This window comes from Ziziphus jujuba, chromosome 10 (assembly GCF_031755915.1).
Source record: "Ziziphus jujuba cultivar Dongzao chromosome 10, ASM3175591v1".
Lineage (NCBI taxonomy): Eukaryota > Viridiplantae > Streptophyta > Magnoliopsida > Rosales > Rhamnaceae > Ziziphus > Ziziphus jujuba.
This window is the reverse complement of record NC_083388.1, coordinates 7,565,745-7,706,431: the sequence shown is the minus strand read 5'-3', so window position 1 is coordinate 7,706,431 and position 140,687 is coordinate 7,565,745. Positions and strand designations below refer to the sequence as shown.

The 140,687-nt window shown below is 33.8% G+C and overlaps 15 protein-coding genes, 2 long non-coding RNA genes and 1 other non-coding gene across 46 annotated transcripts; 8 read left to right on the top strand and 10 right to left on the bottom strand.

Moving 5' to 3' along the window:
- Positions 1-15,289: 15,289 nt before the first annotated feature.
- On the top strand, positions 15,290-16,766 carry LOC107410922 (uncharacterized). 2 transcript variants are annotated; one of them, XM_016018409.4, is made up of 4 exons: positions 15,290-15,675; positions 16,040-16,135; positions 16,238-16,378; positions 16,472-16,766. In XM_016018409.4, exons 1-4 carry the CDS (start codon positions 15,436-15,438, stop codon positions 16,511-16,513), a joined length of 519 nt encoding a protein of 172 aa, XP_015873895.3. In that variant the 5' UTR covers positions 15,290-15,435; the 3' UTR covers positions 16,514-16,766. The 2 variants fall into 2 exon arrangements, with proteins under 2 accessions (XP_015873895.3, XP_015873896.3); XM_016018410.4 differs by having other exon boundaries at positions 15,304-15,675; positions 16,043-16,135.
- TRNAG-UCC (transfer RNA glycine (anticodon UCC)) lies at positions 15,917-15,988 on the bottom strand. The gene has a single exon. It is a non-coding gene; the product is annotated as a tRNA-Gly (tRNA).
- Positions 16,767-19,679: 2,913 nt separating the features above from the next.
- LOC107410953 (DExH-box ATP-dependent RNA helicase DExH11) lies at positions 19,680-32,978 on the bottom strand. Of its 6 annotated transcripts, none has more exons than XM_048468306.2 (23): positions 32,602-32,965; positions 31,835-32,083; positions 31,361-31,621; positions 31,146-31,214; positions 30,807-30,891; positions 29,349-29,527; positions 29,118-29,225; positions 28,675-28,776; positions 28,253-28,453; positions 27,992-28,102; positions 27,436-27,503; positions 26,918-27,302; positions 26,500-26,655; positions 26,316-26,426; positions 25,371-25,424; positions 24,477-24,734; positions 23,553-23,662; positions 22,974-23,127; positions 21,897-22,359; positions 21,081-21,295; positions 20,719-20,957; positions 20,163-20,289; positions 19,680-20,086 (listed from the first exon to the last, which is right to left on the bottom strand). In XM_048468306.2, the coding sequence occupies exons 1-23, from the start codon at positions 32,734-32,736 to the stop codon at positions 19,874-19,876; spliced, it is 4,053 nt and encodes a 1,350-aa protein (XP_048324263.2). In that variant the 5' UTR covers positions 32,737-32,965; the 3' UTR covers positions 19,680-19,873. The 6 variants fall into 6 exon arrangements, with proteins under 6 accessions (XP_048324263.2, XP_048324262.2, XP_015873935.3 ...); XM_048468305.2 differs by having other exon boundaries at positions 21,897-22,362; positions 32,602-32,964; XM_016018449.4 differs by having other exon boundaries at positions 21,897-22,362; positions 30,807-30,882; positions 32,602-32,963.
- Positions 32,979-34,043: 1,065 nt separating this feature from the next.
- Positions 34,044-46,470, top strand: LOC107430534 (uncharacterized). 11 transcript variants are annotated; one of them, XR_009634433.1, is made up of 5 exons: positions 34,064-34,356; positions 34,650-34,919; positions 35,178-45,331; positions 45,804-45,848; positions 46,456-46,470. It is a non-coding gene; the product is annotated as an uncharacterized LOC107430534 (long non-coding RNA). The 11 variants fall into 11 exon arrangements; XR_009634438.1 differs by lacking the exons at positions 45,804-45,848; positions 46,456-46,470 and having other exon boundaries at positions 34,044-34,356; positions 35,178-40,185; positions 40,780-43,043; XR_009634442.1 differs by lacking the exons at positions 45,804-45,848; positions 46,456-46,470 and having other exon boundaries at positions 34,059-34,356; positions 35,178-41,756; positions 42,167-43,043.
- Positions 46,471-64,927: 18,457 nt separating this feature from the next.
- Positions 64,928-67,589, top strand: LOC132799279 (zinc finger CCCH domain-containing protein 40-like). Of its 3 annotated transcripts, none has more exons than XR_009634431.1 (3): positions 64,928-65,437; positions 65,521-65,744; positions 66,670-67,589. XR_009634431.1 is itself a non-coding variant. In XM_060811858.1 (3 exons), exons 1-3 carry the CDS (start codon positions 65,304-65,306, stop codon positions 66,833-66,835), a joined length of 405 nt encoding a protein of 134 aa, XP_060667841.1. In that variant the 5' UTR covers positions 64,931-65,303; the 3' UTR covers positions 66,836-67,589. The 3 variants fall into 3 exon arrangements, 1 of the variants encoding a protein (XP_060667841.1); XR_009634430.1 differs by having other exon boundaries at positions 64,931-65,284; XM_060811858.1 differs by having other exon boundaries at positions 64,931-65,318.
- A 1,804-nt stretch (positions 67,590-69,393) lies between these two features.
- On the top strand, positions 69,394-73,391 carry LOC107430536 (zinc finger CCCH domain-containing protein 49). Its single transcript, XM_016041378.4, has 4 exons — positions 69,394-69,711; positions 69,987-70,256; positions 71,218-71,441; positions 72,321-73,391. The coding sequence occupies exons 1-4, from the start codon at positions 69,607-69,609 to the stop codon at positions 73,240-73,242; spliced, it is 1,521 nt and encodes a 506-aa protein (XP_015896864.2). The 5' UTR covers positions 69,394-69,606; the 3' UTR covers positions 73,243-73,391.
- Positions 73,392-74,568: 1,177 nt separating this feature from the next.
- On the top strand, positions 74,569-78,435 carry LOC107410958 (serine/arginine-rich splicing factor SR45a). 4 transcript variants are annotated; one of them, XM_016018457.4, is made up of 7 exons: positions 74,570-74,780; positions 76,034-76,056; positions 76,151-76,225; positions 76,325-76,433; positions 76,592-76,741; positions 77,165-77,206; positions 77,308-77,565. In XM_016018457.4, the coding sequence occupies exons 1-7, from the start codon at positions 74,778-74,780 to the stop codon at positions 77,428-77,430; spliced, it is 525 nt and encodes a 174-aa protein (XP_015873943.3). In that variant the 5' UTR covers positions 74,570-74,777; the 3' UTR covers positions 77,431-77,565. The 4 variants fall into 4 exon arrangements, with proteins under 4 accessions (XP_048324296.1, XP_015873943.3, XP_048324294.1 ...); XM_060811962.1 differs by having other exon boundaries at positions 74,572-74,780; positions 77,165-77,210; positions 77,308-78,435; XM_048468339.2 differs by lacking the exons at positions 77,165-77,206; positions 77,308-77,565 and adding an exon at positions 76,907-76,967 and having other exon boundaries at positions 74,569-74,780.
- A 4,263-nt stretch (positions 78,436-82,698) lies between these two features.
- Positions 82,699-90,198, bottom strand: LOC107430591 (alpha-glucan phosphorylase, H isozyme). Of its 2 annotated transcripts, none has more exons than XM_016041444.4 (16): positions 89,854-90,198; positions 89,485-89,734; positions 89,187-89,366; positions 88,756-88,932; positions 88,573-88,658; positions 88,182-88,371; positions 87,798-87,890; positions 87,443-87,627; positions 87,158-87,275; positions 86,957-87,085; positions 86,212-86,430; positions 85,901-86,104; positions 85,218-85,376; positions 84,312-84,575; positions 83,464-83,654; positions 82,699-83,214 (listed from the first exon to the last, which is right to left on the bottom strand). In XM_016041444.4, exons 2-16 carry the CDS (start codon positions 89,704-89,706, stop codon positions 83,088-83,090), a joined length of 2,544 nt encoding a protein of 847 aa, XP_015896930.3. In that variant the 5' UTR covers positions 89,707-89,734; positions 89,854-90,198; the 3' UTR covers positions 82,699-83,087. The 2 variants fall into 2 exon arrangements, with proteins under 2 accessions (XP_015896930.3, XP_015896931.3); XM_016041445.4 differs by having other exon boundaries at positions 89,859-90,198.
- Positions 90,199-90,680: 482 nt separating this feature from the next.
- Positions 90,681-95,158, bottom strand: LOC107430539 (calmodulin-binding receptor-like cytoplasmic kinase 2). The gene is made up of 6 exons (XM_016041381.4): positions 94,374-95,158; positions 93,951-94,189; positions 93,547-93,715; positions 92,929-93,018; positions 92,303-92,601; positions 90,681-91,220 (listed from the first exon to the last, which is right to left on the bottom strand). The coding sequence occupies exons 1-6, from the start codon at positions 94,630-94,632 to the stop codon at positions 90,903-90,905; spliced, it is 1,374 nt and encodes a 457-aa protein (XP_015896867.3). The 5' UTR covers positions 94,633-95,158; the 3' UTR covers positions 90,681-90,902.
- A 1,058-nt stretch (positions 95,159-96,216) lies between these two features.
- Positions 96,217-100,324, bottom strand: LOC107430537 (probable anion transporter 4, chloroplastic). 2 transcript variants are annotated; one of them, XM_016041379.4, is made up of 9 exons: positions 99,685-100,324; positions 99,031-99,257; positions 98,519-98,885; positions 98,285-98,329; positions 98,058-98,204; positions 97,533-97,670; positions 97,401-97,434; positions 96,898-97,077; positions 96,217-96,729 (listed from the first exon to the last, which is right to left on the bottom strand). In XM_016041379.4, the coding sequence occupies exons 1-9, from the start codon at positions 100,135-100,137 to the stop codon at positions 96,704-96,706; spliced, it is 1,617 nt and encodes a 538-aa protein (XP_015896865.3). In that variant the 5' UTR covers positions 100,138-100,324; the 3' UTR covers positions 96,217-96,703. The 2 variants fall into 2 exon arrangements, with proteins under 2 accessions (XP_015896865.3, XP_024935191.3); XM_025079423.3 differs by lacking the exon at positions 99,685-100,324 and having other exon boundaries at positions 99,029-99,169.
- Positions 100,325-101,837: 1,513 nt separating this feature from the next.
- Positions 101,838-103,364, bottom strand: LOC107430557 (uncharacterized). Its single transcript, XM_016041402.4, has 3 exons — positions 103,106-103,364; positions 102,670-102,810; positions 101,838-102,241 (listed from the first exon to the last, which is right to left on the bottom strand). The coding sequence occupies exons 1-3, from the start codon at positions 103,292-103,294 to the stop codon at positions 102,098-102,100; spliced, it is 474 nt and encodes a 157-aa protein (XP_015896888.3). The 5' UTR covers positions 103,295-103,364; the 3' UTR covers positions 101,838-102,097.
- Positions 103,365-105,821: 2,457 nt separating this feature from the next.
- Positions 105,822-106,509, bottom strand: LOC125421188 (uncharacterized). The gene is made up of 2 exons (XR_007239364.2): positions 106,306-106,509; positions 105,822-106,129 (listed from the first exon to the last, which is right to left on the bottom strand). It is a non-coding gene; the product is annotated as an uncharacterized LOC125421188 (long non-coding RNA).
- Positions 106,510-110,635: 4,126 nt separating this feature from the next.
- LOC107430558 (uncharacterized) lies at positions 110,636-112,670 on the bottom strand. Of its 3 annotated transcripts, none has more exons than XM_048468571.2 (4): positions 112,377-112,670; positions 111,322-111,462; positions 110,875-110,977; positions 110,636-110,709 (listed from the first exon to the last, which is right to left on the bottom strand). In XM_048468571.2, exons 1-4 carry the CDS (start codon positions 112,554-112,556, stop codon positions 110,696-110,698), a joined length of 438 nt encoding a protein of 145 aa, XP_048324528.2. In that variant the 5' UTR covers positions 112,557-112,670; the 3' UTR covers positions 110,636-110,695. The 3 variants fall into 3 exon arrangements, with proteins under 3 accessions (XP_048324528.2, XP_015896890.3, XP_015896889.3); XM_016041404.4 differs by lacking the exon at positions 110,636-110,709 and adding an exon at positions 110,713-110,753; XM_016041403.4 differs by lacking the exon at positions 110,636-110,709 and having other exon boundaries at positions 110,713-110,977; positions 112,377-112,669.
- A 3,673-nt stretch (positions 112,671-116,343) lies between these two features.
- LOC107430577 (protein OCTOPUS) lies at positions 116,344-118,462 on the top strand. Its single transcript, XM_016041425.4, has one exon. It carries the CDS (start codon positions 116,572-116,574, stop codon positions 118,384-118,386), a length of 1,815 nt encoding a protein of 604 aa, XP_015896911.3. The 5' UTR covers positions 116,344-116,571; the 3' UTR covers positions 118,387-118,462.
- Positions 118,463-119,267: 805 nt separating this feature from the next.
- LOC107430578 (protein NRT1/ PTR FAMILY 8.1) lies at positions 119,268-122,998 on the bottom strand. 3 transcript variants are annotated; one of them, XM_060812457.1, is made up of 6 exons: positions 122,829-122,998; positions 122,653-122,720; positions 122,061-122,250; positions 121,730-121,947; positions 120,898-121,451; positions 119,268-120,420 (listed from the first exon to the last, which is right to left on the bottom strand). In XM_060812457.1, exons 3-6 carry the CDS (start codon positions 122,164-122,166, stop codon positions 119,586-119,588), a joined length of 1,713 nt encoding a protein of 570 aa, XP_060668440.1. In that variant the 5' UTR covers positions 122,167-122,250; positions 122,653-122,720; positions 122,829-122,998; the 3' UTR covers positions 119,268-119,585. The 3 variants fall into 3 exon arrangements, with proteins under 3 accessions (XP_060668440.1, XP_060668441.1, XP_060668439.1); XM_060812458.1 differs by having other exon boundaries at positions 122,061-122,244; XM_060812456.1 differs by lacking the exon at positions 122,829-122,998 and having other exon boundaries at positions 122,061-122,244; positions 122,653-122,818.
- Positions 122,999-123,879: 881 nt separating this feature from the next.
- LOC107430561 (uncharacterized) lies at positions 123,880-124,893 on the top strand. Of its 2 annotated transcripts, none has more exons than XM_016041409.4 (2): positions 123,880-124,035; positions 124,265-124,893. In XM_016041409.4, exons 1-2 carry the CDS (start codon positions 124,002-124,004, stop codon positions 124,717-124,719), a joined length of 489 nt encoding a protein of 162 aa, XP_015896895.2. In that variant the 5' UTR covers positions 123,880-124,001; the 3' UTR covers positions 124,720-124,893. The 2 variants fall into 2 exon arrangements, with proteins under 2 accessions (XP_015896895.2, XP_048325283.1); XM_048469326.2 differs by lacking the exon at positions 123,880-124,035 and adding an exon at positions 124,042-124,182.
- Positions 124,894-125,083: 190 nt separating this feature from the next.
- Positions 125,084-128,319, bottom strand: LOC125420967 (protein NRT1/ PTR FAMILY 8.2-like). Its single transcript, XM_060812459.1, has 5 exons — positions 128,179-128,319; positions 127,454-127,647; positions 127,126-127,343; positions 126,418-126,974; positions 125,084-126,151 (listed from the first exon to the last, which is right to left on the bottom strand). Exons 2-5 carry the CDS (start codon positions 127,560-127,562, stop codon positions 125,323-125,325), a joined length of 1,713 nt encoding a protein of 570 aa, XP_060668442.1. The 5' UTR covers positions 127,563-127,647; positions 128,179-128,319; the 3' UTR covers positions 125,084-125,322.
- A 4,141-nt stretch (positions 128,320-132,460) lies between these two features.
- On the top strand, positions 132,461-135,613 carry LOC107430546 (laccase-4). Its single transcript, XM_016041388.4, has 6 exons — positions 132,461-132,627; positions 132,979-133,130; positions 133,247-133,491; positions 133,722-133,850; positions 133,969-134,889; positions 135,092-135,613. The coding sequence occupies exons 1-6, from the start codon at positions 132,535-132,537 to the stop codon at positions 135,220-135,222; spliced, it is 1,671 nt and encodes a 556-aa protein (XP_015896874.1). The 5' UTR covers positions 132,461-132,534; the 3' UTR covers positions 135,223-135,613.
- Positions 135,614-140,687: the final 5,074 nt, after the last annotated feature.

Below are 140,687 nucleotides of genomic sequence, written 5' to 3'. Positions count from 1 at the left end.
GTGATATTCAGGTAAAAACGAATGTTGGTTGTACAATCACTTTGAAGGATGTCCGTCATGTTCCAGATCTTCGGCTTAATCTACTTTCGGGAGCAGCCTTAGACAAGCAAGGCTATGACAACTACTTCAGCAAAGGCACATGGAAAATGACGAAAGATGCCATAGTTGTCGCCCGAGGACATATTTGTGGAACGTTGTACAAGACTCATGTGAAGATATGTGCAGATAGCCTCAATATTGCAGAAGGAGAGGCGTCTCAAAATCTGTGGCACCAGAGACTCGGTCACATGAGTGAAAAAGGATTGTCCACTTTGGCAAGGAAGAAGCTTATCACTGTTTGCAAGGATGCTGCACTAGATCCTTGTAGTCACTGCTTATTTGGTAAGCAACATAGAGTCTCCTTCAGTTCCTCTGCGTTGAGAAGATCAGAGTTGCTTAGTCTGGTGCACTCTGATGTTTGTGGTCCCATGGAGGTGGAATCATTAGGTGGCAACAAGTATTTCCTGACCTTCATTGATGATGCTTCACGGAAGGTGTGGGTATATTTCTTGAAGACAAAGGACCAGGTATTGGATTACTTCAAACTGTTTCATACCATGGTAGAGCGTGAAATAGGAAAGAAGCTGAAATGTCTCCGCTCAGATAATGGAGGCGAGTATACTTCCAAGGAGTTCGATGCCTACTGTAGAAGACACGGCATTCGACATGAGAAGACGGTCCCTCGCACCCCACAACATAATGGAATAGCCGAAAGAATGAACCGAACCATTATGGAAAAGGTCAGAAGTATGATCAGTATGGCTAAGCTGCCAAAGCCATTCTGGGGAGAAGCTGTTCGTGCCGCCTGCTATTTAATCAACAGATCACCGTCAGTACCGTTGAATTTTGAAATTCCGGAGAAAGTGTGGTCGGGTAAGATTTCCTCCTACTCTCATTTAAGAATGTTTGGTTGTTTAGCTTATGTACATGTATCCAAGGAGCTCAGACAGAAGCTCGATGCAAGATCTACTCCATGCATCTTTATAGGATATGGAGACGAAGAATTCGGATACAGGTTATGGGACCCGAAAACAAAGAAGGTTATTAGAAGCAGGGATGTAGTATTCCATGAAAACCAGAAAATGGAAGACATTGAAAAGCCCAGAATGTCTCCTAATTGTAGTTCTAGTGCCGAGAATTTTTGTCCTAATCCAGCACCAGCACAAAGAGCCACAGAAGATAATAAGGTGCATGAAGATATACCAGAAGCAGACCAGGAGGAAGAAGGGGATATTGAGCAGGGGGAGACTCAATCCTCTCAAGCAGCTGTAGGGCCATCACAGCGGTCAGATGATGGTACACCTCCTGAAACCAGTGGTTTACAAGTTCGGAGATCTGAGCGAGGCCGAATTCCATCAAAGAGATTTCCAGAATCTGAGTATATTCTGCTTACTGAAGAGGGGGAGCCAGAGAGTTTCCAGGAAGCTGTTTCTCATCAAGAGAAGGAAAAGTGGCTGCAAGCAATGCAAGATGAGATGGAATCCTTGCAGAAAAATCATACTTATGAGTTGGTTGAGCTTCCAACAGGAAAGAAGGCACTAAAGAATAAATGGGTGTTCAAGCTCAAGAAAGATGGCAGCGGAAAGGTGGTGAAACACAAAGCCCGATTGGTGGTCAAAGGATTTCTTCAGAAGAAAGGAATTGACTTTGATGAGATTTTTTCACCAGTGGTAAAAATGACTTCAATTCGAGTCATTTTTGGTTTAGTAGCAAGTCTAAACCTAGAGCTTGAACAGATGGATGTGAAGACAGCATTTCTTCACGGTGATTTACATGAAGAAATCTACATGGAGCAGCCAGAAGGATTTAAGGTTTCAGGGAAAGAAAACCTCGTATGCAAGCTGAAGAAGAGCTTGTATGGCCTCAAGCAAGCACCAAGACAATGGTACAAGAAGTTTGACTCGTTTATGGTGAGTTAAGGCTATAAAAGGACTGCAGCAGACCAGTGTGTTTATATTCAAAAATTTTCTGGTGGAAACTTCATTGCACTTTTGCTATATGTGGACGACATGTTGATCGTTGGACAAGATGCAATGAAGATTAGTCAGCTGAAGAAAGAATTATCTAAGTCCTTTGATATGAAAGACTTAGGACCAGCTCAACAAATTTTGGGAATGCAAATAATCCGAGACAGGAAGAATAAAAGGTTATGGCTATCTCAAGAGAAGTATGTTGAACGGGTGATAAAGAGATTCAACATGGATAAAGCCAAACCGGTCAGCATTCCACTTGCAAATCATTTCAAGTTGAGTAAGAGATTGTGCCCCTCATCCAAAGAAGAGATAGAGGAGATGGCTTCAGTACCATATTCTTCAGCGGTAGGAAGTCTGATGTATGCAATGGTGTGTACCAGACCAGACATTGCTCACGCAGTAGGGGTTGTGAGCAGATTTCTTTCAAATCCTGGAAAGAAACACTGGGAAGCAGTCAAATGGATTCTCAGGTATCTTAAAGGTACATCGAAGCTGTGCTTGTGCTACGGGGGAGGTGATCCAATCTTAGAAGGCTATACAGATGCAGATATGGCTGGAGACCCTGATAATAGAAAGTCTACATCAGGTTATCTCTACACTTTTGTAGGGGGAGCTGTGTCATGGCAGTCAAGATTGCAGAAGTGTGTTGCTTTATCCACTACTGAAGCAGAGTACATTGCCGCAGCAGAAGCGGGTAAGGAAATGTTGTGGTTAAAGCGTTTTCTCACAGAATTGGGCATCAAGCAAGAAGACTACAAGATACATTGTGATAACCAAAGTGCCATGGATTTAAGCAAAAACTCAATGTATCATTCCCGTACAAAGCACATTGACATCCGCTATCATTGGATACGCGAAGTAATAGATCAATAATTGCTGAAACTGATGAAGATCCACACAAAAGAGAATCCAGCAGATATGCTAACAAAAGTTGTTGCTCAAGAGAAGCTGAAACTATGCAGAGACATAGCTGGAATAGATGGCAGATGACCAACAGTTTTAAATGCGGCTGGAGGGGGAGAATTGTGAAGTCCAGCCGCACCACCACTGCACCGACAGTGTGAAGAATGCTCAGCCACCATTTTTGACACCACTGCACCGACAACCACCATTTTTTACAATGGCCATTGCTGCACCGAAAATGGATTGTTCAACAATTGTGGGCTCTACAGAGGCTGTTGAAGATTGTGGCCATGCAACCGACCTTGTAAGCCTATAAATAGGCTCCATCCCATTGTATGCAAGCCAAGCCAAGAGAGCAAGCTCAATATTATCCCAAGTGAGGAATATTGAGAGAAAACTCCGAGAGAGAGAGTGTTTAAGTTCCAGAGAGAGCTTGAGAGAAGAGTGAGCAATTCCAGAGAGAATTTGAGAGTGTAGAGAGAGGTTCCACGTGAGAATCCAAGAGAGAAGTTTTTGTATTTTTGTATTCTATTTCCAAGAGAGTAATAGAATTCTTTTTATTTTTCTTCTCATATTTCTTCTCTAAAGTGGTCGGAGAACCACAACAAAACACCCATGTATTATTTCTGTGTAGAGCTAAGATTTCCTCTTGCATTATACTGAATCATTCAGGTGTTTGTAGAGCTGTTTTAAGTGATTTTAGTTCAGGAGTAGGAAGGGCAGAGGCTGTTTTCTCACGGCTGAAGTTTATGTTGGCTGAAGGTTGTAACTTATGGCTGCATTCAGGATGCTCTCTGAACTGGTTCCTTGTTAACATAAGATGAGTATGGGTGGATAGTGGATTTGTGCTATTGGTGGAAGTTTGGGAGATGGGCAGATTAATAAATAAATGGGATGAAATATTTTGATATGATGAGGTATCTGGTGACCATGTTGGAGAGTCATGAGGCATTGACGAAGAAGGCTCTGTATGGTACAAAGATGTTAAGGACTGTAAAGATTAAGAAGAAGCCATGGGCTCCAGAAAGGAAGAAACTGTGGGTTCCAAAAATGAAGAAGGAAACGTGGCTCAAAAAAGGGTAAATTGATTGTGGCTTAACTTGACCATTTGGGCTTTGAAGAGAAAAAACCGTGGATGAATTTATTATGGGCTTATCTTGACAATTTGGTTTTTGAATGATAGCAATATAGCAATCACTCATTGTTGTGGGATTAGATTTTGGTTCAGTGGTAACAGAAGAGGACCCGTGACAATTGTTTTACATGAGGGCTTTTATCCACTCATCTACATCAGAAAACTTAGTTAGAGAATGTGGGACCTACACATTAACAGAGGATAAATTTTTAGTAGATGCAAAAGGAAAAATATTTTCATTGAATACAGTATGACAAGAGATGTAAATTTTATTTGTATGAGGATTTAAACATCTATAGCCTTTGTGTACTGAACTATATCCAATAAAAACACAAGGATATGTTTTGACAGTGAATTTATGTTGTCCTGATTTCCTTTAACATTGACAACCCAACACTCTAAGTCTTGAATAGTCTGTAGATCATCCAAAAAGCTTAAACTATGGGGTCTGCATATTTAAGGTGTTGGATGGCAATCTATTTATGAGATATACAGCTGTAATAAAAGATCCAACCCAATATTTCAATGCTAGATGAGCATGAAAGAGCATTGTTAATCCAGTTTCAATAATATGACGGTGCTTTCTTTCGACTACACCATTCGATTGGGGTGTACCATGACAAAAGAGTTGCTGTTGTATTCCACAAAGCTCCAAGTGTGTTACAAAGAAATTTGAAGTAAATTCTCCAGCATTGTCACATTGAAAAATTCTAATTTTTCTTTCAAAATGATTTTCCACTAACTTTTGAAATTTAAGGAAACAATCATAGAAACCAGATTTTCTTTTCATAGGATATAGCCAAGAAAACCGAGTGCAATCATCAACAAAAATTGCATAATGATGAAAACCTTGATGAGATAAGATCAGGGCTGGCCCCCATAAGTCACAATGGATTTTGTTCAATGGAAAATCCATGACATTATTTGAACTATCAAATGGAAATTTGCATTGTTTTCCTAATTGATAACTATTACAAATTAAGTTTCTTAGCCAACTAGAAATTGAAATAGCTTAATTTTTATTTAATACTTGCAATGATCTTGAATTTGGATGTCCTAACCACATGTGCCATAGTTTAGAAGATGCTTTCCCTTTCTGTATTGCACTTAGCACTTCATGATGTCCATTGTCCAGAGCATACAATCCTCCTCTTCTACTCCCTTTTGCTATTATTTGTTGCTTTTGGTTCTTAATAAAAAAACCTAAAGAAGTAAATTCCATAGAATATTTATTTTCGGAGGTTAGCTTACTTATGGACAAAAGATTCTTTTTCAACCGAGAGACTAATAAAACATCATTCAAAATTAAATTTGATGAACCAGTGGGAATGACAGCTTTTCCAGTATATGTTATAGGTAAAGAATTTCCATCTCCAATAAACACTTTATATTACCATTATATTTCTTTTTAGAAATTAATTTATCTTCTTCATTGGTCATATGGGCATTTGCTCTATAATACGCATAAAAGACATGATCATCAAACTCTTGGAAAGCTGCAAGAGCTTGTTGTGGTGCATTAGGTTCGTCTATGATATCATGACGATTCCAACAATTGTTTATTGTGTGATATGGCCTTGTACAGATTTGGTAGACAACTGGATTGTTAGAATTTGTTTTTGAATCAATAAAATTACCTCCGGTGCCATGAATTGCAAAACTGGTTTTGGTTTTCAAGTATTTGGGGCCGGTGTTGTTGAAGTAGATCATCTAGTTGGACTGAATCCTCTACCTCGTGATGTAAACCTTCCATTTGAGCCACGGCCCTTACCTCTTCCACAGTTGCTTACAAAGCCTATGAATAATCCATATGCTATTCTTCTTCGAACTGGTTATCAATAAAAACCTCTTCATATGCTTTGAGTGCCAATACAAATTGAGTAAAAGGAGGAAAGAGAGGTTTAGACAACATAGCCAAATGAAACGGTTGGTATTTGGCACCTAAACCACAAGATAAGTGGAAGCATTTGTCCAGGTCATTTATGGGTTTGCCAACAGCAGCTAAGTTGTCATAGATTGAAGTAAATTTTCGAATGAGCTCATCAATTGATCGATTACTGTTGTGGAATTCAGAGAACTAAGAACAAAAAACAGCAAAGAACACACAACACGATTTAACGAGGTTCGGAGAAAGAATGCCTATGTCCTCGTGCTCAGGTTCTCTGAGCTTCTGCTATTTTATTATCTGTTGAGGAGATTACAAGCTTGCAAGTTCTACAATGGTGATTCACACAGAGAACACCCAAGAAAGACCAACCCGTTAGCCCCTTTTACACCTTCTTTTAGATTATTCACAAAGTTTCACAAAGAAACTTCAATTACCCTTACAGAACTCTTTCAGGAATTGAAACAACAAAGAAAGACCAGATCTCTCTCTCACAAACCCAAAAAAACAACTCATAAAGAAGGTTCTGCAACTCTGAATTTTCTACTCTCTACGAAGAATAAGAAGAAGAAGAAGAAGTTAAAATTTGGAGTATATTAAACAGCCTTTTAACTCCCTGTTATAACCAATCTAACCACTGCACCTGCATTACATGTGTTTTAGTTAATTAAAACAAACTTCAAAACGTTGTCGTTCCCTTTTGAAGTACTTAAACCCATCAAAGAAACGCTACCGTTCCATCCTCTTCTTTCTTTATCTGAGAGCACCAGTTCAATCACTAAAGCACAGCTAAACTCTATTTCCTTAGCTCTTGAGGATTAATTCCTCACATTTCTCCACCTAATCCTCAAGAGCTTAAATATAGCAGAAACTTTAAGAACCATCCTTGCAAACTTCACCTTGTTCCACATTAACCTACCCTAACTCCGAGCAAGGTTTTACATGATTTAAACCTGCTCATAGGTAGGACTTTAGTTCCCATATCTATGGGATTGAGCTCAATTGGTATTTTCTCCAACACAAATTCTTTCCTCTCCACCATATCACGAATAAAGTGATATTTAATTTGAATATGTTTCGATCTCTCATGAAACACAGGATTTTTGCAGAGATGTATAGCACTTTGGCTGTCTGAATAAAGCACAATAGCCTTGTTAAGCACACCAAGTTCTAATAGCAGTCCCTTGATCCAAATAACTTCTTTAGCAGCTTCAGTTACTACTAAATACTCAGCTTCTGTAGTTGATAAAGCCACCACTGCTTGTAAATGTGACTTCTAGCTTACACAATTTCCACAAACAGTAAATGCATAAGCAGAAATTGATTTTCTCTTGTCTCGATCTCGAGCATAGTCAGTATCTATGTAACCAAGCAGCTCAACTCCATCTTGCCTGCCTTTAAACAACAACCCTTCATTCATAGTGAACTTCAAGTATCTCATGAGCCACTTCACAGCATCCTAATGACTTCTTCCAGGATTAAACATAAATCTGCTGAGAACACTTACAGCATGTGCCAGATCTGGCCTTGTACTAATCATTAAGTACATAATTGATCCTATAGCACTAGAATATGGCACACCACTCATATATTATTTTTCTTGTTCAGTAGCTGGACATTGATCTGCAGATAACTTGTAATGTCCACCCAATGGTACACTAGCAGGCCTTGCTTCGCTCATATTAAATTTGGAGATTACCTTCTTAATGTAAGTAGTTTGCTGAAGCTTCATCTTTCTATTCCTTCTATCTCTAATAATTGTCATCCCCAAAATTCTCCTAGCCTGGCCAATTTCTTTCATATCAAACTCAGAACTGAGTAGCTACTTCACAGAATTAATCACCTTTACATTTGGTCTTGCCAGCAACATATCATCTACATAAAGAAGTAGATATACAACATTTACACACATTGTATCCTTAAAATAGAAACAACTGTCAAAATTACTCCTTGCAAAGCCAGCCTTCAACACAAAAGTATCAAACCTCCTATACCATTGCCTTGGGGATTGCTTTAAACCATAGAGAGACTTCCTTAGCAAGCATACAAGCTCTCCACCCTTTCTAGTAACTTCATATCCCTGTGGCTGCTTCACATAAATGGTTTCTTCCAAGTCTCCATGAAGAAAAACAATTTTTACATCTAACTGCTCTAATTCCCAATCAAAATGTGTAATCAGAGAGAGCATGATTCGAATGGTGGTGTATTTAACCACAGGCAAGAAATTTCATTGTAGTCCACACCCTCAACCTGTGTGAACCTCTTTGCTACCAATCTTGTCTTAAACCTCACTGGATCAGACTTAGTTAATCCTTCCTTGACTTTGTAGATCCATTTGCAATCCACAATCCTTTGTTTTGAAGGAGCTGAAACTAGATCCCAGGTATGATTATCATGCAGAGACTTCATTTCTTCATCCATGGCCTGTTTCCACTTCTTTGCTGCTGTAAACTCCATAGCTTCCTTATAATTCCTAGGTTCATTGTCTGAAAAATCTTGAAACCCAACCAAAGCATATGTAATGAAGTCAGCATCGCTATATTTTCTGTTTGGTATCACTTTTCTCTTCGTCCTATCTCGAGTCAACAAATATCCAGGTGAAGCAATTGTTTTGGATGGTGAAGAAGCCTGTTGCACTTCCTTTTCATTATCCGAATCTGATTCTGTCTGCAGTGGAGTTTCATCTTGATGAACATCTGATTCATTATCCTTTGAGGAACCTCTTTCCTGGTGATCTGGTATATTATCTTCAAGTACAGGTAGCTTTACCTGTCTAGTCTCAGCTTGTTGCTTATCATCAATACCTGCATTTTTAGTGATCTTGCAAGGCATAATATTTTCATAAAAAATCACATCCCTACTAATAATGACTCTAAACCCTTTACTTTCTCTATCCCAGAGTCTATAACCCTTAACCCCTTGAGGATACCCTATGAAAACACATTTCAAAGCTCTAGGTTCAAGTTTACCCTCTGATTGGTGTGCATATGCTGCACAACCGAAAACTCTCAAGTGGTCATAGTTTGGCATCTTCCCAGACCAAACAAACTCTGGTGATTGAAAATTGAGTACTGTAGAAGGAGATAGATTTACAAGGTGCATAGCAGTCATAACTGCTTCACCCAAAAACAGCTTTGGTAGACCCGAGGAGACTAACATACACCTTACCTTGTCTAACAAAGTTTTATTCATCCTCTCAGCAACATCATTTTGCTGAGGAGTATGTCTTACTGTTCTATGTCTCAAAATGCTTTGAGTTTTACAAAAATTATCAAACTCCCTATTACAAAACTCAAGTCCATTATCAGTCCTTAAGGCCTTCACAGACCTGTTGACCTGTTTTTCAACCAGCAACTTCCACTCCTGAAATCTACTAAAGGCCTCATCTTTTGTTTTTAATAAGATTACCCAGACATTCCTAGAACAATCATCAATTATGGACATAAAGTATCTATTTCCACTTTGAGTAGAAACTTTAGCAGGGCCCCACAGATCAGCATGAATATAATCAAGCATAGACTTAGCTCTATTTGTACTTAAATTGAAACTTAGTCTATGTTGCTTACCTAAGATGCAATTTTCACAGAAGTCTAGTTTGCTTATCTGATTTTTACCAAACACATTTTGTTTATTCAAATAATACAAGCATTTTTCACTAATATGTCCTAATCTATTATGCCATAATACAGTATTATCAACAGGAGTATGAATAGAAGTATTACAAGAATTAAAAACAGCTTCACCAAGCAAGACATATAAGCCATTTTTCTTAATACCCTTAAAAGCAACAAATGAGCCCTTTGATATTCTCATTTTTCCATTTTTAGTTTTAGAAATATAACCAGCATCATCAAGCATACCAAGAGAGATTAAATTTCTCCTTAAACCAGGAACATATCTTACTGAATTAAGAGTTCTGGTGGTGCCATCATACAATTTAAACTGTACATTACCAATACCAACTATCTTGCATGAATGGTCATTCCATAAAAGGACCTGCCCTCCCTCATACTATTTATAAGACTGAAAGACATCAAGAATAGGACACATATGAAATGAGCATCTTGAGTCTAGAACCCATTCTGACTTGTTTTGTTCACTGTCAGCAACAAAGACCTCCCCAGAATCTTCATTAGAAGAAACAACAGCAAGATCACCATTTTCATGGTTCTTGCTTTTATCATCTCTATTTTTTCTTATAACAAAACTTCATAATATGGCCTTCTTTCTTACAGTAGTAACATTTTCGACCCCTTGTTCTAGACTTAGAGCTAGAGTGGTCTCGGCTTTTCCCCCTAAAGTCAATATTTCCAGAATTCTTAGTGGCACTTCTACCCCGAGCACTAAGCCCTTCACTCTTTGACTCAGACTTTAATTCTATGTCCTTGGACTTTAAGGAACTGACCACTATATCCAAAGACAGAGAATCACGACCATACTTGATGGCATTCTTGACATCTCTAAAAGATTCAGGCAGACAATTTAACAAAATTACAGCATTATGTTCATCACTGAACGTAACTATGCAATTAGCCAGATCCAAAATTATTCGATTAAACATGTTAAGATTAGAGTCTAAATCTGTAGAAGTATCCATTTTAAAGCCAAATAATTGTTCTAGTAACAAAATTCGATCTGGAAGAGACCTTACCAAATAAAGCTGTTCTAGTTTGTTCCACATCTGAGAGGTAGTTGTTACCTCATCTACCTTCCTGAGAACACTGTCTGAGAAGTGCAAGATGATTGTACTCAAAGCAATCTTGTCCATCTCCAATCTCTTGTCCTTTGGAAGATCGGCAGAGAATGACTCGTCAATGGCTCTAGCAGCTTTCATCTGCACGAGGACTGCCCTCATCTTCTTCCTCCATAATAGGAAATCCCTTTTGCCATTAAAGATCTCCACCTCTATTTTCGAAGCCATTGTTAAATCTTCAAGAAACCCAAGATTCTGAGAGTAGAATCTTGCTAAACACACTCAGAAGATTCAAGAAAACCTGGCTCCGATACCACTTGTTGTGGAATTCAGAGAACGAAGAACAAAAAACAGCAAAGAACACATAACATGATTTAACGAGTTTCGGCCAAAGAATGCCTACGTCCTCATGCTCAGGTTCTCTGAGCTTCTGCTATTTTATTATCTGTTGAGGAGATTACAAGCTTGCAGGTTCTACAATGGTGATTCACATAGAGAACACCCAAGAAAGACCAACCCGTTAGCCCCTTTTACACCCTCTCTCAGATTATTCACAAAGTTTCACAAAGAAACTTCAATTACCCTTACAGAACTCTTTCAGGAATTGAAACAACAAAGGAAGACCAGATCTCTCTCTCACAAACCCAGAAAAACAACTCACAAAGAAAGTTCTGCAACTCTGAATTTTCTACTCTCTACGAAGAAGAAGAAGAAGAAGTTAAAACCTGGTGTATATTAAATAGCCTTTTAACTCCCTATTATAACCAACCTAACCACTGCACCTGTATTGCACGTGTTTTAGTTAATTAAAACAAACTTCAAAACGTTGTCGTTCCCTTTTGAAGTACTTAAACCCATCAAAGAAACGCTGCCGTTCCATCTTCTTCTTTCTTTATCTGATAGCACTAGTTCAATCACTGAAGCATAGCTGAACTCTATTTCTTCAGCTCTTGAGGATTAATTCCTCACAATTACCTTTCTTCAAACTCATAAAGGTATCATTGAGAAAGATCTCTTTTTCCCTGGTACTTGGTAAAAGATAATCTTCATTAGCCCTCCACATAGAAAGGCAGTATTAAGACTAAAAGTAAAACTTGTTACAACCACAGACATGGTACCAAGTAGCCATGTAATCAATAAACGATCATTATTAATCCACAAAGAGTTATTTGGATTAATAGATTTGTTGCGTCCTTCTTTGTCCAGTTCCTTTATTGGTTTGGCACTGTTTGAAATGTGATGATAGATTCCCAAACTTCGGATAAGTGGAAAGACTTGAGAACACCATAACAGGAAATTGGATTAATACAATTTAATTGAAATAAGACTCGAACATTGGTGAAAAGATTGGATAGAAAGCCTAGGTTCGACTTTTGCATTTATCTTGAGATTTAGAATACTTTCCTGCTTTGATACCATGATGAAAAATAGAAATAAGAATTTTTTTTTTCAGAAAAACGTTTAATGATTGCTTGATTATTTTAACACACTTACTGCACACTTATTGTATGCTATTTACAAGCTTTTATATCTGGTATATGTACACGATGAAGGAAAATAACAAACATGAGTAGCTAAAAACCTTATCTTTCTAAAAATCTATCTTGATGCAATCCTTATGATAAGGCTTGACATACTACCAATCATTTTAAAAGTGTATCTCCTCTGAAACGATCCTTTGAGTGACCTGGTGGTGCCAGACTCAAGTGTAATTCTTCTTCAGCTGATATGGCAGTGGCTTGTTGACTTGGCTTATGATGATGAGTTGGATTGAGACCCTTCGTATACTGTACATTATCATTAACAATGTTGAGACCACTAACTAGATAAAAAAGGAAAATATAGATTAAGAAAATAGAAATGATAGAAATTCATTTTACTTATTTAATTTCCATATAGAAAGTAGCTAGGAAATAATGACAATTACTAAAAGAATATTTTGAAAATATAATGAATATAATACATATTTTGTGAAGAGGAAAAAAAAAAAAAAAAAAAAAACCCTAAAGGGGCACTGTTTATTTATTTATTTATTAATTTTAAGAAGCACTATCATATTTCCAAGGAATGATGGTTTTGACAAGGAAAGGGTAAAGAATTTTATGCAACTCGGTTTTCCGCCCAAACGATCGTAGCGTATGGAAAAGAAAGAAGGTCAAGCGTCTTTTTCCATCTCTAATCTCATTTTGTACTAAGAAAAAGTTTAACCTACACACCAATAATTAATATAATAAAAAGGCTGGCCGCTCTTCTTAATACATTTCACAAATAATTGAGTGGTATTTGCTCATTGCCATTGGTGAAGCGGATTGGCAATTTTATGTTCACTGAATGTCTTCAGTTTGTAGTTTCGATTTCCCACTTGCTCTATGGGAATTGAAAAGTAGGAATTGAAATCCCTACTTGTTATACTCGCCTCTGGCATTTGAGTAAGCCAATATAGTCGCTATTTGAGTGTGTTCCACTTCTTCTATGCCATCTCTTGTCTCCATCTTCAGCTTTTGATTGAGAGATTCGAGGAGGGAAAAGGAAATGTATGAGAAAACAAAGAAAAGAGAATCCTACACTAAGGACAATCCTCGATCTAGCTATATAAGAAAAGAAAGAAAAAAAGTTTGAATCCCACAAAGCCACTAGGCTGAGAAAGAGATTTTTGTAGTTGATTTTTTTTTTTTTTTTTTTGTTTTTACCAAATTAATCCACATTGGTTTTTGATCATATGATGAAATTCTACACTTATTAGGCAATGGTAATGCATAATTGGATAAATGACATCTGTTCTTGGTTAGACCACAATCTTTTATTTATTTTTCTCTTATATATATTAAAAAAAAAAAAAAAGAGAACCGGTGGAATTGGTTGGTATCGGGTATATGTTACTATATACCAGTCAAAAAATAAATATATAAATAAATAAAAAACAACACGTTTTGTGCGATATCAAATCAATCTCAGCCAATCAAACAAGAGTTGCTGATATCTCCTAGATAAGGTGGACCCTCAGTGCTACTCTAATCATGAGGTAATTAAGTTTGCTCATTTTGATCCCTGATATAAGAGAAAAAGTCCATAACTGGTAAAATTGGTGCTGTACATCTCATAGAAACATCTAAGACAATTAGAGAAAGTAATAGAAAATTGAGGACCTGAATAGACTAGAATTACTTGGTCATTAAATAAAAATTAATAATGGAACGTAAAAAATATATAGTTCTAGATACTTTAAAATAGCCACAAGTTATAAATTGGTTAAACTAGATCTTTTACACAAAACTTGAGTTCACCACCCTTAAATATGAACTTACAGTGTAAATGAGCTATTAGAGTTATTCACCAAACAATTCCACGTCATACCTATTCCTTTTAATAACAATCGTTGAACCAGATTGTCACTTAAGGAATAATTGATGATAAATCCAAACACGGATAGAAGCATTACAGAAGAATCCCACATTAAATACAGAAAGAGCCGTTGGAGATTAGGAGATAGGGGTTGACTTGCTTCACAAGGCAAATAATGAATTCTCTATTATATTGTCCGTTATTATTTTCTATACCTTGTGTAATAGAGCTTTTTGTATATCTCGTGAGTACAAGTGAAACAACAAAACTGAATTAATATAAAAAATACTTTGATTTCTTCAGTTTAATTAGCGCTAATTACTTGATCTACACTCTATAGGAATGTTTCAATCTATTGATTTTAAACCTCTCAAAAACAGTATATCTAAGCATACATATGGCCTTATTTTTGTTCTGGATGATGAAAAATTGTTGTTACTCATTAATAACTAATGACTTAAAATTTGTAAAAAATAAAGATAAAAATCAACCAACAATAAAAAGGACAAGGACAACCATTTCCCCCCCTCATTTACCATTTCACCATTATATATATAACTTTTTTTTTGGTGGATATTATCTCCTAAACGGCCGGCATAATATATGGATGACACCGTCATGTTGGAATATGTATTTCATTATTAGACAAACTAAAGACAATTCCCATAATTCACACATAAGGTCAAATTCATACAGTTAGTATTCCAAAAATGAGTATAGGTTGTATTCCATTATATGGTGCTGAGAACATCCAAATCGTTCAAGAGTCTCATTTTTTATTTATCCTCCCATTCGGTTTTATATGTTGATCCATTAACTTTCTTTTTTTTTTTTTTTTAAAAATATATATATTTTTAAAACTAAAATATAAGATGAAAAAGTAAATCCAAGATAGCCAATTTAAATACTAGCTAAAGAATGTGTGATCCCATTAATTTCTAGTGTGCATACGATACATCAATTTGTCTCCATTAATAAGCTGGGGATCAATTTTGTGTACGTAGATATATCAAATCAATAAAAGAGGTGGTGCCACATGGTGGGGGTTGGTGGTTCTGCTATTTGATCGGTTTTGGGTGACCTCTCACTCACAGTCTAATTCAATTATGACGAAGGGGTCACGACGGTGACTAAAAACTTTTAAGAGGGCATGAAAGTTAAAAAAAAAGAAAAAAAAAAAGAAAAAAGAAAGCCTTGCATTCCCACCTTGCATTCCCACCTAACATGCCAAGTAAGCAGTCCCAAATAGATAAGCATTTTGCTCTAGATATTTGTCTACCAAAAAAAAAGTTCAGATATTTTTGGGTCACAAAAAAGTTTCCGTACAACATCAAAGAGAATTATAGCAAACCCCAAAAATATCTATCTACGGAAGACTTGTAGACCAGAGGGAGGGTGTGTTTTTCCTTTTATATATTGGTATAGCAAAGAAAAGTATCCAAAGAGAGAAAGAAAGAAAGAAAAAATGGAGTGCAAAGGGTGTGGAGGGAGGCCTAATAGGAGTGATATTCATTTGTCAAGAGGGGAAGAGGCAGAGATTGAGGCAACGACCAGAAACCACTTCGATGGTATCACTCCAAAACGACACACAAAGCCTCAGCGCAGTGAATATTCATCTAAGTATGTGGATTCTCTTTCTAATGGTGCTCAACAATGTATTCCTGAATTTCTTGAATTCCAACGTCTTGAAAACCATCCTGATCAGGTTCGCTCCTTTTTTATTTATTTATTTATTATTTAGTTTTAATTATTGTGCATGGTGGCACTGGCATGGTTGTCGGTTATGATTCATGATGTCTTTAAAGTGGATCTAAATTCACGGATTTTTTTCGATATATTTTCTTTTTTCTTAATTGAATTCCACCGCACCAAACATTCCAATTAAGGGGAAAATATATATATATATATATAAATATATATGAAAAAACAGGAAAAATAAAATAAAATGCGTTTGCCGGGAGTCGAACCCGGGTCTATTGCTTGGAAGGCAATTATCCTAACCGTTGGACTACAAACGCTTGCATTGAATGATAGTTTCCTTGTTTTACTTGTTCAATTTTGGTTACCAGCAGAAACTTAACTGGGATACAAGAGATTTGAGAGAGGAGTTTGTGGAGACAGAATACTACAAGGATCTCAACTGTGCGGACAAGATCCACCACACTGTAATAATCCCAATTCCCCCCCTTTTTTTTTAATAAATTATTTATTATTTATTTGTGTTTTTTCACATTTGCTAAAAATGAATGTTTAAAAATTGTTTTCAGACAGGAACAGGGTTCATCAACATAGACAGGACAAGTGACAAACGTTACAATCTAGCACCGGATACTGTCACTGCTTGCCATGATTCTTGCAAGGGTAACCCAGCCACCAACGAGTGGATTCCAGAGCCTGCTATCGACACAGTAATGTTCTCTCACTTTCACTTTCTTTTTTTCAAATTTTGCTTCTTAAATTGGTCCCATTCATTATATGTTAATCATTCTGTTTGTTATCAGATACCTCTTGCTTCAGGCAAGCCACACAGGAGTGACAACTAGAAATTTTAAATAGAGACCGGACTGGACTACCATTTCCTTGTTCAATAAAATTTTAGAGCTAGAATAAATTTGCTTGTTTACTTCTCTTTTATGTAGTTGTGAGTTTTATGAGGGACTGCTTTATTTGAGTTGCAAAGAATGCCTACTAGTTGAACTGGTTCATTCCTTGTGTTATGTGTCCAATGTCGCTACCAGAGAGTTATGTTTATGTTTATGCATGTTTCATGAATAAACTTTGGAGAAACTTATTTTATTTTGCCCAAGGATGTTACAATTTAGTTACTACTTAACCAAGAATCGAATACAATAACAAGATCTCGTGGTAGTCAGACACTGATTCGAAAATTTTATCAACAGCCACTTAACGTCTTGACGCAGAATGGTATAGCGTGGCATGTATGTGCCAAAGTGTCTGAAAATGGTGGTGATGTAAAGGGCTTTCAATGTTGAGGAATAAAAATAAGCGGGTAAAAGTTGAACAATGCCTACCAAATGCAACTAAATACAGAGTGGAGAATGAATTTTTAGCTTCTTGTTAATCTTAAATCTAATTGTTAATTTTAATCACACTTAAATCTAATTGTTAATCTTAATCATATTAAGGAATGGCTGGCAAGATTTGCAAGTATAAATGTCTGATTATTAATTCTAAGTATGCATATTTTAATAGGTATTATAGGAAGTTGTAGAAAAATAATACGAAAATACAGAAGAAAGAAAATATGACACATGATTATATGCTCAGGCTGTCATGTAAACAATCGTCATGCAAGGGAGGAGAGATATAATTATCATCCTTGTTTCACATGGAGATCACATCAACTATAGAACCAAATAGGGCGCCTAAGAAACTTCAAACTTCACAGCCAATTCCTTTATCTCCCCAACAATCTCAACCACCAAATTTATTATACATACCCTACAAGGTTTAAATAATACCATAAATGCATACAGGATACTCAAATCAAATAGTAAAAGTTCAATTCAATTTTGATACCTCCTTTGTATTTCCATGGAGGCAAAAACTGTTTCATGGTTCATTTTTGTTAGTAAATTTACAAGGAAAAAAGAAAAGAAAAAGAAATTAATGTTAAGATGGCATTCATGCAATTGACAAGAATAGAAATGGTATGTTCGTGTATAGACGAGATTGCGAAACGATTATCACCAAATATTTCCCTATAGATGTTTAATCTGCCATAGCTACACTCTCAGTTTGAAGAAGGTCGTACATGGGTCAATGCATGTACAAACCAACCCCCAAAAAAAACAAAGCATAATGTGCAACTTTTACTTTTATGAGTACTAAAAAAGCGAGAAAATAGAAAAACCGATATAATAGCAGATTGAAATGGATAAAATAGATTAATGACCAGCTGCATAGAGAAATTATACAGTGGAGAATATCAGAATCAGATAAGGACTAAAAGAATAAAACATTACGTAAATAAAAACTAGAGAACAGAGATAACCAACCTTTCATCCTTGGAAAATTGATCTTTGAAGCAATTTTATACCATGGTGAAAATTTTTGGTGAAATATGCAGCCAATCATACACTGTATTGCTTCATAACCGATAGCAATAACAATGTTACAAGGCAAAGTTTCACCACAAAATTGTTACAAGGCAAAGACAAGTACTAATTTTGTTAAGGATCGGTAAAAAATGAAAAAAAAATCATTATTTTCTCAAACAAAAATTCCAAGTGTGAATTTCCATCCGAGTATAAAAAATAATAATAATAATAAAGTTTTTAATTTTGTTAAGGATTATTAAACAATGATAAAAATTATTATTTTCTCAAGCAATCATTTCAAATTCGAATCTCCATTCTAAATGAGAAAAAAATATATATATATATTTTTAATTGGTTTACGTACAAAACCTAGGAACAGTGAACCCTTGATTGTCACTTTTCAACCATATTAATCAGGGGTAGAATTGAAAGATGTGGTTAGGAGCAAGTGATATTGTTCACTGCTTGCTGCTCCAAATTTGTATAAGCCACTCTCAAACTTTATACCAATAAGGTTGCATCAGGGTGGATGAGCTTTTCAATCATTTGTCCAGGACTTACTAAATGCCCTTTTGGTGTAGTAAAGCAGATAAATGCAGCATCAAACTATTAGCTAGCCACTAGGGGTATAATCCGACAAGGCGGATACCAACTTGTACTAACTTCTCAACAAATATATTTCTTTCTCAAAGGGCTTGAATTTAGCTGCTTTATATCCTTCTCAAGATGCTTAACCTAACTCATAATGTCATACATAGCTCTTTTGCACCAACATGTTACATGTATATCTATATCTATATATATATATATATATATATATATGTATGATGTATTTCAAGCAAGCTGACCTGTCACTACATGAGATTGTTGAGCTTATTCTTCCAAATGGCCAATCCACCACAACCGTACCTATAAGATATACAGAAAACACACACATCGAAGCTTAATTTTAAGATGACTTCTTTTAATTGTTGTTGTGAGTGTCGGTTTGTTTGTCCATAAAAATTATAAAATATGGTGATAGAGCTCGTTTGTGTTTTCTACTTTTCTTTTCCGTTCGAAAGATTAAACATGCATAAATGATAAATGAACACTTTGATGGTCATTTATAATAGTAAAAGAAAAATAATAATAATTAGTTTATCCAAATGAGCCATATGTTATAAACATTTGAAAATGTTTTCAATTTGGCTATTTTACTTTTATTTTATTTAATAATTTCCTTTAATCTTGTAGTTAATTTATTCCAACTTTTAGTTAGGTGAGAAGCCTAATTAATTATCAATTAACTTATAATCCAATTATACATAACAAAAGTAGAATTTCTAAGAACAAAAATTGAAAACAAAATACCAAAAGCATAAACATCACCATGCGATCACTATAACCCTGTAAGAAGAGTTTTTATTTTTATTTTTTATTTTTTTTTGGTGGAATTGTAAGAGTTATTTCCCTCATTCTTGGCAGTAGAATTTCTTGAATATCAAGTAACCTGGTAAATGAAAAGGGATAACTTTTTTGAGGAAAAATAATATACATATATATATATATATATATATATGTGTATTGAACCAATTGGCACATGTCCTATGCATGGCAAGAATAAAGACTCAGGTAAGATGAGCTTGTGACCACTACACGAAAACTATGGCATAAAAGATCAATATATCTGCTTCATTTTAGCGTTATCTTCCTCAGGTGAAAACTGCTTGAATTCAACCTATACTCTCTAAAGGACACCAATTGATATACACAAAAAAGGTTATGCCTCTCCACATTCCTTCAGTATCCTTTTTCTGAGAATGAATCGGGAAAAGGTATACCTTCAAGTTATGATGGGGATTAGACTCCAGTTACATATAAGCTGGCTGCAAAAACAATGTCACGCTTTATTGCATTCGAAGCAGTTTCCATTTTCTTATAAAGCGCAGAATTACCCATGATGGCTGCAGCACTTCTGAATTCGCGACATGTTTCATCCAGTCTGACAATGGTCCTCACTATTAGGCCTTCAGGAACGTCTGTAAGTTCGCATATATCTGCAAATGCAGTGCCCTGCAATGGCAAGAAGATGTAAGATGATGAACAACTCTAAACCCTCAATAGGTTAAAGCATTCACCAAAAGCAAACCTTTGCCCATTCATAAACCACTTCAACAAGACCGAACTTGAGATTCTCTTGGGCATACTCCTGAGGGTCTATCTGAAGTTTGAACTTGGCTTGAAGTTCTCCCAGTCTTATTGCTGTATCATACAATCTGGAATGAAGAAACATTCAAAATTAGCTTTCATTTTATCTGTCTGCAATCTAGTCACTCTTTCTTTTTATATGGGCTGAATAAGGCAACAAGCATGCATTACCACAGAGGAAGAAATCTTAGAATCTTAAGTTTAATTAAAAGTACAAATTCTGTGTTTTGTGGACTATTATCACAAAAATTTACAGGTTAACCAGAAAATACAATTGGTTTTCATATATGCTATTCGTACATACATTTATAATTATTATGTACATGTATAAAAATGGTGCAAACTTCATAAGCACCTCATTTGTCATACACTACTTGTCAGGCATCTATTATCATTAAAACTAACAAAATCGCTAACTGCACCATAAACCTATTGCAGCTATTTTAGATGCAAAAAAGTGGAACCTAAGAAGGGAGATGACGGGGTAAGGAAATAACCTCTGTTTGGCCTTAGCCAACTTGGGTGTAAGAGAAGTTTCAGAAATATTCTTCTGCTGAAACACAAAGGCAGACATTAATGCTACGGCTTCTTCTGGTTCCAGGTCATCCAATTGATTTTCAAATAGACACTCCGTGCATATCAACTCTTCTCCTGAATTCATCTCACATGCAACACGGCCTTTTATTTGCACAACAAGATCCGCATCTACACAGCCAATTTCCTTCAAAACATCAATCTGCAAATAAACAACTCGCTATATTAAAGGGATGCCTTACCTGTACATTGACACTTATACCACCAGAATGTCAACTGTTACAAAGCAAAGACAGCAAAGAAGATGAGCATCATTTAAACATACCCGGCCCTGGAAATCCGGCATTTGTTGAAGTGCTTCATCTGACATTTCAAACTTGAGAGAATTAACTTCCTCTTTATGCCTCCTTATCTCTCTGGCTATCTTAATGTGCTCCTCCAATTTGATACACCCATGACACTTGTTTGTTGCCATGTCTTGCAGCAGGTTAGTCCACTTATTGTATTTTTCCACAAGAGTCATGTCTTTCAACTTCAGATCTGAAACAAAATTGAAACTAAGCAGGTCAGCTTAAAGAGAGTAAAATTCTAAAATTCCCTCAGTGTGGTGTAATCAAACGACCATAATAAAAAGTATGTCAAAAGGGGCAAAAAGTTGAATTGAAAAACCTGACGCTCAACTTGCCTAAAGCAATAATCTTTGAAAGCTATTACACTGGTAGGCTTCTTCAAGAGTACAATTCATGTAACAACAAAAACAATCAAAAAGAAAAAATCTTCTTTGGAATGGGAACAGGATTGTTAAAAGAAGAAAGAATAACAAGGAGACAGAGAATTCTTATAGGGTGCAGAAAAGTAGAAAACTAACATTATCAGCATAATAAAATGTAACAACTAATGTCATTCTTATCCAGAAAGGGAGGTGGGAGGGGGAAGGGAAAAAAAAAGAGAAAGTCAGAATTAATGCTATCATAGTGATAACGTTTAACTTAGAAATAAAAAAGAAATTTACAAATGTGTCAGAGTTTAGGTTGGGTACTGCTCCAATTGATACTTTAGGGGGACATTGTAACTTGATGCATGATTTACAGATGCAAAATGTGATCTCCTGTAAATTAATTTCATGGATAAGATAGCTTGCCTTTTAATGGATGTACAGCTGGAGGGTACTTATTCCCATCAGGTTTTGTATCCAGCAGCTGTTGAACTGTCTTAGAGTAAGCAACACTGGCACCATCTTCAAGAAGCCGAACTTGATCGATCTTTATTTTGCAGTTGCATATGCATAAAAATTCTTTGTTATCAACACCTCTAACTTCATAATGCACCCCAGCAGCAGAACCCTGGTGTGGTAGGTTTATCTTCACGACACCGGATCCTTTGCGAGAGGTGACAGAAGAACAATACTCTTCTTCAAGAGCACGTTTTGATTTTGGCATCAACATATAACCATGTGGAAAATCAGCAGTTTTGCTATCTTGAGAACTGCCACCAGCCAGGGGAATTTGTGGTGATGATATTTCAGGTTTCAGCACTAGGACAATGTATTGTTTAATAACAGCTGAAGGTTGTTTAACAACGACTCCGAGCAAGTGGTCCTGAGACTGCTGTTAAAAAAGCATATATAGTCTTAGCACCCATAACTTGAAAGAACCATTAAAATCCAAATGAAAAGATGGAAGAGCTTAAAAAGGTTTCTATTGATAAATACCTATTAAATATTTCTAGTGCATGATACTTCACCACAACTAAAGCAGAAATAATTAAACCCTATCTGAAAGATGGAAGAATATATTCAATTTAATTAAGGCTTGATATGGCCAAAGACTGGAACCACAACATCCACACCAACCATCCATATAAAGCATAGATACCATCACTTTATTAAACTTTGGTTTTGAAATCAGATAGAGAGGAATAGAGCGTTTGCTAGTTGAAAAGATAGCACAGCTGACCCCCTGGAATCATGAATTCTATAAATGATAGCAGCCTTAATGTTGATGGTCAAAGCTTCAGCATGACAAAAGGAAGGGTTAAATGCCATGTATGAAAACCTGAGGTCACTGGCATTGATTTTAGTTTTTCTTTTTTATGTTTCACCCTATCTATCTCAAAACACTATCAACAATTTCAGTTATAATTTTTAATGCGGTAGATAAAAATGATAATATGGTATAATAATAAAGACAGATAAATTAACCATGTTATGGTTACTCACTGTTTGTGACTTCACAACTACTACTCTTCCAGGAGTCAGAAACTGTTGGGCAGTAGAGGACTGCATGACTGTTTCTAATATTTCATTGCTGCACCTCTCAGCTTCTAAGTACATCTCATAATATTCCTCAATGGCTGGTTCACCTTTTATACATCTACATGCAAGCAGCCAATTGAATGAGTAGCATATAAATATCCTTGAAAGAACTAAATACAGAAATGTAGAAAACAATAGAACAGCATAAGTATCATTTAACAATTAAATGGATCCATAAATCTAGAGCACAGAGCACAGATCTAGCCCGAAGATCTAAAAATTTATTGTTTTTATCCATTATTCCTAATATATCCTGCAATATCAACTCAGCATAGAAATTATCCTAACAAGTTATAAATAAATATAACCAAGATCCAAAATTACCATTATTCAAAAATCACCAAATATCACCGAATTGAAATAATGTAATATATCAAAGCATTTGACTCTCTCGACAGAATTATTACAGCATCCAGAAGTACACAATATCAGACAAGATCATATAAAAACACTTGCAAGCAAATGTTTCTGTGATCAACATACTCAATTGCTTTTGTAGGCTGAGCAAGCTTTAGCATTAAAAGTTGTTGTTGCTCTGGTAGTTTCTTTTGAGCATGGAATTCAGCAAAACTCCTTTTCAGCATGTCCTCCACCTGCAGTTATAGTCACAAACAACATTTCTTAACAAGCTCGCTTAATGTGCCAAAAAAAATTTAGAACTCAAGCTGCCTTTTTGATAAGTGGCCTATAGATTATTGTGAACAGATTATTTTTTACACTCCATAAACACAAATGAAAACAATATCCATTTTACTGGAAATATGCGTTGCTAGATAGAATACTATGCAAAATTACACTAAAATATATGAGTTGATTCAATGCGACAACCCAATAAGACAAAATGATACTAAAAATTTATTACTCAAGGTGCCTTTTTGATAAGTGGCCTATAAATTATTGTGACCTTTATCTTTTTTACACACTACAAATACAAATGAAAACAATATCCATTTTACTGAAAATATGCATTGCTAGATAGAACACTAATACAAAATGACACTAAAATATACGAATTGCTTCAATGCGACAACCCAATAAGACCACAATTTACTTTGTGGGCAACACAATAAACATGTAAACTCTTTGTAATGAGCCTGAATAAAAAATAAATTGCCAATCAAAGAATAAAAATCGCAAATTCATCGAGTTAAAAGGGGATCCTTATTAACTTTGCAGAGAAAACAGAACCATAGCATATACACAAACCATGTACTTCTTTACACTGTCATAACATATCAGAAGTTAAGGATGAAACATCTTTCTATGGATATCTTAAGCTACGTTGAGGTTTCTGTATGCTCTACATCGTTCCTTTAAATTTGGGCAGGGTAAATCCTCAAATAAAAAATTCCCCACCCCATCCATTTTCATCTCTCTAGGAAAGAATTAAAACAATAGTTTATTTACCCTCAATTCTTCAACACGGAGGAGATGCAGAATCATAATATAGGTCAACCGAAACTGAGATTCTAGCCTGGTTGCACTTCCAACCATAATATGCTTCAAATCCCTCTCTTCTGGGATCTCATCACGGCACATTACAATGACTGTACCAATTTTATCAAGTCCTCTTCTGCCAGCACGACCTGCCATTTGGGTGTATTCTCCTGGTAGTAATTGTCTATATTCCTTTCCATCAAATTTTCTTAATGTATCGAAAACAACCTGTAAAATTATATAAATGAAGATCAAATTTCAAAATAATAATTTCATATCTGCAACTGGATTAGCTATCATACAGGTAAAAAGATGCCTGGATACAATAACCATCTACTTTCATCTACATGTTTAAATAAACAAACCAGTGACTAGGAACATACATATCTAATATAATTATGAAATATCAAAATTCGTTATTTTGGACATTAACCTATGTAAACCATGTAAGATTTCCTGTAGCAGAACTGTAATTCTATCTCTCTCATTGTGGGTGAACTTAAGTGGAACCTAGAACATGCACAGAGTCGAACCATCAAGGAAACAAAACCGCCTATGGACTTACTGTAAAATCTTACATGGCAACTACTACATGCTCAATGCTAACTTTGCAATAGCAAAAAATTTTAGTTTCTGTTCATGCAATTCCAGATAAAAAGTGCATGGTGGAAAATCGATCTAGAAAACCTTGAACAAGGAGTTAAAGGATAAAATTATGTTTATAAGCTAATTCATAACTACTATAGACAAATAAGTTGTAAACAGGTACCAGCAACATCAAGTATACAGATATTATCATATCTAAAACATCAACATACTCCTACTCTTCTGCTCATCTTTGCAAAATTTCCAAATAAGACTCACCGTTCTTGCAGGGGCATTAACCCCCATTGCAAATGTCTCCGTAGAAAACAAAACCTACAAAAAGAACAGAGTGATGAGCTACCATGTTCTAACTTCAAAAAAACCAAAAAACCTCTGTTTATAATAATATATATACATATACAGTCCGTCTATGGTGCGGACGGTCCTCATGCGGACCACAGTATTGGTGACGGTTTTTTATAGTATTAGTGACGATTTTCTATGAAACCGTCGTTAATACTATGAAAAACCGTTACTAATACTGCGGTCATCATGCGGACCGTCCTCACCATAGAATTTCCGTGTACATATATATATGAAAGATAAGATTAACATCAAATCTAAATTGTTATTCTGATATGACAAGTTACCACTTTTCCAAAATTTTAAAATAGTGAATCCAACCATGTAATGTCAAGCCAATGATAGTTTTAACACTTAAATTGGACCTTACATATGTAGCACAATTATTTAGTAGATATGAAGGCTAGCATGATTCTAATCTAAGACCACATAACTGTATACCATGTGTAACCCATTATTTTTCCCAAAAGGTTGAGCTATTAAGATATGAGTCCAACTATGTAAATCAAGCAGACATACTTGATAGTTTGAACACTGAAACTCCTTGTCACATGTATTAAAACAAAAATTGAACCTCATACATGTAGAATAGTTATTTACTAGAGACGAGGATTAGAATGATTCTAATGTAAGACAAAATAGCTTCATACTATGTTAAGTTACTATTAGTCCCAAAAGATTAAGCTGCTAAGGAAGTGAGTCCAATTATCTATACCAAACTAAAAAAACTGAATGTTTTAATACAACCACAGCTTATTTGCTAATGCTTAAGATCAGTACTACTGCAATCAGCATTATTTTGAAAAACCAATTAAGAAATTATACAATTCTGGAATAGTTGAGAAGTAACAAGAGATTTACCTTGATCACACCACGACAAAAGAGCATTTCAACAACTTCCTTGACAATTGGGAGCAGCCCAGCATGATGCACGGCAATCCCTCTAAGGAGCAGATTTTGGACTCTCACAACCTGTGCAACAACTCTGTTGTAACATCTGAGACAAAGGTTTATACTAATGAAAAACCTTATCAGTACATCAAACCTGAGGTAAAATTCTGTCAGATCCCTTCAACCGTGAAAATGCTTTGTCACAGAAAACACGTATCTCACTTTTCTCAGAACTACTAGTAAGGTCAGTACCAGCCATACTATCAGCTGATTTATCACAGCGATTCTTTGAGAAACAAAATATAACAACCTAGCAATACAAGTCAAGAAAAATATGTTCAGTTCAAAACAAAACAAGAAAATGCTCCCATATTATTCTCCATTTTCTGAAGTTTTCAATCAAAAAGTAAACAGTTTTAGTGTGTCTTTGTATGCATGTGCATGTAATTAAAACCATAAAAAGAGATGAAATACTAAAGGCGTTTAGTGGCATCAACACAATTCATATGCAGGGGAAACCATATGCATTCCAAGAAGCAAAGATATAATCCAGGAATTATATTTAAACATACAGGTAATAAAGACTTCTTTGAGAGCTTGTTGACGAGTAACAACCACAACGAAGCATCTGATCGCCTTAAACCCCAATTGTTAAGGTTATTGCCATTGTTTTGATAACCAGCACCACCTCCAGAAAAGTTCCCTGAACTATGGGAACCAAAATGCTTATTCTGCTTTCCCCAAGTAGAATTATCACGTTTATGAGATCGAGCTCCACCATTCCCTGCTGTATGCGCGGCATGTGATCCAGTATTACGAGCAGTCATATTCTTTTTCTTGAATACATCTTTTGCAGCTTTGAATCCTTGAGGCATAAAAATTTCATTTTCACATATTTTATAAAGCTCTCCAGAGTAAAACAGACAGTGCTCCAATGGGACTGGTCTTTTGGTGGTCCTGAAAACAAAAGGAAAGTACCAATACAAATAATGTAAATGATATTAAACGACCACCTTTCCAGCAATATTTTTATGAGAAGGAACAGGAAGAAATTAAATTGAATCCAGCATAACACAGATTCACTGCTTACCCTGTAACACGGATTTGCTTTTGCTTTGTCCGCCCAATCCAGTCAGCAAACTCAACTGTGTTAGGTACCTACAGTAGATAATTTTTTTTTATTTTTATTTTTTTCAATCAATGCATAAGCCACTGCAAAGACAAAGGGGGCATGGCAAAATTGCACACATATACAACACATGAGTCTCATTATACAAGTGTAGAGTTATTAGCCAAAAAAATTACACAATAAGAAATTATATTACATTTGGAAAGATAAATTAATTATTGTCCTTTCTGATACGTGATGACGCATTTACAAACATTGATATAGACCACAGCAAGGTTAAAAAGCTATTTCACTTGTTCCCAAGGTAACATTGAGAGGTAATTCCAGCCCTACTCCCTCCCATAAAATAAAAATAACCTGCAAATTTAAATGCTTGCTGATATAATATAAACGACTAATGACTGGTAAATGCACATATACACTAATGTTACAAAATTGAGCATCGCATAGAACTTATTGTCACCATTAAAAACAGCAAATGCCACATAACTTTAGTGCATTTAACAGAAGCAATTACCGTTGCTGAAAGGAGGACAATATTGATATGTCTTGGAAGCATGATAATAACTTCTTCCCAAACAACACCTCTTTCAACATCATTGACATAGTGCACCTCATCGAAGATAACCTATCTCCCCATATGCAGCAAAAGTCACAGAACCCTTCAACAATTTATCATAAAATAGTGTAAAATTTTTAACTATGAAATAATTTATTTCCAAAAAGGAGTGGGGAAATTACTGTTGAAATGAACATCAGACAGAAAAAGCCCCTTTACCCATTCAATATCACGTATAATGTCAGCACCCCGGTAGAGCATTGACCTTAATATTTCAGTTGTCATAATGAGGCAAGAAGCCTCGGGCCTCAAGCTAATGTCTCCAGTGAGAAGTCCAACATCAAATTTCCCACAGAAATCCCTATATTTCTGATTGCTGATGGTTTTAATTGGAGCAGTATACACAGCTCTTGTGCAATGCTGCACAATTTTAACAGCAAAGTTAAAAATCCATAAACTATGCGTTGCTAAAGAACAGCAAGTTGTAAATATTATAAAACCTGAGGGATGAGATCGACATATTCAGGATATCAGAAAAAAAAAAAAAAAAAAAAAAATTTCCCATAATATGTATAAAGAACAACCAAAATGAGTAAAAATGCCAAAAAGGATAGGCAACAACTAAGTGATTCCTGTCATACCTTGGATGCCAAAGCAAACGCATATTCTGCAACAACTGTCTTTCCAGCTGATGTATGAGCAGCAACAAAAACAGAGTCCCCTTTTTCAAGATAATATATGGCCTGTAATTATTTGGTAATAAAAGAACAGCCTAAATACAGCGCCCAGGAGCATATCGTATAAATTATTACCATTAACTAACAATCTAAATAACACTTCACGTTTAAACCTTCTCAAGCATACTCAAATTTCAACTAAACAACAGAATTTACCAGTCATCAAACTAAAACATACGTTATTGATTATTATGGTCACAGAAGACCTAATATATATGAGCCAAAAACATGGATTCAAAAACTCCATGCTCAATTTATTAAACGAGAAAATCCATATGTCAATTTATTCAATTTTATCAATCAACCCGTTGAGAATATAATAGAAGAGAATTTTCATTAATGAATACCTCCTTCTGGAATTTATCCAATTCAAAAGGAAAATCAAGTGCCATGTCAGGAACAAGTTCATAAAAGCGCTCAGCGATCCCTTCGTTACCTCCACGAACAGCCCAGGCCTGTGAATGGAATAATAAGATAATCAAAAGTATAAGGCATTAAAATGGTCAGGCTTGTTGAGCATGTGATATGGATGTTCACCCTAAAAAACTTTCTATAACCTGCTACTTGCAACTAATTACCTCCTTCTTGTGCTGTCCACCACCATCCACAATTTCATCCAATGCTGACATCGATCCTTCGGCTGGAACTGATAAAATCTCATCCAATGCAGACAATTCAGTGTCAGCAGCATTGCTGGGCACAACTACCTTTTCTGCTTCAGCTTCTGAGTTAACAGATTCATTTTCTGACAAATGAACTTTACATACAACACTATATTAGCTAAAATAAAACAGAAGAAAAGCAGAAAAATGAACTTTACATACAACACTATATTAGCTAAAATAAAACAAAAGAAATGCAGAAAAATAAAATAGCACTGAAGTAAACTTAAAAGAATACATGCTAGTGAAACCACCTGATAATGAGCTACAATTTGTATGCTAGATTGGTATAAATATGCAATGTTACAAGGCTATCTAGCAATGGAAAAATTTGATAGAGTCAAATGAAAACTTTATTTTGCCATTCCTATCCGAGGTGCCTAACTTCAAAATAAACGTTCAAAAGAGTGAAAAGCAGATAAGAATAATTGGGACCAAGGAAATAGTCATATCCATGACCTCTCACATGGTGACTGAACAAATTTAAAAGAAGAAAGACAATTAATTAGCATAATACACCTGCAGTATTCATGTTCATTTCAATCCTTTCAGAGCAGTTCTCAATATCATATTCAACAAAAAAAAAGTCAAACAACTTATAGTAAATAGAGTTCATTTTCCTCTCATATGCATGCCCTTGAGGGAAAAATTAATAGTTACAACACAATTTCATATATATATATAAAGTGAGTATTCTTTCTACTTCAAGACTGAAAAATGACAATTAAATTGGAAGTCACTTCTACTTTTACAAAAAAGCAAATTGTATGCATGCATATGCCCAAAGTCAATTGTTTCACTAATCATAAATTACTAAGATATCACATACGGTTCAATAATCTACACTTTATCAGTCTCATATTTTGATCAAGTGACATGTAATTTTTCAATATATCACAATGTATTGTTAAATTTTGACTTCTTCCCCAGCTACACTTTTGCCTATCCCAACAGTTAACCACATTTAGTTAATTCTTAGAAGCATTTTCAAAGGTAAACCATTGAAACTCATCACTACTAAGCTTTCTCTAGAAGCTTCGATTCTTAAACCCTACAGCCACTGAAACTGAAATGTAGTGGAAATTTAGCATCTCAAAACTGCCACATTCCTGTAAATCTAGTTTTTAACTTCCCCTTTGAGTTGCACATCAAATCATAATGAGCAGGCAACCTCAAAAAACCTAGTTGAGCATCGAAAGGAAACCAAGCCCGAGTCCATTCTTAAATAATAATATTCTCATCTTAGCCTAAATCTGTCCTGATATCACCATTTCAAGCAGAAAGAGATCATTTATACATCTTCTCCATGAAATAATACATATTATAAAACAAAGTAGTCTTCAATATATAACCAGAACGACAGATAATACATACCATCCCCCTCAAATTCAGTGACATCCTCTTCCCAAGCCTTCTTGAATAAATCATCAAACTGTACGGACAACTCATTCTGCAAACACTAGCAATAAATAGTTATCAAACTAAGATACAACTATTATCTGAAAAAACTATCACATAAAGGCCAATATAAGCATATGTTTACCAAGTCACATGTAAGGAAATCCACACTTAATATGTGAATACAGAATGGAGCAAACATAAAGACGAAAAAAGTTTAGGTTGCAGTCCATAAAAATAAAAATAAAAAATAAAAAAATAAAAAAAGGCACCAACAACTGACCCATGGCCAAAAGAATAAAAAGAGTTACTAACCATCTTTTCATATGATGTGCACTTGAGTGAACTTTGCTCCTTGTAAACATTCCAAGCATATGGATATGCCTTCAAACAGGTAGTGTAAACATAAATTCTGTCAATAATATTAATATTCCAACAAACATATATATATATATATATATATATAAGCACTTTAGAAAATAGACAGTATTATTATTCTGTTTTTCAATCTGAATGACATGTAAATTAACCTTGAGATCACCAAGGTCCAATCCTTGCTTAAAGCTTGGAGGAACTGCTTGGGCAGCGCCACCATTCAGTAGCTCTTGGACCCATTCTCCATTAGAAGCACCTTCAGGAAGGATTCTTTCTGAGGATTGAGAATCATCTAAACCTCCTGGACGAAAAGGGCGTTTATTGAGGCTTCCTCTTACAAAGTCCTTCGCAGTGCTAGTCATACGCGGCAATGAACCAGATTCTAGAGCTCCTGCTGTTAATTCTGAGACATCCACCTAAAAAGATATAGTAAGTAAATTCTAGACCAGTTTCAGAAACAATAACATAATGATTGCAAGATAAAGGATATAGTGAAAATAGCAAAATCTTTCTTTGGTGATCTATTAAAATGATCGTAACCAATAATAAATAAATGATAGAAGCCACTGTGATTTTGACTCTCATTTAATGGCTATAGGACATCTATGGAAAACTCAAGAGCTCTATACCTGTACAGAACCGGGCTCCCATTTTCCTTGCGTTTGGCGACGTCTAAAAGGTAATTCCCAGGTGGGAATTATGATGGACCGTGGCAATGATGGCTCTAAGGGCACATTTGCCTTGTCAAACCATTCAAAATCCCACTGCCTCCCAGCATTTTGCGGTGAAAATTCTTCAGTGTCCAATCTCGGCAAGAGATATGTCTCTTCCAAATATGCTTTTATTGATTCAGGTGTTTCCTTAGGAAATGCAGGTGGCTGATATACAAAATAGGAAAAGCATTAATACTAATTGGAAAGAATAAGGCCAATCTACTTCTCGGTAGCAAAAGAAATGGTTCTCTGTATTTGGGAACAAAAAATTGAAAACCTTCAAACGATTAAGAAAATGCAAAATAAAGGGAACAGAAAAAAACAACATTCATTAGAAGCTTCTTTAAGCGTACAAAATTCAACCCAGCTTTCAAATGCACCTGGAAAGTGTACTTAAAACAGATAGAACAAAGCACCTGTTCCAGGAAACAGAAAGTGCATGTTTTTTACACCATATTGATAAAAAATTGCTACTAAATTACACGAATAATCAAAATTTAAGAGATTAAACAAACACATAATCAGAATAATTGAAAGAACACCGTTTAGCTAAACCCTAAGAACCATAAAAAATAATAAAAATAAAAAATAAAAAAAGAAGAAGAAGAAGAAAGATTGTGAAATTCAAAAAAATAAATAAATAAATAACTATCCGAGTAAAGATTGCAAAGTGGAAGACAAACCAGAATAAAATCGGGAAGGGAGTTGATGGGGTTAGAGCCTTCCACAGTGAAGAGAGGCTCTAACCGGAGGTGTCCACTGTGGCCGGAGAATCCGACCCGGAAAGATAGTTCATTTGCTGCTTTGATTGGATCCATTCGAGTTCACTTCACTGCCTTCCAGGATTTTAAGGGGTGTCGGGGTGGTGGTGTTTTGCCTTTGCGTGTGGTTTATACTCGGAATTGCATTTTTGCTTTTTCCGCGGGTTTTCAATGAAAATTTCAAGTGTATGAAACTTTTTAACTTTGAAGTGTGATTGGCAGCAAGGGAACTAGGTCCAGATTCTCTTTTTTTTTTTTTTTGGTAAATAATTGGGTCCAGATTTTTTATACCCAAAAATACAAATGCATTTTTTGAATAATTCTGTCTGCTTGTTTCTTTTCTTTTTTGATTTTTTTTTTCAGTTAATGATTTTTAGTTTGGAACCAATTTAAAAAAAAAAAAAAAGCACCGACCTGGCATGGTTTATCTTTTTCCCCTTAAACAAAAATTAGTTGGTAGTCTAATGTTATCATTTGATACTGAAAAAGCATTCTCATTTTCATTTTTACATATATATAATCTGTTTTTAATTTTATTTTTTAACAATATATATTTTTTTACAATAAATGAATCAAAAAACGATTAATTAGAAAAACATAAGCAAGGTGAATTTTTTTTTGGTCACCAAACAATATCTTAATTATTTTATTTTTATAAAAGTGTTTTTTTTTTATGTGATATTTTTATAAAAGTATTACCAGTTTAGTATTATCAAGGAAATCATGTAGATTGCAATTAAGTACCAATACTATTGGCCATTGAGTTTGTTAAATAACACACATACGCACAAATTAGCATTGTTAAATTTATCATTTTAATTATTTTACTTTATAATTTTCATTTTAGTTATGGAATATTTTCATAAGATAAAAAATAGTGATAAGTTTGGAGGTAATTATTATTATCAAAAAAATAATTATAATTTATTTAAAAACAAATTAACTATTTTGTTTATAAAAAAAAAAATACTTGTTTGGTTTTGGTAAATGGCACATGTTTACCAACATTTTAGGTAGTTTAATTTCCTTTAGAAAACAAACTCTTGAAACTTTACAATGTCCCATAAAATTTAAATTATTACAATACCCCTATCAAATTGTTTTTTATCTTTTCAATATATTTATCTTCTAATACGGTAAACCGCCATTATATTCGGTGTGGAAGTAACACCATGGTCAGGAAAAATCCAATTCTTGTAAATTATTTTTTATTGCAAAAACAACTCAAAAAAAAAAAGAAAAAAAAAGAAGAAGGAATTTTTGTTTCAAAAAAATAAAAAGAAGAAGAATGAATTTTAAAGAAAATTTATTTATTTATTTTTCGAAGAAAGAGAAGAACCGACTCCGAAAACAAATTATGCCAAAAACGGTTGAAATAGGCTTGAAGTCGGTTCGACTAGACCCGCTTTTACCCATACCCGTTTTTGAAGGTATAAAACCCTAGTCACGCGCAAATTCAAATTCAAACTAGAATTCTGAAATCAGTCATTTGGTACTGCCCTACTGCAATATAATCCCCTCAAAGCCTCTCCGGAGATTGCGAATGGATTTTAGGGCTAGGGCACAATCGGGCATGGCGCACAGGTTGCTTAGAAATCCTGAGGCAGATGGTTGCGAAAGCTCCGAATTTCCCATATCCTGCGTGTCTTGCTTCGGCAACTACCCAGAATTCGCACAGTAATCTTTTTTTTCTTTGTTGCCTCTGAATCTCGTAGGATATAGATTTTTTTTTTTTTAACAGCTTTTAAATGTTTTCTATATAGGATTCTATGCAATTTCCATTTTCCTTTACATTTTATGTACCAGTTCGCATTATTCATTCAATTTTTCAAATGCTTATAATTACATGCTATGCAAATTTTTGTTTTAGGAATAGCTTTAATTTACTCATTTTCAGTTTTTACCAGAAGCGTCATTTCGATTGTTCTTTTTTTTGTAATGGTACTGTTATTATGTATATGTGAATGCAGCTAAAAGCAGAGTATGAAAAGGGGTGCAATATTTGTACTCGGCCCTTCACGGTTTTCAGATGGAATCCTGGTCATGATGCAAAATATAAAGAAACAGTTATTTGCCAGACTTGCTGTAAGTTGCAAAATTTGTGTCAAGTTTGCCTTTTGGATTTGGAATATGGACTGCCAGTACAAGTTCGAGAAACTGTTATGTCCACCAATTCTAACGATGCTATTCCCAAGGGCGATGTCAACAGGGAGTATTTTGCTGAGGAGCATGACCGCAGGGTAGGTTTTATCTTTTACATTTTGACCATGCCAAACAAGTTAAACTATTTAGGTGTTTTACTTTCAGAAGAATCTTGTTATCGCCATTGCTGCCATATGTTATTATTTTGGTCTTGGAGTCATGGATATTGTTTTGTTTTATTTTATGGATATGCATTTTTTGCTAGAGAATTCTTTTTCGATTGTATCACTGTTTAGACAATTATCTCTGTTGTTCTTCCTCTGACTAATAAGTCTTCTGGTTTGTTGCTTTTTCAGAGTATAAGATATTTGATATTTTGAATTTAAAATTTAAGTTCGTGGTGGGATCAGTAGTCTTATTTACAGGCACGAGATGCCCATAACTGGGGAGTTGTCATTTTTATCCAGGTAAACAGATCCGGATACAATGCTCCAGATGCAGGTTAGAAGCTTGTATTCCTTGTGTAGAAAAACAATTTAATACCAAACTTACTTTTCCCAAAGTTAGCCTGATTTCTATTTCCAATAGAATTTCCGAAAGAACTATCCTTAATCTTTAGGATGAGATTCTTAAAAATAAATTTTTAGACTGAAAAGTTTGCAATTTTTTTGATAAATCTTTATTTTGTTTTCTAAACTTCTGATCTCTCTGAAATAAAAATTAATTTGGTCTTGGAGATCTGTGCAATCGGCTCAAAATTTTCTTTCTGGGGAGGAAGGAGAATACTTTACTTCGAGATGAATAAAGTAATTTTCACCAAGATGTTTTCTAGCTGCATCAAGGGCCGATGATAAATATGTGAATATTTCCCAAAAGGGTTTTGGGAAATGGGCCATCTCAATGTTTGTAAACACCAGGGTTAAGTCCTTGATAAATGACGTAAAAATCTTTTTTCTTTTGGTTTTGAGGTGTTTGGGCAAAGAACTCTGTGAGACAATTTAAAACTGAAATGAAACTCCCAGTATCAAGATGGGAACGTTATCAATTGTCTAAAAGATAAAACTGCTCATTTGAAAGCGCTGGAGCCAAATGCTCTAATGGTTTAAAACTGGCTAAAGATAGGGGGGTAAGATCAAGGAACTTTGAACTGAACTGAATTTTAGGATGGTTAGGTGATCTCGGGAAAGATGGATTCCGAGATAGTTTAGATCTGGGAGTCTGTTTATCGGCCATGGAAAATATAGTGATAATGAAAAATATAGTGATAAATAATTAAACCTGCAACTGTATAGAAGATTAAAAAAAGGATTGAAAATAGGCAAACAAAAGAAAGACAACAATATTTGCAAGAAGTTTAAGAAGAAGAAGGATTATGATCTCTTGACAAATATTGATATAGAAGAGGAGGTTGGTATGAAGGCATGTAGAAAGATTATGAAACTAGGGGCTATTTATAACCCAGAAATCTTAACTGTTAAGTCTTGAAAATATCTGTTTTTGTTCTTTTTCTGGTAAATCTGAAATATCATTCATTTTTTTTTTTTTGAAATTCAAAATAAAAGATTTGCGAGGAAATTGTTTTTTCCTTTTAAATATTCGAATTTTATTTCTGGAAAAATAGATATTCTATCTAAAAAAATAGTTCATCGTCTACGAGATATTTTTTTCTCGTCGTTTAATTTTGAAAAGAAAGTAACAATGGCTTGACAATCTGTTCTAACTTTAATTTTTTTTTATTAAAAAGGTGGATAGAAAAAGAATTCAATATGTAGACAATTGCTAAAAGCTCTTGATCTATGCTGGAATTGATTTCCTTTTCTTTAAAGTTACTTGCTGTATCCACATAGCTTTTCTTCTGATAATGAGTGCTTGTAGGGCAAAATAAGCATTATTGCTCCACATCCTGAGTTGTTGCCATCTGTCTACAAAATAATAAAGTCAGTAGGTAAAGGAATAGTAAGCTCTGGTAAATGCTTTACCTTTTTTTTAAGGCGTTTGACTAGATTTCTGTCTTGCTGATTAAAATATTTTATCCAATTCTGTGTTGTTTTTGAGTAAAGAGGTTCTGCAAGCTTTCCAAGGTCTTGAATAAATCTGCGAGAATAATTAAGTAGGTCCAAGAACTATTGGAGGCCTTTAATATTGTAGGTAAAGTCATTTGGCATATTAAGAATTTTTTAGCCTATATGAGGCTGCATTTTAATTTTTCCTTTTCCTAAAGCAACTCCTAAGAAATTAATATGTGTCTTAAATAATTCCATCTTTGTCTTACTGATTATTATCCCATGCTTTTTAAATTTCTGTAGAACTCTTCTAAGGTGATGTCGACGGTCTTTTTTAGTTTTACTAAACACAAGTATATCATCTACATAAAAGAAAGCTTAAAAACTTTTATTGCATAAAAGAAAGCTTACACACTTAGTAAATACACACTAAGAAATACATGGAAGAAGAAAAGGAAGAAGTAGAAGTTGCAAAGAGTACAAGTGTTTTTCTCTTTTGTGTTCTCTGTCTAAGGGGGATGATAGGTTTTTTCGATGAGCGTAAAATGAAAATTTTCACACTATATATAGAAAGGAAAAGTATCAACTGATGAGTTCGGGTACAATCTTTGGCCCCATCGACAACTCAAAAGAAAGATAAGATTCCAAATTTTTACACACCGAAAGTAATAAAGCTAACCGACACTTATCATCACAGTTTTTTTTTCCACGTCGAAAGTAGTGATAAATGATGATAATTACAAGACTCCAAAATAAGAAAAGGCACACCAAAAGAAGATGTTGTTGCCGTAGAAGACTTATCTTTCCATCATGTTTTTAATATTTTTCTCGGCCACAGAATTAAAAGATGCTGGAGAGATAAGGTCATCCTGTGGATCTTGAGCTGTAACATGTTCCATAAGTGAGGCATCTAATTTTTTATCTTCATCTTCTGAGTTTGGAACATAGATTGGATCAATGTTGATGTGCTAGGAGGTCTTAATATTTTTTAAATCTGCCACAATCTTGTTAAGTTGATCAATCTGAGTTCTCATGGTGTCAACAGGAGTAGGGCAATATCTTCTGTAGGTTTCTTTGGGTTGGTCTTTTCTTTTTTAACTTCTTCAATAACTTGTTTATTTTTAGATGATGAAGAAAATGTTTGTTTTTCTGAAGAAAAAACAAGGGGAGCCCATGCAACAAGGGTTGGTTGCTGAAACTGGTGAGGAAAATAATATGGGTATAAAGGAAACTAGGGAAACTAGGGAGGGGTTGTGATTTTTGGGAAATCACACACATAAATGGATTTGATATCTCTTTACCACTAGCCGTTTGCTATGGACTAGGTAGGCCAATTTTCGAGGAAGACCCACTTTCCATTTTTTGTTTTAAAATCTCTGCATTTTGATTTTTTAAAAATAAATTTTCAGACTGAAAAGTTGGCAGAGTTTTTGATAAATTTTTATTGTCTTTCTAAACTTCTAATGTCCCTGAAATAAAAATTAATTTGCTCTTGGAAATCTAGGCAATCGGCGCAAAATTTCATTTATGAGGAAAAGGAGAATACTTTAATTCGGGATGAATAAAGTAATTTTCACTAACATGTTTTCTGGCTGCATCAAGGGTTGAGGATAAATCTGTGAATCTTTTCCAAAAGGGTTTTGGAAAATGGGCTAGCTGTTGGACTGCATCAGTCCAATGTTTGTAAACACCAAGGTTACGTCTTTGATAAATAACGTAGAAATTTTTTTTCTTTTGGTTCAGAAGTGTTTAGGCAAAGAACTCTATAAGACAATTTAAAATTGAAATGAAATTTCCAATATCAAGATGGAAACTCCACAAATTGTCTAAAAAACAAAACTGCGCATTTGAAAGGGCTAGATAGTATTCGCATGCCCTTTTGGACATTTTGAGTGGCTTGTCATGCCTTTCAGCCTAAAGAATGCTCCAGCTAAATTCCAAAGAAAAATGGACAGAGTTTTTCCTAAACAGGAATTTTCAAACTTTTGTGCAGTTTATGTTGATGATATACTTGTGTTTAGTAAAACTAGAGAAGACCATCAACATCACCTTAGAAGAGTTCTACAGAAATTTGAAAAGTACGGGATAATAATCAATTTATTCAAAACCTTAGAAAGCTTGCAGGACCTTTTTACTCGAAGATAACACAGAATGGGACAAAATACTTTAGTCAGCAAGACAGGAATCTAGTCAGACTCCTTAAAGAAATTACAGATGGCAACAACTCAGGATGGGGAGCAATAATGCTTGCTTTGCCCTATGAGCATTCATTATCAGAAGACAAGCTATGTGGATACAGCTCAGGTAACTTTAAGGAAAAATGAATCAATTCCAGCATAGACCAAGAGCTTTTAGCAATTGTCTACGTATTGGATTCTTTTTCTATCCACCTTTTTAATAAAGAAAAAATTAAAGTTAGAACAGATTGTCAAGCCATTGTCACTTTCTTTTCAAAATTAAACAACGAGAAAAAGATGTCTCGTAGATGATGCATTACTTTTTTTAGACAGAATATCTATTTTTCTAGAATAAAATTCGAATATTTAAAAAGAAAAGACAATTTCCTCGCAGACCTTTTATCTTGAATTTCAAAAGAAAAAAATACATGATATTTCAGATTTACAAAAAAAAAAAAAAAAAACAAAAAAACAAAAACAGATATTTTCAAGACTTAACAATTAAGATTTTTGAGTTATAAATAGTTCCTAGTTTTATGCTCTCTCACTATGCCTTCATAACAGCCTCTTCCTCCTCTAGATCAATATTTGTCAAAAGATTATAATCCTTATTCTTCTTCAATTTCTTGCAAATATTGTTGTCTTTCTTTTGTTTGCCTATTTTCAATCTTTCTTTTAATCTTCTGTACAGTTGCAGATTTAGTTATTTATCACCATATTTTCCATAGTCGATAAACAGCCTCCTAAACCTAAGCTCTCTCAGAATCCATCTTTCACGAGATCACCTAACTATCTTAAGATTCAGCTCAGTTCAAGGTCCCTTTGACGTTATCCCCCTAATCTCCAGCGAGTTTTAAACCATTAGAGCATTTGGCTCCAGCCCTTTCAAATGAGCAGTTTTGTCTTTAGACAATTTGTGGCATTTCCATCTTGATACTAGGAATTTCATTTCAGTTTTAAATTGTCTCACATAGTTCTTTGCCCAAACACCTCTGAACCAAAAGAAAAAAGATTTCTACGTCATTTATCAAGGACGTAACCTTGGTGTTTACAAATATTGGGCTGATGCAGTCCAATAGATAGCCCATTTTCCAAAGCCCTTTTGGGAAGGATTCACAGATTTATCCTCAACCCTTGATGCAGTCAAAAAACATATTGGTGAAAACTACTTTATTCACCCCGAGGTAAAGTATTCTCCTTCCTTAGAAAATTTTTTTTGCGCAGATCTTCAAAACCAAATTAATTTTTATTTCAGGGAAATCAGAAGTTTAGAAAAACAAAATAAAGATTTATCAAAAACTCTGCAAACTTTTCAGTCTGAAAATTCATTTTTAAGAAATCAAAATGCAGAGAATTTAAAACAAAAAATGGAAAGTGGGTCTTCCTCTAAAATTGGCCTACTTAGTCCACAGCAAACGGCGAGTGGTAAAGAGACATCAAATCCGTTTATGGGTGGTGATTTCCCAAAAATCACAACACCTCTCCAGTTTCCCCAGTTTCCTTTACACCCATATTATTTTCCTTACCAGTTTCTGCAACCAACCCCTGTTGCATGGGCTCTCCTGTTTTTGCTTCAGAAAAACAAACATCTTTTACATCATTTAAAAATAAACAAGCTATTGAAGAAGTTGAAAAAGAAAAAGACCAATCCAGAGAAACCTACAGAAGATATCGCCATACTCTTGTTGACAACATGGAAACTCAGATTAATCAATTTAACAAGATTGTGGCATATTTAAAAAATATTAAGACTTTTCAACAGATCAACATTGATCCAGTCTATGTTCCAGACTCAGAAGATGAAGATAAAAAATCAGATGCCTCACTTATGGAACATGTTGCAGCTCTAGTTCCACAGGGTGACCTTATCTTTCCAGCATCTTTTGATTCTGTGGCCGAGAAAAATATTAAGAACATAATGGAAGGATAAGTCTTTTACGGCAACAACATCTTCTTTTGGTGTGCATTTTCTTATTTTGAAGTCTTGTAATTATCATCCTTTATCACTACTTTCCACGTGGAAAGAAAAACTGTGATGATAAGTGTCGGTTTGCTTTATTGCTTTCGGTATGTAAAAGTTTTGAATCTTATCTTTCTTTTAAGTTGTCGATGGGGCCCAAAGATTGTACCCGGATTGATTAGTTGATACTTTTCCCTTCTGTATATAGTGTGAAAATTTTCATTTTAGGATCATCGAAAAAACCTATCCTCCCCCCTAGGCAAAGAACACAAAAGAGAAAAACATTTGTACTCTTTACAACTTCTACTTCTTCCTCTTTCTCCATGTATTTCTTAATGTGTACTTACTAAGTGTGTAAGCTTTCTTTTATGCAATAAAAGTATTTTACAAAGTTTTTAAGTTACTTTCGGTGCTTTTCCCATAGGGAAAACCCTTGTAAGGATCCCCATCCAAAAATCAAAAAATGTTTATTTTAATTTTATTATGGTTAATTGTTATCTTTTTGTATCTATTTTATCTCAAATCCTTTTATGGTTATCTGTCAAAAACCTCATATAGAGAGGACATATCTTTTTACAAACCCTAGTAAGAGAGTTATCCAAAAATGAGAGACATAGTCCTAATCATAGAAATCCGGCCAGGAACTAAGTCAGGCAATGGTCCAGAAGGTGCGCTAGGGCAAACGAATGGTAAGTCCCGTTTAGCACAAGTGACTGGCGGTGCATTCCATATTGGAGGTATTGGAGTGGTTTGTCTCTTATCTAAAGATAATTCTACTGAAGCGGTATAGAAAAGGTATGGTATGACAACGTAAAAATATATATATATATATATATATATATATATATATATATATATATATATATATATATATATATTGGGGATATTACTTTATATTTAAAGGAAGGTAGGAGTACCTTGGGATATTACAACTTATTGTCTTCACCTTTTATAAAAATGTCAACTGTTCTCCAACAAATCCTTGAAAAATTCGAACTTTTTAATTTTTTAGATCGTGATTCTATTTTTACTTATATAGCCCAACTAGATAAAGAAATTAAAGATACTATAGAGTTCCATAAAGATCATCATATTGGTTTTACTCCAGAATAAATCACAACTTGGTGTGATTGTAAAAATTTCGACCTCAGAAGTACTCTTTCTAATATTTTAACTTTTGAATTTGATATATAAGTTTTCCGCAGATTTTATTTACAGGTATCACAGCGTATCTCTGACAGTCATTGTTTGTGTGAGCATAAACTCGCAAGAGAGCACCCCCTCCCATTTTGGTATCAAAGCCAAGTTTCGGTTCTGAGCATTAAAGTCAACATGGATTTCAGACAGATTGAAGAGTTACAGCAATTAGAAGATCTTCATTGGTTAGATCTAGGATTACATAATATTCCTAGACAGACTCATACTAGCCACAGAAAAGGTAATCTCCTTAGAATTACTTGTAATTTTCCACAAGAAAATTATAAGCATCATTTACATTCTTCAGAATTTCCTTTACTTAATTCTTTATCAGATTTGCTTATTAATTTTGGTAGAACACAGCAAGAACAATATCAATATTTTCTTGGTATTATTCAGAATCATTCTGAAAAATTACAAAATATTGAAAAAGAGTTAAAATTAATTAGAATAAATCAAGATTATCTCAAATCTTCTACAGCTAATATTTCTTCTCCTTCTTCAGTTTATTTTGACAAATTTTCCAGTAAACAGGAATTAGAAGAAGTAATCTCAGCAATTCAGAATCAGCCAAAGGATATTGAAGTCAAGACAGAAAAGCTTCTTGAAGATATTTCTTCTAAAACAGAAATTTTTGAACAAAAGATTTCAGAAGTCAAAAATCTCATTTCAGAACTTACAAGGCTTTATCTTAGTTAATGACAGATCCCTCTCTTGCTCTTTATAAAGTTCATCCAAATTACAAAGAGTCATTAGACTTAGTTTTAGAATTACTTGAAGATTCAGGTATTGCAAAAGACCATCTTGGTATTTCAGTTTTTAAACCACCAGCTTATAACGATTGTGTTCAGATTTCTCAAAATAATCAAATTATTATTTTACTCATTGATATTTTGAACAAGCTTGAAGAGCAAAATAGACTTTTAGAGGACAAAGTAAACTTTTTGAGTAACAAAGTCTTGAAATTAGAAGCAGTTGCAGATACCCTCTAGAAGGTTGACTAGAAATTAAGCCAGCCTAGACAAGAAGAAACAGCAGGTATAACTAATAAGTTATCTACTATTGTTAGTGATCTTGATAAAATACAAGTTACAGAAGGTAAGGTTACAAAGAAGAAAGGATTCTCAAACGAATTCTTAGTATGGCGGCCTCCTCTAGCAGACAAAACTCAACCCAAAGATCAGGTATAAGAACAGAGGATGATATAAACAGGTTAAGAACAACTCTTGATAGAAGAGAGATAGATGGAAGATCCAAATCTACCAGAAGGAATCCATCTCTTATGGATAGAATGCTAAGACATGCAGACAAATTAGGACAGGAAGTACAATTAGATGAATTTATTGATATTGATGCAGATTATGATCTTTTTCAAGCTCATAAAATAAATTTACTTAACTCTAGAGTTTTATATAGTGCAGGAATGATGCCATTCAAAACAGGCTTCTATGTTCATAACAGAACTCTACCTATTAGTTGTCTTGGTGGATAGATAAGAATCTTAAAAATTTGCAATGAACAGGTAAGAAAAGAATTATTCAAATTAGGTAAGACTTATATTCATACAGGTTTGCTTACTTTTGGAATTAAAGCAACCCACAGAAAAGATTTAAATACTAAATGTCTTGCAATTTTATATGATGGTAGAAATGAGCAAGATTTAATACACTCGATGATTTGCAGCACGGAAGCTGACTTATCATAGTGCAGAGGTATATTTTATGCATCTCCAGGAATGCTTATGACAATCAGATATTTTGCAAAGCATTTTAAATTAGCAATCCTTACTAAAGGATTTGAACAGTGGACTGAAGGTGATAATTTAATTATTACCATAGGATTCATTGGAAAAGCAACCAATGATATCAATCACAGATTCAAAGTCCAAACAGATGAAGTAGTACAGGTGTTTGCGTCTAAGGGCATTAAAATGATTAAGCCTTATAGACTTTATCCAAAAGATTTAGCAGGACAAGAATGGCCTATCCATCTCTTGAAAAACAGCTCAAATCAGTTACTTCAACCTCAAGACTCTGTTATGTACAAAGGTTTTGATGGTCTTGAGTATATGCGTTTTAAAGATTATTTTTCAACACCAGCTCCTTTAGAATCAGATATGCTTTCTGAAGAATCAGAAGCTGATAGACAGACCAGATCAGTCCCTATTAATTACAGAAATATTTTATATTGTGAAAAAATAGTCAAAAAAGCAGAAGAATTTACAGACTTAAAAGATGCAGAATGGGATGATGAAATCCTCCTGTATCCAGTTGAACTAGGATTAACAAATATGGACCTTCCAGACATAGAAGAAGAAATGTTTCAACAGGAAAAATCCACGATGATCAAGAATTAAAAATGATCAATGGATCAGTATATCTTGTTCAAAACAAAGATATTCAACAGTTTGGTGAAATAGATCTTGTTTTACCAGCTACCTCTAATGAGGAAGTAAACAACAATAAAATTTCTCAGCTTGAAAAATATTTATTACAAAAATATGAAGCGGATGAGCAGATAGAAACAGATTTTATAGCAGAAACAAGTTTTACAGAAAATATTTCTCACAATACTTCTTATTTTCAAAAAATAATTAACAAAGTTGATACAGCTCCTATTTCTAAAGTTGATATGTATCCAGAATATTCAGGTTCCAATTTTATAGCTACAAGCTATCAACCTCCAAATGTAGCCACCACTCAGAATATAGGTAATACTCCTCCGGTAAGAGTTCCTCCTCTTCAAGAATATCGTCCACATTTTAATTATCCAACAGGTTCAAATATCCAACATAAAGGATGAAGAATGAATTATGATGGATCAGTCAAACTACAAGAAGGTAGTGAAGGAGGTAAAATTCTTAATTTAGCAGATCACCATCCCCAAAAATGGGATCAGGTATTAACTATTTGGAAAGATGTTGTTATGGCTGATTGCATTAACCGATATCTTGATTTAGATACAGAACCCTTATTTACTATTTTAGAAACATATTTAGGTGTTACTACTAGATTTATTTAGGAATCTTTTAAACAGGATTTTCCCGCAGGATATGCCAGCATATTAGCCAAGGGTGCTAATCCTCATAATTTTATTAACAAAGTTTCAGATTTGTGTACAGGACATGACCCAAATACAGGACGAGTTGAACAACAACTCCAAGCTCTTATTAGGTTAGAACAGTTACATATTAGTGATATGGATCAAATTTATGATTTTTGTAGATATTTCTTACAAAATGCAGTTATTTCAGGAAATTATTTTGACGAAGCTACTAGGTATAAGTTTTTTAGAAAGCTTCCTCTTCCGTTAGGAAATGAGATAATGCAGCGATGGAATCTTAAAGTCCAAAACCTACCAAATAGAAAACAGAGTTTAGGCTCTGTGATCCAGCATACTCTCTCAATATTAGAAGAGAAATGTACTAATATTGTTACAGCCAACCAAGTTAAAAAGACTAACTATGCTTTTTGCAAAGGGTTTTTTTCGATAAATAGCCACCTTATAACTCCATTTTAGAAAAATAGCAAAATTTTTTTTTTTTTTTTTAAACTAGCCACCTTGGGACAAAAATACCCTTGATAAAATTGAAAATTACGCAAAAGTTTTTTTTTTTTTTACCATTTCCTTTCTTCCTCTACACAGCCGTTCGTGAGGTTTCTACATAGCCGTTCGTGGGGTTTCTCTAAGGTCACTCTTTGCATCTCATCCTTCTCACTCTCATTTTTTTGTATTTTCTCATATCTCAAACTAAAATCAGGTAAAATTTTTATCTTTTTTCTTATTAGATGAAAGTAAGAAAATATGTGTTTTTTTTGTTTTTTCTCTTTCTCTTTTTTCTTGTAATTTTTATTAGTTTAGGGTTTTTTAAGATTCTTATTTGATATGGGTATGCAAGAAATTAATTTATGAGCTGTTATATGTGATTTTAAAGATACTTAGGTGGCATATGGTTTGAAAATGGGAGAAATTTTATGTAAAACTGAAAAATCATGAAAAACAGTAAAAACGGAGGAAATTTGGCGGAAAAGATGAACTTCCGCCAATTTCCTCCAGTTTGTCAGTTTTCGCAAAATTTCCGCCAATTTTTCGCCAGTTTTTCGTCATTTTTCCGCCAGTTTTCCTCCAATTTTCCGCCAGTTTTCTGCCAATTTTCCGCCAGTAGGAAAAAGCTATATTTGGCCCAAAAAAAAAAACAGAATTAACTTTTTTAATACAGTTAATATGTTTGTTTAGTATTATTCAAAATTTTATATATTTATTGATTTAGTTTAACGTTATTCATTTAATTTTGTAGTAAAATGGAAGATGATGACATTGTAATTGCGGTTTTATATAATGGAGCATTGGTACAAAATGATAGTGGTAATTGGGAATATCGAAATGGTAAAAATATAATGGTTTCCGTCGGCAAGAGATGCACAAAATCAGAGTTAGAGGCTGAGATTTTCAATTCTATTGAAATAGATTGAAATGAATATTTGCTAAAGCTAAAATGGATATATGGACGATATGCAGAAAAGTTGGATTCTACAGAAATACGATGTGATAGGGATGTGAAATGCTTTCTTCAAAAAGTGAGGAATTGAGGGATGACAATGATGCGGCCTCCATTGTATGTTGAGGTGATTTCGAAAGTTGAACATGTGTGTAGAAATGTTCATCAAACAGCATTTGCTTCGGATAGTGGGAGTAGTCTTCATTCTTTTTCTTGTCCTCCAATTGGCGCTCGTCTACCACAAGCTTCCGGTACTGAACCTATTCAGGCTACATCTCAGGAAATTATGGTTCAAGAAACTCAGTTTAGAGATCAAGTTAATGTTCGTGGGGCCTGGACATCATTTAACATCCACGAATGAGTTGATGTTGGAGGTGACTATGCTGAACGGTTTCCTAACGACGAGGAGTATGAGCAGTTGCATCATATTGATCATGATGAGAATTACAATGCAGCAGGGGATGATGTTGATCATAATGATGTAGATTTTGATCATGAGTTGCCGGACAATGATAATGATATGCATCCTGAAATGAACAATGAAGGAGTTGATGATGTTAGGGTTCATCGTGCTACAAGTGACTACATATCATCGAGCAACAGAAGTGGTTCTATGGCCATATTTTCGTCAAAGTTCACTGGCTGTGAGAGCATAGTAGTTGGACAATTATTTCGCAACAAACGTGACCATGCGAGAAAATAAAGAGTTTAAGGTGACACGGTCAACTACACAACGGTATGAGGTTGTATTTGTAAATGGCGACTACGTGCAACCACATTTAAAAATGGAGAAATATTTGTTGTGAGAATTTTTGATAATGTACACAGTTGCTCGTTAGATATCGTGCATCGAGAACACAAGCAAGCCAGTAGTCGGGTTATCGGGCAATGTATCAAATCTAAATATGAAGGTATTGCACGTGTTTACAAACCCAAAGAAATTCAACATGATTTTTTGCAGAAATATGGGGTGAATATAAGCTACAACAAAGCATGGAGAGGTAAAGAGTATGCACTTAACAGTGTTAAGGGATCTCCAGAGGAGAATTTTGCTAAGTTACCTGCCTACTGTTATGAGTTAGTGTCAAAGAACCCTTGGACTGTTACACGTATCAAAACAGACAATAATAACAATTTTGTATATTTCTTTATGGCGATTGGAGCAAGCATTAGGGGATTTAAATCCCACATAAGATCCGTGTTGGTTGTTGATGCAACTACATTGAAAGGGAAATACAAAGGATACATGTATATTGCATCGGGCATGGATGGCAATAAGCAAATATATCCTTTGGCTTTCGGCATTGGAGATGGAGAGAACGAGCAAGCATATACATGGTTTTTCCAAAACCTGAAGGATGCCATCGGAGATTTTCTAGATTTGGTGTTTGTGAGTGATAGACACCCCGCTATTGAAAGGACATTACGCAAAGTTTTTCCCAATGCATACCATGCGTTGTGCACGTACCATATAAGCAGAAATATTAAAGCAAATGGACATGCGAAAGATGAATCAATAATACAATGTTTCATGCTCACAGCTAGTGCATATTTGGTTGAAGATTTTGAGTTTTATATTGGGCAAATTGAGGCTAAAAACAGTAGGGCTGCCCAGTACATTCGATCATGTGACCCTACAAGGTGGGCACGTTCTCTTTGTCCATGTAGAAGGTACACTATCATGACCACCAATATTGCAGAAAGCTTGAATGGCATTCTGCTAGATGCTAGAGAGATGCCAATAGTAGCATTAATAGAGCACATACGAGATTTACTATAAAGGTGGTTTTATGAGCGACGTACTGCAGGTGCAAAATTGACAAAGCCTGTGACTGACCATATGGAAGAGCAACTCAAACTACGAAATTTGGAGTCCATCGGACTACATGTGAAAGCCATTAATATGCATGAATTTCTTGTGGAAGGTGGGAGTTTGAGGGGTACAGTTAATCTCCAATCAAAAACATGCTCATGCAAAGTCTTCGATCTTGATCAATATCCTTGTGATCATTGTATTGCCGCTTGCAGAGACCGAAAAATTGCTCCTTATGGCATGTGTTCTCATTACTACACCGCGGATGCATATCGTGCAGCTTATGCTGAGTCCATTTATCCTTTGTTAGATGAAAAACAGTGGCATGTTCCGGATGACGTGGCAAGTCGCATTGTACTTCCACCAAGATGGACACGTAGGCGAGCCGGTAGACCGAGGATGCAACGCATACCATCCGAAGGTGAAGATGTTATTGGACGTAGATGTAGTCGATGCGGTGGTGTTGGACATTATAGGCAGAGATGTACGAATCCATTGTCTTATGCTTCGAATTAGAAAGTTTTAATTTAGTGTTATGGTTTAATATCTTTTGATAATTATTTCATATATTGGATATAATATTTTCTACTCCACGGTGGAAGATTTATTAGCAATCTTTTTTTTTTTTTTGAATTTAATCCTAAATGAAAAGAGGCTATCTGGAATTGATTTTCAATCTTTAGTTTAGATATCATTTTATGAAATGTCCAAATGATTTTGAAAATAAAAACAAACATATATCAATTTTTCTTTTATTTAAAATGGTTATTGATTTTAAATGTCACTACATTTTTTTGTTAATTCCATCTTCATCTTATATAATATTTGTCTCCACTCCCAATTTTTTTACCCTACTATTAACTTATATAATCTATTAGAAATTGATTTTCCAAGTGGAAGAAATTAGTTTCTAATAGGAGTAAAAATTATTTAACGATTTCCGCTTGGAGGAAATGTTTTCCAACAGGAGGAAAACTATTTCCGCTTGGAGGAAAATTTTTCCACCTGGCGGGAAATTTATCCAGAGGCTTCAATTTTTCTTCATATGGGATTTCCGACTGGAGGAAAATTTTTCCTCCAGTAGGAAAATTTTTCTGCCTATAGGAAATATTTTGCGACAAGCGGAAATTTTTTTAAAATTTGCAATTGAGCTCTTAAGGCGTTTGTGCATAACGGAATTCTAATAAATAAATATGGCACATTTCCTATAAGGTCAATTACTTATCCTTACATCAATACCACATTGTTATTTTTGTTAAATGAACATTATAAGCCACCATTATATTTACAATTAAAAGTCAAATATAATAAATAATATGCATCTATAAACATGACAAAAGGAAAGAAAAATGCATCACCACGCAGCTCATATGCTTAGTTCTTTGTTGTAAGCCTCATATGCATACTTCTTCCTAAAGAACTCCATGTTATCTTGTGTGAATGTCAATGGTAATCTAGCATGTAAAAATTCGATGGTCTTGAGTGTAAATATGCCACAGTCACCACTACAAAACAAACAATTATTATAACATATATTAGTATTATTAGAACCATATTCAATAGTTAATATTTATTCAACAAACATGTAAGTATTAAGGGGTATTTTGTGCCAATTCACATGTAAACTCGTCAACGGAGTCTACAAGATCCGGCCGCTGCTCATAAAAGGATACAGACCGCAGTAAATATGGTAACATTATGCATAATTTCTGGAAATAAATTTGTCCCTTGTATCGGTTACCAGCCTTATCTGAATCATATACAGTCATGCGACGCTCTTTCAAGTCCACGTGCCCTACCACCCAATGTATGTTGCGCTTGTTTAGTGAAATCAACAACTTTCAATACATTACAGAATTTCAGTTAGCACAATAAATAAAGGAAGGCACATGAATAAATGAATAGTTAACATTACACAATTTGGACATGTATATTTTACATGATTTACGTATTTCCATGGCTTGGACTTCTTCATTCGAATCCCCAGCACATATTCTTGCATTGCGTATGAGAATTGGAACTTAGATGGATTGTCGATGAACTTTCCATGACATTGCTCAATGTATACCTACAACAAAATAATTTATTAGTTATCCAAAATCACAATAGCCACATATAGGACACCTGGTCGTTACTTACCCAAAATCCTCCATCTAGCACCTCAAAACTAGGATAAAAAATATCAGGAAATTGATTGGCACGTACACGAAATAGGTAAGGCAGGACTTCCATATGCTGCATTGAAAGACGAGTTAATTTTAAATTACATCCATGCAGTTGAACAACTATCTATGGAATTTATCAAATTATAAAATAAAAATCTTGATCGAAAAATACTTACATCGTGATTCAGCCACTTCTCACTGTTTATAAGCAACTGGAAAAAGTCTTTACCCGCAGTCAAAATGTCCATATCAACCTTTGCTGCCCAACCATACTTCATAAATTTGTCAAAGTTTTTTACAAGTCGCGTGGGTACTGGTTTGTATGGGTCGAACTTCAAAGTAGAAGATGCACCGGGTAAAGTGCGCTGTAGTTTTTTCCGCAAGCCTCCGACACTATAAGGAGTTATAATAGCTGCTGCCGCCTTCCTATCCCTCCTCCTAATATCTATGTTTTGCTTAGCAGCTGCTACCTTTCTTGCACGTGTCCCGGCAGGAAACTTTGATGGAGACACTTTCTCGATAATCGTAACACTTGGTCCTGCATCGTCTACAACATATGGCTGTGACTGTCTATCAACGGGGGTCGCATCGGGACCATACTCTTCTTTATTTTCATCCCCTTCAACGTCCATCCCATCTCCCAACCCGTCAGCACTAACTCCCACTCCTTGGTGCTTCATTAACTTATCAAGCTTGGTGTCCAAACTTTCAAACTCTCTAAGCATGGCGATTCGTAAATCCTTAACGTCTTGCCGTACACTAGCCACTTCGCCTTCAAGGATTGTTAATCTCTCTCTCAAAGGTACCTAAAAGAAATAATAATTATTAATACTTGCAATAATGAAAAAAGATAAACATTCATACAATTTATTCAAACCTCATCATGGGATGGAGTCGTTGGAGGTTGGGATGGAGTCGATGGTTCAACATGAACATGAGCAGCAACTCCTGCAGTCGATGAAGAAGGCTGGTCTGTCGGCTTATGTCCCATTCCCCGCCTCCCTCCTTTTCCCATAATTTCCACAAACGCCTCTTTCCGTTTCTTACTTATTCCACTTCTTGTAAGTGGAATACCTTCATCTTTTTCATCATGACTTGCCTGTGGTGGCTTGTCTCGAACAGCAGGTGCAACATTGTATGGAGTACTGTCATGACGTACATCCCATGCCAAGTTGCCGATATATGCATGCTCAACTTCAGTCACATTCATTAAGCCATGAACGGGATACTGCAAAAGAAAAAAGGGATTATGATCAAGTGATTAGTAAGTAATACTAATATACATACAAATACTGCAAAAGTGTATAAATAATATTACTATGTTGGAATGTATATTTATATATATATATATATATATGTACATATAAGTGGAAGAACTCATATACTTACATCACGATGATTGAAGAGTTCAGTGGCCTTCTCAAATCTTGGCACTTGTGAAAAATGCCAATTAAGAATTCGAGGGAATGCCATGTCCGGCAACTTCTTTCCGAATGCTTGACCCAACGAAGGAATTGTCTCAAAACCCCAAATCTGTCAAACAATTAATTAGTAATGAATAAGTAAAGAAATACACACCATAAATACAAGTGTAACAAACTTTAAATAATAGTGTAACAAACTTACCATGAAAGCCAAAGGAAACCCACAAAGACTATAACTCTTTGACTTGTTTAAAGCCATGGACTCTCTATGCTCAAAAGCACTCTTCAACGATCTAATGGTGGTAGTATACGATAAAGTACCCCATGGATAGTTATTGAAGTACTCTAAATCGTCCACCATCTCCAAGTGATTATGAGGTGCGGTGGCCATGCTTTCTTTGCCTAGAAGAACCGTCTTTAGGAAATATAATAAAGCCAACTTCAATCTATCATCGTCGGCTTCATCATTGTCTTGACACTGTGCAGTCATGAAAACTTCGGTTATCTCCGAGTTAGTGACCTTTCGCTTTCCGCCAAAATACGTGTCACTAATACGAGTAGAGATGTTAACCTGCCTATTGGGTTCGTAACCAAACCGTAGACCTGTAATTATGGTGAAGTCTCTCTGTGTAAATCTAGCACCACGCCCTCCAAAATTGAATACCATAGAGTCCTTGTCGTCGCAAACACACTGCCTATACAGCATGCTGTTGACGATGTGGCCACTAAATTGTATCTCGTTGGCCTTCAAAAAGTGGCCAAAATAGCTATCCTCAAACTTCTTTATTTGGGCTGGAGTCAGCTTGAACTTAATATCCGACACGGCTTTCCAGAAGTTCGATCTACAATTAACCTTTGCCCTCGATATCTCCGAGTCCCAAAACCTTCGTTGGTAATCTGAATCCATTTATCTGCAAATCAAATACAACAAAACATAACAGATGGAGGAAATGTTTTTTCCGACACGAGAAAAGCCTGAAGGACAATTTTTCCGCCTGGAGGAAAAAATTTTCCTCCAGGCGGAAAAGGTTTTCCGCCTGGAGGAAAATTTTTTCCTCCAGGAGTAAAAAAATTCCCGCCAGGAGGAAATATTTTCCTCGGGGTGGAAAATTTTCCAGAACCTAAATAACATACACCTAACGGGATTTGTGCAACAATATAATGAAAATGGCTAAAGAATATTTTCAAACCAGCGCATAATACATTATACATTAGTAGTGTACATTATACATTGCTTCCTAAGGATAACCTATAGATATATTATGGTTTCACATTCAAACCTCCCATTAAATTCAAACAAAAACACAACTTCACAATAGTTTTAATTTCACATTTCACATTCTAACCATGCAACACAAACATTTCTGTCACACCAAATAACACAATATTATAAGCATAGAGCATAATGACAAGGTTCAAAATTGTAAAACTCATTCAATACAGCACAACTAAAGGTTTTCAGATAAGTTCGTTACATTAAAGCGAAATTAGTTTGCAAAATATTTTCTATGTTGTACAGAGAAGCAACTTACATTAATGGGGGACAAACCACCACCAATGCTTCTCTATCTATTTATATATATCTCTCTCTCTTTATCTATCTCTGTGAGTGTATGTGTAATTTTATCAGCTTGCACTTGTAACTCCACGATCGCAAATTTTGTGCTTCAATTTTCTGCTCAGTCCATCAGTTGCTCCTCCAATGTTGAAAGAAATAGAAAATCAATATTAGTAACCATGCAGCAATCAAATTTAGCATATTATATGTGTAAGATGTGCATATGAACAAGAGCATATGAGAAATTTGGAAATTTTCCACCAACAGAAAAAAACCACAAGAAGCATAAACCCTTTTAAACAAATATAATCCATACAATTAGGTATGTCTAACCAGTCATAAGCTAGATCTCAACATGAAAACCAAGAAAAACAACTAACACTCCATTTAAAATCTCTGTTCTGGTTGCCTAATCAATTCACTCAAGTCAAAACACTCCATATCAGCAAAGATATTAGCCCATCATTGCATTAGATGTGGTATGCGATTTCAATTTGTGATAAATCCTATGATTCAAATTAACCATTTAGTGACACTTGGTTCTATCCTTTAGAACCACATTCTCATGTCAGCTAAAACTTCTGAAATGCTCAATAAGTTTGGCTGTAAAAGTATGGTTACTGCTAGAGCAGTTAATTCATAATGCATTCACTATAATTTTAGCGGGCAATGTCCTGTAACCAAATAGAAACGCAGACTTCCATAGTTAACCATTGGAATAAAAAATTACTTGATAAACTGATTTGTGGTGGTTGAGACTGAAGGCTCCCTCTCATGGCATCACATTGTCCATGAAAACAAATATTGTTATAATTAGGGCTTCACAATAAAGAACTGAGCACATAGCCTAAGAATTTCTATAAGCTTTTATACCCTGCAAGATGCCAAGCAATCTGATTACCTCTTTTCATGGTAGTAACAAATTAAGACTTAAAACAGATGGCAGATTATTACTGTGTCATGACCTCAAAATGTCAACTTCCTGTAGCAAACTACAAAAGCCATAGGCCATTCTCCAATTTCTCCGCACCTCAACCCCATGTTTTTTAGCATTCTCCAATGCACCTATTCAACTTGAACCAAAATTACTCCACCTTTCCCTCTAGTTCCCTTCCTGACCAGGAAAGTGAAACCTTGCATGAGGATATCCAAGCTCAAAGCCACTGTCCATATAAAATCTAGTCTTTATGGTTGGAAAATAAGATATTATATCCTGTGGCTATTACCATTTCAGATCAGCATATGCAGACTAAAAGTATAGTGGACAGCTATTCGTCTTAGGAAACATCCTGCTATGTCTACTCATCCTTTTGAATGGTTAGGCATGCTATCTAATTGACCAACACTCAAGACTATTTCTTCAACTCGATTTGTTTAGTTATATGATCTTCACAAACATGAAAACACTCTTGTATTATAAGTAGCATACTAGGTCAATAACATTTAACATGTAAGCTAATCTTCAATGAACTGCAAAGACTTTCCACACATTACGGATCTTAGAATCTGAGGAAGTACTACCTTTACTGCCACCATAGTGAGGAGCAGTGTCCCAGAACTCATCACGCATCTGCAATAGCTGACTTTTTGTTATTGGCTGTGGATGCTTCCAAGGTTTTGGCTTCCGGATTCTTTTCACAGCCCCTGTTTTATTAGAAGTTCAGGTTATTTTAGCAATTGTTTAAGCAAATAAATATTGAAACTAGATGTATAAACTTTCTAAATTAACTCTTTTATCTGACAAACTTAGAAATATCAATATACTATTGCAGATGTCAATCTCAAGTACACAAAGCAAAGATACTGCTTTTTCGTTATATTATTCTTCTTTCTATGTTTCTTCGTCGGTTTGCCAAACTATATATAACTACCAATTATCAACTACCACGATCCTCATTCAGTAATAACCCAGGATTATTCAAACAAGACCAAACAGGCAAAAAATGAAAGATAGCTCTTTTAACTTTCTGCTTTTGTTTGCAAAACAAATGTGCATCTCAAGAATGCTTGCATGTATTCCACTGCACACAAATAAAAGAGAGATTGATTTGAATATGGAATCTAAAAGTTCAACCTACCTAACGCTTTTTGCAATGTATGTCGTTCGAAACCAAGCCGGATGGGAATTGGTATTAAGATTAACATAAATCAGACATCCGAGAATATATCACCACCAGCACTTATACAGAGACTGGCTTCTTAATTTGGAGATTGAACAGTTGAAAAACATTTCTAAAAAGCCCAAATCTAGCCAATAACCAAAATTTCATAATATCTCAGGTTAAGGTTATCCACAACAGTGTCACTGACTCACTATCACATTCATCTGGAGCATTGATTTTTGAAGAAATTTCCAAAAAAAATAATAAATAAGTTTTTTTCTCGTAATATATGAATAAAAAATCTTACGAAGCACCTTTCAAATTTTAAGCAAGCTAGTCACCAAATTTGAAAGCTAAAAATTAAAACAAAATTGAACAAAGACAAACCTAATACTATGTTTGGATGATGAGAAAAACATCCCGAAGATGCAAAGAATTCACTAATTTGGCTTTGGTAGAACTGAGCCACCAAACAGAAGGAGAACCGTCGGAACAAATTAAAAAAAAAATTGAAAAAATCAAAGAGTGAGCTCACCGTCTCAACAAACTGGTTCTTCTATGACACCAGCGAATGGGTAGAATGGCTCTGCTGGTGTGTTTTTTGCTTGAAGTGAAAATGGCGCTGTTGGTGTATTTTTTGCTTGAAGTGAAAATGGAGCTGCTAGTGTGCTTCTAAAGGGAAAGGGAAAATGGCGCTGCTGGTGTGCTTCTAAAGGGAAAGGGAAAATAGCGCTGCTGGTGTGTTTTTTGCTTGAAGTGAAAATGGCGCTACTGGTGTGTTTCTAAAGGGAAAGGGAAAGCTTTGTTTTTATGCCCTAGTTCTGTTTTGAAAGGAAAAGGGAATGGAGGAAAAAAAAAAAAACCAAAAACAACAAACTAAAACAAAGTTGCATTTCGGTAGAGAAAATAGACCAAAAAAAAAGTACAAAAGGGTATTTTGGTCCTGATGTACTAAAAGGTGGTTATTTTTAAAAAAAAAAATTTTTTTTTGCTATTTTTCTAAAATGAAGTTGTAAAGTGGCTATTTTTCGAAAAAACCCTTTTGCAAACAGATATTCACTCCACAGACGTGTGATAAAAAGCCCATAAAGCAACGTCAACAGCCCAGAAGGCCTCAGTGGAAAGCCCAAAGAAAGACTTATGGGATCAGACAAAGTGCGAATGCTCGCAAGCCCCGTTTAGATAAATAGCCACCCCATTAATCCATTATTGAAAAATAGCAATTTTTTTCTTTTTTTTTTTTAAAACTAACCCACTTTTTACATTTCTGGATGAAAATACCCTTAATGAAGATATTTTTTTCTTTTCTCTATCAAAACGCATGTGTTTTTTTATTCATTTAATTTTTTTTTTGGTTGCTTTTCATTTTCTTATTACTTTCCCTTGTGACATAGGGCTTCTTTCAACTTTCCCTTTTGACAGTTAGGGTTTCTTTCTACTTTCCCTTTTCAAAAGCTCGATCACTGTCACCACCCAGAGGTAGAGGAAAGATACACCATCGTTGTCGTTGATCGCTCTGGTCCGACCTCTCGTTCGCCACTGTCGTCTTTGTCGCATCGTTGTCGTCTTCGTCGCACCACCGTCGTCCAACCAAGATGAATCTTCCAAGGAAAAGATAGAGAGGTAGGCAATTGGCATAACTTAAACCTTGAGTCGATAGGTCTCGCTTTTGGTATTGTGTTTGTTATTGTTAATATGGTTGGGTGTAATACGTATTATGCATCTGAGTAACATTTTTTGTTTTTTCAATTTTTTAAGAGGTTGCCAAAATAATTATAAACCTTTGCTTTCTTTGTTTTCTAGATTTTCTTTTGCTTACTTTCTTTTCTTGATTTCTAAACTTTTGTCAATATTGAGTCAATGAAGAGCTAGTCTCTTTGGAAATATCTAAATGTTATGTGGAAACAATTTAATCCCATTTTCATATTCATCCATAAAAAAAAAAAAAAATGTTACTAGAAATGGAGCAGTAACTTTGAAAGGAACTCTCTCCATTTCAGAACTCCTCTGTTTTATTTATTTATTTATTTTCCTCCGTTCCTCTATTTTCTTTTTTTTGTTGCCAAGTGTTTGAAAAGTTATTGAATGTTGCAGTGTAGATAGGTAATGTTACGTTTACAATTTAAATATGTAAATTTCGGAAAGCAGATTGAAAAATGGAATGTGATTCAAGAAGGAGAAAAAAAAAAAAGATTGAAAATTGGAATAGTGTTTTTCTTATTATGAATCAGGATGTGGATAAATAATACAATATTCAATAAGTTTGATTTGTTCACGCACTTCCCCATTTATCTAATGTCCACATCTCAATGACAAATTTTAATTTATTGTTATTTATTTATTTATTTTTTTGGTTCCTTGTTAAAGAATCTAATGGTTTCTGGCTAGTGGTATTATGGACTTTGAGCTATTGTCTTGTTGACTTGATAACGAAATGCATCATCTAAAATCTTGTTATTGCATCTAGAATTTCTTTCAGTGATTCATTAGTTTTCCAAATTATAATCCCATTATTTTGTCTCATCTTTTGTTTCATGTACCCTGCATTTGATCAAACCACTTAAGGAAATGAAATATAACTTGCAGTTTGGATTTAATTCTTGATGATGATATTTTTGAGTGAGTGAATCTAATAAAAGATCACCTTCTACCTTGGGGTCATTTTCTGGTTTTAGCAAGAGATTGTCTTATTCCCTGGTCAATTTTCTGCTGGAAAAGAGGTGGTTTGGTCTAGATGGTCATATATCCTGCACTGGGTGGTTAGATTGAATTTACATTTCTTTGTTAATAACCCAACCTTTTTTCTTTTTACTCCCTTATCTTTCACAAATAAAAGTACAAAGCAAACAATATACAATTTGGCATTGGAATGAAAGCTTGTTTTTGTCCATGTGTGTACACATATATATATATATATGTAGAAAAACTATTGTTTTGAGTTTGAGACCATAATTTAAATAAATTATACAACATCCTAAATTTTGTATTTTTCTTAGTTTTTGCAAAGGTTTGGTTTAATTTATGGCTGTTGATCAGTAGGGTCCTCATGATTGGCACTATCTTAGAACTTAGAAACTTTATTGGATCAAAATGCTAAATGTTGAAAGGACAGAAACTTTAACAGTAGGGTTTTGAAACCAATTTTAGACTTAAAAATATCTTCTACTAAAACTTAAACATCAACCAGTAGGAGGAAAAAGTCATTAGGAAACACAAACTTATAAGGAGTCACAACTTTTTTTTGAAATAAAATATGCTAACACATGGAAAATATTTTGGAAGCTCTAATCATTTGGTTGTTGGGAATATGATCAAGGAAGGAACAAATTAGACAACTCATGAAACTATTAATCTAGATATAATTCTTTTAATCAAATCTAATGTATGTGACCTTTAAGTTGCTTACATTCTGGTACAAGCAATTTGTTCTATCCACATGTGGGCATGATGTCTTTTCTTTTTTCATTTTTTTTACATGAAATTCGTCAATATCATTAAGATGAAATAGCAGTACATGAATTCAGCAAAATGAAATTAGAGTATTATGAGTTAATCATGACAATGCCTCCTCTGTCCAGGTCTCATACTAAGACACATCGAGAGAATAATGAGTAAACTCATTGAGTGGAGCTGTATTAGACCCTGTCAATCTCTTTTTTAAACTTGCAATTTTTTCACCTAATTATTTTTTCTGATGCACTCTAAGCCACGTGTTATATTATCTATGGACCATGGTCCACAAAAGCTTTTTTCTTTTTATTAATATTTTTATTTTTTGGGGGAAATTTGATGAAAGGATCGTAGAATATTTGAAAATCAATTGCTTGTGAAACCGAACCTTAATTAAAGTATCAGAGTAAAGTACTTTTTTGTAATAGTATATAAGAATAGTTATTGATACATATAATTCTTTTAGCTTATTACTTTGTTCTCATCTTAATGAAATCAGAGAGTATTAACCGAAGATGTGAAAATTTATGACTTTGAATTATTTTTCTTTCTTTTTTTTCCTCTCATATTAATAGAAAATTTAAAATATAGTCATTTTAGCTCTAACAGATTTAGATTTTTTATTCTAGTTTCAATGAATTTAGGTCTTTTCCTACCTCAGTGTTTATTTAACTCACACTGATAATAATAATCTGTCGGTTACTTTTTATTTTTTATTTTGCTTGTATGGAGTTGGTTTACTTCTTCTTCTTCTTCTTATTATTATTATTATTATTTCTGTTCATTCTTTGCTCATGTTGGAAACGTCTATGACAAGCTGATTGCTTTTGTATTATTATTTAAGTATTTGATGCCTTTTATTCTTTCATAGAAGCTAGAATCTATAAATTTCCTTAGCACGTATTTATAAAAATTGTCAGAGCTGTATAGTGAACAGCATGTTGTATGGGCAGTGTGTTTGCGACGACAAGGATTCTATGGTATTCAATTTTGGAGGGCGTGATGCTAGATTTACACGGAGAGACTTCACCATAATTGCAGGTCTACGGTTTGGTTACGAAGCCAATAGGCGGGTTAACATCTCTTCGCATATTAGTGACATGTATTTTGGCGAAAAGCGAAAGGTCACTAACTCGGAGATAATCGACGCTTTCATGACCGCACAGTATCAAGACAATGATGACACCTTATGAGAAACGGACGGATCTTGTAGACTCCATTAATGTGTTTACATGTGAATTGGCACAAAATTCCCCTCAGCAAAGTAACGGGTAAAGCCCCTTAACACTTACATGTTTGTTAAATAAATATTAACTATTGAATATGGTTCTAATAATACTAATATATGTTATAATAATTGTTTTTTGGTAGTGGTGACTGTGGCATGTTTACACTCAAGACCATCGAGTTTTTACATGCTAGATTACCAGTGATATTCACACAAGATGACATGGAGTTCTTTAGGAAGAAGTATGCATATGAGGCTTACAACAAAGAACTAAGCATATGACTGGGTGGTGATGCATTTTTCTTTCCTCTTGTCATGTTTATAGATGCATATTCTCTATTATATTAGACTTTTAATTGTAAAGATAATGGTGGCTTATAATGTTCATTTAACAAAGATAACGATGTGTTATTGATGTAAGGATAACTAATTGACCTTATAGAAAATGTGCCATGTTTATTTATTAGAATTCCGTTATGCACAAACGTCTTACGAGCTCAATTGCAAATTCTAAAAAAATTTCCACTTGTCAGAAAATATTTCCTCTAGGCGGAAAAATTTTCCTCCTGGAGGAAAAACTTTCCTCCAGTCAGAAATCCTATATGGAGATCAATTGAAGCCTCTGGATAAATTTCCGCTAGGTGGAAAATTTTTCCTCCAAGCGGAAATCGTTTTCCTCCCTGTTGGAAAAAATTTCCTCCAAGCGGAAATCGTTGAATAATTTTTAATCCTATCAGAAACTAATTTCCTCCACTTGGAAAATCAATTTCTAATAGATTATTAAGTTAATAGTGGGGTAAAAAAATTGAGAGTGGAGACAAATATTATATAAGATGAAGATGGAATTAAAAATAAATGTATTGACATTTAAAATCAATAACCATTATAAAGAAATGAAAAAATGATATATATTTGTTTTTCTTTTCAAAATCATTTGGATGTTTCATAAAATGATATATAAACTAAAGATTTAAAATCAACTCCAGAAAGCATCTTTTTATTTGGGATTAAATTAAAAAAAAAAAAGATTGCTAATAAATCTTCCACCGTGGAGTAGAAAATATAATATTCAAGATATGAAATAATTATCAAAACATATTAAACCATAACACTAAATTAAAACTTTCTAATTCAAAGCATAAGACAATGGATTCGTACATCTCTGCCTATAATGTCCAAAACCACCGCATCAGCTACATCTACGTCCAATAACATCTTCACCTTCAGATGGCATGCGTTGCATCCTCGGCCTACCAGCTCTCCTACGTATCCATCTTGGTGGAAGAAAAATACAACTTGCCACTTCATCCAGGATATGCCATTGTTTTTCATCTAACACAAGGTAAATGGACTCAGCATAAGCTGCACGATATGCATCCGCGGTGTAGTAATGAGAACACATGCCATAAGGAGAAATTTTGCGGTCTCTGCAAGCGGCAATACAATGATCCAAGGATATTGATCAAGATTGAAGACTTTGCATGAGCATGTTTTTGATTGGAGATTGACTGTACCCCTCAAACTCCCACCTTCCACAAGAAATTCATGCATATTAATAGCTTTCACACGTAGTCCGATGGACTCCAAATTTCGTAGTTTGAGTTGCTCTTCCATATGGTTAGTCACAGGCTTCGTCAATTTTGCACCTGCAGTACGTCGTTCATAAAATCACCTTTGCAGTAAATCCCGTATGTGCTCAATTAATGCTACTATTGGCATCTCTCTAGCATCTAGCAAAATATCATTCAAGCTTTCTGCAATATTGGTGGTCATGATAGTGTACCTTCTACATGGACAAAGAGAACGTGCCCACCTTGTAGGGTCACATGATCGAATGTACTGGGCAGCCCTACAATTTTTTGCCTCAATTTGCCCCATATAAAACTCAAAATCTTCAACCAAATATGCACTAGCTGCGAGCATGAAACATTGTATTATTGTTTCATCTTTCGCATGTCCATTTGCTTTAATATTTCTGCTTATATGGTACGTGTACAACACATGGTATGCATTAGGAAAAACTTTGCATAATGCCCTTTCAATAGAGGGGTGTTTATCACTCACAAACACCAAATCTAGAAAATCTCCGATGGCATCCTTAAGGTTTTGGAAAAACCATGTATATGCTTGCTCGTTCTCTCCATCTCCAATGCCGAAAGCCAAAGGATATATTTGCTTATTGCCATCCACGCCCGGTGCAATATATATGTACCTTTTGTATTTTCCTTTCAATGTAGTTGCATCAACAGCCAATACGGGTCTTATGTGGGATTTAAATCCCCTAATGCTTGCTCCAATAGCCATAAAGAAATATACAAAATTGTTATTATCGTCTGTTTTGATACGTGTAACAGTCCCAGGGTTCTTCGACACTAACTCATAACGGTAGGCAGGCAACTTAGCAAAATTCTCCTCTGGAGATCCTCTAACACTGTTAAGTGCATACTCTTTACTTCTCCATGCTTTGTTGTAGCTTATATTCACCCCATATTTTAGCAAAAAATCATGTTGAATTTATTTGGGTTTGTAAACACATGCAATACCTTCATATTTAGATTTGATACATTGCCCGATAACCCTGCTATTGGCCTGCTTATGTTCTCGATGCACAATATATAAAGAGCAACTGTGTATATTATCAAAAATTCTCACAACAAATATTTCTCCATTTTTAAATGTGGTTGCTCGTAGTGGCCATTTACAAGTATTTTCCAAGCATACAACCTCATACCGTTGTGTAGTTGACCGTGTCACCTTAAACTCCTTATTTTCTCGCATGCAATAGATACTCAGTTTATTCTGTAAGTCACGTTTGTTGCGAAATAATTGTCCAATTACTATGCTCTCACAGCCAGTGAACTTTGACGAAAATATGGCCATAGAACCACTTCTGTTGCTCAATGATATGTGGTCACTTGTAGCACGATGAACCCTAACATCATCAACTCCTTCATTGTTCATTTCAGGATGCATATCATTATCATTGTCCGGCAACTCATGATCAAAATCTACATCATCCCTTGCTGCATTGTAATTCTCATCATGATCAATATTATGCAACTGCTCATACTCCTCATCGTTAGGCAACCGTTCAGCATAGTCACCTCCAACATCAACTCCTTCGTGGATGTTAAATGATGTCCAGGCCCCACGAACATCAACTTGATCTCTAAACTGAGTTTCTTGAACCATAATTTCCTGAGATGTAACCTGAATAGGTTCAGTACCGAAAACTTGTGGTAGACAAACGCCAATTGGAGGACAAGAAAAAGAATGAAGATTACTCCCACTATCCGAAGCAAAGGTTGTTTGATGAACATTTCTACATACATGTTCAACTTTTGAAATCACCTCAACATACATTGGAGGCCGCATCATTGTCATCCCTCCATTCCTCACTTCTTGAAGAAAGCATTTCACATCCCTATCACAACGTATTTCTGCAGGATCTAACTTTTCTACACATCATCTATATATCCATTTTAACTTTAGCAAATATTCATTTCGAGCTATCTTAATAGAATTGAAAATCTCATCCTCTAACTTTGATTTTGTGCATCTCTTGCCAACGGAAACCATTATATTTTTACCATTTCAATATTTCCAATTACCACCATCATTTTATACCAATGTTCCATTGTATAAAACCGCAATTACAATATCATCATCTTTCGTTTTACTACAAAATTAAATGAATAACGTTAAACTAAATCAATAAATATATAAAAATTGGAATAGTACTAAACAAACATATTAACTGTATTAAAAAAGTTGATTCTGTTTTTATTTTCTGCCAAATATAGTTTTTTCCTACTGGTGGAAATCTGACGGAAAACTGGTGGAAAATTGGCAAAAAATTAGCGGAAAACTTGCGAAAACTAACAAACTGGAGGAAAATGGCAGAAGTTCATCTTTTTTGCCAAATTTCCTCCATTTTTACTGTTTTTCGTAATTTTTTTCTGTTTTACACAAATTTTCCCCCTTTGTCAAATTATATGCCACCTAAGTATCTTTAAACTCACATATAACAATATAACAGCTTATAAATTAATTTCTTGCATACCCATATTAAATAAAAAGTTTAAAAATTACAAAATTAACAAAAAATACAAGAAAAAAGAGAAAGAGAAAAAAGAAAAAAAACACATATTTTTTTAGTTTCATCTAATAAGAAAAAAGATAAAAATTTTACCTGAGTTTAGTTTCAGATATGAGAAAATACAAAAAAATGAGAGTGAGAGGAGATGAGATATAAAGAGTGGCCTGTTAGATAAACCCTTACATGAACGGCTGTGTAGAGGAAGAAGGAAAAGGTAAAAAAAAAAAACTATTGCGTAATTTTTAATTTTATCAAAGGTATTTTTGTTCTAAGGTGGCTAGTTTTTCTTTTAAAAAAAAAAATTGCTAATCTTCAAAAATCATATTACGGGGTGGCTACTTTTCAAAAAAACCCTAGATAAAAACAGACATGTTCGAAGACATGATCCAGACCGAGTTTATAAAAATAAACTTGAATGCTTTGTTTGCAATAGTATAGCCCATCTAGTTCGAGATTGTCCTACAAAGACTAATGCCAGGACAAAAGAAGCTAAAGCAATAGAATGCTTTAATCTTAATCTCCTTAAGACAGATGATGATATGCTTTCAGAAGAAAGTGTGTGGTCAATTTACAGCATAGTAGAAGAATATCTAGAAGATATTCCAGATGAATATTTACCAGAACAAGAGGAAGAACTTCTTGATATTTTTCAGAAAAATATTAATTTTATGGAAAGAAATATAAAAATTGATAATTTTGAATCTCTTGTTGCAGGCTTGGAATGTCAATATCAATGGCAAAAGCGTGGCACACTCTCAGTTGAATGTTTTATTTGTCATTTTTATCCAGGTAAACAGATCCGGATACAATGCTTCAGATGCAGGTTAGAAGCTTGTATTCCTTGTGTAGAAAAACAATTTAATACCAAGCTTAATTTTCCAGAAGTTAGCCCAATTTCTATTTCCAATAGAATTTCCGAAAGAACTATCCTTAATCTTCAGGGTGAGATTCTTCTCATCAAAGATAGGCTTTCTACCCCTCTCTCTCTCTCGCTTTCTCTCTAACTGATAAGATGCTCAGTGCAGGCTGGAGCCGGTATAGATTATGAATCATCTTATGGGAAGGTTCGCGCAAATGATACTATTCTGAAGCTTCAAAGAACAGAACCATATTATAAAAGGAACCGTGCACATATTTGCGGTTTCTACATCCGTGGTGCATGCACAAGAGGTGATGAGTGTCCTTACAGGCACGAGATGCCCATAACTGGGGAGTTGTCAAAGCAAAATATTGAAGATCGTTACTACGGGTATGTCCACTGGTTGACAATTTTCACTTTTTGAGTTGATAATTAACTTTTACTTCCTCTTCTGATTTCTCCCTCCCCCACTTTCTCTCTGTCTCTTTATATAATCTCTGTATTTATGTTTGCATAAATATATGACATGCCCTATATGATTTTGTTACTAATTTTCATGGGTCTGACTGTCTGCATGAAGCATCTTTAACTGTATATATGTTTCTTATCTGAAAAAAAAAAAATTATATATATATATATATATATATATATAAACAGCATGTTTTTATTTTTATCCATTAGGCAGCAGAGGTACATGTATTTTCATTCATGCTTGATGGTTAATATTCCAAATGTGTAAATTTGACATTTTATCACTGGTCTGCGAAGTTAAACTTTGTCTTTTGTGAGGCTGTCATTCCGAAGGCAAACAGCTTATGTTATCCTCCGTGAGTGTCGGAATGAACGAGCCTGGTCTAACTTGAGTTTGGCTGGTAGTCATTTAACTCCATCCCTTGCCCCAAACGAAAAGAAAGAAAAGGAAAAAGAGTTTAGGTCGTTAGTATCGTTGCAAAGCTTGAATCTTTTTCGTCCTTTTCATTGAAGAGGCCGCACTGAGTGGACATTTGCCTGCTGACATAACCAATTTACTGTCAATCATATTTTATGAATTTGAACAATCTTTCAAATATTTAACCATTGCTCTGTTTTAGCTGTGCACTTTTAGAAGAAAATTGTGATTGAATATGAAACATGTTTTCTATATGTTAATGTGTACCAATTTCAAAATTAATCATTCATAACCCCAGTGCCTCTTGTCAATAGACATGCATCCATGTAATTATGCCCTTTCACATCTTTTTCCATGCAGCATACATAATTCATGAATTTTAGAAACATTGCAAGATGTACTTAATTCCCCCTTAAATATATGCAGAGTCAATGATCCAGTGGCGCTTAAGTTACTTAACAAGGCTGGAGATATGTCTTCTTTGGAACCTCCTGATGATAAGAGCATAAAAACCCTCTATGTGGGTGGGGTTAATGCCAGCATCACTGACCAAGATTTAAGGGATCACTTTTATGCTTACGGAGAGATCTAGTCTGTTAAGATGGTGTTACAACGAGCCTGTGCTTTTGTAACCTACACAACCAGAGAACGGGCAGAAAAAGCTGCTGAAGAGCTGTCAAATAAACTGGTAATAAAGGGTTTGAGGTTGAAGCTTTCGTGGGGTAGACCACAGGCACCAACAGCAGGAAGTAGCTCATAGCGGGTTGTTGTCTCGGGGTGTCATATCTCAGCAGCAAAGCCAATTGCAACCGGGTGGAACTCATTACCAAGGCACATCGATTCAATACTACAACATCCCTCCTCTATCTCAGCAGGAGAGTGCCTATTATCCATCAATGGACCCTCAAAGAATGGGTGCCTCTGTTAATTTGCAAGAGGGGGGTCTCAGTGGGACGGAGAATCTGCTACAACAGCATTATGCATTTCAAGCTATCCTTCCACTACAGGGGCAAGACCGAAGGCAATGTTATCCTCAATATATGGCTCCGCTACCACCTCACCACTAGTACCCTCCTTATCACTCTGCAATGCCACCATCACAGCCTCAGTGTCTGCACCATCAGGATCTGCTCCTCCAGGATCTAAAATAACATCAGGTTGGGTCTGACCTTCCACTTTCCCATGTAACACTTGTTTGTCAACTTTCTCCAAAACCAAAACACAATTTACACAAAATTTTACTTGCTTTTTTTAGGACTTGTTACCATATTGTCATTCAATTAAATTCAATGTGGATTCAACATAAATAAATGAAAAAATAAATTCAATACAAAAGTCTTCTCTCACTTTTTCGTGTTATTGCTAATTTATTATTTCACATGTATACATGTATTTTAATTGTGATACAACATATCCGAATTAATTATAAAATTTATAGTTTTTGTTATATCTTTAATTAAAATAAAACAAATATTTCTAATGTAATTGCAACAATTATTTCAAATAAGTTATTTTTTTTAAATATGAGGCATTTGTTCATTTAAATAATTAAAACCATAATGATTATTTTGATATGATTACAGAATCAATACTATTTATAAATACAAAACTAAAAAAAAAAAAAATTCATATAAAAGGCACAAATCGGTTCGTGTAATTTATTTATTTCAAATGTTAGTGATAATTAGTGATAATTATAATTTGTTAAACACATCAAATAATTGTAAACCTGAAGGAAATAAAAAAATAAATAAAAATAAACAACTAAAATAATTTGAAGTTATATCAATTTAATGTTTATGTTTTTAAATTTATAATTAATTGAAATATATTTAAAATTTATAATTAATTAAAATACCTAACAAATTTTAACTACCATTTTTTAATACTAATAATTATTAAAAATAAACAAATTACATATAATTAGATTAAAAAAAAAAAAAAAGGGCTTTCTAAACAGATGAGCGACTTTTTGGGTGGCTATTGTAAGCCCTCGTGATGCTGAAATTTTTTTTCTAATATAACAAGCATTTTAAAGAAGTAAGCTTTTCCCAACTCATAACTCATGGGGAATCCAAGTTGTAACGCTTGAATAAAGGATCAACTGGTCACCATAGTTTTTAATATTATCCAATTTCATTAATTAAAGAAGAGGCCACTGAATCATAAAAAAAAAAATGTATATATTTATTTGTCCATCAATGCCAGATAGATCAAAAATTTTATTAAAATTTTAAATAAAATGATATAATATTTGATATAATTATTTATTATTAGATAAACTAATAATGTCTTCTAATTAAAAGTATATAATTATTTGTCCAATAATATTAGATAGATAAAAAATTTCAATAAAATTCTAAATTAAATACTAAAATTAAATAATATAATATCCGATATAATTATTTATTATTAAATAAATTAATAACATTTTATAATTATAAATTTAATAAATATAAAATTATCCTTGTTTGTCACTCAAAAGAAAAAGAAAAAGAAATTTAGGCTACCTTTAGTATACAAAATACATATTTTTTTAAAAATAGGAATAGTTATTTATAGAAATAGAAAATAAAAAATAGAAAAAGGATTGATAATTCCTATTGATATATTTGGTAAAAATATTGATTTAAAATTAAGGTTTAGATTTTATAAATATTTTATTTTTCTAAAAAATTTAAATTTGGTAAAAATTAATTAAAAATTAAATTTTATATTTATTTATATATTTTTAGAATGTGATAATCAATTTAAATTTAAATGTGATAAAGATATTTTAAAGTTTATCCAAATTAAAATATAAAATAAAAATTCTGAGATTTTAATAAAAAATTACTATTCTTTTAAATTAAGACATATCTATTTCTATAGAATAACTATTATCAAATTTAAAAACTTATCAAATATAAAAAAAATAAAATCTATAAGATGGAAATTCTATTTCTATGTTTATTACATAAACCAAATATACTTAAGATGTATTTTGTTTTATTGTATTTATTTAAAAAAAAAAAAAAAAAGAGAGACCAACTCAGAAAACAGTTGCAGCCCAAGACCGTTGGATGGGCTTGAAATCGGTTCGACTTGACCTGTGACCCGAAGTAATACCCGTTTCTGAGTTTTGGAAAGGCCGAAAAAAAAAAAAAAAAAAATGTTTCCCCAAATTCTGAGACTCCGCAAAGGCGCAAACCCTCTCTCTTCATCCCGACGTCCTCCCCTCTTGCATGTCTCTGAAATCTCTTGCGCAAATTCAAATTGATATCCAATAAGATTCCGAAATCTGTGCTACATATTAACAAAAATAGTCCCTCTAATTCTCTCCAGAGACTGCAAAGGGATATTAGGGTTAGGTCACAAACACGCATGGCGCACAGGTTGCTTAGAGATCTTGAAGCCGATGGTTGGGAACGCTCCGACTTTCCCATAATCTGCGAGTCTTGCCTCGGCGACAACCCTTACGTTCGCATGGTATACTTTTTGTCTATTGCCTTTCAATAATCTCGTAGAATATTGATTTTACTGCTTCTAAATGTTTTGTATATAGGGTTTTCATGTAATTCCTTTTTCCTTTAGATTTTAGATACCGTTTCGTCGTTATTTATGAGTAGTAGAATTGCTATACAAAATATATTTTTAGAAGTAGCTGTAATTTTTCGCTCAGTTTCAGTTTTTACGAGAAGCTTTTTTTTTTTTTTTTTTTTTGGTAATGGTATTGTTTATTGTATATATTTGTAAATGCACAGACAAAAGCGGATTATGACAAGGAGTGCAAGATTTGTACAAGGCCGTTCACGGTTTTCAGATGGAGGCCTGGTCGTGATGCAAGATATAAGAAAACAGAGATTTGTCAGACTTGCAGTAAGTTGAAAAATGTCTGCCAAGTTTGCCTTCTGGATTTGGAATATGGACTGCCAGTGCAAGTTCGAGACACCGCTCTGTCCATCAATTCTAATGATACTATTCCCAAGAGTGATGTCAATAGAGAGTATTTCGCCGAGGAGCATGACCGCAGGGTAAGACTTTTTTTTCCCCTCAAATAAATCAAACTACTTTTGGGTTTTACCTTTCTGAATAATCTGGCTTTGGTGTGTGATGAATTGGCTGTATTTTGCTATTCTAAACTCCTACTATATTTTCTTCTATGTCTTAGCAACTTCATCCTGTTTCATTTTGTTTTATGGATATCAAATTTGTGTTAGAGAATTGTTTTTCAATTCTATTACTGGTTTAGACCCTCCCTGTTGGTCGTAAAATTTTTGTTATCGGTTTGCCTTGTCTGACTTAGTATTTCTCTTCTATCTTCGTCATGCTTGATTGCTGCTTTTGTTGATTGCTTGCTATTTTTTATTATATCCTGTGATTTTCCGTTTGACCTGCTTTTTTAAGTACTTCCAACATGGTCTCTGTTAACCTGCTGATCTCCTCGACTAACTGATATGAGTTAATAGTGATAAGTTTGAGGTCCTCTAGCTTAATGGTCCAAGTTTTGCTGCATTTGCTTCCAGTTTCAATTGTAGACTAAGCTGTTCTCTTGAATAACATCGGAACTTTCTCGACAAGTGGAATTAAAATGTGACTTTTTTTTTTTTTTTTTTTTTTTTTAATGTGTGTGTATATATATATATGTATGCACTGTCTTCCTTTGATGTGTTTATTGTATTAAAAAATTATCCTTGTCCATTTTGTTTGTTAAAGATCATCCTCATTTGCCTTTTAGAAGTTTAGTAAAGCCCTTTACTGATTTGTGGTCTTCTGGTTTATTGCATTTCAGAACATAAGATATTTGATATTTTGCATTTAAAATTTAAATTCGTGGTCAAATCAGTATCCTTATTTTGATGAGAGAGAACCATGTGGAATGTAATTTATTGTGTTATTTTTTGGAATATTTAATTTTCATTTATATGACTGCTTTCACATTGGCACCTTCTCATGTCTCTTCTGTGTTGCTAAACAATATAATGGTCAACGCAGGCTAGAGCTGGTATAGATTATGAATCTTCTTACGGGAAGGTTCGCTCAAATGACACTATTCTGAAGCTTCAAAGGACAGTACCATATTATAAAAGGAACCGTGCACATGTTTGCAGTTTCTACATCCGGGGTGAATGTACAAGAGGTGCTGAGTGTCCTTACAGGCATGAGATGCCCATAACTGGGGAGTTGTCACAGCAAAATATTAAAGATCGTTACTATGGGTACGTCCACTGGCTGATAATTTTCAATTTTAAGTTTGGTAATTAATTTTTCTGTTCTTTTCTGATTCCTCCCTCTCCCTCTCCCCCTGTCTCTGTTGTGTCTTTCTACATAATCTCTATCCTTATATAAACATATAATATGACCTATATGATTTTGTTATTAAATTACATTGTTCTGACTCTCTGCATAAATCTTTTTTTTTTATTTTTTTTTATACTGTATCTTTTTTTCTTATCCAAAGCGAAAAAAGGCAACTGTGTTTCATGTTTTTATTTTTTATAAATTAGGCAACTAAGGTACATGTATTTTTTCTGACTTGAGAGTCAATATTCCTATCCTGGAAGTTACCGTGAAGTTAAACTTTGTCTTTTGTTGTCATTCCAAATGCAAATCTAAGAGTGAGGATAGAAGAGCCTGGTCTGGCTTGACTTTGGCTGGTAGATATTTGACCCAACCTTTTCCCCTGGCCCCAAATGAAGAGAATGAAAAGAAAAAGAATTTAGGTGTTAGTATTGTTATTAAGATTTAATTGTTTTGTTGAAGAGGATGTGCTGAGTGGATTTTGCCTGCTGACATAACCAATTAACTGTCAAATCATATTTCATGGACTTGAACAATCTTTCAAATATATCACCTTTGCTCCTTTGAGAAATCCAGTCTCAGATGAAAAACCTGACTGAATATCAAGACATGTTTTGAATATGTTAATGTATACCAATTTTAAATTAATCATTCCCAACCCTGTTGCCTCTTGTCAGTTGTCAACAGGCTTGCATCCATGTAATTATGCCCTTTTTATCTTTTCCCATGCATCATACACAATTCTTGAATTTTAGAAAGATTGCTATATTTACCAATTCCCCCTTAAATATGTGCAGAGTCAATGATCCAGTGGCACTCAAGCTACTTAACAAGGCTGGAGAGATGCCCTCTTTGGAACCTCCCGAGGATGAGAGCATAAAAACCCTTTATGTGGGAGGGCTTGATGCCAGAATCAGTGAGCAAGATTTAAGGGATCACTTTTATGCTCATGGTGAGATCGAGTCTGTTAGGATGGTTCTACAACGAGCCTGTGCTTTTGTAACCTACACAACCAGAGAAGGGGCAGAAAAAGCTGCTGAAGAGCTGTCAAATAAACTAGTAATAAAGGGATTGAGGTTGAAGCTTATGTGGGGTAGACCACAAGCACCCAGACCAGAGGCAGATAGTTCGGATGAAGCAAGACAGCAGGCGGTAGCTCATAGTGGGTTGTTGCCTCGAGCTGTCATATCCCAGCAGCAAAACCAATTGCACCCGGCCAGTACACATGACCAAGGCACATCCATGCAGTACTATAACATCCCTCCTCCACCTCAGCAGGAGAGGGCTTATTATCCATCAATGGACCCTCAAAGAATGGGTGCCCTTGTTACCTCGCAAGATGGGGCTCCCAATGGGCCGTCAGGATCAGGTGAGAACAAATCTGGACTGGAAAAGCAGCAACAGCATTATGCATTTCAAGCTATGCCACCACCACATGGGCAATACCACCAGCAATATTATCCTCCATATGGATACATGCCTCCACCGCCACCACCTTATCAGCAGTACCCTCCATATCATTCCGCAATGCCCACATCACAACCACCGCCGATGAACCAGCAGTACCAGCATTCTGCGACACAAGGGCCTGCACCTGCACCCTCAGGTTCTACACCTGCATCATCTGGGTCTGCTCCAGGGTCTACAACATCTGAATCTGCTCCTCCTGGGTCTACACCATCTGCATCTGCTCCTACAGCAGCTTCATCTCAGCAATGAAACCTATCCTCTTGTATTGTTTTCAATTTTGGTTATAAAATCGACTTACTTGATTATTACTCGACTCAAACTGGCCTTGTAATATGAATTTGAAAATGTTTACTGGACTTTCTGCAGATCATTCAAGTATTCAGGGAGTATTAAAATCACGCATTTCTTATTTGTTTAAATCAATGTCGATTTAACATTGGACCCAAAGATCCCAATGACATGGAATGATTATGGGTAAAGCTAGAGGTACCAAAATTTTGGTCAAAGTTGTTTACTCGGTTGATGTGGTATGAGATTAGTAGTCCACAAAAAAGCCATCTCGGGGATTCATTGAAAGTGAACTCAGTAAAATCATGCTATATCGATGAGGTAACAAATTTGGTACCAATATTATTTTACAATGATTATATATTTCTTTAATAGATAATATTTAAAACAAAAACTGATTCTATGCTTGAAATAACTGTGTATTGATCACTAGGCCATGCAACGTGATTGCAATTACAAAGTTTCTCTTATTTGGAATATGCAAATTTTGAATGAGTTTGCTAATATTGGCACATGTATTTTAATCTATTTGTTACAACGTGTAATGGCCATTAGTTGGCTAGAATTAATTAGCTTTTTCTAAAATTAATATCGTATATGGAAAAGTTCGCCACATTAGCTGTCAAAGTGTCAAAGTGGCAAGTAATATTTTCGGCAAGTCTCGTTGGAATTTTTGGACTTGCAGTTAAACAAAAGTAACGGCCCATGTTGATGCCTGTCTTTGCTTAATTAATTTAAAATTTGTTTTGCTTTATATATATATATATATATATATTTTTTTTTTTTGGTCAAACTTCATTTCATGAAGGAAAAAAAAAAATGTAAGACATTTAAAAATTAAGAGATAAAAACAAATTTGCAAATTTTTTGGGCTCGAAAACAGTAAAATACATGTTCACGGAGGAAACTACAATAAATAACGCAAAATGAGGGAGTTTCCTGAAAAATTATATTACTATTCAAATCGAATCTAACACGCGTGGCCAAAAATCCACAGCCCAAATTATGTGGTTGATATTAAAGCATAATTTTGCTCCGCAGGATCCTCTCTTTATTCTCTCGTCGATCCACTGAAAGAGGGCCACGTCAAGTAAATAAGGATCATCCAGTCATTTCATCCTTTTTAGATTCAAAGTCATTTACCAAAAACTCCTCCGAGCAACGACGTGGCGAGTTGTTGGTCCCAGCCGCGAACTGCAGTGGGACCCCACTATAAGAACCGGTTAAGGTTACATAATAACCACGGATCACAAAAGAGAAATTGAAGCGTATTTAAATGTGTTTGGCGTCCGTTTCTCCAGAAACTTCCCCTACGTTCCTCTCGATATAAACCTTTCGCTCTCTGCGTTATCGGGTTTTTCCTTCAATCAATTTGTACGATTTTTGCGAGATTGAGAGGAAGGAGAGAGACCCATCCACAAAACAAAAAAAAAAGAAAAAAAAAAAGAAAAGAGATTTGCAAATTCCTTCGTGATTTTTCTCTGCCATCATTCTATATGGTAAGCCTTCGATCACGTTGTTTAAATTCGTAAATTAAAATTTTTTTTTTTTTAATTTTTCTTTAAGATCCGTTTATTTGTATTGTATTTTACATATATATATATATATATATATATATATAGGTAGTTTGATTTTTTGAATTCCATGTAGAATTGCAAAATCATAATCTTTTCGTTGTGTACATGACCAGCTATTTTATATTTTTAAAATCAATTTTGAATAGCTTAGGTAATTTATTTAATTATGTGTATTGTATATTTTCATTCTGATTTTGGGTTTCTCGTGGAATTGCAAATAATCATTACGTTGTGTATATAATCAGCTTTTTTATATTGTTGAAATCAATTCTGAATCGCGTAGATGATTTATTTGTGTTGTATATTTCATTCAGATTTTGAGTTTCTTGTAGATTTGCAAATAATCGCTATGCTGTGTATATGATCACAGCTTTATTATATTTTAGTTATCAATTTTGAATGGCGTCGGTGATTTATTTGTATTGTATGTTTCATTCTGATTTTAAATTTCTTTTAGAATTGCAAATAGTCGTTACGTTGTGTGTACGGTCAGCTTTTTTTATGTTTCTGAAATCAGCATTGAAGAGTGTTGGTGATTTGTTTGTAGTGAATATTTCATTCAGATTTTGAGTTTCCTGTAGAATTGCAGATGATCGTTACCTTATATTTTTGAAATCAATGTAATACAGCTTAGGTGATTTGTTTGTGAATTAATTTCAGATTGCATTCACCCATTCATTTCGTAAGTAGGTGTATATTTTCAGATTGTTTTTATTCAGTGATTTCTGGTGAAGCTTAGCTGTTTATTCATTCATGTATGAAATTTTCGATGAGTATTACTTCGAATATTGCCAATATAATTTTGTTGTTCTTATGGTGGTAATATTTATGAAGGTTTAAGCTGATTTTTGTTTGTTTTTATTGTTCTTTTTTGTTGCAAAGGAAAATGAATACATATTTTTGTATGCCAGTCTGTATGGCTATATGACACGTATAGCAATATATGTATATTATATATGTTTTGTGATGCGATATGATAAGCCCTCACAATCTTCAATTCAGAATGTATAAGTGATTCCCCTGTTGAAAGATCTTGTAAGAGCATATTTTATGTTAGTTTCTTGAATTTTCTATATATCAGTAATAGTAACTAGTCTTTTTCTATTTTTGATTTCTTATATATGATTTTGTTATATGACTTTTGACCGAGCTTTGTTTTTCTGCCTGTTATTCAGATGTCTTACTCCAGAAGGTCAAGGTGCGTCTTATGTTGGAAACTTGGTTTTTGATGTTCTTCATTCTTATGTTTATTACTTCTTGGTGTTCTTATGTTCTTTATAACTATTTTCTAGGTATTCCCGTTCTCCATCTCCATATAAGAGATATGGTAGATCTATCTCAAGATCTTTGTCAAGGAGCCGGTCAAGGTAGTGCTTTAATTTTGCTACTTAGTTGGGTTGTTTGATCTTTTATTTGTCCTGTTGCACTATAGTCATCTTACCTTTTGTTGTTTTGGTTGATGATAGGAGTCCCTCAAGTGATGTGGATAATCCTGGTAATAACCTGTATGTCACAGGGTTGTCCCCCCGAATGACAAAGAGAGAACTTGAAAAGCACTTTGCAACGGAGGGGAAGGTTTGCATGATGGAATTTTTTTTTTTTTTTTTTTAATTTTTGTAATTTTTAATTAATTTTGGCTTTATGTATTATGTGGAATTTTGGATGGTGCTATTTATTATGTGATTGGCTTGCTCTAATTCCTTTAATGCAATCCTTTGGTTAACTTTTTCTAGGTGGTGGATGTTCATCTAGTGGTTGATCCATGGACAAGAGAGTCTCGTGGTTTTGGGTTTGTTACGATGTCAACTGTTGAGGAAGCTGATCGCTGCATTAAGTATTTGAATCGCTCTGTAGTTGAAGGCCGTGTAATTACAGTGGAGAAGGTAAATTGTCTACATGTTTTCCTGTTTATTCCCAATTGCTGTATTCAATCCATTAGTGCTCGCTACACTTCGACATTATATAAGACTTAAGAGTCCTATTGGCTATTAGTTCTTTTGAGTTTGAAAGTTGTTTGCTTCTTCCACTTGAAGTGTTTGTGGCAGCAGGTTAGCTGTGTGTAGCAGCTCTTCACCAAATTCCAAACTACAACTAAACAAACAAATCAAACACATCAAGAAGTATCAGATCATTGGGGTTGTATGCCCTGCATTTCTCTTTTTTATAGCACTTAAATATGTTGTATTTCAGTTTGTTTATGTTATTGCTCTGCCTCTGATGCACACTTTGAATCCTGAAAGCATTGTTTTACCATTTGTGAGTTTTCTGGTAATACCATGATCTTATTCTATTAACTATTGTTGCAGGCAAGGAGGCGAAGAGGGCGTACTCCTACTCCAGGATTCGAGGTAAGTTATTTTTAATTTCATATCTGTATGGTGGCTACATTTTTCCTTAGCAATTTTTGACTTGTCTTTGCTTTATAATTTTTGGTACGTTGTTGTTATAGTTCGTCGAAGAACTCCAAGTTACTCTCCTAGTCGAAGAACTCCAAGTTACTCTCCTAGTAGAAGAACTCCTAGTTACTCTCCTCGTCAATCTCCCAGCTACTCTCCTTACCGAAGGAGCTTGAGTGGGTCATCTCGATCATCAGACCGATCTAGGAGTAGATCGTACTCTCCCTACTATAGACGTCGTCGCAGATCATTCTTACCTTACTATAGAAGGCGTAGATCATATTCTCCATATGAGTCACCTTACTATAGAAGGCGTAGGTCATATTCTCCATATGATGGTCGTCGTAGGTCTTACTCAAGGTCACTGTCACCGTACAGCAGGTCACCTGTGAGCCGTCGGGACCGTTCCTACTCTCCCTACTCCAGGGATGATTCCCCATATGAGCACTACTATGGAAGAAGGTATCGCTATCGCTTTGCTTCTCGTAGTGTCTCACCAAGGGCAAGGAGGAGGTCAAGAAGGAGCTACTCACGTAGTGTCTCACCCAAGCCCAGGAGGAGTTCAAGGAGTAGCTACTCTCCTAGTGTTTCTCCTCGACAGAGGAGTTCAAGAAGGAGCTACTCTCCTAGTGTTTCTCCTTCACGAAGGCGCTCAAAAAGGAGCTACTCTCCAAGCATCTCACAGAGTCAGAGGTTGTCAAAGTCTTACAGGGTTTCATCTAGACGTGACCTTTCTCAGGATAGCTACTCCAGGAGTAGCAGGAGCCGGAGCTTGAGTCGGAGTGTGAGTGCAAGTTCCAGATCAGTTTCAAGGTCTGTTAGCCCTCGGTCTTCATCACCTACCTCTTAGAAGAGAGATTCTGGAAGTCTAGCCTCTGGTAGGGCTGTGGTGATCTTGGTACTAAATAGATAAATTTAACTGCTTAAATAGTACCTTTGTGGTTCTTGAGAAGCTAGTTTGTTACAGACTTCCCTGTATATTTGGGGGGTTAAAGCTGTCACCTTCTATTCTCTGTTAAGTGATTTTATTTTATGTCTTATTTCAGTTTGTAAGTGGCTTAGACCTGAAGCTGTGGTAAATATTTGTTAGGTTCTTAATTTACAAGTTACATCGACCAGAATTTATAAAGATGAAGTTGATGTGATTCATCTAGACAAATACAATATGACTGGGTTGTGACTGAGTGGCCTGCTCGTATTTTACTAGTATTTCATAGTGGAGGTGGAAGAAACCACAAAACCGGCTATTCTGGTCTAACAAAACATTGCATCTTAGGATTAACCTTTAATCTCGTTTATCTCCATCACCTAGGAAATGCCCAGATTTAAAGTAATTAAAACGTATATTTTATTTGTGAAAAGGATGAATGCGAACATAATTAGCATAACCAACAAGAAATAATCACCATTGACCATAACCAGAATCTGGCTTGAACTTGGTGATTAACAAGAAGCAAAAGTGTCAGACAAGAAGAAGCAATGGCCGCTTATCGTTAAGCAGGTTAGTAACTCTTACATAGACAAGAACAATAGGATTTAAAGATGAAGAGATGAGTGGGAAAATAACATTAGGATTTAAAGATAAAAGAGATGGAGTGGGAAAATTGAAGCAGCTTAACCTAGGCAAGTTGATTACTTTCGAATCTTTAATTTTTTTTATTCTTTTATATATGTATTTCTTTTTTTCCAAGTTCCAGAAATTTATTAGGCTGCTGGTAACTGGATTTTACGCCACGAGATTATAATGGTTTTATTTAGAAAGTTACCCTGAGTTAATTAAGTGATCTGGCTTTAAACCCTCATAAGTCGCAACCCCCTGCGACAATTTATATAATTTCCCAATCTTTGAGGCTAGTTATCCAGATTCATATAAGAGCATTGCGACATTAAAACCAAAATGTCTTTTATAAAATCGATAATTTATTTATTCAAATGATGGACGATAAAACATAAATTTTATCTATGTAATTTAATTTCAAATGAGGATGCCTTGCTTCCTAGACATCCACATTTGTTATATGACATTTAGATGAAAATGTGACAACATTCATCAGTAAAAAAATGAAAAAAAAAAAAAAAAGAAAGAAGAAGAAGAAGGAATGGATGTATTATTTTAGAAACTGTTTTGGAGTTTAATGGAAATGAATTCACATTGAATGAAGATGAATATAAATATTTTAGGATATAAATTGAAAAAAAAAAGAAGATAATATTTTAGCGATATGAATTGAAAAATAAAATAAAATAATGCAAATATTTGAGGATATAAATTTTTTAAAAAAATACATTTTATAAAAAAATAAAAATGAAAGAACTTGAAAATAAAAGAATTTTCAACACAAAAATAAAAGGTTTAATGATGTCATTTTCTTAACGTCCTTTTTTTTTATTTTTTATTTTTTATACTATTGCCTTTCTCTATCTCAAAAAATCACAGGTGTCTTTCAATAAAAGGGCATTATGGGAGACCGACTTCCGACGTTTGAACCATTTCATTTGGCATGTATTTCCGAAGGGGGGGGCATAAAGTGATAAGAATCGATCAAACCGAATTAATTCGGATCAGTTTGATTAATTTTTCACCCAAATCAAATCAAACAAAACTCAACATATATACGACGAATCAGACAGTTCCAGTTGAGTTGAGCATTCCTTAAAAAAAAATATAAAACAAAAACCGTATATATTATATATAATTTTTTAATATTTTTTATAATTAATTATATTTTATATATTTTTATGTTTTAAAATTATTTTAATAATATTAAATTCAAATCATTGAAAATAATAATATTTCTTTCTAAAAATTATTAAAAAATTAAATAAACAGTAAAATATTTAACACAATCAAATTGAATCGAAAATGTTTAGTTCGGTTCTTTTTTTTTTTTTTTTTTTTTAATGATTTGGTTCAATTTAGTTTGAAAAAATTTGATTATTGAACCGACGCCTATCCCTAATCATGGTGCATCCTTCTACCATGTTCTATGACACCCCCACCAATCTGGGCTATTGTGTCCCAATTTTTCTTTTTATATAAGAAAAACAATAAAACCAAAAAAATTGATATCTTATCCACTAATTTTGAAAGGGTATGAATGACAATAGCTGAAGCAGTTATAGAGGGAGCTCCTCTTATTGTATTTCTCAAAACACTAATAGGTTGTTATTCTTGTGAAATTGGTGTGGAGAGGGATTTTACAAATATATTTGAGCCATTTAATGTTCTAGGTGAGTGAACTATGATTAAGCATGTAGGGTTTAATAATGTGTTGATTTTGTTCCTTTATGTTTTTACAACAGCGTCTTTCCTTGCTAAGCCCGGAAGCTGATACATTGGGAAGAATGGTTGGAAAATACAATACATCTTTGGTAATGGGACAGGTTAAGAGGGATACATATTCTTTTTATTCTACAGTTTGCATGTTTTTGTGATTATCTTGGTTCTTATCTTGGAATGTACTAAAAGGTAGTAACGCCAACAACAGAGCCTACCGTTTGGCATCTTGGTGATGAATCGATGTCTCTATTTTTGCAATACTAAGTGGAAAAGTTGGTAATGCAATTTCTTTGGATAATCGAGTTCTAACTCTAAAGACAACCGTGTATGGCCAAGGTGAGAATTCTATAAATTTATTCATATATAAGTATTCTATAGGTATATGTCTCACTTAATTGACAATATATAAGTGTTTCATTTTTCAATTAAAAAATGGAATACAAATTCCAAAATATTCTTAGTTTATCAATTTAACCAAAAAAAATTAATAGATATTAATGATTATTACTATAATATTCTCCTTCAAATATAAGGGGAATGTTATGGAAATCTAACCAATATTAGCATGACACTCCATTTCATATATAGATCTAGCATTTTCTGGTTTTAATTTGATTTTTATGTATTCAATATTATTTTTAAAATTTAATAAAAATTTAACAGAGAAAATACATATATAAATCGTTTTATTTACTTAAAAATACATAGAAAAACTTGGTTACAAAAATATGTAAATGAGAAGTTTATAAATTTGGTATATATATATATATATATATGCATGAAATGTTATAAATTAAATAATATGGAATGAAAAATATGGATATTATATATATATCAAAATTATAACTAGATAATAATAGTTTAATATATTAAAAAATAAAAAAATTGTAAATAATTAAAAGAATAAAATAAAAAAATAAAAATCTCTTTTATTCACAAATTTTATGTTGTCGTGACAGAGAAAAAACAATATTTTCGAAAAAATATATGTAGCTTTTTCATTTGTATAATACGACAACGCATTTAATACGTGTTTTGGACTCTTTTTTTCAAACAAATTTGCAATTTTTAGTATATTTGAAATCAATATGGAAAATAGGAATTTTTTTTTAAAAAAAAATACATACATAGATATCTTATACACTTATTATTTACTAAGTTACTAACTAGGCATGGTACAAATGTATGCACTCCTAAACAAAAATAAAAATTATTATTTTTATTATTTTGTTAGCATTAACAAAAATGATGTTGTTTATCAGTTGATCAGGCGTACATGCTCTTAACTAAAATTTAAAGCAACGGTAATTGATTAGAAAGCCGTCAAATTAATTTAAACCTAAACATGGGGTCTTATTTTTGTTTTAATGAGTAAAGGAGGATCACATTTCATATTTCTATGGCAACCCATAATTAGAGAATTTCTACCTACATTAAAAATTAATTATTAAATATTATCAAGGAAATAGCATATATATATATATATATATATATGTATATGTATATGATCCTGCCTAGCTATATTATGCCATAATTGCAGCCAAAAGCAATTGGGTGGGTTATAATTCGGCTATGAGGTTGTTGTGGTTGTGTAGATTGGCATGTTTTGAGTTGATTGATATGGATGGGGTCATCTCGGGAATCCGCTAGTGGTGGTCGTGGTGGTCGGCAACTCTTTGTGTGACTGCATGAACTAAGCATTCAAAAGGTTGGTGTTTGAGTAATTTTATCTGGATATTAAACTACATAAAGTACATTTAGAATTGCAAAAATAAACTCTCCCATAATTATTAAGACCTAACGAACCATTAGAAATTACTGCGACGGAGTTGAACCTGTTGTCATTATATATTATTTATAAGTTAATTTCAGGTGAAAAAGTCGACAGCATCCAAATGGTTGAGATCTTACTTTGGGAGCTTTCTTCTTTTCGTTGTTTACATTAGAACCAAGAAAACGAGAAGGATATCTAATATTTCATATGGGAAAGCAGAAGAAGCCATAAAACCGACCCTTATGGTTAAACAAGTTTACGAAACATTGGTTTAACCTTCCATCTCAGTCATCTCTGGATACGTAAGCTTGATCCATTGCTAAATACGCTTCCAAATTACCTTGAAAATCTCCCCTCTTTAGTTGTGATAAGTTTGCTGATAAAAAATAATAATAATAATAAATAAAATTATCTCATTCATCTGCCACAAGGAAATTCCAAATTTAAAGTAATTAAAACACATATTTATCTATGAAAAGGATAAAGAATGCATACAAAATTATTAACTTATTACACTTTTCAGCCAAAAAAAAAAAAAAAAAAATTATTAACTTATTACGCTAAAGAAAGTTTTAGAACATCGATTCAGCAGAGGAAGACGCAAGCACCAGACACCCATGCCTTAATATAGAAAGCATACCAGTGGTTACCAATAAGGCTCTTCACTTTTCTTTTTCTTTTTCTTTTTTCTTTTTTCTTTTTAATTTTTTTTTTTCCTTGTAATTCTGAGCCCAAATTTTTAATATATATTCAACGAACCAGCAGGATTGAGGGTAAATTTATGGTACACGGCATTCCTCTATGTTCCAGATTTCCTTGGCATACTGAGCGATTGTGCGGTCGCTGCTGAATTTGCCACTCCCAGCTGTGCTTAGTATGGACATCTTCAGCCATTTTCTCCTATCCCTGCAGGCATAATATGCACCATTCCATAGTCAACACCAGTGGAGAAAGTATCATTTGCTAGTAGAATCACTTTGCTTAGATATGTACCAAACTTAGAAGCCAAAATATAGACTGCTATTTAGATTTCTTCATCCAGAATTAACACATGGGGACTCCCAAAGAACAATCTATTTCAAATTGTAATCAACTTGAAATAAAAATGAGTCTAGAAATGTGCTAAAAAAAAGGTTCAGAGTGATAAGATCTCACTTGTAAGCTTCATCCACTCTTGCCTGAGCATCCATGTAACTTGGAAAGTCATGACCAACAAGAAAATAATCGCCACGACCATAACCAGAATTTCCCTCTAGTGAATCAAGCAGTGGGTCATAGTCATAACTTCCGAAAACCCCACTCCTTATGAACTGCTTGGCCTCCTCAAACCGAGGATCAGGCTTGAACTGGGTTAATTCATGACAAGAATCAAAAATGTCACACAAGAATAAGCAATGATTACTTATCATTAAGCAGGCTGATAATTTTTACATTAGGAAAACCATTTGAAAATACACTCGGACGAAGTGAAAAAAATAAAGCTCCAGCTCAACCGAAGCAACAATAAATTACTATCAGAAAATTAGTTAGGGTACTGGTACCTTGATTTTACACCATAAGGTAATTATAATGAATTTACAGAGAAAGCTATGAGGTAATAACTAATTTGGCTTTAAACCTTCTAATCTCTTGCTGCAATTTATATAAATATATATATATATATATATATTTGCTATTTATATAGACATGAGAGTATTACGACATTAATACCATTTCCTAAATGGAACAAAAAGATCTTTTATATGAAATATTACATGGAATGGGGAATGAGTGTTGGATGCATATGCATGACCATGTGTCAGATTTATTTTGTCAATGAAGTTTTCTTTCCATAAATTTGGGGAATGTAATGGTCATACCCTTACCAACATCCGAGCATTGGATGCTGGACAGCAAGAAGAGTTCATGAAACACTGTCCATGAATAAGATCTCGAATATTGAGTTTTTTGTCGTGCATACACATTTTATGGACTATGATTAAAAAGAAAATGAAACATCATACCAGTCCATTCTCTCTTTCCTTGCGCAATCTGGGGACTTCATCTGCTGTTGCCCCAAAGAGGAAGAAATTTTCCTCTCCAATTTCCTCCCTAATTTCCACATTAGCCCCATCAAGTGTACCTATTATGAGGCAACCGTTGAGCGCAAACTTCATGTTGCTTGTGCCACTTGCCTCCATGCCTGCAGTGCTAATATGCTGTGATAGCTCACTTCCTGGAATGAGCATCTCTGCGACAGATACATTGTAATTTGGAACAAATACTACCTGCAAATTGTTGTCAATGAACTGATATAAGTTCATTACAGACCATGAATCCAGCAATTCAAGAGAAACAGGCAAAGAAAAAATTACAAATGAATAATGAATACATTTGTAACGGGAGTACAATATTAAGGGGCATGCTATACATTATGATTCCTAAATGAAGGTATATTGCTCCATGCTCATATGCACGTGGAAGGAGGGTATACATAACCAACAATATCTCAAACATTCAGAAAGTAACAACGATGCATTAGTTACCAACAACAAATTTATCCATGGACTTGGAAGAAGCATCATAAGCTTTCTCTTTCTGGATTCATGACATCTTATTGAAAGTAAACACATTTAAGAACTCTTCATCTAAAAGACAAGTCATGGTTTTATTTTGGGCAATTGTCCTGACATATATAGCAAGTTCTATTACCAGATGGATTAAGTCATTCTTCTTCGACAAAGGTCCTTCCAAGTTTGTTTTAGTATGTTAAAATCAAACTTAGGTCTCTGATCTATACTAGAGATATACTTAGCCTCTTTGTTATATGGTCATGGAAAATCTTTAGCAAGAGATACATTCAGATGCATTAATCTAGAATAAGAACAAACAAATACCAAGCATCTCTGAAAAGATGGCAAACAATTTACCTTCAAGTGGCTATTGACCTCAGGATCACTATTGACTACAGTACCAACATCATTTACCAGTTTGACTATTCTTTTAGCATTTGTATATGTTGCAAATGCTTTTCCTCCTATCATGATGGTGCGTGGAGTTGTTTTCTTCCGCTCTTCAAAGCTCATCTCCTGTCACAATTTAGTTTCAAGCAGGTTCTAAATATATTAACTATAAAATGGTAATTCTCTGTTGCATATTGAAAAGAATATTATTTAATATTTTGAAGAATAAACAGAACAAAGTAATAAGGCACACATGTAATTATAGGATGCTTTGGGAAATAACTGGACATCATGTTGCTATGAAACTAAAATCTCTCAACTTAATTGTGAAAAAGGTAAAATTTTAAGGACTAAATTTGAGAACCAATAAATGGAAAAAGTATTCCAGTCATTTTAAAAGATCATACAGGTTGTGCAAGTACAGCTCCATTCATCCAGGACAAAGACATAAGTCATGAAATGATAGGTGGATATATAACAAACAAGAGAAGGTAAAATTCACAAAATAATTATGTATCATATTTTTTTGGCCCAATTTCCAGTTTATCCAATGATAATGCCAGTAAGCAAAGGAAAATTGTTTATAATAAAATAAGTAACAGCAGGATGTGTATCTCTACCAAAAGAAAAAGAATGTGACTGTACAATACCTTCAACTTCTTATATCTGTAAATTGCACCAAGAATGTTCAGCAACTGTCTCTTATATTCGTGGATTCGCTTCACTTGTATGTCAAATAGGCTGCTTGGGTCAATGCTCACACCTGTCACACGCTCTATGTACTGTGCCAGATGCTGTTTATTAGCCAATTTGGCAGATGCCCATTCATCTTGGAAGTCTGCATTGTCTGCAAACTGTTGGAGAAAGCATCCTCAGCAAAAATAATAAAATTACAATTACAAGAAGGCAATCGTACAGTGACAGAAGGAAGAAGTATTTCCAATATATTTTGAATACATACTTTCCGTAGACCTGTCAGTAGGTCAAGGTTGCTGACCCATTGATCGGTTTTCAACCATTTTGTGATTATGTCACTGAGCTCAGGACTGCAAAACCGGAGCCACCGGCGAGGAGTAATGCCATTGGTTTTATTTTGAAACTTTGTTGGCCATATAGAAACATAGTCTGCAAATAACTCTGACTTTAGAATATCGCTGTGCAATTGGGCAACACCATTAACCTACACATAATGGATATCAAATTATAAATGTTACAAAATTTCAAAATAACTCAAACTCATAGATTAATTGAGGAGATAAATATATCATTGAACATGATTTTGTTGCGTTATGAAATTTAAATATGAGAGATATATGATTGCAAAAGTACGACTAGAGTGTAGACATTATGGATGGCAAATAACTATTTTCCTTTCAACAAAATCCCTCCAAAGCAGAAAAGAGTGGAAAAGAAAGGATGACTCTAAGGAGGAATTCAACATGTATGCAATTTACCAACAAAAATAATTCACTGTTTGAATATGACAAATAAACAATATTGAGACACAATTCAAACAGCAAGTAATATACAGATATCAGCCTATTGTTGCAAAAACAAGATGCTTAGGTTTATTGTAGGAGTGGTATTAGCTTTCCCAATACCATTTCAGGATACATGCAGATTGTAGAGACTACCAGGAAAGCTAAGATGAAACCATAAGCTAGAAAAGATAATTTAACTATATTTCCAAAGAATGAACAACTTACTGTATGTGCAGAAACCACACATAAGTTTGCCATCCGAACCACAGGCTTTTGGGGACTGTTATCCAAGATGCTAATACTGGAAATCTTGCTCTCAAGATCAGTTCGTGTGGAGCGTATACATGCAATGAACTGTAAGGTAGTTCCGATATCAAATCTCCATCACAAAAATAATTTTTACAGACAGAAGAATGAGAATTATACCCTCTTGTCAATTTCTTCTATGATCTCCATATGGCGAGGAAGAAGCTTCCACATCACAGGTTGTGACCATTTCTCAAGTGCTTCAGGAAGGACTGTGTGATTAGTATAAGCAATAGTCCTGGTTCAATAATTAAAATTTAGTATTCATTAGCTCTAATCAAAAAGTATATCATGCCTAAATGTCACAGAAGGAAGATTTTGCAGCAGATGCCTTAGAGAACACGTTTCTTCACTTTTCTGTTTTCCATATAAGCAATCACACTAGCAACATGAAATTTAATGCACCTGGATGTCACATCCCATGCTTCATCCCATCCAAGTCCTTCATCATCCATTAGTAATCGCATTAGCTCCGGAATTGCAAGTGTAGGATGAGTGTCATTTAATTGTACAGCAACCTTGCTGGGAAATTCAGACCAATTCCATGAGCCACGTTCCTGTTTTCTCTCTTTGAATCTAGAAATTATGTCCTGTAATTGATTTCAATTTCCCAAGATTAGTGACTGATACGTAGAGACAAGAAAAACTATTAACTTTCATGAAGAAAATCATCAATGTAAAAAGAAATTGTTATTAAGCATATCAAAATGTCAAAGGCACATGCTGACATCAATGGAGGAAAAGAAGAGAATCAATCAACCTGAAGAGAAGCACTGCAGAGAAAAAATTGTTGCTTCAACCGTAGAAGTTTTCCATGTTCTGTAGCATCTCCAGGATAGAGAACAGCACAAATCTGCAATTTTGCAAATTCATTAAATGCTTGACAACTTGGGAACCGTTAAGTTCGAGAATCCTATCTTTGCAGCCCTTTTTATGCTTTCAGAGGAAAAATATGAAACTATTCAAACATGAAATGTTGTTGAACAACATTTAGTGAGTTTGATAAAAAAGTAAACAATTTAGCTAAAATGGTGAAAGATCCAACTATAGCATAACCTTTTGAAATGAATGAACAGTATCCTTTCCTTTCAAAGAAGGGATAAATACCTCTATATCTACACTTCATAGATAATCATTTACCAACCTGTCGAGCATGAGAATGAAGCTGTGCAGCGGATTCATATTGCCCATCGTTAAATTGGAATAGATTGAAATCTTCAGCAGAAGCTTTGGCTTCCCAAAGGCGAAGGCTAATAGTGTTCTTGGTTTTATATCCTGGAATTGGCACATCATAAGCCAAAGCTTGCAAAACCTCTCCTCCTACCCATTTTCGACTGTAAAACATTGAAAATACTAGGTAGTTAATACATGCACCAACTGAACAATTAAGTTTCAGGTGATTTAAGACAAGGAAGCACCCTTCAGACAATTGAATAAAATCCCTGATGGTAAGACCTTGTATTTTTTAATCTCAGGGTATTCTCCAAAGCAATACTCAGATCAATATATGAATTGATCTTTAAGATGGCACTTACGCTCCATCAGGGTTAACCTCAACATGACCAAAGAATCTGACAGGAAATACAACATCATGCCTGACAACTTCCCAAGGACTAAATTTCTGCACAGTTTCCATAGAAGGAAAAAAAAAAAAAAAAAAAATTCAGTAAGACTCAATAAAGTAGGCAAAATTTCTTAGCCTTAGGTGAAAATATAACCTCCAGCCAGTCCTCAGCAACTTCCTCTTGGCCCTCCTTGGTGATCCGTTGCTTGAACAGCCCATATCTGTACCTCAAGCCATAACCCCATGCAGGCAGGTTTAATGTTGCCATGGAGTCCAGAAAGCACGAAGCAAGCCTCCCCAACCCACCATTTCCTAATGCTGCATCTTTCTCCTACAAATACTCATCAATCAACGCACTACTTGCTCATGGAAATTGAATAATAATTCAATGATGTACACAAAATGAACAAGCATTTTAAGCAGCCAAACCAAGGTATACTTCTTTCACTCTTTGTTTTTTATTTTATTATTATTATTATTTTTTAATGTAAAAATCAAAGTAATTGACTAACACCAAATTCTACCATATCCAAATATCACTAACTCCAACTTCACAAGAAAAATTCAGGACCAAAATGGATTTACCTGCTCAACTATTTCCTCAAGCTGATGTCCTAATTTATTCAAAGCATCGGCATATGCACTTTGGAGGTTGAGGTTCCCAATCGCATTTGTCAAAGCTCGTCCTTGAAGATACTCCATTGACAAGTAGTAAGTCTGCTTTGGATCCACTCTGTGATAATGAAGGTACGTCTCGTTCCATTGCTGCAAAATCGATCACCAAAAAAAAAAAAAAAAAATCCATTTTTCTCATTTCAAAATCCAAGAAATCAATGAAACCTCAGTTAAAAAAAAAAAAAAAAGGCTGAGATATTGCCATTACTTGAACAAGACGGTCGCGAACGCTCTCCGCGGTGGCATAGTAAGCTTGCTCAGGTTCGAACTTGAACGGCGAGAAGTGCGGGCTGTAATGCGCGTGGTAATTGATGTTGGAAGCAATCTCCGACGGTTCTTCGGCCAATGGCTGCGCAGCTGCCGGAACTTTCGAAGAAATTCCAGAAGAAGCAGGAACACCTGCTCTGTTGGTTTTCACAGTCGCCGCCATTATGCTTGTAGCGGTTCCTCAAAACAATCTGAAACCAGTAAAATCCAAACCCAATCAAACACCAAATTCAGCATAATCCAACCGTCCAAAATTCAAAATTCACCCAAAAAAACAAAAAATTGAATGAAAAAAGAAGTAGAAAATTACGAAACTCTGCTTAATTTGCTGTAATCGGCTCCAAACGTCGAAGAAGGGGAGAGATAGATAGAAAGTTGAAGAAAAGTGAATATAAGAGAGAAAATAGGAGATATTTTAGGAAATGGTCCAAAAGAGAAAGAATATGCGAACTGATACTGATTTTAGTGGTAAAGCAGACAAATAGAGAGAGAGAGAGAGAGAGAAAGAGAGATTTTGGGAGTATTCATCAAAATATCAGTGTGGGCAAGTGGAAGACGAAGCAGAAGAAGAACAAGTTTAGAAAAAGAGAAAGTGCTTCTTTTTTTCTTTCTTGGAAGTGATTGAAGTGAACGTGAACGTATCACATGGAATTGGAGCCAAACGATAAAATATGTATCGAAATGAGTAAGTAAGTGAAATGTGTGAGAACCGTACAATTGCTTAGCTGGTGATCAGATTTTTTATTATTATTTTTTAACATTATTTTATCTTACTTGCTTTTTTGTAAAGGCATGTGGACACGTGGCTGCATTAAATCGTTGGATGATAATACGTGTAACATCTGCTTACGACGCAAAGTGCTCTTTTGACTTCTGTAAATCACGGAGTCACCGTTCATTTCTTGTTTATTTATTTATTTTTTGATTTCTTCAATGATTTTTATCAAAAAAAGGATTGCCAACTATAAAGTTAGGCATTGTTAATTACAATTGTTTAATCTTACCATCGTTTATGTGTTGCATAAGATACAAATTATAATCCTACTTTTTATTCACATTTTCGGATCAAGCATGTTAAATACACTTAAAAAGCTTATACTGATTTCATTTTATCTTTCAAATACGTAAAATCCAACAAAGACGAATTGTGGATTCTATAAACTTAACGAGTTACTGAGAATAATATAGTAGTTTAGCATTTACAAATTCCTTTTCTTTCACTTTGGACAAACAAGAATCACAGCCTAACTGAGAGTGGGTTTTTATACACTCAAAAATGAATTTACATATATATTATGTTGAACAAATTACGTATAGATAAATGCTCAACCACAAACTTTCACTCACTTGCTATAGTTCTTATGCAGAGATAAATTTAAAGTTCCCTCTATCTTCAATCCCAAATGGTGTATCTCTATTCTTTGAATCTCTTCGAGGGAAATTCGCAGAATGGTGGGAAGTAGAAGGAGAAGGGAAGGCACTGTCTCTGAAATCCTTCCGGATTCCCCATAAAACCTCACCACATTTTCTCATGGAAGGTCTTGAATGTCTCAAAGGTGCTAGGCATTGGTGAGCCAGTTTTAGTACTTTCTCCACTGCCATGGTTGATGGTGCATTTCTTCTTAGCTTCGGGTCCATTGCAAGGACAGGGTATCCTTCTTTTAACTTCTGCATTGCCTGCATTATTTATATGATGGTATGGTTATGCATTTCTGTTAGTTTTTGATGAAAACCTTTGATGCCAAAACGATTAGTTATGCAGTGTTAAATCAATCACGACTAGGACAACATTCTTTCAGAGTGAGGAAACGAAATAGAAGTTTATTTTTCCTTCTTCATTTTGCATAGTTAGACGCTTCTTTGCATTTCAAACAAAATATATATATATATATATATATACATATTCTTCATCTTTTCTCCTAGGTTTTAGTTGAGAATTAAGTCACATTGGAAAAATATATATATGAGTTGACGGTAAATACATGGAAACTGATTGAATGAAGTCGCTGATGTTGGTTCTTCTAGAACCAGCAAAGAATGGTAAAACATATAAGCAGTTGATTGTAATGTGCCAGATTCCCTTTCTAGCAGTGTGCCTCAAGAAGATTCTGCACTAGTTCGTTTAATTTTTTTTTTTTCATTGGTAACATACTTAAATTGCTTTCGTTATGAGCTGTCTAGTATATCATCTGACATAGACTGGCTAATCGATATTTCATTCAGAGCAGTTCTTAACCCAGTCTTTGTCTAGATTACTGGAGAAATAGGAACAGACCAAGATGAAGATGTCACTGTTCATGGAAACCAGGTAAAATGCAATTCTTGTGACACAAGTTTGGGAGAAATACTAGGAACAGTGGGCATATTAGGAGAGCTGCAATTATATTTGCTCCAGCTTTAAGTTAAAGAAACATGCAAAGCAAGTAGACAAGAAAAAGGCTAAATGAAGTCAGACTTAAGTTTTCATGATTGCCAGGAAAAAGGCTAAATGAGATGAGACTTAAGTTTTCATGATGGCATGGAATAAAAAATGCATAGAGTAACTCTGCATTAATTTCCTCGGTAAAAAGTTTGAGCAGAAAAAATGATTTGATTTAATTAGGATTTAGATTTACCAAGATTAATTAATCTTGAATAAGGAACTCTTCATTAACAGAGCAGCTCCAGGAGAAAATAATGCTATCAAACAGGAGGATTGAATTTACTAGACATCTCAGATATATGTAACTCTAATGAATTAGGTTGTTTAGAATACTTACCCATCTTATCGTTAGTCTCTCGCTGTTAGGTTTCTTTGTTTCAATGGGGTGTCTTCCTGTCATCATTTCTACGAGCAACACACCAAAGGAGTAAACATCACTCTTGTCGGTTAGTTGATACGTTCTGAGGTACTCAGGATCCAAGTAGCCTGATGTTCCTTTGATCTGGGTTGAAATGTGAGTTACCCCACTGTCTTCTGTAGTGACTCGTGCAAATCCAAAGTCTGTAACTTTTGCTCGAAGTTTCTCAGTGATGAGGATGTTGGATGCTTTTATGTCTCTATGTATTATTGGAGGATCTGTTAAATACATGGAAAAAAAAAAAAATTTAGTTCACCAAATGCTCTTAGAGTTTCAAGAAAAATGAGTCACAATGAATTGTAGTTCTAGACTAAGGTGTGTTTTTCTCAAAACTGGCCTGCATCTACTGTACCTTCTACAATTCCCATTTACCAACATATGACAACAGGAAAGCTCAGATGGGTTGTTATTTGGATCTGAAAATAGAAGTCTATGCAAAAATTAACAGTTTTAGACATTTTGCATGAGTAACTGCCTAGAAGTTAAACCTAAAGCTTTTGAAAAACAATGCCTCTACTTTTTTTAGATTAGAAATGATTGCATACCTGTATACATGTGAAGATAGGTAATTGCATGAGCTACATCAATTGCGATATCCAAACGCTCAGCAAGTTCAAGTACATTTCCATGTTTACCTGCATAAAGAGTGACATTTTTTTTTTTTTATCAAAATTTTTTGATGTAAGGATCTTTAGACTAATCAAACACTTGTAATAGCCTTATCATAACCATGTAGTGGGATTATTGGAAGGTGCTAATCTAAACCATCCTAAGAACCAACCAAAGGAACAATTACGCTAATCAAACACTTGCAATCATAAATCTTCCTTGAGTCTACTTTGTCGATGATGAAAGAAAGAAATATCAAAGTTGTCACTGGTAGAACCATAGAATAATATTGTAGATTGAATTTTTAAATAACTCTGACCTCAGTATGATTTTCAAACTCATTCTACTTTCAAAATTATTGAACACAGAGTTTTTTGGAATTTTTAACTTGTACTTAATCTTTTCAAATTTCCAGTTTTCAGGATAACAATTTATATCAGAACCTATATCTATACTTACCAAATACTCTTCTATTTCTGGTTTCCTGCCTCTACAGACTACTTTTGCTCATAACTAAGTTTAGAATTGAATAACAAACTGGTCACTTGACTTACCATCCAGATGTTCCCTAAGTGTTCCATTGCCAACATATTCAACCACAATAATTCTCTCATCTCCAAGCTCCAGAAACCCATATAGCCTGACCAAATTCAGATGCTCAATCATTGACAGGGCAAGTATTTCATTCCTGAACTCCGACGATAAGACCTTGTCATATGTATTCTGCAAAGATTTTCAACCCATTATAACATATAATCTTTGAAAAATTTATCTAGTTCATAATTTCATATCCCTTTTTCCCTATAATTCCATCTCATGTTCACATGCAAGCTTCAAATCATAGGTCCTAGCGAAGATCGCTTATGTGATATGCATAATGCTTAACAGTGTTTTTTTCACATTCTATTGCATAAGTTATAATCACATTATCTGGCATAGATTTACAATTAACATGTACCTTTTTAGCACGCTTTATAGCAACCAGTGTTCCATCTTTAAGCCTCCCTTTGTAAACTGTTCCAAACCCGCCCTCCCCGATTTTATTATCCGGAGAGAACTTATTTGTTGCCTTACTAATCTCTTCAAAGGAGAAGTTGAGTGTCCCAACTTGCCCACTTGCAGCATTGGAAGAAGCATTAGAGTACTTGTGTCTTGATGAACTGTTGCTGTAACTACCTGTGGAAAGGTCAATTGGAGCTGCAGATAATAAACACGAAATTAAATCAGATTATACACCACAATCTAATGATATACAAATTCCCAATTCTCAATTCATAGCTATGATAAGATCTGCAGAGAAATCAGTAAAAAGGGTTTTTGTACATACAAAAATTTATGATCCTTCGAGAATTAAAAGCAAAACGAAATCAGTGAAACTCACAGGAAACCCCTCTAATTTGGTCTTTTTTGTTTCTGCTTCCATCAGTAATATCAGATTTTGAGGCAGCCTTCCTTTGACTAAAGAGAAAGATTGTGAAAATCCCAGAAAATTTCTTGACTGCAACTCTGAAATATTTCAGGGCAGGATGAGATTTGTGATTGTTCTTGCTTGTGCCATTGCAAGTATCACCCTCTTGGAAGGCAGACTTCTGTTTTCTCTGGCTTGAATATAGGTTTTGGGGACTTGAAGTTTTCTTCATTTGCAGAGCTTATGGCCCTCTCATCTCAGCTGATTGATATTGACCATATTTGTTGTTATAATCGACAGACAAAAAAAGGAAAAAAAAAGAAAAAAGGTTTCTGGTTTCTATCATTTTCATGTATTTTTATTTGCTTGATTGGGGGACCAATTCAAACATGTGAATTGTAGCTTGCTTCCATGTCGAATTTCAATTACAAATTTTTTATAACTTGGTCAATCGAAGAAAATTGCAACTAGGGCAGCTTAACCCAGTTAAGCTTTAAAATAATACCAATTTTCAAAGCAAACTATAACGACCTAACTTAAACCTTATAGGCTAGACATCGACAGAAAGGACCGTTTCACGTCCTGTAAGAGTTGTATATGGCTTGTTTGCGGTTGATAAAAAGCTATTTACTAAATTAAATGAAAAATTTTATGTGTTACAAGAAAAAGTAAAAGAAAGAAAAAAAGAGAAATTTTATACGTGCTCGATGATACTGCATATTTGGATTCCTTTTAAAGTTATGATCCCCACCTCTAGTTCCAATCCTCCATTATAATATCAATTTCTTTTTAAAATATATGCGGTCGGTCCGAGGGAATTGATCGTAAATTCTCTTGCACACAGATAAAAATTGATGAAAATTACAGTAAATTCCGTCCACATGTAGCAAAAATCGTAATAAATTCCATCACACGTAGTTTCTCTCTCTCTCTCTCTCTCTATATATATATATATTATATATACTTTTAAATAAACTAATCTTTTTCTACCATTATTGACAAAATGGGCTCACGACGCAGACAAATTTTAAAAATGATGCATTCCTAATGAGCTAAAAGACAGATCGAACCAGAACAAAAATTCTATCAATTTATTATAATCTTTCTAGAGCCTGCCTCTCTACGTCTATCTCCATTGAGTTAGATCTGCCTCAATCATGGCTCAAATCCCCATTTTAAGTTTTCAATTTCGTTTGACCAAACTTGGGACCATTTGTTTTTTTTGCCCATTTTTTAATATATATATATATGAATATTTGTCTGAATTTAAAGACCGAGTAGAAGGAACCAGTAAGCCTTGGTTGGCTTCCAGATGGAACATATTTAGTACCCTTTACACCGCCAAACTACAAATAAAGCAGACAAGTTGAATTATCTTTTTTAAACTCTCCTGTTTTGTGAACGAAACAAGCATATTACAATGCAAAGTTTATACCTTATGACACCTCATAGCAGCAAGCTTCGATAGTCCCTAGCGAGTGGTCGACCGGTCTTGTTCTTCATAGTTTTTATGTTTGTGTGAACCTGACTTTTAATACTAAAAAATTATTTTGTTATATAAGATGAAAATTATTTTTATAAACATGTCTCAGAAATTATAAGTAAACATGCTCACCAAACTCAAAAATTTTCCCAAAAAACTATAGGACTTCTGAATATGTAAAACAAAATGCTCCTTCTCAAATGTATCGTTCTAGAAGGAAAATAACCTATAGTTCTTAAGAAACCAATTAGCAACTGGAAGACAACCAAATCAATTATGACTGGTATACGCGTGGCCTTAAATTTGTTCTCTGAATAAGATGATATACCCACCTGCATAAATCTTTCATAACTCATCTTTGAACACAAGTAATACATTTACAAAAATTGGTTGTAAAAGTCCCAAATGCATCAGAAAACAAACCGTTGATGCATGAGGACCGAGAATGTGCTATACACGGCTTTGAATTCATACAAAGAACAAGAAGGAGGTTATCTATAGACCCAAAAACCAAAAAAAAAAAAAAAAAAAAAAAAAAACCTCAAACATCTTGTACAGTAACTTAGGCCTGGTCCATTAGGATACAGCCAACATTTACAATCCTTGCTGGATGGTTTGTGGCCAGTAGTCTTATCATCTCATTCATGAAACTGTCAAGAAAGATTCAGCGCACTAGCCATTAGGAAGTCACAAAGTGAGAGTACAGCCACTGGAGTGACAAAGTGATCATATGCTAATTCGAAAAAGTGCCCAGTCCTCATGCACAGAATGTAGCGAATAAAATCAATCATGTTTTGAAAAGTTAAAAGATTCCCCTCATTCAAGTATTATGTAAGATGCTAATACCTGGTGAAAGAAAAATTATGGTTTAGCATTTGCAAGATATTATACATGACAACGAAATTAGTCCATGTGTTATCACTACCATAATGTGCACAACAGCAAAATAGACCTCTAGAAACACAAAGCAAATAAAAAGCAAAGAATAAAGCAAACCAGATATGGTATACTGACCAGGTTCATCAAAATTGACTCTCTCTCCAGTTGAAAAGAGGTTGTAGAAAATGGCAGAAATAAAATATAAGAGTGATGTAAGCAACAAAAATCCCTGGAATGAACCCACCAATTCAACAAAGAAACCAGCTCCAACTGTTCCCAAAATTGCAGCAAATGTTCCAGCAGTGTTTGATAATCCTAACAAAGTCCAAGTTGTTGTCATTGCATGTTAATTTCTTCAATCTCAAGAACATTAAATTCAGTGATTTTTCATCAAGTTTTGAGACTTAATTCATATAATGGAAAATATTAATATCAATAATATATTAACAAACACTTGCTTCCCATATATATTTTCACATATTACATATCTATTTATCCCAGATTCAAAAAAATAAATAAATAAAAATGATAAGATATATCATAAATGGTATTTACACTGCTAGACAAGCTTACTTAAAACAAATTATTGAACCGCAACAATGATAAATATGCTATCAAAAAATAATTTATAATAATACCGTGCAAAACACCAGAGTATTGTGGAGCGATCTCCTGGAAACAGGAAGAAATGATAAAAAGTTAAAAGATAAAGAAAGAGAATAGCCAGTTCTAACTAATAATTTACTTCTTAAGGTTTGCAGTACACCAACCTGAAGATTCACAAGAAAACCACAATGACTGAAAGATTTCAGCCCAACAGCTAATGTAAGCCAAGCAGATGCAATTGATGGACTTTTTGCCATAGTTAAACCCACAAGTGCAATTCCAGGACCAATAAAACCAATTGACTGCAGAGATCACATTGTGAAAAAATCAAAAATTGAAAAGCTACGTGCATATGATCAAGAAAGAACTGATGCAGGAGTGTGAAAAAGAAGGCAAATGACCTATCTTTCAAGTTATATATCACCTTACTATCTTATACCCACTTTGTACACTTTCCACAAGAAAAATGAGATTAGATGCATTTCTGACCAAGCAAGTTATTGTCATCGCTATTCATCAAAAAGTTATCATCCTTACTTTATGATCGAAAATAAAGAAAGGTATTGCCAGTGCTTGATCATTATCCATAAGCATTATGTAAACTGGCATATAGGACTCATTCTTTCATTTTTCAACCACCATCCCTGCTAATAAAAGGTATACTAGAATGTTGCTGAAGAATGTCATACCTGCATGATCTTGCGAGTCAAAGTGACACTAGTTCCACTCTGGATTAACATGTCAGACCATATACCAGCTAAGTAACCCATGACTGCCATCACACTCCATGGAACAGCACTGAACCATGCTGCATGTCTGAGGTCAACATGATATACCTATAATAGAAAGTCATTCATTTGAATTTCATGATAAAATATTCAAAACCTACTCATTATGGATTAGAACTAGGCCTTACAGAGTTGAAGTAAATGGGCATCCAGGAAAGAATAACAAAGAAACCCTGTAAAATTTGACAATAAGTAACAATTAGTTTAAGTGGACACACGATTTTGATATTAAGGTTTAAGATGCAAATGATAACTTACACCTTTTTTCTTTTTCATTCTTTTCCATTAACATGTTCAGTACGTAAAAAGAAAATAATAGCATGATGCTTAGAATAAATAAGTTCCAGATGTGCATGCATTACCCAGCTATGCATGGAATTAGCAACAATTAGGGACCATGTAGGCAGCTTAGAAAGCAAGCGCCTGAAAGGAGGTATCACTTTGGTTGTCTTAGATTTGTTCTCCACCGAGGAGGATTTCTGCGTCTTGTTCGTTATGTACTCCAGCTCATACTTTGATATCTGATTATGTCGGTCAGGGGTACTTGATGTTGCAGATATCCAAACCAAGACCCAAAGAAATCCAGATAAACCAAAAATCACAAAGGGTCCAAATACACCACCTTGTGACATAAGGATTGGTGAAAGTGTAAGTCCTATTGCACTTCCTAGCTGAAATCCAGCCATTGCAAGTCCAACAGCCCTGGCTCGCTCTGATTGAGGAAACCATCTAAAAGAGAAAAGTTCAAACATTGACTAAAATCATTAACCTCAAACAATTTTTTAGCATACAAAAAATCGTTATCTACATCATAGATTTGTTCTCAATTATCATTAAAGAAAAAGAAAAATGGAAGTTTGTAGAGCACCAACACCTTGCTACCATGTTGTTCATGCTAGGAAGAGCCACTCCTTCTGCAATACCAAGCATAGCTCGAGCAGCCAGAAGAGCCCATAGAGAAGTTTCTGCAGCCCAGGGTGTCAGAAAAGTTGCAAGAGACCACAATGCCACTCCCCAAGCCATGACCACTTTACCACCAAAATAGTCCACCAGTGTCCCTCCAGCAATGGGAGATATCATGTATCCCCATAGGAAAGATGACTGCCATAACTCATCAGTTTCAACCAATAAGAAAACTTTTAAGTATTAGAATCCTCCATAAAAAATAAATAAATAAAAGGTTCAAAAATTTGTTTATCAAAGATTACCCATCAAGTAAAAAGTTATAAATTTGATTTTTTTTTTTTTTTTTCCCCCCAACAGAACAAAATGAACATTTATAAATTATGTTCTTAGCTCTAGAGCCACTAATAAAAGATAATTCGAACTTCAAGGTTAAACGATTACCCATCAAGTAAATTTCATTTTTCATTTTTTTTTTTCCAACAGAACAAATGAACATTTATGAATTATATTCTTAGCTCTAAAGCCACTAAATAAGATAATTCAAAATTCAAAATCTCTATATAAAAAAAAAAAAAAAAATTCCAAAAAAATTCCAAAAAAATTCGGGAGCAGTGAAACCCACCTGAACAATACCAGAAAATGATCGGCTCCACCCGTGAGAAAGCGACAACGGTACAATCGCCACTGACATCACGACCCGATCGGCGTTACACAGCGCCAGAGACAAAGCAACCATCGCGACCACTTTGACCCTCTCAGAAGTGATGAACTCCGCGAAGCTGGGCGCCTGCACGACGTCCTTCTTCTTCTTCTTCTTCTCCTCCGGAGACGCGAATTGAGCATCGTCCGAAGAAACCTTGACCCGCTGCGACCGGAACTCAGACGACGAACCTCGTGGAAGTCGTAAATTCAGCAGCGGACCCGACGACGAAGCGTTTAAAGAAAGGTTCTTCTGTTCAGGAGGATTAAAGAAACGCTGAGAGAGTTGTCGTCGTCGTGTTGCTAATTCGGGTTTGGGAAGTTTGCTGAAAGAAGAGGTACGGATTGGTCGGTCAATGGCGACTGAATAGTACATAGTGGAAGGAACACTGGCGAAGAAGAAAGATACCAGCGACTGTGTAGTCCGTACGACGAGCCAAGATATTATTGTCAAATCCACCAAAAATGGCCTCCTCTTCTTTATTCAGTGTTTCACGTGGGTTTTTAGATATACAAGAATTTTGAGGATTCAAGCGTAGTACCACTTCGTTTATTAGTTTTTTATTTTTTATTCTTTTTGGACGTTATTTGGTTATTAGTTTGAAATAAGGGATTATACTTTTCCATTTTGCAGTTCTTATCATTTTTAGTTTAAATTAAATTAAGTAACAAACATCGTTTTATTAATACTAATATTATCCTATATATTGCAGACCAATAAAAGATATTAACGAATGTTTTTGAAAATGGGATAAACATGACAACATAAAAATCCAAAACAGTTTAAAAAGGATTCAGCCAATTTTTTAGAAAAAAAAAAATGTTGATTATTATTATCATTCAAATCAACTTGTCGAGGATTTTCCTGTGCATATATATATATATATATATATATATATATATATATATATATATATAATTTTAATTTTAGGAAACACCGATCAAACATGGCTTAAAGCTTTTAAAAGGAAAGAATAATATTTTTTCCGAATGTTTTTTGTTATCTTCTCTTTTAAACTCCCTTGTTTTTCAATTCATATTACACTGGTGCACTATCTAAAGCAATGACTTTTAAAATTACACAAAAAATAAATAAATAAATAAATAAATAAATTTTTAGTATAGAACTATATTTTTCTTTAATTTTGTTGAAGATTGTCTCTTCTTTCTCTTCCGCATATCATTTTAATTTGAATAAACTTCAAATTAAAAACCATCAATGTGTCTCTCTGTTCTTAGGCACACAATTTATCTCCTTCACATTTTAATTTTATTCAATTTTAACCTCATTTAAGCTAATATTCTTTTTAGTAAAACAATTATTTACAATCAACTTAAGAAATATATTCAATTTAGAATTTAAAAAATTTTAAAAGTATTTAGAAGTTTAGAAGTACTTAATTTATATTTTTAAAGAATTCATACAAGTCCAATTATATTCAATTCAGATTTTAATGGATTTTATAAAATTCTATTAAAATCAAAGTGTATTCAATTAAGACTTTATAAAATTCTTTTAAAATCTAGTGATATTCAAAAAATCATTTATTTTAAAAAATTTTAAAAAATAATGAATTTTAATATAATTGAAAAGATTTAATTAGTGAAATTGTGAAAAAAAATTATCAATATGAAATCTAATATTAATACCAAAGATTTAATTGGATTCTTATAAATTTTTTATAAAATCTAAACAATTTCATAACAATCCATCAAATCTTTTAAAATTTATAATTCATTTTAAATCCATTAAATTTTAAATTGAATACACTCATTTTAGTTATATATTTATCAAATTTACTATAGAATTTTTCAAAAAATTACTACATGTACTACTTAGCTCAATATGGTACTCCGGGCGAAAAATTAGCGACAATGTTAATACTCTTCCCAATGCAAGGGTCTAGTAACCTTGATAATCAAAAAATTCAACATGGCAAAGCTATAAAAATCTTTCCTTTTTTAATTATTTATTTATTTATTATTATTATTTTTTTTTTACTGAAAAACTATTAAAATCTTTAGACAATTTATTCAACGTTATCACATCATTGGGTTTAAATTACGACAATAACATTGAAATGTAAAAGTGACATATAATATTTTCTAAAAACACAAAATGTATACATGCAAGATACAAAATAGAGAAGGCTCTTTTGAAAGTACCCTTTTAATTCAAGTTACAACCTCTCTAAAACTCAGAAACACCGTTTTAGAGACAGAATACTAAATCTCTACAAAAACGATGAAACAAAGTGTATGATTTATATGAACAAGACAGGAATTCAGAATAAATGTACCCCGGAAAATTTTCCTTTCACATGTAATAATTATAATCAGATTTTGCTCGCACGTTGACGAAACAATGAATGCCTACCTTCAGCGATAATCTCCCCAGTTGCTTTGTTTCTCACCAGCACAACTGTTGCAGAGTACCTCCCTCTTTGTCCTAAAACTCTTGCAGTGATCTCTAACTCATCCTGCAATTGCCCCATCTTAACATCAAATATCACATACGATACACCCGAGGAGGATAACCCCCCCCCCCAAAAAAAAAAAAAAAAGGAAAAAAAAAAGAGAGAGAGAGAGACCCAAATCTAAATCTTAAGCCACCAATACATAATAAACAATGTGAAATTCATAAACCGACTCCCAGAAGCCAAACCAGTCTTAGCATAGGTAGTTTAGCTAGCAAGCTAACCCATATTGCCAAATTATGAACAACAATTACAATTCTTCGCAGATTCAAAAGTAACATTGTAACGATGCTTGTTAGTAAACAAGTTGCAGTAAAACTCTTTGTTAAAGATATTTAAGAAAGTTGATTAATTGAGCAAATTTCCAGGCTGAGAGGGGGGGAAAAAAAAAGTGGAAGGCTCAGAAATGGACATTGGGAAACTTTGCTTACATTGAGCTTGGCGGTCGTAAGAAATGAGATGGACATGTCCACCGAGACGTTCATAGGCAGACCCTCGACATGAACTACGGCACCACCAACCTCATCCACAAGATTTGCGATCTCACCGTTAGCTAAATTTCCTTCCCTATCCTGCCACCACCAAACCCAAAATTTATGATATGCTTAAAACAAATACTCGAATTTAAATCCAGAAGACATAGAAATTTGGGTCAAACGAGCTCATGGAAGCTCTCTTCACAATCCAATTCTGAAGGGGAAAAAACTTCACTGCCTATTCCCAATTACTAGTTCAATAAGGTAATTTTATGGGTAAGCAACTAAAAAAGCTCGCAAATTTTATTGTTGGTTGCAATATATATATATATATATATATTTTAATCACAGAGACATTTAATCAAATATATGAGCGGCGTAGATGGCTTACAATGAAGCGAGGAAGAACCTTCAAAGTACAAGCCACGAGTCCGGGTTCAACTCGGTCGACTCGGATTCCTCTGAGAGCGAAATCCTCGTAGAAGCTGGAGTTACCGGCTTGGTGACAGGGAACGACGAGTCGCGACACGCTTTCGGACTCATCGTCCGTCAGTTTCAGAAACCTCTTCGCTTTCTCCATGTCGGGCCAATTGGGAAGATGATCATGTGGATAACTAATCGTGTCTGTATATTGGCTCCGAATGTCAGAATTGTGAGGCCGATTGACTTAAATAGCGGCTTGAACTTTGATTTTACCGTATTGTCCCCGGGGACCATTATGATGGTATTTTAATTTTGTGGACAATCACAAAAATTATTCATGTATTTTCAAGCTCGTCTTCAATTTAATTCAGGAATCTTTTGGAAAAAGATAAAAAAAAAAATGGCGTTGGTAAACTATGATATACAATGCTATCAAATTGGCTCGTTTGATAAGTTTATTTTAGTTAGAATTTAAATGAGTTTACTAACGAGTATTTAAATAGATACTAAATTTTTTTATTAATAGTTGTTTTGAATGTGCATATGTCTCGAGTGCCATGCTTATAGAGATGAGAGGGAGAGTCCAAAGGCAATGATTAAAGTATATTATATAAAATAATATATATATATATATAAAATTATTTTTTTGGGTAATAATATGTATATAAAATAATAATGGGTACGTCCTCAACTTAAAGCTAATTCTCTCTTTAAAAACTATTTTTGCTTATAAACTTGAATATTTGGAAGCAACTTTTTCATTAATTGTTGATAATTACTGTTGAATAATATATTTGATAAATGTCTGACAAGCTTATAATTTGATAAAACCTTTTCAAAATGCCATTAACCATTCAATAGAGTGAGCAAAATAAATAATTAACTTGAACATTGAGAAAAAACATAATTTTTAAGGGTTAAAACACCAAATCCAACGTAACCCTCATATTATAATGGGGTCTAATAGCATATAATTATATACAGACATCTATTAGCATTTGCATATGGTGAAACGTCCATCAGAGCATTTATATATATATATATATATATATATAGTCCTATTACAATGGACTTTTTAGTCATACACTTATCGTGAAAAAATTATATAAAATAATTGTGTGAGCATGGTAGCCCTATTACCAGTAAAAATAGGATAGAGTAGGAACTTCTAGTAATTGGATTTGCTTCCTAACAACGGCCTGAGTTTACAAGTTCACTATAATGTTTGTGTTTATATTAAATGTGCTTTTCAATTAAGGTTTTGGATTAATTATCTTTTTTCTTTTTCTTATTTTGGTAACGAACCTTCTACTTTAAAGTTATAACCCTTTGTGTCATAATTCCAAGGGCATATATGGTGCCACGTATTAAAACACCGGATGGTAAACCATCTTGTGTTTGGTTCCAATAACACACACACCGAGGCACGTAAAACTTATCCTGAACCGTCAATAGTGCAAATGGGGGTGGGGGTGGGGTTGGATATACGGTGTATTGGACCATTCCCAATTTTTTATTTTTTTTTTCTTTTTCTTCATCCAATAATGCTTGTCTTCTTCTTCTTCTTCTTCTTCTTCTTCTTTCTTTTTCTTTTCATTTTTTTTTTAATTTTTTTGTTTTGTCATGTATTAAGAATTCGTTAAAAAAATCCCCCCATGTTGTAATAGAAAAAATATATCTATATAATTATTATTTTTGATTTTTCAATTTTACTTTTTTATTTATTCCTTGTGTATTATATAACCTTTTTCTTAGCGCTCTTATGTATAACAATTCTTGCTTGTAACTTCAGCCAAATAATATATAATACATGCACAATGTCAAAAGTTTATATTATGATTTATTATATAATAATATATGTGAAAAATTATAATTTATTTATCATTTTTTAATTATATTGTTTATTATATAAATGAACTTTATAATAAGTTATCTTTTTTTAATGTGCAAAATGATAAAATAATAATGTAATATTTCATATATAAGTGTAAAATAATTTTTTTTTTATAAATCAAATTTTATCAAAAATCAACTCCTAAAATGATAGAGGATAATTTTTAAATTTTGAAGGGTAAGTAATGATTTTTCAAACCTTAAAAGTATCAATGATTTTTATCAAAGCTAGTGAATGTAGATAAATTTTTCTTTAAAATAAAATATATAAACCTACAAATAATTGTTGAATGTTTGGTTATTAATGGTTTGTAACACCGTATCATTCATCTATTATATAAGAAAAAAAATCTTTTTCATGATTATCAACACCAATTTAAATTCTTAGCTGATTCAAGAGTCAAACATCAATGCTTGTTAGAGGTATTCAAGAAAGTTGATTTGTTGGGCAAATTTAAAAGTTAATAGGATTTAATTATTCTTAACTCCATAATTATCTCATTAATCTTTCTCTCTCTCAATTTCTTTTGTTTTTCTTTTGTGTGTGTGTGTGTGTGTGTGTGAATCTCCGTATTTTCCCTCATAGAGATAGGGAATGTGGATTTTAATTAGCATTCATCCATACTCTCTATTTCACCCAAAATATCTCTTTTTCTAGGACCTACTCACCTATAAATATTGCATTGCATATAGATTTTGACATAAATTTTTTTTTCTTTCCGGGGATGAAATGAATTTCATACAGAAGCCTCGGATTACATGCAAGATGTTTCATCGGGAGGCCATGTAACTCGATTAAATCTATTGCCAATATATATATGTATATAACATTGCATATGGATATGGGAAGCATTATGTAACCCACCATTTAAGAAGAAGCACACAAAAAAAAAAAAAAAAAAAAAAAAAAAAAACCAAGTGGAAGGCCAATATGAGAGAGATGGAATTGGTTGCTTACATGGAGGTTGGCAGTGGAAAGAAATGAGATGGATATGTCCACGGAGACGCACAAAGGGAGACCTTCTACTTGGACTACGGAACCACCAACTACATCCACTATATTTGCGATCGCACCGTTTGCTAGCTTTCCATCTCTATCCTGCCATTCACCAACCCAAAACTCAAAAAGACTCTCCCTTCCGGATCACTAGAGCTTGGCTCAAGATTCCCATTTTTTTTTTTTTTTTTTTTGGGGGGGGTAAGAAAAACTTTTCCAAATTTAGTAGTACTAGGTTACAAACAACAAACATATTTTCGGCAGCGTAGGTGACTTACAATCAAGCAAGGAGGGACCTCCTGGCTCGACAGGCTTTGGGACTCATCGTCTGTCAGTTGTATATACCTTCTGGCTTTCTCCATGTCTGAGTCGCCTTTGTTTCCTTTCGTGCATACGTTTTGGGAGATTCTCTGTGCGTCGACGTGTGTGGGTTGATATTTATTGAAAAGACGATCTAAAACAAACAGTGTGGGGATAATAAATGTGTGTGCCTCTGTATCATAACCGACTTTAAAAGCTGATAGCAAGGTGGCTGTACCTATAAAATTGAGGAAGAGTGAGCCTCACGTGGACAAAGGCCTGAACTCGGAACATTTTGTTGGTATCTTTTGGACATTAATCACAAAAATTAATAGTGTGTAAAATACCAATATAATTTAACCCATATTCTTTCTTCTTCTTTTTTATTTAAATCGTAGTCATTATCATTAAGCTGCTCCTGCAAGAAAGAAACTAGTACTAAATTGTGGTTCCCCACCTCTTTATAATTCTGGTTCTGTCCCTGCATGATTTTTATTCTCAATATAATATTCTAATAAATTTTTATTTTTATTTTTTAGATTCTACAGCTCGTTCTTTCTGTTTTCTAGTTCTAGTTCTCTTTAATTTATTTCTTCAAACTTTATTCTTACATTTCATTCGACACTTTAAATTTGTTGTAAAAGTCTTTTATTTTTAAAACAAGTTGTGTACAATTGGCTTGTGCTCAGGTGATATAAAAACTCATCACTTAACTATAAACGTAAAGAAAACTAACTACAAGATTACTGAAGAAAACAAATACAGAAACATCAATTAATAGAATAAGATCCATTTTAAGGAACATTTTTCAGTTTTTATTCATTATAAATTACTACTATAATGCATACTTTTGATGATACAAACAGAAAAGGAAAACTGAAAACTAAAAAAATAACATTATAAAACTATTATTGGGTTATTATCATTTTACTCCACCGATATTTGACTTAAAATCAAACACCTATGTTTTAAAAACTATCATACATCTCTCCAATAGTTTTAAAAGATTTTCATCTACCTTTTCTATCTTTCGATTTACACTCTTTGAGTTTAGCGTTAATCTTTATCATTTTCACCCATTATAGAAGTCTTATTGGTATTTTCAAAAGTAAGGAGATCTCATTAAAATAAAGACAATTCTCAAAGAATTACCATGAAACAATTTATCACTTTATTATTTTTATGTCACTTTATATTGTTGAAAAAATTATGGACAACATGTTATATTTTTTAAAATAATATTCAACAGGTCAAGCTGTGAATTTGACATGTAGATATTGGAGTAGAGTTGTTCTTATGAGATTGCTGAGTAGCTTGTCATCTTTGCATATATGGTCAAAAAAATGAAAAGAAAAACTAGTTTGAATATTACATCACATAAGGACAGGCATCAAACAAAACTGTTTTGAAAGTTTCGAAGATAGAAGAGGAAGGAATATTTTAATGACAGATTTCCGTGCCAATTGGTGTCAAGTGTGGGGCTTTGTCTTGAAATATACATTTTTTTGGAGACTTTCCTATTTCCCAACTCCCATATAAGGGCTAGATTTTGGTTGCTCCTCTTCTTTTTGGGTCCTGTAATCTTTTTATTATTATTATTATTTTTAATTTTTTTAAATTTTTTTTTTTAATTTTTGGGTTCTAAGGGTTAATTACACTGAGCACCTTCGAGTTTTTCCTTAATTAAAACTGAATATCTTCAATGTTTCCATAATTACATTGCACACTCTCGAGGTTTTCCTTAATTACAATCGGATACTTTTATGTTTCCATAATTACATTGTACACCATCGAGATTTTTTTCTTAATTACAACCGGATATCTTCATGTTTCCATAATTACATCCACCTCCCTTCTGACAAAACTTCATCTATAAATGTACTTTCTCTCTTATTTGCCAGTTAAAATTTTATTAATTGTCCATTGTATATATTAATTAGACGTGAATTTTGATTGATTTGAAAAAAAAAAATTTTTAATTTGAAAAGGTTAAAGCCCAACGGATAGTAAGTACAAGAATAACTAGGTCATCTTTATAATATTATATCACAAAGGTGAGAAATTAATATCACAAAGGTGATCTAATTATTTTTGTACTTACTATCCGTTGGGTTTCAACTTTTTCAAATTAAAAAAATTTTATTTTTCAAATCAATCAAAATCCATATTTAATTAATACATATAAGGGACAATTAATAAAATTTTAACTGCCACATAAGAGAGAGGGTACATTTTTATGGATGAAGTTTTGTCAGAAGGGAGACAAATGCAATTATGAAAACATGAAGGTACTCCGTTGTAATTAAAAAAAATTTCGAAGGTATGCAATATAATTATGAAAACATAAAAATATCCGATTGTAATTAAAAAAAATCTCAAAAATGTACAATATAATTATAAAAACATTAAAAGTACTCAACTGTAATTAAAAAAAACCTCGAAAATACCATGGTAATTAACCCGTTCCCTAATCATTTCAAGAAATCCAGTTCCAATACATTATAGGCTTGGGCTCGATACGCAAAAGAATTAAAGTAAAACCTTACATGGATTTTATTCCAATATATATACATATATATATATATATATATATATATATATATATATATATATATATATATATATATATATAAGATAAAATTATATATGGATAAAAATAAAGTTTTTTTTTTTTTTTTTGGGTTCATGTGAATTCTTTCTCTCTTTCATTTACTTCTTCTCCAGTCAATATTCATTTTCCTACTTTACGTTACTCCCAATAATAACAATAATAGAATAAACAGAAAAAAGTCTTTTTTTTTCTTTTTTTTTTTTCTATAAAATAACATCCATAGAATGGATTGGTGTTATATACTCAGAGTGAGGGTACAGTATATTGCACACTTGAACCATGTAGCAACAAATCACTTGGGAAAATTAAGATCAATTATGTTGTTAATTTGGTTTGCAAGTGACATTATCAATGTATGCTCCAATTTACAAAATGTCTATACTAACTTGTTTACAAATAATTAACTTATATTAAATACGTATGTTTGATTTATGTTTCTAGTTCTCATTTATATTCTCAAGTTTCATTCAACATATCTAAATATTTGTTCTAGTTGAATTTATCTTTGCTATCAGACTTTTTTTTTTTTTTTAATAAGTCAAAAACGATTAAATAGTTTTGTTATGTAATTTAATAAATTTGTTTATTTTAGTTAAGATTTATAATTGCAAACTATTATATATATATATATATATATATTTTTTTTATCTCAAATACTTAGGCTTAGAGTGGCATGCCTTAATTAACAGTTGAAAAAAATTATCAATCATAAGTTTTTTATTAATTAAAATAATAATAATACTCCAGTTCAAGACTTCAAGCTGTGAATTTGAGACTAGATATTGGAGTGAAGCAGTCTGTCCACTTGCTTCAATATTCAGTCCCTGAAAATAAAATAAAAAGCACAATGTTGCAGAAGACCACAATGCTATTGACACTCCCCAAGCCATTGACATTACTTTATAGTTTTATATGTAATACCTTTTCAATTCCACCGGAATGTTTAGTTAGCAGGATTGCCTTGCCGATATAGAAACTCCTCATGTGTCTTTTTTTTTTTTTTTTTTAACCTGATATGATATCACAAACTATTCATAATTGAACAAACCTCAATATTTATATAGGATCTATATTTTTTATTTTATCATTATACGATATTGTAGATGTTTATAAATTGCTAAATTAACATTGTACGTGGTAATGGAAAAAGTTATGAGAAGATATGGTATAGCTATTATATATAAATACTATTATATATAAACACCTTATCGATTCCACCACTGGGTTTAGTTAGTGAGATTACCTTGTCACCATATAGAAAACTTCCCAAAACATTTTTATGTAATCACTAACTAGATATTGTGTCACAAATGATTTATAATTGAACAATATTTATATAAAATGCACATTTTATTTTATCCTTGTGTATGATTATAAATTATTGAGTTCTACATTGCACGCACTAATTAAATAAAATTTAAGATAACATGATATAACTATTACATGTAATACCTTTTCCATTCCACCACCATCTTTATTTAATCGGGTTGCCTTGCTAGTGGAAAGCACGCCCCTTCCCCTCTCCCATCGGTTGTGGTGGGAAGAGATGAAGGTTAATATGAAACATAGAATTTGGTGGAAAATCATTGCCAATTAATTGAAGTGGCGTTGATGTGACAAATTCTATGCAAACAGTAGGATCTATTTGACAGCTTTCCACGGTGCAATGTTGAGAATAAGATTGCCCCAAAATGGAGTTTAGGACCAAAAAGTGCGGTTTTTGAGATTGAGCTTTGAAAATATACGCCTTCCAATTTCTAAGTTACAACCTCTATAACTTGCAAACACCGTTTTATTGTCAGAAATACCGAATCTCTAAATCCAAAACAATGAAAAAAAAGAAAGAAAAAAAAGTACATTATCACAAATACACGTGCTCTTTCTTGAATGAAAAATCAGATTTTGCTAATAGGTAGACGAAACAATGAATGCCTACCTTCAACAATAATTTCCCCAGTTGCTTTGTTTTTCAGCAGCACCACTGTTCCAGAGTACCTCCCTCTTTGTCCTAAAGCCCTTGCAGTAATCTCTAACTCATCCTGCAATTCCCCATCTTAACATCAATACAATACAATAATACAACAACAAATCATGTGTAAAAATCTTATAAATAGATCCCAGAAAGCCAAAACTAGTCATATTTGCGAAATGCAATGAAAGGCTAGTAGATTAGATTATGAACACCAATTCCAATTCTTAATTAGCAGATTCGCTCCATAAACTAACGTTACAACGATTTTTAATTTTAGTAAACCAAGTTGCAGTAAAACTCTTTGTTAGAGATATTCAAGAAAGTTGATTACGGCGGCAAATTTTTTTTTTCCCCAAGAAAAAAAAAAAAAAAAAGGGCCAAGTGGAAGCCAATTTTAGAAACTATGCTCACATCAAGCTTGGCAGTCGAAAGAAATGAGATGGACATGTCCACAGAGACATTCATAGGCAGACCCTCAACATGGACTGCGGCACTACCAACTACATCCACAATATTTGCAATTGCACCATTAGCTAACTTTCCATTCCTGTCCTGCCATCACCAACTGAAAACTTCATAAATGACATCGAAATGTAATTTATTTGCTTAAATATTTGTTAATGTGAATTAATGATATATAGCTAGAGTTTGTTATCTATTTCATTGACTATAAACTTTTTTTTAATTAATTTTGTTTTGATATTCTTTAATTTCGGAATGGGCCATTGATTTAAAACCAACCACATTCAACCTTTTATTTTTAATGGTGCTCATTTAGCCCTCTATAAATTTAAATTTAATGTATATGTTTTCTAACCGCTAATGCAATTTTGTTTTTTAGTGCTGAATTGGATAGTAGATTTAGGATTATTAATGTGTGCGTGGAGCATCCAGATGGATTTTAAAACCAAGGATTTACATTGCAATATTCCAAAATTAAAAACATCAATTTTTTTTTTTTTAAGCACAATTGACTATAAGCTTAAAACCAAAAACAAAAAAACCAACACAAAGTTGAAATTGTATTAAATTTGGTGGTTATGTTTTGAATGATGATACGAGACACCGAATTTAATAACCAAAATTTTAATAAGCAATGATATAATAAGTTACTAATAATTGTTAAATTAATAATGTCTCGCATTCATGAGGTAAAACCAATGAAATAATGCCAAATTACTGAATACCAATATTTTGATTGAAAAATTTGATTATTCCAAATTTAATCTTATTTTTATTTTATTTATTTATTTATTTATTTCATATCTTTATAGTTAATTAAAATGTATAATAAATTCCAACTGTTACCCATAAATATTTAAAGTGATTACACATAATTAGATTAAAAAAAACAAAAGAAAAAAAAAATATCACGTTAACAACTTTATAGTTGGTTTGCAATTTATTTATTTATTTATTTCATAAAGACATTCTATCAAACATATGATGGGCAAAGATGAACTTACAATCAAGCGGGGAGGGACCTTGAAAGTGCAAACCACGACTCCTTGTTCGACTCGGTCGACCCGGATACCGTTGAGAGCGAAATCATCATAGAAGCCGGAGCAATGAGCCGGATCGACGAGACGGGACACAATTTCGGACTGATCGTCTGTCAATTGTAAAAATGTCCTGGCCTTCTCCATGTCTAAGTCGCAAAGTTTGCTCCGCAGAAACTTGCACACTTTGACGTTTTTGGAAAGACGACCCAAACAGTGCGGTTGTATAAAGTGGCAAAATGAGGGCGTCTATATCATTACTGTTCCTGTTTAAAAGCTGGTGACAAGGTGGGCTCAAAATATAATTGAGGCCAAATGGGCCAACGTGTACAAAGGCCTGAACTCGGAACATTGTGATGGTATTTTTGTGGAAGAAATAATCACAAAAATTATTCATATAGTATATTCAACCTCGTTTCAATTTAGTTCATAATTATTTTTTTATTGTCAAACGCTGATATAACATCAAATTGACCTGTTTGTTAAGTTTAGAATTATAGATACTATATTTTTTAAAATATAATTGTTTCGGACATGTATGTGTCTCGAATGCCATGTTTATAGAGATTAGAAAGACAGAGCATTTAAGATTTATGATCCAATGGAGATATTCACCTATCATATTGTCAACTGAAATAATTTTCTAGTATTAGAAACTACAGCCTACTTTCTCTTTCTAGTTCTAGTTTTCAACTTCATTTTAAAGTTTCATTCTACATATTAAAGTTGTCTAAGTTGAATTTGGATTTGTTTAAAGATACTTTTTATCTTTAAAACCATAAATAACCTTCAAACAATTTAAATGCTTTTGTGTATGGTTTTCAATTTTGCTTTAAAAACTTAAAAAAAACTAGCTAGAAGAAGAAGAAACACCAATTAATAAAATAAAGTTCATTTTAATGAACATTTTCCATATTAATAAAATAAAGTTCATTTTAATCAACATTTTCCCCCTGTTTTTTTTGGTCATTATAAATGACTACCATCATGTATACTTCATGTCACAAACAAAAAAGGAAAAAAAAAAAATATATATATATATAGATAAATTACTGGTGAGAGGTTAAATGTTTATTCAATACAATCATTTGTTTTTACACCAATTAATAAAATAAAGTTCATTTTGATGAACAAGGTAAAGAAGATTACTGGTGAGAGGTTAAATATAATTTATTCAACACAATCATTTGTCTTTACATCAATTCATAAAATAAAGTAGATTTTAATGAACATGGAAAAAAGATTACTGGTGAGAGGTTAAATGTAATTTATTCAAGACAATCATTTGTTTTTACATCAATTAATAAAATAAAGTCCATTTTAATGAACATGGAAAAGAAGATTACTGGTGAGAGGTTAAATGTTTAGTCAATAAAATCTTTTGTTTTTACATCAATTAATAAAATAAAATTCATTTTAATGAACATTTTTCATATTAATAAAATAAAATTCATTTAATAACATTTTCCTTTTTTTTTTTCAATTATAAATGACTAATACTTCATCTTACAAGCAAAAAAATAATAAAATAAAATATTGGTGAGAGGTTAAATGCTCATTCAATACAATCATTTGTTTTAAATTTAACATCGATCTTTATCATTTGTGTCCGTATCAAAATATAATTGAAATTTTCAAAAGCAAAGAGGGTTTCATTGAAATAAAGATAAATACTAAAGATACATGAAAGAATTATCTATTTTCACCAAAAAAAACAAATGAAAGAATTATCCATTTATTATTTCGCAATATGTAACTTTTTTTTTTAAGACCCTTTATTATTTTGGAATATGTTACTTTTTTTTTTTTCTCTCAAATATTTAATATATAGTGTGGTATGTTGTTGAGAAAATAATGGACAATTTGTTATTGTTCAACATGTCAAGCTGTGAATTTGACAGTAGATATTGGAGAAGAGATGTTCTTGTGGGATTGCTGAGTAGCTTGCTTCCGTATACAGTCTTAAAAAGAAAAGCAAGCTAGTTTGAAGATTACACATAGCATAAGGGCTGAAAAAGGACAGGACATCAAACAAAATTGTTTAGAAAATTTAGAAGACAATCAAGGAAGGAGCAATTTTATGGCAGATTTCTGTGCCAATTGGTGGTGTCCAATGTGGGGCTTTGACTTGAAATATACAATTATTTATTTATTTATTTATTTTTTTCTGGCGACTTTCCCATTTCCCAACTCCCAAGGGTTAGATTTTGGTTGCTAACTTTTTTTTTTTGGCTGAAGATTTTGGTTGATAACTTGCTGCTTTTCTTTTTGGTTCTATAATCATTTCAAGAAACCAAGATCCAATTCCAATGTACCATCGACGGTCGCTGGGGTTCCACGAGCAAAAAGAATTAAGAAAAATAAAAATAAAGTTTTTTTTATCTTTTTTTTCCCTTTTTTTTTTTTCTTTGGTTCATGTGAATTCTCTCTCTCTCTCTCTCTCTCTCTCGCTTCTCTCTCATGTACTTCTGCTCCAAGCAATATTCATTGCCCCACTTTACCCCCAAATAACCAAAATAAAATACAGAAAAAGTCTTCATTTTTTTTTTCCCCTTTTCTTTTTGTTTCTAAAATAACATCCATAGAATCAATTTTTTTTTTTTTTTCCCCCGGGTGAATGAATGTTAGGGTGGAGTAGATTGCACACTTGAACTATGTAGCAAAAAATTACTTGGGAAAATTAAGATCAATTATATTGTTGTTTATTAATTTGGTTTGCAAATGACATTATCATGGTACCAGCTCGGTGTAATTGATAGAGAAATTATATTTTAATGTTAGTTATATACATTTAATTAGAAGTAAGAATGATAACTTTACCAATAAAATTATACAATAAAATATTAAGAATCGTTAAATATGTACCAAGCAAAGAAATTTAAATTTCTAACACTGAATTTGTAAAACAAAACAAAAAAAAATTATTTATTTTTAAAATCTTAATATCTAAGTATGATTCAATTTACAATATATCTATACCGTTTGTTGACAAATAATTAACTTATTATAAATATTTTTGTTTGATTTATATATTTTCCAATGCATAATTGCTTAATATATTGGGCCTTATAACAACCTTACAAGATGTCACAAAAAAATAATTGAGTGAAGACATGCATGCAACCAATCAAAATGTAGAGAAAAGTGTAGTATATTAGCTTTCTGAGCAATACTTTCTTTGCTTTCTCTTCACATTCTCCCTTCATCAAGACAAACATATATATATATATATATATATTATATCATGTATATTATATGCTTTTACGTTTCCCTCTTTCCTATATTTAAATATACGTGTGAGTTAGCTTTACTTAATAGAACTTTCACCTATATTGAAAAAGAGTGTTATAATCATTACTTTGAACAGAGCCTAAGATTGCATAATTTAAGATCAATAATAAAAGCATGTAAAAGTAGTGACTATATAGATATCTATATATATTTTTTTAAAGAAATATATTACATGTACATAATGTAAGTTTGATTCGGAAAATCTAGATTCATGATCTTGTTGTTCAAATTGTCACTTGTTCGAAAATTTCGACCAGATTTCTTTTGAAAATAAAAAATAAAAAAAAGAACCAATTTTAATAAATAAAAAAAGTTGCATTTCCCAATAAACTAGTATATATATATATATATTTTATAAGGGAAGAGTTCCATATCAAATCCATTTTTCAACTAATTAATCACTTGTTCTAAAATTTTCAACTAATTAAGTTTCTTAAAAAAAATTATGTGAACTATCAAAACTATCTCATTCTAAAGTCTAAACTTAGTTATTTACCCTACTTTAAAAAGACTTGAAATTAAATTTAGCAGAATATCTTTAATTTAAAAAAAAAAAAAAAAAAAAAAGGTACCGGATCGAATATAAAAAGTTTCCAACAACAATTTTTTTTTTTTGGGGGAAGGAAATTTTTAATTTTGCCCTTTAAATTTGGCTAAAAGGGAGAGACCGAATAGAGTTAAACTCCAAAAAGAGAAAGGGGTTTATCAGGGGTTTCAGCTTTTTAATGCCTTATTTGCTCCCCTCTATTAGTCTCTGTGTCTTTCTCTCTCTATTTTTCAGTCCCCACTTCTCACTTCCATCTTCAACGCGTCTCTTAAGTCTTAACATGCACTCACTGACCACCACCATTTCCAATCTCCATTCCCAGCCATGACCATGACTCTTCCACTCCAACCACCCGATTCCCATTCCCATACCCGATCTCAAGCTCAGTCCCAGACCCACCGCCTTTCGACCTGTCACCGCCACCCCGCCAAACCCATCACCGGCTTCTGCGCCATATGCCTCCGGGAGCGACTCGCCGGCATTGACCCCGACACTCGCCAGGAGACCCCGACCCAGAACATCTCTTCCAGATCGGAGCTCCGACGCACCAAATCTTGCTCCGGTACCAAACCTGACTGCTTCCTTAACCCCTCTTCGGATCCTCCTCGGCGGAGGTCGTGTGACGTCAGGGCTCGGAATACCCTATGGGAGCTCTTCAATCGCGATGATGAGAAAAAGGGTACTGTGAAGAAGTTCGAGGTGGAATTGGGGAACCTAGGGTTTGAGCTGAAAGAAGTGGAGGAGACTGAGAATGAGAATGAGAACGGGATTGGGATTAGGGTTTCTGAGGATGTAATGCAGGGACGAGAAAATGAATATGAAGAAGAAGATGAAGTTGATGGAGATGTGGAGTTGAAGACAATGAAGGAGTTTATAGATCTTGAATGGCAAAGGAAGAAGGGCAGTGGTACAGGAAGGGATTTTAAAGACATTGCAGGGACATTTTGGGAAGCCGCGTCTGTTTTCAGCAAGAAATTGAGGAAATGGCGGCGAAAACCCAAGACCAAGAAGCTCGCCGTTGCCGTCGACGACGGTAGCGGTGGTGGTGGTGGAGTTTTGGTCGTCGAGAAGCCCAGTGCGAGGCGTTTGAGGGAGACCCAGTCGGAGGTCGGAGAGTACGGAATGGGCCGAAGATCCTGCGACACAGATCCCAGGTTGTCGATCGACGCCGGTCGGATGTCGCTGGACGATTCCCGGTACTCATTCGACGAGCCGAGAGCTTCTTGGGATGGGTATTTGATCGGAAGGGTCTACCCTCGGCTAAATCCGATGGTTTCTCTCGTAGAAGATGCGAAGCTCTCCGGCAGTGAATCGGAGAACTGGGTTTCCGACGGCGAGAGAAGTCCCGGCGACAGTTCAGCTCGAACCAAATCCTACTACTCAGAATCTCTGCCCTCTCAGAGGAGTAGTACAAGGAGTTTTGAACGTTCTAATTCTTTGCACACAAGAGGAATGATGGCTGAAGTCGATGACCTGAAAATGATATCAAACGCTAAGGTATCTCCGGCCACTACGGAATTGTTCTACGGAGCGAAAGTGCTAATCACAGAGACCGATTTAAAGGATTCCAAGTTGAAATCTGAGAAAGATGAGAATTTGGAGAGTGTTGAATCTGGTTCAAAGGATTCTGGTTCCACTGACCCAACAGTTGGGGTTAATCAGAAGGAGTTGAAGAAGTCACAGAGATGGCACAAGAAGTGGAATAATATATGGGGTTTGATACAGAGGCGAAGCGAGCCAAAATGTGTAGGTGAAGAAAGGGTCACTGAAGGAAATGTATCTGATCAGTCGGTTTCCGAGTCCTGGAAAAATCCGAGGACATTAGGCAGTGTAGAAGCAAATGGGTCAGTTGGTCAGAAGCTTATCAGGAGCTACAGTATGAGGTGTAGAAACCGTTGTAAAATGGCTGGAATGTTGAGTAGCAATTCAAGTGGAGTTGAAAATAGAGGCAGTAGTTTGAAGAGAAGAGAAGAGCTTATGCTGCAGCGCAATCGGAGTGCCGGATATTCGCCAAACAATCTTGATAATGGCCTGTTGAGATTCTACTTGACGCCATTGAGGAGCTATAGAAGAAGCAAATCAGCAAAGAGCAGGCTAAAGAACTCGCTTTCTGTGGTCAAGAGTGGTCTTGTAAATTAAGGTTCATCACTTTGAAATTATCTTTGTTGTAAAGACATAAAATGTGCTTGTCATGAAAAGCATTATTATATTCTTACTTCTCTGCCTAAGATGTTCTTTCTCCATAAATTGCTATCAAAAGGGAAGCAAGCGACTACGTTTTAGCTTATGCTGAAAGAACATTATTGATAGGTAGAAATTGTAATACTATATTTTTCTTTTTCTTTTTTTTTTTTATAACTTTCAAGTTTTCATTTTAGTCTGCCATTTCAGTAATATTGGAGGGTGTTTATCTGGTGTAATGAGAATGACCATGGTTAAAAAGCTGGATTTTCTTACACAAAGCCTTTATATCTAGAGTCTGTTACACAATTTTCCATGAAAATGAGCACATTAAGGGAGAGATCAGAGTTATTCTCTTTAATTTTCTATGAAAATGAGCACATTAAGGGAGAGATCAGAGTTATTCTCTTTACTTTGAGAGAAAGTAGATCAAGGCCAGTTTTTATTGGGAACCCTTTTCTTTTCTCATCAGACTTTTATCTGTAAGAGGCAAAAAGCCCAGGGTCAAATATAGTTAGGAGTGATTCTTTTGTTTATCAGCATTATGGGGCTCGGACAAAAAAAAAAAGAAGAAGGGTTTTTAGATGCATTCCTACGGATTTATTCACATGGAAGAGATGCTCTGAAAGTTCTAACTAGGGATATATTTCATTGACCATTTTCAGAAAACGACTTTTTGAAATAATATTAAATCTGTTTTCGAATTAATATTATCCCTACTTAGCAAACGAGTTATTCTCTATCTTTAAAGTTCGGAAACAATTTTCAAATTCCATATTATAATATGTTTGATACTGTGGATTGCTAATCAAACACATGAAAGCAAACCAGACCCAAAATGGTTTCAAACACTGTTTCAATTTAGAAAGAACAACCAGCAATTTACCTCTACCAATGAGCTTCGGTTTCAATTTGCTTGTCTATAAATACAACACCTGTTACTAAAAACTTTCTTATTAGTTTTAATACAATATGAAAAGTATATAAACATTGACTAGTAACCATTTTGGCAAGCTTTAGTCTGTTCTGCTTTCTCCATAGGCATGCTGGATTCTCTCACCTTGTCTTAGTTATCCAGAGCTGGTGACAGCACTCACTTTCCACTACCTGTTTGTAAATGCTTTATCTTCCAGTGAATAAATTACTTCATTTAGCCATCAACGGAGATTCCCCAAAGGTTTTTTATAGGTATACCATTTTGAGATCAAGAGATAAACTCCCAAGTTCAGAGCACTCAGGATGGCCAATAACCAGAAGAAATAATGGAGGTGACCATAATTCAAATTGTCCGGTATCCATCCAAGCTTCCCATTCCTGGTACTTACTTTTGTAATGATGGTCACAAGCAGAGAACTCAAATAGTTTCCTAGTGCAACCGTAGTGAGTGAGAGAGCCGAGCACAGGCTTCTTGTGGCATCAGGAGCTTGTTCATAGAAAAACTCCAACTGTCCAATGAATGTGAATACTTCCGCACAACCAATGATGAAATACTGAGGAACTTGCCAGAATATAGACATGGGCATGTGCTCAAGTTCATAGTAATTGTGCCTTCGCACCATTCTAAGTCTAATGAGTTCCAAGATTGCAGCAGATATCATAGCGAAGATGGAAAGGAAGAGGCCAATGCCCATCCTCTGGAGTTGAGTTATGCCATTTCTGTGTCCGGTGAGTTTTCTAGCAACTGGGACAATGATCCGGTCATAGACTGGTACCCAAAAAATGACACTAAGGGTGTCAAAGATGGAAAGAGATGCTGGTGGGATCTTGAAGCTGGAGTTCCCAACACGAATATCCATTATTGAGCCTTGCAATACGAATAAGCTGCCCATTTGACTGTAGACCGTCGCAAACATTATACCAGTGGCCCAAATAGGAAGCAACCGTACGATAGCCTTTAGCTCCTCCACTTGAGTTACCGTGCAGAGTCTCCATGGGTTTATTGAGCTCTTTATATCATCTGATTCCACCTCCACTGCTGCTTTGTCAAAGAACCTGAAGAGCACAAACATAAGCAAGATTTCAATACTGGTGCAAAACACCCAGTAAGAATGAAGTAAAAACACATAACAAAAGGAGAAAGACATCATTTTACATCTTCAGAAACAAATTTTGGGAATTGTAATCATCAGGAATATGATTATAAAGAAGTCACTGGGTATCTTTCAGAAAAATAACGCTTCAGTTTTGCGATGGAATTGATGAATGAGATTACTAAACTTTTTGAACAAGCAGATGAATGCACCATAGACATCAAATTTCAGAGATACTTTACTCTTCGTATCCAATTTTAAAGTTGTGGTACAGGAGGCATGGACATCCCTAACCAAGTATTTTAATTGAATGGACAGTGAAGCATGATTTCTACATTTCAGGCTGCTGTCAACCATGCAGGTAGGATCGCATACTTTTCTAGTCTAGGCAAGAACAGAAGCCTTTAGTTATAGGCAGTTTAATAGACAAGATACCTACTTAAAATCTTCGGTATGCTCAAGTTTTCGGCTTCCTTTGATGGCAGACTCTGCATCTGCAGTCTCATACAAAAGTGACTTATCAGCAGGTACCACAACCTGCCATTTTCTAAACGATGCGACCACCACCTGAGAGATTCGTGTTAGAGCGCTGCCTCCTGGTGTCTGGTTCCTGTACAACCGAGTACCTGAAAAGAAGCTCACCACAGCAATTGCCATGGCCACTGCTGGAATGCCAAATCCCCATCCCCAACCCACATTGTCTTGTATATATACAAGTGCAGAACTAGCAATAAGAGCACCGATATTGATTGAAAGGTAAAACCAATTGAAGAAAGAAGCCTTGTGCTTCTTCTCAACTTCATCACCATCATCAAACTGATCTGCTCCATAGGATGAGACACAAGGCTTAATCCCACCAGTGCCTAATGCTATTAGGTAAAGTGCTGTGAAGCAAACCGCACTTTGTGTATCTGTTGCGCGGCAATTTTCTTCTCCAGAACAGGTTGGCTTTAAGCCCGAGACTGATGCCGACAATGTCAAAAGTGTCATACCCTATGTAAAAATTCGAAAAGGAATGCAGTTAAGTGTATTTTTTCCAGGAAAAAAACATAATTCAAACAATAACTCCAAAAACTCAGGTTTAGTAAAGATTTGTTTACTTTCCTTTTTCCCTTATACCTGTATATGTTAATTCAAACTCGTACTACTATTGAATCCAATTACAAAAGGCCTAGTAATGGAATGCTAAACATGTTCACTAATAATTTACCAATAGTTGACTTTGAGGATTATAAACTAAGCATAGGAAGTTGCAGGGAATTCTAACTTACAATAACATAGAGGATTGAGAAACTGGCAATAGTCCAATATCTTCCAAGATAGGAATCAGCCAGAAATGCACCAATCAACGGTGTGATGTAGCATGTTCCACTCCAATTATTGATATTTCTAGAGGCAGTAGCAGTGTGCTGATGTAGTCTGTTCTTGAAATAAAGCACCAGATTGGTACTCATCCCATAATATGCCAGTCTTTCACAACATTCATTTCCTAGTTAATGATCACAAAACTTAATTAGCTACAAAATAATAATAATAATAATTTACCGTTTATTTCCAATACCAGATTCTATTAGTTTTAGATAAATGGATAATGAAACACACCCAAAATAAAAGGGCAGGCTTTCCAGGTGCCTGTTTCTTTCTTTTTAGCTGGATTTCCACGGTAATCAAGAGTCCCATCTTTTGTATAAATATCATCTTCTGCCATGGCTTTTCAGACTTAGTAGTGTATGCTTGTTGAATAATTTGGTGAATTTCTCAAAAGTGAACTGGAAACCAGCTAAAACTGCAGCTAATAAAGTCCATATATATATATATATATATATATATACCTGGGTCAGAATCTTTTTATACAAATGGAAAATAGCAATAGAAATCTTGCAAGTTATATTTTCAGTTGTTCAAAATTTTCATCTTACTCCCTCTTCTCCATCTTGACTAATAAAGAAACACATAAACAAATTATAATCATTTAAGAAAAATAGCACCATGTTTAATCTGATACTGCGAAAGACAGATCAAGAGCTATAAATGTGTACGCGGATTAAGAAACAGCAAACAGGAAAGTACAGACCAAACCCCCCAACGCCCAAAAAAGAACCTTGGGAATGAAAAAAGATTGCTTTTTTCCAACACAAATAGATTAGAGATAAACGTAGAAAACCTTTGGAACTGAAAGAAAAAGCATCCAAACCTGGCAGTTTTCAGAACTCAGAAACAGTGTATCCAGAAAGAAAATAAAAGCACCATATCCTGTGATTCCTGTGAATGTAGCAGAAAAGAAAAGAAAAAGTAGTGGGGGTCTGCTAAAATACACACAAAAAAAGACAGTCTGAATATGGATTAGTATTATCAGTCAAGAATACCCACTGCTTTTGATGGGCTTCTATACACATCTATCTTGAGGAAATGAAAGAGTGATGGTGATGGACAACTGAGGAGCTATAGAGAATTTTGACTAATCTCCAAGGATGATGAGAAAAGACAAAAACCAATTCAGAAAGACGGAGGGATGTAAAAGTTTCCAAATAGGACTTTTCATCGTCGTTGTAAAGACTTAGAGAGATCCAGCTAACCATTTCACACTTATATTTTTGACTGAAAAAAGAAAAAAAAAAATAATGATAATATGATAATCAGAGAAAGTCTTTGGTTGTGGGACCCATATATGCCTAATCTGGGTGAGATATCTGTGGTTGTGCAGTGGACGTGTCCACATTGTGTCTGTATTCCAAAGATTCCCATTTCCCTCTTAAAGTGAAGGGAGATTCCATTTGCTTATTGTTTTCTAACACGATTCTATGCGTCAAGTGGATAGAAATCGTTTTGAGCCGGAAGCGTTGACTTGCACAGTCAAATCAAGGTCTATAAAATTAGTCTACCCCTTAAAATAAGGTGGCTCAGAATAATAATTTTATAGAAAAGCACAGCATTGTATGCATGGAGAATCAAGTAGCAAAATACCTGTTTTCTTTTTTTTTCATAATTAAAGAAAAATTTATTACAAATCATAATTGTGAAAAGATGAAAAGAAATAATTTAATATAATATGATGAGTCATGTACGAAATTTTATTTTATTGTTTTTCAGAAGGAACATAATATAAAATTCGGAACGTAACATTTAGAATCTTTTTTTTTTTTTTTTGGGGCTAAATCTTATAACCATTTAAAAACATATAAATATTTTATTTACGGTACCATATAAACGTTGTTTCTACTAATATTTTGTTTTTAAAAAAAAGTTTCTAGTAAAAGTTTTTGTTTTTTTTTTTTTTTTTAAACAAGGTTTTTGGTCTTACTTATCAGTGGTTATATTTTTCAATAATAATAGTTTATAAGATTAATTTACATGATACATCTTTTATATGTTCCACTTAGTCATGGACCGGTCCACAACGTAAACAGCTATTGGGTGGCCGGCCCAAATTTCGTAATGGTCTAAGCAGCCCACGCGTATATGTTTTTTTTTTTGGGTTAAAGCTGAAGCCTTTCTATCTGCACTGTCGTCCATCGCCTTCAGACTTCAGTGCTCACTGTCAAAATGATTCGAAAAGGATTCCGAGAAGCCAAAGCAGGTAAAATTTCCCACATCTCCAAGACAATTTAAATGCAATACCCGTTTGAAATGTTTCTTCCAGTAACCATATGATGCTTGGCTTTGGAAAGAAATTGAAGTTATAATGAATTTTTTTATTCGTTGTCCGCCAACCGTTCGATGAAATGTTTGTCTTACTCTTGGTCATGCCTCCATATGTTCGATGAAATGCGTGGACGAAGGATTTTAATATGCCTTTTCTTTTTCAGGTGTTCAATTGGCTAAATCCATTAATGCACAGAAGTTCTTGAATAAAATAGGAATGGGCAAAGAAGACTACTATTTCTGGAAGCAAATCGGAAAGGCTCTGCTGTGTACCTATACGCTATTCGGTGTTGCTTGGCTGTACAACGAGACATCACCTCTGGGATGGTGGACGCTTAAGCCCAGACCCAAGGAAGAAAGAGAGTTAGCTCACCTCTATGAACGGAGAGAATTTCCGTACCCAGGAGACAAAGAAGCAATGGAAGAGTTCGTTGCCAAGGGGGGCATGATCGGCACGGCCATCGGTCCAAAAGGTGTTGCTGAGATTGATAAAGATTCGTATAATTATCAGAAGGAGATGCAGAACAAGAAGTTTGAGCAGGAAGCTCAAAAGCTCTGGCTCAGAATGAGAAATGAGGTCATTTCGGAACTTCAAGAAAAAGGCTATGATATTGAGTGAACATGCATCCCCTTGAGTTTATATATTGTCAGAATGATAAATGGTGTATTTTTCGTATTTTATTTTTGTTTTGAATACACTTTTTGTAAATTGGTTATTTGAACAATCTATTGCTCTGATGGTCCTGTTGGACGAAGGATGGAGATGACCCATCTTCATCTTAAGTCTGAACTATTTTATTCGTCTTCTATATTTAATTAGTAAAGATGCTGATTAGAATATATTAATTTGTAGAACAATATATAACTTGGTCGTCCCTTGCTTATAAATTCAGGGTGCTTCAATTATTAGATATTTGAGAGAAGCAATTAACATATCAACGTTGATCGTAACTTATTAGTTTAGAGATTGTGAAAAAGTTGTGGATGCAGTAAACAGTTTAGACATTGCCGTTTGAAGGACTTGGCGAGTGTTTATATTACAGAATTAACACAAGATAAGAAGAAATACATTTTGCAGTAGCTTCTCGATCATAAAGGAATTGTTTTTTGTTTTTGATTTTGTTTTTTTATAGAAGAATATGAACAAGTACTTCAACAACAAAGAGTAAAGCTCTAAGACGTTGGAGGAAACGTGGAGTCCCTTTTTAACTTATTGTTGCCATCACTGGAGAGTCCCCACAGCCCTTTTATATGTGTACCATTTTGAGACTAGGAGAAAAGCTCCCAAGTTCAGAACACTCAGTATGGTCAATAACCAGAAGAAATAATCAAGGTGACCATGATTCAGATTGCGTGGTAGCCATCCAGGCTTCCCTTTCCTGGCGGTCACATTGGTAACAATGGTCACAAGCAGAGAGCTCAAGTAGCTTCCTAATGCAATGGTGGTGAGTGAGAGAGCCGAGCACAGACTCCTCATGGCATCAGGTGCTTGTTGATAGAAAAACTCCAACTGTCCAATTAATGTGAAGACTTCAGCACAGCCAATAAGGAAATACTGAGGAACTTGCCAGAATACTGACATGGGCATATTCTCAAGTTCGTAGTAGTTGTGCCTTTCCACAATCCTAAGTCTGACACATTCCAAGGTTCCAGCAGATAACATGGCGAAGATTGAAATTACAAGGCCAATGCCCATCCTCTGGAGCTGAGTTAGGCCATTTTGGTGACCAGTGAATTTTCTAGCTATCGGAACAATGATCCGATCATAGATTGGAACCCAAATGATGACACTAAGGGTGTCGAACAGGGAAAGAGATGCAGGTGGGATCTTGAAGGAGCCGAGCTGAATATCCATTTTTTCGCCTTGTAATACGAAGTAGTTGCTCATTTGATTGTAGACAGTGGCAAAGATTATACCAGTGGCCCAAACAGGAAGCAAACGTATAATGGCCTTTAGTTCTTCTACTTGAGTAACCGTGCAAAGTCTCCATGGGTTTGTTGAGGTTTTAACGTGGTCCACTGGTAGCCCCACCGCAGCTTTGTCAAATAATCTGAAGAACACAGTGTTATATAAGAATTTCATATTTGGTCACAGAATACCCTACAGCAACATATCATAAAAGTTTGCTTGGTTTTCTGTATTCAACACACTTTTGGATCTTAAAATTCATTTCTATTCATGACATTATGATGTGGTTACTCTAGTTATGAAAATTAAGATGACTCATTGGAGATATCAAATTTTAAATAAGGAAAACAAATGGTGAACCGGAAACAAGAACATGATTTTGATTCTGAAAACATAATAGAAACCGACCTAAAATCATTTGTGTGATCAAGTTTTCTGCTTCCTTTGATGGCAGATTCTGCATCTGCAGTTTCATACAAAAGAGACGCATCATCAGGTACTGCAACCTTATATTTTCTAAATGTTGCAACAAACACCTGAGCGATTCGTGTTAGAGGACTGCCTCCCGGCTTTTGGTTCCTGTAACGCCGAGAACCTGAAAAGAAGCTCACAACAGCTATTGCCATGGCCACTGCTGGAATGCCAAATCCCCATCCCCATCCCAGATTGTCTTGTACCCATACAAGTACAGAACTGGCAATGAGAGCACCGACGTTGATCGAAAAGTAAAACCAGTTGAAGAAAGAAGCCTTGTGTTTCTTCTCAACCTCATCAGCATCATCAAACTGATCTGCTCCATAGGATGATACACAAGGTTTAATCCCACCAGTTCCCAAAGCTATCAGGTAAATTGCTACAAAGAATACTGCGCTTTGTGTGTCTGTTGCATGACAATTCTCTTCTTTACCATGACAGGTCGGCCTTAGACCAGGCATTGTCGCTGTCATTGTCAAAAACGTCATGCCCTGTGTAAAAATTTGGAAAACAAACACAGTTTAAGTGCTTCATAAGAAACAGAGAGACCCACAAAAGAACCATCTATTTGTTACAAACTTATAAGTAAAAACCTTCCTCAGAGTTGTTCAAAGAATATAATTTGGAAGCAAAGAAGCTTACAATAACATAGATGATTGAGAAAGTGGCAATGGTCCAATATCTTCCAAGATAGGCATCAGCAAGAAAAGCTCCAATCAATGGCGTCGTGTAGCATGTTCCGCTCCAATTGGAGTTATTCTTAGAGGCAGTAGAACCTTCCTGGTTTAATCTATGCTCGAAATAACGCACCAGATTGGAACTCATTCCGTAGTATGCAAGTCTTTCACAGCATTCATTTCCTGATTAGATATTGATCATGATATTAATTAGCTATAAACAAATCGATTTAATTACCATTATACCAGTATTAGATATAAGATATAGTTGAAAAAAAAAAAAAAAAATGTACCTAGAATGTAAGGGCAGGCTTTCCAGGTTCCTGTTCCTTTTCTATTAGCGGGATTTCCACGGCAATCTACCGTCCCATCTTTTGTGTATAAATCTTCTTCTTCTGCCATGGCTTTTCAGACCTTGGGTGTGTGTATATATATATATATATATATATGCTTGCCTGCTTTAAGTGAGAATATATTTGAGCTAAAACTGCATTGAACAAAGAAAAATTAAAAATCAACTTAATATATCAATTTAATTTCTTATAATGCAAATATGAAATTGCAATGAAAGTATTTTCAATTTTCAACATAAGACACTTGAATGAATTTGCTGCCAAAGTTTGCTTGCAAAAGAAGCTATAGTGATTTTACAAGGACAAAACCATTTAGCAGTATTAATTTTCTTCCCCTTTTTGCCGGCCGAAGTACCTTTTTTTGGCATTTAAAAAAAGAATATAGCTAAAACCCACTTCAAAAACTGATTCGATATGAACCATATTGTTTGAAACTTACTATTTGTTAAAAAGTATCACGAACTGTGAGTGGTAAGAATATCCGGAAACTACAAAATTACACGTATGTGAAAGAAGACTTAGGTAGCCCCATAAAATTGTACTCAAAAATGGTTTTTCATTTGGCTAATTTTGGCCTTTGACTAACCATAAGGATAACCATAATAATAAAACAAAGGAAAGCCAATTTAAGAATGAGTAACCATTAATATTCAATCAGTCGTTACCTTAATATTCACTTAACACTCTCGGCAGCACCATGTATGAAAATAATCTTCTTACTTTCAATCGACCCCTTTATCATGGGCTTTTAAATTGTGTCTTCTTGATCTCTCTTTCGGCAGCAGACAAAACCTCTGCTTATGGACTTCGAGTATTTCAAGGGGCTCTCGTCCACTCTTTAATTAGCTCTTTTATATATTTACACACACATATACTACTTCACCAAGGGACACAACTCTGATCTTAATTCATGATTTTTTGTTGTTTTGCTTGATAGGTACTTGTTTGACATGTATATATATTTCTCATTAGTAGTCTGATTGTGATTGAATATTTAATCCTATTAAACTTGGTGGTCATTCATATTTATAATGAATCTCCGGCCGTGACGTTGGGTTTATCAAGTTTGGCATAGAACCATGCAATTCCAACATTCCAACATTTGGATCCGCTTGAGATGATAGATTGTACTTTTATTTATTTATTTTCTTTTTTATGACTTTCTTGCAATTTGCTAAGTTTGAACACATATAAAAGCCTAATGATCCCAATATGAAAATTAATTAATTGAAAAATTAAAAAAAAGAAGGAATAAATGGAATTTTATGCTTGTCCATGTCTCATGTAGTCTCTTTCAGCACAGCTTTTAGAAGGTAAGCCATGAAACGTAGGTCAAGTGGGAAAGGAAGGGATTGGATCAGAAAACTGCGTACGAGCTGGGCCTAATCATGGACAGCATATAATATTTATATAAATTTTGGAAAATAATGTTAGGCTATTTTATATTCAAATTCATGAGTATTCTCTATTATACGTGCGTACTAACTAATAGTTATAAACGATAATGACAATTAATAAAATAAACAAAAGATTATTTCATACGTTTAAGTCTTTGTATTTGTGTTTTTTTTTTATTTTTTATTTTTTTATTTAAATTAATAAACAGATGTTTGAAACTTGAGTGGATCAAAAGTCAAAATTAACAAACAATATGAAGAAAAAATTATTTTGACACATCCTAAGTAAATGGGAACTTCTGGAGTACATATTCAAGTAAGACAACATATTAATCACTCGGAAAATTAACTTGAGAATGTATTTTCATCGATTAATCAAATAATTAAAATTAGCAAAGAGATCAAAATATATATATTTCAGCCGCCGTGACTTTCTTTAGATTAATTGTTCTAAAATTTCATTCAATTCAAAAACTTTTTTCAGGCAGTTCTGGATTAATTTTTTTGAAGTTAAAATGTTAAACGTTTTGATTAATACAATGGTTTTCACTTCAACTTTTGCTAATTTTGCAAAAATTTTACGAGTTTATTAACTGTTGTATGTTCAACAAATTCATCTTAGGAGATTTCATATTAGGGATTATAGTCTAATATGCTAGAAAAATATTGTTCTAGGGACAACCATCTAATGATTTGTTGGAATGAAAAGTGCATGTGTGATTAATGTTGCTTAACCAAAAAAAAGTTAAAAATGTTGTACATTGATAGAAATATTTGATGAAATACGATGCCTATCACTAGCAAAAGCACACTCGAAGTATTTGATCGACCTCCCATTGGCATTGAGTAAAAGATCAAACAATTATTGGCATACGTTGTAACCTGATATATATATAAATATTCAATTGGGAGTCAATGTTTTATAAACGACGTCGGCTCAATAATTTGTCCTGTATATACACCCACATCATGAGGTCACTACTGAACAAAAATATCAAATGCATATATATATATATATATATATATATATATATATATGTATGCATGCTTGCTAGCTTTATGTCCCAAAAATAATGCTTGCGAGGAAATGTGTGAACTCAAAATTTACAATTGAATCGCATATAAATAATTCAACAAATGCCTCAACAAATTTACACTTCAACTGCAAAATAAGAGTAAAGAGGTGGAGAACTCATCTAAAGAGTAATGTCTTATCAAGAAAGAGAATTAGAAGCTTCTGATGATATATATATATATATATATAGTTCGTCTATGGTGCGGACGATCTTCATGCGGATTATAGTATTGGTGACAGTTTTTTATAGTATTGGTGACGATTTTCTAAAAAACCGTCGTTAATACTATGAAAAACCGTCACTAATACTGCGATCATCGTGCGGAACATCCTTACCATAGAATTTTCATATATATATATATACATTCCGAAATTAGATTCTGTTTCCTAAAACAATCAAATTCCCTATCTATATATATATATATATATATATATAAGGTACCTGGTTAATTAATCAATTAATTCGCTAATGTAATAGAAAGAAAATAAACACAATAAAATCTAGTAGAATAATGATCCTCATTCCCATATAGAAAATGTACCCTTATTTGCAACTTGCCAGATTGATTTTTCAAAATTTTGTTTGGTGATACGTAACTACATCAACTGAAACCAAAACCTTGTCGGCGAAAGCTTAAGTTGTTCCAATTTTAAAAATTAACTACAGAGAATTGAAAAGAAAGAACCAAAATCTTTTTTTTTTCTTTGTTTTTTGGGGAAACTAGACCATTTATTTTTTCATTTTTATTTTTATTTTATTTTCTTATATTGGAGTAGACCTTTGTAGAGAAAACGGAGGATCAAACTAACAATTAATTAATGAAGGAAATTTATTTATTTTGGCAAGAAAGGAAAGTTAAATAAAAAAAAAGGGGAATGAGAAGTCCCACCTAATTCTTGATGGCGACAAACGGTATGTCGTTGGTGGTTCAAAACGTGCGTTTCATTAGCAGTCGGGTAGTCAAAAAGATGCAGCGTGAAAGCCACCCAAATTTTTTTCACCAAAAAAAAAAAAAAAAAAAAATCCTAAAATGTTGAATCATTGTAATTTCACTGTGTAGGTCAGCATCACATGCATATTACTAATTAGCAGTAATTTCAGAATTCAGAAGATTTAAAATGTATAACCATTTTTACTTTTACTCTGTGTATATATATATATATATATATATGTATATTATATATGTGACGGAAACTGAGGGAAATTTGATTGGGACAGACTTCACATGGCATTTGATTTTTATTAGTAAGAAGAATTGCTTAGAGAAGTTGTAGCCTACTAACCACCCTCACTCTCTCTCTCTTACCAAAGCTTTTGCTTTCAGCAAAACAAACTTCCTCCAAACTAAAACAATCTTTGAAAACCATTCCTCAACTATAGCTTATTTTTACATTTTTTTTTTTTTTTTTTGTTGGCTTAACATCTCCCTCTTCTTCTCTTATCTTCTCCACCCACCAAAATTTCCCCATACATTCCCTTCTCGAAACTTTTTTATAATTGAATTAGCATTCATAATATAATTAATTACAACACTAATAGGGAATCCAAATCTTTCTGATATATGATGTATATCCATATATATTCTCATTCCAAACATTACCTAATTAAACCATACTGTTTAAGAAATAATTATAATAGTGACATTATTTATTAGCCATGAACTTCATATTTCTCTTAAATATAATCATCATTATAATTTTCCATCATAATTAAACTCAAATATATTGACCAAAAAAATAATTAAACACAAATATTCTTCAATCATATATAAACAATCCAAATGATAATAATTAATAACCGATGTTTAATCCCCACATCTGGATTTCATCATATTTGGATCTAAAAAAGTCCTCTTTGATTTCCAACTTGATATATGTGCCAAAGAAAATTAAAAAAAATATATATATATATATATATATATACACACACACACAAGGAACTCAAATTGTGTACACCATTTATAAGAAAATTTTGAAAAAATTTACAATTTTACATGCATGATCATCATGTCAATTGGTGTTACATATTTGAGCGAAAATTTCAAAGCCGGGGCATAACGATATTCACCTGCTAGATAATTTCCAGAATTGTCTTTATGTTAAAATCATTATTATAAACACCTATTAGAATCTATAATCTAATTGAAAATTAATTTAATAAATTAATCGAGGTCATATCATTGACCAAGAAGAGAGCTAAAGTGGTTTATTAATTGGTTATGTTAGCTAAGTTCTGGTGTAGTTAAGCCAATATGGTTGCACCAAACCCGTAGTCCTATTCACAAATCAGATTCATCGATCATCATTTCTGTAGCTTTAGCTTCAAAACACACTTTCTCATTAGTTTGACGCATAACTACTTTGTGTAAGACACAAGAAATATATACTACGTACTACTTCTTCATGCTCTACAGTCTCCTTCCACCAAATCTTAACCTTTTCTTCGTATATATAAGCTTTGGCTTCGTCATTCAAAAACCAACAAATTAAACAAGTACACATATATTTCTTGTGGCTGTCCAGAGAACAAAGTTGAGAGCAGACATATAATGAAGAAGGCTCCTTGGGTTCACGTATTGATACTTGTGGCTTGTCTCTATCCTGCTTTGGTGCAATGCATTGTTCGACACTACAAGTTCAACGTAAGTACAACTTTCAAATTTTGCATTCAAAGGGGCTTAACGCCATAGTTTTCATTATTCATTTTCAAGTACATAGCATAGATGTGGCTGTAATAGCGGAAAATGAAAGGTTTACTCACAATCAAAATAGCAGAAAATGCGTTCGGTTTTTGCTTTGCCACCTTTTGTCATATTTGTCATGCAACAACATTACTAATGGGATGCTCAAATGACTAAAAGGCTAAAAACTTAATTACAAAATTTTTACCCTTACTCAACTGAAATAAAAGTTGATGATGAAGCGGCAAAGTGATCGTGTCGGTGTTGAAATTAAAGCAACCAAACTGTTATAGTTTTATGATAAAAACGCAGGTGGTGCTGAAGAACGCCACAAGATTATGCTCAAGCAAGCCAATTGTTACTGTCAATGGAAGGTTCCCGGGTCCAACCATTTATGCCAGGGAGGACGACACCGTACTTGTTAAGGTGGTCAACCACGTCAAGTACAATGTCAGCATCCATTGGTAAGTTCTCTTTTATTTTAATTTTTTTGAAATTATTATATCAGAATCAATATAAAAAGACATTAATGATATGCACAAGTTCTCTGATTAAATTTGTAATTTTGTTGTATGGTAAGGCATGGGATCAGACAGCTTAGGACGGGTTGGGCCGATGGGCCAGCATACATAACGCAATGCCCAATTCAACCTGGTCAACAATATATGTACAATTTCACTATTACAGGGCAAAGAGGCACCCTTTGGTGGCATGCACACATCCTCTGGCTCAGAGTCACTGTTCATGGCGCTTTGGTCATCTTGCCCAAACGTGGTGTGCCTTACCCTTTTCCTACTCCTGATAAGGAAGAGGTTGTTGTTCTAGGTAATCCTAATTACACAATTAGAAAAATACTATTCTTAGTGATCATGCAATGATGATGCATTTTGTGTCAAAAGTAGTTCATTTGAAGTTGATCATATAGACAGTCATAATCTTGCCAGTACAAAAAAGGGCAATCTGACCAAGTTCCCAAAAGGCGCGTTGATAATGGTATTTGATTTTCACTCACTTTTTTGGGTAATAGATTGAAAGATGCATTGTTTAACTTGCAGGTGAATGGTGGAAATCAGATGTGGAAGCAGTGATCAATGAAGCTTTGAAATCTGGCTTAGCTCCAAATGTCTCTGATGCTCATACAATCAATGGATATCCAGGTCCCGTCTCAACATGCTCTTCGGAAGGTAAAAGCTTGGCCGCCAAAACAATCTGTGAAAAAATTGAAAATTTACAGACTCCCATCAGCATATTTTGCATATAGTCGATAGTTCCATCATCTTCTTGTTTCTCTGTCGTGCACAGGAGGATACACGTTAGCAGTAAACCCCGGCAAAACATACTTGCTGAGAATTATCAATGCTGCGCTCAATGAGGAGCTCTTCTTCAAGATTGCAGGCCACCAATTCACCGTCGTTGAGGTTGACGCCGTCTACACAAAACCCTTAAAGACTAACACAATTCTCATAGCCCCTGGACAGACCACAAATGTTCTCGTGACCACTGGCCGAGGAAGTGGCAAGTACATGGTTGTAGCCTCACCTTTCATGGACGCCCCCCTTCTTGTGGACAACGTGACTGCCACAGCTACTTTACATTATGCAGGCACATTCAGAAAAGCCCCAACAATTCTCACTTCCACACCTCCCAAAAACGCCACATCCTTAGCCACAAACTACGTAAAATCCCTCAGAAGCCTAAATTCAAACACATACCCTGCAAAAGTCCCATTGAAAATTGACCATTCCCTGTTCTTCACCGTTGGCCTAGGCACCAACCCTTGTGCTACCTGTGTCAATGGAACCCGAGTTGTGGCAGATATTAACAATGTCACGTTTGTGATGCCCAAGGTTTCTCTACTTCAAGCTCATTTCTTCAACATAAGCGGAGTTTTCACCGATGATTTCCCCGCAAATCCCTTAATACCATACAACTATACAGGGACACAGCCAACGAATTTTCGGACCAGACGAGGGACTAAGCTTTATAGACTTGCTTACAACTCTACAGTACAAGTCGTCCTACAAGACACTGGGATGATTGCTGCTGAAAACCATCCATTGCATTTGCATGGGTTTAATTTCTTTGAGGTTGGGAGGGGATTAGGAAATTTCAACCCAAAGAAAGATCCAAAGAATTTCAATCTCATTGACCCTGTTGAGAGGAACACAGCAGGAGTGCCTTCTGGGGGTTGGACTGCTATCAGATTCAGAGCTGATAATCCAGGTTTAAATTTCATTATTATTATTATTATTATTATTATTATTATTATTATTATTTCCTTGTGTTTTAAGCATACTAAATTCATAGAAAGACTAAAATACATTATTATTTTATACCAATTAATATATATATATATATTAAAAAAAAAACAGTGGCTTTGCCTGTTTAAGGCTTTGGAATTGATTTTGTTGTTTTGATATGATAGGGGTTTGGTTCATGCATTGCCATCTGGAGGTGCACACAACTTGGGGACTTAAAATGGCATTTGTTGTGGATAATGGAAAAGGCCCAAATGAATCTATTCTACCACCTCCAAGTGATCTTCCAAAGTGTTAGTAGCCCAAAAAAAAAAAAAAAAAAAAAAAAAAAAAAAAAAAAAACTTCATTACTCAAAATCAAGTCTGAAGTTGTTTTTGCATCAGAGGAATGGAAATTGAAATGCTTAAGTAGAAAGAAGAGGAAGCATTATTGGTCGAAGCCAATTAATAAAGTGGAGAGTTCTTTTGGAGCAAAGCTTAAAAAAACAGGAAGCTGCTCAGAGTTTAATAAAAGAAACTGTACTGCCAATTTGCCATAGGCTACAATTTTATGCATTTATTATGCCTGTCAAATACAATACTGAAATTAACCAATATTTGTTTCTTTTTGGCAAATAAATTTGCTTTAATAAACTGTAATTTTGGAATTTCCCAATCGAAAAGCTTTATCTTGTTTGAGTGTTGTAAAATAGTTGGCCCAATTCTTTAATCCTTTCAACTAGCCCAAATCCAATTATGGGCAAACCCACTAGTGGACTGGGCACCATTTTTTACAAACCAAGATCTAAACAACTGAAATTTTAGGCAGGGCTTACAATTCTTGAATACTTTTTGTGTTTTCAAAGCAATTGTTGAGTACTAATGCATATATCAAATTATTTTATCAATTTTTTGTAGATAAAATTATCTTATCTAATTTTAAATAATGTAAATATAAGTATTATTATAGACAGATGCTGATCTATTTGAGATGTAGGATGCGATTAGAATAAATTGGACTATAATATTTTAAATCTAATTTCTTTCAAAAAACAAAATCTAGCTTTGTTTATCAAATAGGCATTGATTTCTAGTCTTTGAGAAAGTTTTTAATAGAATTTGTCATGCCATTTTTTAAATAAATTTAATAACTCTAGCATTGTTATTATTTGATAAAATTTTGCATTATTGATATATCATTATAATTTTTCATTACTGCTAATGCATATAATTATAATAATTTTCCTTTTTTGGTGTTTCGAACCCACAATCTTTTAAATATAGATGTAAATAGTCTATCAATTGAGTCCAACTCACTTTAAATTTTTAATATTTTTTAGGTTCCAAACTGAAAATTAGTTTGTAAAAAGGAAGCTGCTCAGCGTTTAATAAAAGAAAACTGTATTGCCACTTTGCCATAGGCTCTTATATTTTATTATGCATATGAAATACTATACTGAAATTAACCAATAATTTTCCTTTTTGGCGAATAAATCTGCTTTCATAAACAGTGCTGCTGGAGTTTCCCAATCGAAATGCTCTATCCAATTGAGTGTGTAAAAATAGAGGCCCAATAACTTAATCCATTAAACTTAGCCCAAATCCAATTAGGGACATACCCACCAGTGGACTGGGCATGATTATTTACAAACCTAGGAGCAAAATAACTGAAATTTTAGGCAGGGCATACAATATTTGAGTACCAGTGCATATCTCAAATTTTCTTTTTTTTTTAAAAAAAAAAAAAAAAGATGGCATATATCAAATTATTTTGCCAATTTTTTGTTTCTTAATAAAATTATCTTATCAAATTTTTAATAACGTAAATATAAGTATTACTATACACAAGCGGACGAGGATTGTGCTATCTTAATCAAGTTTAGTTAAAATAAAAAAAATCTGGCTTTGTTAATCAATAAGGCATTGATTTCTAACCTTTGAAGGGTTAAAAAAAAAAAAAAAAGCTTCATTGTTTGTCATGATGAGCAGTCAACTATCACATTTAATGAAGGCTTCTATTTACTGCACAACAATGTGTTCGGTCAATCAAAATTACAGGATTTATAGACATACAACTAAAGATAAAAAGTGTCTGAAAGGTTAATTTAACTGTAACGTCACTATTTTTTTTTGGACAGTAAATCCCAGATTCAAATCTCTTTACCGTTAATATTTAAAACATAAAAAATGAAAGCTTCATATTGTGGGTATACCCAATGAAATTAGGATATAAACGGTTGAATTGGCACGCACCTGCAGTGACAGCCCCAAAAGCATTTAGAAACTCGTCCGTATTATTATTTCTGTGTGGACCACCTCATTCTAGTCCAATCTCTTCTTTTCGTGCAGCCCAGCCTATGACACCGTCAAACTTAACTGTCTCTGCGTTGGCAATTTGGCTTTCAATTTCATCATTTGCATTCCCCACCTCTTGTCTCAATCTCACTTCTTCTTCTTCTTCTTCTTCTTCTTTCTTTTTTGTACTTTTTTTTTTTTTTTTTTTATCTCTAATATACGGAAAAGAAAAATTAAAAAAAAAATTCATTAACAAAAGTAAATAAGGTTATTTTGTCCCCAGTTGAAAAAAGTTTTAAGAATTAAATATTAATTTTTTTATTATATTAATTGTTGGTAAAGTTGCATGCGCGCACGTGAGGTGGTGGTTGTTCACACGCACGCTTACCGGGACGGCCTTTAAAATGCTAAAAATGACAGTGTCTGAAAAGTTTTTTGCCTTTTTAGGGAAAGAGGGAGGAAGTTTAGAAACGCATATAAATGGAATCTTTCCTTTAATGGAAACAAATTTGTTAGTGGTGGACCAGTATGGCAGTGTGCCATTCAATTATTTGTTCAGGCTCCCAATTAATTAATTAATTAATTAATTATTATTATTTTTTTATTCAATTCAAAGAGTGGAAAAAGGACAATCATTATTCCCACCACATTAAATTTTTATATTTATTTAATGTTCTTATTCAATTCTTGCAAAATTATGCGGTGGAATGAAAAGGAGAAATTCTTTTTTTAAGACCAGTCTGAGTCAAGTATTCAAGTACACATTTTGTGACAAATATGTTTTTATTTTTATATGAATTGTTTCGATTCTAATAATATGAAGGCTCTGTTTTCATCAAAAATAAAATAAAATTTAATATGTACATTATATAAAATATAATATTAAATCATAATATTTGTTTAACGATCAAGATTTGATTTGTGTTAGCTGTTAGCGTTACTTAAACTCGTTTTTTATTTGGTAATTTTCTTATGAAAATAAATTTATTTAATTTTTTGGATTTTAATTATTGTAATATTTGGTGCCTATATTCTAGAATTATAGATTTTTTTTTTTTTAGTGAAACTAGAATTGTAGATATTTGAACTTTAAATTACTGTTTTAAAAAAATGGCTTTGCCAGAGGATGAAGAGAGTTAGGTAGTTTTTTTTTTTCTTTGGTAAAATGACTAAGAGCTTAATATTGAAGTATATGTTTATGTTGTAATCTTAGGTGGTCAAAATGTTGTGTAATTATTACATTAGTTTGATCATTAATTACTAGGCTCTTCAATACGCAATTTATTTTTAATAAAAATATGTTGGATCTAAAATATATTTTCAATAAAATTCCAAAATGAGTTATATATTTACAACATTTTAAATTAATAATTAAGATTTAACATAATGTTATGACAAATGAGACAGTAATATAATTGTACGAGTAGAGATGATTATTATAAATTAGTAAATTATTTTGCATTACAAATTAAATACAAACTAATCATTAATACAAAAAAATAACAATAATAATACATTAATCCCCTTTGTTCTTCTTCATTCAAACACATGTCCAAAGGACTATATCCAAACCACGCGCTTAATTTATACTTAAGCACAGTCACATAGTCATAGAAGACTTTCTTGTTTAATCATTAAATTAATCATCAACAGAATTTAATATTTTGTTATCTTAAAATGCATTCTAGATTCCCGTCATTAATTTTTTATTGTTTTATAATTAAAGTTCAACTTAATGAAAGAAATAAAATAAAAGCAATGGAACTACATCGAGATGGATGCTTGGATTATACAAAACATTATCAAATATAATACATATATTATATGTCTCTTTTTGTAATAATTTTTTTTCTTTTCTTTAATAAAGTAATTAAAAATTATGTTACTTTATGATATATTTTGGATAAAGAGCACGTAGTACAGTAATTGAGGCATATTTGATGGGAAAGGGAGCCAACTCCATTGGTCTGCTACTCATATTTGTTTAATATATAATAAAGGAAATTATAAACTATATGCTTTTTTTTAATAATTAAAAACTATATGTTTGTTAATTACCTGGCTTCCTGTTCCTCATGCTTTCCAATGTTTCCATAATGTATATGCATGCCTTTAGTCCCACAAACTTAGTAGACAAAAAGTGTGCACAGGGGAGGTGGAAAAAAAGTGAAGGTTATATATCTAATAATAAATTAATATTAATTAAACAACATACTGCACCCCCTGCATGTAAATATGCCTGCAGAGATCATATTCGATTTTTGGTAGCTGCTATTTTGATTTTTGTTCAAACCAAAAATATTCCAATTTTGGGATAGATAGCATGCAGATTTTGGGAAACAATATTTATTATCTATTTTGTGCACTAATATTAGAATTACTTAATAAGTTTAAAGATTTTAATAGCTTGAATTATATCACACTTAGTAAAGAATATTTGCATGATAGATAATTTTATTAACTATAATTCTATAAGATGATTCATTTCATTGATTTTAATAACATCTTGGTTCATTCTCTCTCTCTTAGCCAGTACAATATATTTTCTAATTCCAACAACCCAATGTGAGGTTCTGGAGGTGCATTTGGTATGGCATGACAGTCAAAAACTGATAACATTTGCCCACTCCTGCTCACCAACCATTTGTCTTTTGTTGTGTCAATATGCATTTTGTATTTAACAACAAGTGGAACTACTACAGCATTATACATTCCTCCAATTATATATATATATATATATATATATTATATAAATTCAAAAGAGGGCATGATTTTCATACAGTATACATATTCTATTCCTGAATTGACTAAGGCAGGAAATTTTGTTAAAACATAAAGAAGAAAACTGAAAATGGAGTGTGTATCTTTTGCAACATTGGATTTTTATTTTTATTTTTTTTTTAAATTTTTGCAACATTGGATATTGATTGGACATTTTGTTGAATTATTTATAAAAATAAATACTTATATAGCAGCTAACACAAACAATAAAAGTAACATATCAATTCAATCTTCACTATTTGTCAAACAACAAGCCAAACAATATCTGCTGTACAGTGAATTGAAAACAAAGTGAAGCCAAGCTCACATGCATGCTTACCCTTCATCACTTTTTTGTCTGTTTTCATAATAATTTTGAAATAAAAATAAATACAATTTATATATATATATATATATATACACAATTCCTATATATATAAAATTTGGTGTGTATACATATTGACCACTAGTATGCGTACAGTTGGTGATAGAGCTAATTAAAATAGAAGGCACAAAAAACAGAAATTTTGAACTAGTACATGCTTATGTAATTTCATGGGAAAGAGGAAAACATTCAGTATTCTAAGAATACCAAGCCACTTACACAAGAAAGCACAAAGAACTTTCAGTTAAAAAATAAATAAAATGTACAGAGAAAAATCTATAATATTGCTCAAGTACATTCTTTCACAGTAGAGGAAAATCTAAACTTACCTCTCTGTTTTTTTT

Coding starts and splice junctions, on each gene's coding strand:
- LOC107430546 (XM_016041388.4), top strand. CDS start 132,535: ATGAAGAAGGCTCCTTGGGTTCACGTATTGATACTTGTGGCTTGTCTC. Junction 132,628..132,978: donor TTCGACACTACAAGTTCAAC/GTAAGTACAACT, acceptor ATAAAAACGCAG/GTGGTGCTGAAGAACGCCAC. Junction 133,851..133,968: donor CTCAACATGCTCTTCGGAAG/GTAAAAGCTTGG, acceptor TGTCGTGCACAG/GAGGATACACGTTAGCAGTA.
- LOC107430537 (XM_016041379.4), bottom strand. CDS start 100,137: ATGTACTATTCAGTCGCCATTGACCGACCAATCCGTACCTCTTCTTTC. Junction 98,886..99,030: donor ATGAACAACATGGTAGCAAG/GTGTTGGTGCTC, acceptor TTTCTCTTTTAG/ATGGTTTCCTCAATCAGAGC. Junction 98,330..98,518: donor CTAATTCCATGCATAGCTGG/GTAATGCATGCA, acceptor CAAATTTTACAG/GGTTTCTTTGTTATTCTTTC.
- LOC107410922 (XM_016018409.4), top strand. CDS start 15,436: ATGGAGTGCAAAGGGTGTGGAGGGAGGCCTAATAGGAGTGATATTCAT. Junction 16,136..16,237: donor CGGACAAGATCCACCACACT/GTAATAATCCCA, acceptor AATTGTTTTCAG/ACAGGAACAGGGTTCATCAA. Junction 16,379..16,471: donor CAGAGCCTGCTATCGACACA/GTAATGTTCTCT, acceptor GTTTGTTATCAG/ATACCTCTTGCTTCAGGCAA.
- LOC107410958 (XM_060811962.1), top strand. Junction 76,226..76,324: donor TTGTCAAGGAGCCGGTCAAG/GTAGTGCTTTAA, acceptor GGTTGATGATAG/GAGTCCCTCAAGTGATGTGG. Junction 76,434..76,591: donor ACTTTGCAACGGAGGGGAAG/GTTTGCATGATG, acceptor AACTTTTTCTAG/GTGGTGGATGTTCATCTAGT.
- LOC107410953 (XM_048468305.2), bottom strand. CDS start 32,736: ATGGATCCAATCAAAGCAGCAAATGAACTATCTTTCCGGGTCGGATTC. Junction 28,454..28,674: donor CGTTTGCTTTGGCATCCAAG/GTATGACAGGAA, acceptor AAAATTGTGCAG/CATTGCACAAGAGCTGTGTA. Junction 24,735..25,370: donor TTAATGCCCCTGCAAGAACG/GTGAGTCTTATT, acceptor ATAATTTTACAG/GTTGTTTTCGATACATTAAG.
- LOC107430561 (XM_016041409.4), top strand. CDS start 124,002: ATGATTCGAAAAGGATTCCGAGAAGCCAAAGCAG. Junction 124,036..124,264: donor ATTCCGAGAAGCCAAAGCAG/GTAAAATTTCCC, acceptor TTTCTTTTTCAG/GTGTTCAATTGGCTAAATCC.
- LOC107430577 (XM_016041425.4), top strand. CDS start 116,572: ATGACCATGACTCTTCCACTCCAACCACCCGATTCCCATTCCCATACC.
- LOC107430557 (XM_016041402.4), bottom strand. CDS start 103,294: ATGGAGAAAGCGAAGAGGTTTCTGAAACTGACGGACGATGAGTCCGAA. Junction 102,811..103,105: donor AGGTTCTTCCTCGCTTCATT/GTAAGCCATCTA, acceptor TGGTGGTGGCAG/GATAGGGAAGGAAATTTAGC. Junction 102,242..102,669: donor TTACGACCGCCAAGCTCAAT/GTAAGCAAAGTT, acceptor GGGCAATTGCAG/GATGAGTTAGAGATCACTGC.
- LOC125420967 (XM_060812459.1), bottom strand. CDS start 127,562: ATGGCAGAAGAAGAAGATTTATACACAAAAGATGGGACGGTAGATTGC. Junction 126,975..127,125: donor TCTCAATCATCTATGTTATT/GTAAGCTTCTTT, acceptor ATTTTTACACAG/GGCATGACGTTTTTGACAAT. Junction 126,152..126,417: donor GATCACACAAATGATTTTAG/GTCGGTTTCTAT, acceptor TGTGTTCTTCAG/ATTATTTGACAAAGCTGCGG.
- LOC107430558 (XM_016041403.4), bottom strand. CDS start 112,556: ATGGAGAAGGCCAGGACATTTTTACAATTGACAGACGATCAGTCCGAA. Junction 111,463..112,376: donor AGGTCCCTCCCCGCTTGATT/GTAAGTTCATCT, acceptor TGGTGATGGCAG/GACAGGAATGGAAAGTTAGC. Junction 110,978..111,321: donor TTTCGACTGCCAAGCTTGAT/GTGAGCATAGTT, acceptor GGGGAATTGCAG/GATGAGTTAGAGATTACTGC.
- LOC107430536 (XM_016041378.4), top strand. CDS start 69,607: ATGGCGCACAGGTTGCTTAGAGATCTTGAAGCCGATGGTTGGGAACGC. Junction 70,257..71,217: donor CCGAGGAGCATGACCGCAGG/GTAAGACTTTTT, acceptor TGGTCAACGCAG/GCTAGAGCTGGTATAGATTA. Junction 71,442..72,320: donor ATTAAAGATCGTTACTATGG/GTACGTCCACTG, acceptor AAATATGTGCAG/AGTCAATGATCCAGTGGCAC.
- LOC107430539 (XM_016041381.4), bottom strand. CDS start 94,632: ATGAAGAAAACTTCAAGTCCCCAAAACCTATATTCAAGCCAGAGAAAA. Junction 94,190..94,373: donor CCAAATTAGAGGGGTTTCCT/GTGAGTTTCACT, acceptor TATTATCTGCAG/CTCCAATTGACCTTTCCACA. Junction 91,221..92,302: donor AGAGACTAACGATAAGATGG/GTAAGTATTCTA, acceptor TAAATAATGCAG/GCAATGCAGAAGTTAAAAGA.
- LOC132799279 (XM_060811858.1), top strand. Junction 65,745..66,669: donor ATTGAAGATCGTTACTACGG/GTATGTCCACTG, acceptor AAATATATGCAG/AGTCAATGATCCAGTGGCGC.
- LOC107430591 (XM_016041444.4), bottom strand. CDS start 89,706: ATGGCGGCGACTGTGAAAACCAACAGAGCAGGTGTTCCTGCTTCTTCT. Junction 89,367..89,484: donor TTCGCGACCGTCTTGTTCAA/GTAATGGCAATA, acceptor TCGATTTTGCAG/CAATGGAACGAGACGTACCT. Junction 88,372..88,572: donor GAGGTTAACCCTGATGGAGC/GTAAGTGCCATC, acceptor AATGTTTTACAG/TCGAAAATGGGTAGGAGGAG.
- LOC107430578 (XM_060812457.1), bottom strand. CDS start 122,166: ATGGCAGAAGATGATATTTATACAAAAGATGGGACTCTTGATTACCGT. Junction 121,452..121,729: donor TCTCAATCCTCTATGTTATT/GTAAGTTAGAAT, acceptor ATTTTTACATAG/GGTATGACACTTTTGACATT. Junction 120,421..120,897: donor GAGCATACCGAAGATTTTAA/GTAGGTATCTTG, acceptor TGTGCTCTTCAG/GTTCTTTGACAAAGCAGCAG.